The following is a 144179-nucleotide window of genomic DNA, read 5'->3' as shown; positions in this document are numbered from 1 at the left end:
ACTGTTTCCACTGTTTCCCTACCTATTTCCTATGAAGTGATGGGACCAGATGCCATGATCTTAGTTTTCTAAATGTTGAGCTTTAAGCCAACTTTTTCACTCTCCTCTTTCACTTTCATCAAGAGGCTCTTTAGTTCTTCTTCACTTTCTGCCATAAGGATGGTGTCATCTGCATATGTGAGGTTATTGATATTTCTCCCGGCAATCTTGATTCCAGCTTGTGCTTCATCCAGCTCAGCGTTTCTCATGATGTGGTCCCATAGGACTGTATATATTTGCATACTTTAAAAAGCTGATAGCTAAGGGTTTCACTTCCAGTCGCCCTGAGTCTATGTGCTGAGATCATCTCCATGGGGACACTGACAGGTCTCGGGATATCCTCAACTATTGGGAGTTATTAAAAGTGTAACAGGCTGCTTAGACAGCAAAGAAGTTTGAAAGACAACCAGGAGCTAAGGCAGAGTTGAATAACAAGGTAGGCTGATATAAGTCTTCATTCAAAAGATGGAGGACATTGGTTGGGAATTCAGCTGGCTTTTTTGGCCCACTCCCCCTTTAAATACCAACCCATGGGGCCCGAGTGGTGAAGAACCCACTTGCCAATGCAGGAAACTAAGAGACAAGGCTTCAATTCTTGGTTTGGGGAAATCTCCTGGAGGAGGGCATGGCAACCCACTCAAGTATTCTTGCCTGGAGAATCCCATGGACAGGAGAGCCTGGCAGGTTACAGCCCATAGGGTCACAAAGAGTCAGACAAGGCTGAAGCGATTTAGCACACACACCCCTTAAATACTGATGCTGCTGAGTTTGATCCAAACATGGTTACCCATCCTCTAGCTAGTCAAGGCTCAGTACAAACTTCTTTGGATATAATAGAGACCCTCATCTGACATCTCCTTGATCTAGGAAAATGAAAATGATGTGGCAGAAATCTACTGTGGAAAGTTACCAACCAGAAGGAAAGATAAGACATTCTCTATATATCTAAGGCAAGAGAACAGAGCTGAGAAAGAAGACCTTAAGTAGAGTCTATGAGACATCACCAATGATTATAAAGCTCTTTCCTTTTGAAAATAATAAACTTGAGTACAAGGAAACTGAAAGACATTCCAAACAAGTTACAGGACAGCAACACTGGGGTGACATAAAAAGACAATTACAATAAATTTACCAGTGAATCTACAATTATTTCAAAAGTTTGAAGAACTCTCTCACCTGAAGCCAACATAGTTTCCCATGACGACACACATTAGCTCCTTCTGCGGCCACACTCAGGACACTTTGCTTCTTGATGTGGAGCATCTGGTGAGAAAAGGAAGAAAATAAAAACCTCCAGGAAATAAATGGTGCAATTATGATATCATGAATGGCACAAGTAAAATTGCTAGAAATAAACAAATTGGATCATACTTTTTAAACTTACAAAATCCCAAACACATTTGCTTCATGCACACACAAACACACACACACACACATCACAGTGAATACCTCTGATCTTCTTTTCAGTGTTCACAAAGTTATTCCACAACTGGAAAATAAATCATTCATATCGCAAATGCTAATAAGAGTTGAAAACTCAGAGATCTTTTGTCACCATTGATGTTACAGTGAACAACTTCTAGTCCTTATGGCAAGATTCTTCATGCAAAAAACAGCAAACTAACACAGGGCAACTTACTGTACCAAAAGGGAACTCACACGGTAGCTGAGTCTCACAGTATCTACTGCTCAGAATGAGAAAAACAGACTCAACAAATCCTTTAAAGTCTTGGATTCATTAAATTACTCAAAACTGAAATAAGAGTATCCCCAAAACACACGTTGGTCCTCAATTTAAATCTACAATTTTATCATATTTCAAAACATTATACAATTCTAAAATCCCTACTCCATAATCCATGAAAATATCTATATGGCACAAGATTCTCCCCATTTTACAGGTAAATAAATTACTCAAGAATAGAAGGGCAAAGCAATGTACACTAGCACACAATATCTTTCTTTTTAGAGCATAAAGTTTTCTATACTCTGAGTATCTTACATCAATGATTAAAAAAGGGGACTGAATTTCAGATTCATTCTCAATCAACAAGAAGGCTGCAAAACCAGGAACAAAGGCTGTATTTCCCTATTGATAAGAATTTCCAACCAGCTATTTAAATTTCCAGAGCAAAGGTTCTCATCTTATTTTTTGCTGCTGTCATGGATCCTTTAAAGCATCTGTTGATATATTTTAAAATTCTTATAACAATTAAAATGACAATGGAATATATATTTCTCTAAAGAAAATATACAATGGGAAAAGAATCTTAAAAAAAAGTAGGTATATGTAGAACCGATTTACTTTATTGTACACCTGAAATTGACACAACATTGTAAGTCAACTATACTTCAGTAAAAATTTGTTAAAAATAGCCAATAAGCACATGAAAATATGTTTAATGCTATTAGCCTTTAGGGAAATGCAAATCAAAACCACAAAGATGTATTATTACTTCATACCACTAGGATGGCTATAATTAAAATGACAGGTAATAAGTGTAGATGAGCATGTGGAGAAACTGGAACCCTCATATCCTGCTGGTAGGAAAGTAAAATGGTGCAGCAGCTTTGCAAAACAGTACCATCTAATCCTCAGAGTTAAACACAGAATCATTATATGAACCAGCAACTCCACTTGTAATTACCTATCCAGGAGAAATGGAAACATATGCCCACACAAAGACTTGTACAATGTGTGTTCACAGCAGCATTATTCATAACAGCCAAAAAAGTAAAAACAACCCAAGTGTCCCTCAAATGGTGAAAGGATAAATGAAATATGGTATATCTATACAAAGGAATATTATTTGGCAACAAAAATAAATGAAATACCGATATGTGCTATAACGCAAAATTTGAAAGTATTATTCTAGGTGAAAGAAGCCAAACCAATCACAAATAACCATACATTGTATGATCTCATTTATATGAAATATCCTAAACAAGCAAATTCATAGAGGCAGAAAATAGATTAGTGGTTGCCAGGGGCTGGGGGACTGAGGAGGGATTGGAGGTATTGACTAGGAATATGGTGTTTCCTTTTGGGGTATTAAAAATGTTCTAAAATTCATTTTGGTAATGGATGTACAGTTCTGTGAATATGCTAAAAGCTGGTGAAGCATACATTTTAAATTGTCAAATTTTATGGCATGTGAATTATATCTCAATAAAGCTGTTTAAAAAAAAGAATATAGTTGAAAGTTAACACTCTATTAAAAAATATACCTGGGCATACGTGAGCATAAGCTTGTATCTAAACAGAAAAACCTAATGACTTCCCTGACGTCTATATGTGAATCATAACCTAGGCTGAATAGTTAGTTACTGCCACATGTCAAATTAATGAATCATAAAGAAATTGCCTAAACAGAGATCCAGTCTTTTTAAAATATAAGTAAAAAAATTTCTGACTCTCCTCTAAAACTGCCAATGACTCTCCATCTTACTCAAGTCAAACTTGAAATCTTTATGTCTAAAAATCCCTACCTGATCTGCTTCCTGCCCACTTCCATTTCTTAACACTCTTTCACTGTGGTCCTGCCACAAGGACCTCCCTGCTGCCTCTGCATACAATTCAAGTGTTTCAGCTACAGGGCCTTAGCTCTTGCTAATCATGCTTTCTTTAACTTTTTTACCTAATTATCCACATGATTAGCTCCCTTACTTCTTTTAAGGTTTCCACTTCACTGTCACCTCTTCACAGAGGTTTTCTGTCTGCCCTAAATAAAATAGAAACTCTTTAACATTCTATTCACCCTACTATACTTTTGTTTTCTTTATAGCATTTATCATCAATTGACATATAATTATTTACTTTCTTGTATTAAAATAAGCTCCTTCAGGGCTGGAACTTTATCTTTTTTTTCTGTTTTTCATATAGAATTTTTTAAATTAATTTTTGGTCATGCTGAGTCTTCATTGCTGCCTTTGGGCTTTCTCTAGTTGTAGTGCTTGGTCTTCTCACTGCATGGGGTTCTCTTGCACAGGCTCTAGGTGAGCAGGATTCAGTAGTTGCAGCACATACGCTCAGTAGTTATGGCTCTTGGGCCCTACAGGGTATGCTCAGTATTGTGGCGAATGGGCTTAGTTACTCTGATCCACTTAGAATCTTCCTGGACCAGGGATCAAACCCATGTCCCCACCATTGGCAGGCAGATTTTCATCTGCTGCACCACTAGGAAAGTCCTGGAATTTTATCATTATTTTATACCAGACCTCAGAACAATGCCTGGCACAAAGTAGGCACTCAGGTATTGTTAAATTATTAGGGAAAACAGTGATCTTACAATAAGAGAAAAATTTATGAGACATAGACATGATACCCATTTGCAGACAATACTGAGGATGACTAAGGGCAATACTTACTGCAGCACCAAACTTCTGCTGGAACTGATCAATGACTGTGTATGTCACCTCCTCTTCCTCTACAGGAAAACAATATTATATATATTTGTCTTCCTTGGCAACAGAATAGCCCTCCCACTAATTTTAGCCATACTCCTAAACTCCAACTCAACTGAACTCAAATGTCTAGAAGTACTGAGACTATGTCTAGAATACTGAGAACTATTTCATTATCACCTGTATTAGTCCATCCCACTATTAGCATCTGACTTGTCAACTGAGAATAAACAAAAGCCCCAGTGATCATAATCTCATAAAGTGAAACATTTACTCATTTCCTGTGATAATCCATGTTTCCCTCATCATAGGTTTATGTTTTAAATATTTCAAGACAAGTACTTCCTTTTTTAAAAAAATTTTATACAATTGTTAAAGGTTACACTCCATTTAAAGTTATTACAAAATAGTGACTGTATTCCCCGGTGTTGTACAATACATCCTTGCAGCCTATCTTACACACAATAATTAGTACCTCCCATTCCCCCACCCATATATCACTCCCTAAATTGGTAACCATTAGTTTGTGTTCTGTATCCATGAATCCACTTCTTTTTTGTTATATTCACTAGTTTGCTGTAATTTTTAGATTCCACATATGTGATATCATACAGTATTTAAGGTGTTCCTATATTAGGCACATATATATTTATATTATATCTTCTTCCTGGATTGATCCCTTGACCATTATGTAGTGCCTTTTTTTGTCTCTTAAAACAGTCTTTGTTTTAAAGTCTATTTTGTCTGATAATGAGTATTGCTACTCCAGCTTTCTTTTGATTTCCATTGTTCTGTAATACTGTCTTCCATCCCCCCATATAGTATTTAAGACATATGCTTTCTAAAAGCACATTCATAATAAAAAGTAGCATTTTAAATTAGTTCTGGTGATGGGCCAATGTCCACATATTTGGAATTCTCTGAATCCTGAAAATTATTTTTCTAATTATGTAATTTAAAATATTAGAGGTATAGCATAACATATACTAATGTGTCTAGAAGGAAACACAGGAGGAAATCTTTGTGACTTTGAGTTAGGAAAGATTTCTTAGATATGACATCAATAGCACAATCCATAAAAGAAAGAAAATGGATAAACTGTACATCAAAGTTTAAAATGTCTTCTCTTCAAGAGATTCTTTAAGACAATGAAAAAACAAAGCATAGACTTGCAGAAAATATTTGCAAAGCATGTATTTGAGAAAAGACTTGTATCCAGAATATATATAAAAAAAAAAAACTTCCAGCACTGAATAATAAGAGAACAATCAAATAAGAAAATAAACAAGATATGAATAAACATTCACCAAAGATGTTCAGATGTCAAATAAGCACATTAAAAAATCCTCAACATCCTTAGTCATTAGGGAAATGAAAAAAACAACCAACCAACTTCCAATGGTTTCTCTTCTCACTGCAGAGTAAAAACCAAGTCCTTTTAATGATCAACAAAATCTTCCATGATCCACTCACCCCACCTCATTCCAAATTGCTCTCCTTACTCCGGCTATACTCATTTCCTTACTGTCCCTTCAAATTGTGGCATATTCCTCTTTTGGGCCTTTGCATTTATTCATTATTTATGCCTAAAAACCAGTTCCTCCGATATTCATACATTTTGATCCCTCACTTCCTTCAAGATTTTACTTTAAATGTCACCATTTCATTGAGACCTTTTCTGGACACCCCGAAATTGTAAAACCGCCCTCTTCACACATTTCTTCTCATTCATTTTTTCTACTTAACATGTGGCACAAGCAAACTACATAGTATACTAATTTATCTTATTTAGTGTGTTTCATGAACCATAACTCAAGGAGTGTAGAGATACCAAACTTTAGTATCCCCAGTGTCTGGCAGACAGTGTGCATGCAAATATTAAAAAAACAAATGAATCACGATCTTTTATTTGGACCCTAGAAACAATGTCCTAGCTGAGAGTTCCACATAGAACTCTGACTTTGGTTTATACCAACTCTGAAGAACTCTGAATCACAAAAAAGCCTAGAAAATTCAGAGCCCTAGTACTCACCAGATGGGCTGTACTGGAGGTCATTCAGAAGAGAGGTTATTGGCACCTCAGGGGCAGGAGAAGCAGGCTTATGTACATTTCGGTCTTCATCTTTTATTGTATCCATCTTGGTTCTTTCTGTATTTAGACTATACTTACAAAAAACAACACTTAGGTGAACTTGTTCTTTGTTGTTAATGCCATACACACATCAGTGGTAAGGACTCCGGACCTTTCATAGAGAACCCATTCATCCACTGCTTACACTGATTTGCAGATACCATCTACCTGTTTCTTCATTTTAGGAACTACACAACTAGTGAATTAGAGTTAAGGTTTCCTACCCTAATGTGTATATTTGGGTAACATCATAATTAAGAAAATCATTCCATCATACCTAACAGATGAAGCCTTTTCTCTTACTGCACCTTGTTCCACTTCATCCAGTAGTTCCACTGTAAAATAACCAGATGGATTTCAACAGGGCTTCCAACCTGAAAGCAGTTTACCACTCCTCTCTCACCCACACCCACAGTTTGATTATGTAACACAGACAGTAATTGGGAATGAAATGTTAGTCCATAGAGGACTTCACTGATCAGTAACAAATAGAGCAGAAAAGACTAACCAAAGTACTGAAGAGCCCTAATCTTATATCTCTACATAGCTTTCTTGGTCATTTAGCAGCATTAGGAACCTCTCTAGATGTCCACTTTACCCTTTCTGTTCCAGGGCATGGTTGTGGTCAAGCAGATTGGTTCTAGAGACATCTTTTCTTTCCTTTTTATTTCCATCCTAATGCATCTTCCCTCACACTATGTACTGTTTGGGGTTTTACTCTTAAATCATTCACACTGACTCAGAGGCTGGTACACTAAAGGTCAGAAACATAAAAGGTAACAAAAGGTAAACTGGAAATCACAAAAGAAATATGAGAGAGACATTCCACAGAGACTCTGAAACCACTTTTTTTTAACCTAATGGTTCATGGAATACAGGGAAATGTATTGATATATCATTGATTCTAAGATGCACATTTTAAACAGCTCTGAAATTGGATATGACTTACAGTAAATACATATGATAATTAAACTGGCAGCTTTTTTCTTTCTTAGAGTGGAAAAAGAAATAATGCACCTTATCATTGATGGCATCTAAGATTCAATTAAGTATACTTGGGTACTACTCAGTGTGGGGAGAAGCTTCTCAGGGGTCACTATGTTTCAAAATGTCTCTTTTTCCTACATTCTAAAAGTAATGAGTTTTGGTCAGAGAAAGCAAAATTCACTGAAAACAGGTATTAGTCGATTATTATCCTTCATCTTGACAGTTCTTATTTGAGGTGCTTTCAGCACCTTGGAGACCCCTCCATGGCTGACTAAGCTACAGAGCAACAAAAGAAGGAGATGACCATTCTCTGACCTTAAAATTATGAATGAAGTCCAAATCGTGAGAATGAATTTAGGAAGAAATGAATCCATCTGTACAGATCCCAAAGCTGGTCAGTGGTCAGTCTTCTCCTGAGTTAGGAGATGGTGGGAGTGATTCCTTCATTTATTTTTACAAACTCATCTACAGCCTAGCTTTGTTCCAGTCCAGAACTCTGCTCTATTGCAAAGTCTAACAGTCAAAACACAATTAAGAATCACTCTACTACTACCACCATCACTGGCATTTTGAAAACGTGTTCAAGGGACAAAGTGTTTTCAGCAGCGTTCAGTTCGGTTCAGTTGCTCAGTTGTGTCCAACTCTTTGTGACCCCATGGACTGCAGCATGCCAGGCCTCCCTGTCCATCACCAACTCCCAGAGTTTACTCAAACTCATGTCCATTGAGTCGGTGATGCCATCCAACCATCTCATCCTCTGTTGTGCCCTTCTCCTCCTGCCTTCAATCTTTCCCAGCATCAGGGTCTTTTCAAATGAGTCAGTTCTTTGCATCAGGTGGCCAAAGTATTGGAGTTTCAGCTTCAGCATCAGTCCTTCCAATGAATATTCAGGACTGATTTCCTTTAGGATGGACTGGTTGGATCTCCTTGCAGTCCAAGGGACTCTTAAGAGTCTTTTCTAACACCACAGTTCAAAAGCATCAATTCTTCGGTGGTCAACTCTCACATCCATATATTACTACTGGGAAAACCATAGCTTTGACTAGACGGACCTTTGTTGGCAAAGTAATGTCCCTGCTTTTTAATATGCTATCTATGTTTGTCATAGTTTTTCTTCCAAGGAGCAAGTGTCTTAATTTCATGGCTGCAGTCACCATCTGCAGTGATTTTGGAGCCCAAAATAATAAAGTCTCTCACTGTTTCTACTGTTTCCCCATCTATTTGCCATAAAGTGATGGGACTAGATGCCATGATCTTAGTTTTTCTGAATGTTGATCTTTAAGTCAACTTTTTCACTCTCCTCTTTCACTTTCATCAAGAGGCTCTTTAGTTCTTATTCACTTTCTGCCATAAGGGTGGTGTCATCTGCATATCTGAGGTTATTGATATTTCTCCCGGCAATCTTGATTCCAGCTTGTGCTTCTTCCGGCCCAGTGTTTCTCATGATGTACTCCGCATATAAATTAAATAAACAGGGTGACAATACACAGCCTTGACATACTGCTTTCCCAATTTGGAACCAGTCTGTTATTCTATGTCCACTTCTAACTGTTGCTTCCTGACCTGCATTCAGATTTCTCAGGAGGCAGATCAGGTGGTCTGGTATGCCCATCTCTTTCAGAATTTTCCAGTTTGTGGTGATCCACACAGTAAAAGGCTTTGGCATAGTCAATAAAGCAGAAATAGGTGTTTTTCTGGAACTCTTGCTTTTTTGATGAGCCAGCAGATGTTGGCAATTTGATCTCTGGTTCCTCTGCCTTTTCTAAATCCAGCTTGAACATCTGGAAGTTCACGATTCACATACTGTTGAAGCCTGGCTTGGAGAATTTTGAGCATTACTTTACTAGCATGTGAGATGAGTGCAATTGTGCGGTAGTTTGAGCATTCTTTGGCATTGCCTTTCTTTGGGATTGGAACGAAAACTGACCTTTTCCAGTCCTGTGGCCACTGCTGAGTTTTCCAAATTTGTTGGCATATTGAGTGCAGCACTTTCACAGCATCATCTTTCAGAATTTGAAATAGCCCAACTGGAATTATATCACCTCCACTAGCTTTGTTCGTGGTGATGCTTCCTAAGGCCCACTTGACTTCACATTCCAGGATGTCTGGCTCTAGGTGAGTGATTACACCATCGTGATTATCTGGATCATGAAGATCTTTTTTGTATAGTTCTTCTGTGTATTCTTGTCACCTCTTCTTAATATCTTCTGCTTCTGTTAGGTCCATACCATTCCTGTCCTCTATTGTGCCCATCTTTGCATGAAATGTTTCCTTGGTATCTCTAATTTTCTTGAAGAGATCTCTAGTCTTTCCCATTCTATTGTTTTCCTCTTTCTTTGCACTGATTACTGAGGAAGGCTTTCTTATCTCTCCTTGCTATTCTTTAGAACTCTGCATTTAAACGGGTATATCTTTCCTTTTCTCCTTTGCTTTTCACTTCTCTTCTTTTCAAAGCTATTTGTAAGGCCTCCTCAACCAGCCATTTTGCTTTTTTTCATTTTTTTTTTCCTGCGGATGGTCTTGATCCCTGTCTCCTGTACAATGTCACGAACCTCCACCCACAGTTCTTCAGGTACTCTGTCTATCAGATATAGTCCCTTAAATCTATTTGTCACTTCCACTGTATAATCGTAAGGGATTTGATTTAGGTCTTACCTGAATGATCTAGTGGTTTTCCCTACTTTCTTCAATGTAAGTCTGAATTTGGCAATAAGGAGTTCATGATCTGAGCCACAGTCAGGTCCCGGTCTTGTTTTTGCTGACTGTATAGAGCTTCCCCATCTTTGGCTACAAAGAATATAATCAATCTGATTTTGGTGTTGACTATCTGGTGATATCAATGTGTACAGTCTTGTGTTGAAGACAGTGTTTGCTATGACCAGTGTGTTCTCTTGGCAAAACTCTATTAGTCTTTGCTCTGCTTCATTTTGTACTCCAAGGCCAAATTTGTCTGTTACTCCAGGTGTTTCTTGACTTCCTACTTTTGTTTTCCAATCCCCCATAATGCAAAGGACATCTTTTTTGGGTGTTAGTCCTAGGATATCATGTAGGTATTCATAGAATTGTTCAATGTCAGCTTCTTCAGCATTACTGGTTGGGGCATAGAGTTGGATTACTATGATATTGAATGGTTTGCCTTGGAAATGAACAGAAATAATTCTGTCGTTTTTGAGTCTGCACCCAAATACTGCATTTCGGACTCTTCTGTTAACTATGATGGCTATTCCATTTCTTCTAAGGGATTCTTGCCCACAGTAGTAGATATAACAGTCATCTGAGTTAAATTCACCCATTCCAGTCCATTTTAGTTCGCTGATTCCTAAAATGTTGACGTTCACTCTTGCCATCTGTTTGACCACTTCCAATTTGCCTTGATTCATGGACCTAACATTCCAGTTCCTATGCAATATTGCTCTTTACAGCATCGGACTTTGCGTCTATCACCAGTCACATCCACAACTGGGTGTTCTTTTTGCTTTGGCTCCATCTCTTCATTCTTTCTGGAGTTCAGTTCAGTTCAGTCTCTCAGTCATGTCTGACTCTCTGCGACCCCATGAATCGCAGCACGCCAGGCCTCCCTGTCCATCACCAACTCCTGGAGTTCACTCAGACTCGCATCCATCGAGTCAGTGATCCCATCCAGCCACCTCATCCTCTGTCGTCCCCTTCTCTTCTAGCCCCAATCCCTCCCAGCATCAGAGTCTTTTCCAATGAGTCAACTCTTCACATCAAGTGGCCAAAGTACTTGAGTTTCAGCTTCAGCATCAGTCCTTCCAAAGAAATCCCAGAGCTGATCTCCTTCAGAATGGATTGGTTCGATCCCCTTGCAGTCCAAGGGACTCTCAAGAGTCTTCTCCAGCACCACAGTTCAAAAGCATCAATTCTTCAGCACTCAGCTTTCTTCACAGTCCAACTCTCACATCCATACATGACCACAGGAAAAACCATAGCCTTGACTAGACAGACCTTTGTTGGCAAGGTAATGTCTCTGCTTTTCTATGTACTATCTAGGTTGGTCATAACTTTCCTTCCAAGGAGTAAGCGTCTTTTAATTTCATGGCTGCACTCACCATCTGCAGTGATTTTGGAGCCAAAAAAATATAAGGTCTGGCATTAGTTCTCTACTAATCTCCAGTAGCATATTGAGCACCTACTGATCTGAGGAGTTCATCTTTCAGTGTCCTATCTTTTTGCCTTTCATACTGTTCATGGGGTTCTCAAGTAGCATACTGAGTGAGAAAGTGCAATTAGATAAGCTGGCTGGACTTGTCTGCTTTAAAGTAGGTCTCGACTGGCAGTCATTAATTTAGTGAGATTTTCATCTCTCACTAAAGTCTATTTAGCTCACAAAACAATCTTTCAAGAAGTAGTAATCTCTCATTTACAGGAGTCCTTTTCCTTCCTCGTATTTGCCTCAGTGATCAGAAATGCACAGTTCTATGAGGTCCTAGGTCTTCCATTCCCCCAATCCCTTCCACCCAATACTGGTATTTACTCTTCCTTGGAGGGCTTTTTGCTTTTGTGTTCTTGAAAGCAAGAACAGTTCTTGTTTGCAACCTTTTCCCTCTTATTTCATTTGGCTTGTCTGAAGCCCACTGACCAGATGAGTATCTATATTTCTTTAGGCAAATAATTGGATCTATTCTTGCTAAATGGTTTTTGCTGGCAGAAATAAAGAGTGGGGCCGCTTCCTGTAATTGCAAAACCCCAGAAGGTCTGAAAACCAAAAATTTTGTGTAACTCTTTTGGGAGCAAAACCTGAACTGTCATACTACTTATAGTCCTATTTTATCCCACTTAGTATGATTATCCACCCATTTTTCTGCAGAAATGTGTTATTAGAGTGCTGACCAGACCCACTTGAAGTGTTATGTAATTGACCAGTATATACCCTTTGTTATTGTTTAGTTGCTAAGTAGTGTCTGACTCTTTTGCAACCCCATGGGCTCCATAGGAGCCCACAAGGTTCCCATGTCCATGGAATTCTTCAGGCAAGAATTCTGGAGTGGGTTGCCATTTCCTTCCCCAAGAGATCTTCCCTACGTTGGGATCGTACCCGGGTCTCTCTCATTCCAGGCGGAGTCTTTACTGTCTGAGCCACCAGGGAAGCCCCCTTACCCTTTGTTAGGTTTTCAAAAATCCAGAACTAGACTTGGGTTCTGAAACATTTCGCTCCAAGGTTTCAAATAATGTACTGTGGATGTACTGTGAACGTGTGGTGTTAAAATCACTTGTTGAACAAGATTAACTCCTCTCTGTTCAGACTGATAACTCTGCTTGCAAACTGACCTCTAATATTGAGAACCAGCTGTCCTCACATTGTAAAACCAAGATGATTAAAATTCTTTAAGACAGTTCTGTTCACAGTACCTACTACAACAGTAAGATAAGGGACACTTCTCAAATACCAACTTTAAGAGTTCATAAATGCAAGACAACATCTTGAGCCACCCCCTCACCACCAAATATTGGAATGAGGCAGAGCAGTGAGCTTCCTGCTACTGCAAATCCTGATATCAGCAAGTAGGAAACATGAAGCTCTCACCATTCACAATCTCATGTCCAAAAAACATCTTCACTCCTGGGACACTTAGACCAGTCTCTACATTCTTCACTGTTATAGAAAACAATTCATTTAATTAATTAAAAAGTAATATTCCCTAAAATTGTAAGAAAATATGATGCCTCTCAAAATTGCCCAAATCTGAATTTTATAAAAATCACCAAATTATCTTCCCTAAGGAATAAAGAGTCAAAGCTAAAATATAGCTAAATTACAAAGCTATAACATTGAAACAAGTAGTATAAAGAACACAGGGAACCCCAGAATGATCAAAGATCATTCACTGAAAGAGCTGTAGTAATACACCAAATTTAAACTTCTGCCAAGAATATTCTAAGGCTTCTGGGGCTAAAGACTATCTATTTATTATATTTTTACTGATTTTTTTATTCCACCTAACTCCAGAAAAAAATTTAAGGCATCTGACTACTTCTAGAGTCCACACCCTTTTCATGCTACATGCCTGATCTATGAATTTTCAGAGACAACAGCCCAACTCCTGGCCCAATTACAGGCTCTTCCATGAGGAAGTAAAGGATTTAGAAGTTTAGATGTCATGTTTACAACACTGTCATTTTTTTCTAGATGGAAATGCTCACAGCATCTGTATATCTCCACATCTCTCAGCAACTGAAAACAATGGAGTTTCACTCTCACTAGTCCATTGAATATATTCTTTGCTGTTGTTGCTGTTCAGTCACTAAGCCATGTCTCTTTGCAACCCCGCTGATTGTAGCACACCACGCTTTCCTGTTCTTCACTATCTCCCAGAGTTTGCTCAAATTCATGTCCATTGAGTTGGTGATACTATTTAACCTTCTCATCCTCTGCTGCCCTCTTCTCCTTTTGTCTTCAACCTTCCTCAGCAGCAGGGTATTTTCCAGTGACTCAGCTCTTCAAATCAGGTGGCCAAAGTACAGGAGTTTCAGCTTCAGTATCAGTCCTTCCAATGGATATTCAGGGTTGATTTCCTTTAGGATTGACTGATTTGATCTCTGTGCAGTACAAACTCTGCAGACTCCCAAAAGGCTTCTCCAGCACAATTCAAAAGCATCAATTCTTTGATGTTCAGCCTTCCTTATGGTCCAATTCTCACATCTGTACATGACTACAGGAAAAACCATAACTTGGACTATACGGACTGTCTAGGTTTGTCATAGCTTTCCTTCCAAGGAGAAAGTATTTTTTAATTTCATTGCTGCAGTCACCATCTGCAATGATTCTGGAGTCTAAGAAAACAAAATCTGTCACTGCTTCCACTTTTTCCCTATCTATTTGCCATGAAATGATGGGACAGATGCCATGATTTTAAGTTTTTTGAAGGCTGAGTTTTAAGCCAGCTTTTTCACTCTCCTCTTTCACCCTCATCAGGAGGTTCTTCAGTTACTATTCACTTTCTGCCATTAGAGTGGTATTATCTGTATATCTGAGGTTGTTGGTATTTCTCCTGGCAATCTTGATTCCAGCTTATAATTCATCCAGTCTGGGATTTAACATGATGTACTCTGCATATAAATTAAATAGACAGTTTCAATATACAGCCTTGTCATACTCCTTTCCCAACTTTTAACCAGTCTGTTGTTCCATGTAAAGTTCTGACTGTTGTTTCTTGATCTGCATGCAGGTTTCTCAAAAGACAGGTAACTGGTCTGATATTGGTTGTCTGATATCTCCATCTGTAAGTGTCTTCCACAGTTTGTTGTGACCCACACAGTCAAAGGCTTTATTATAGTCAATGAAGCAGATGTTTTTTTTGGAATTCCTTTGCTTCCTCTATGATCCAGCAGATGTTGGCAATTTGATCTCTGGTTCCTCTGCCTTTTCTAAACCCAGCCTGTACATGTGGAAGTTCTCAGTTTATGTACTGCTGAAGCCTAGCTTGAAGGATTTTGAGCATAACCTTACTAGCGTGCAAAATGAGCACATCTGTACAATAGTTTGAACATCCTTTGGCACTGCCCTTCTTTGGGATTGGAATGAAAACTGACTTTTTCTTGTCCTGTGGCCACTGCTAAGTTTTCCAAACTTGCTGACATATTGAGTGCAGCACTTCAGCAGCAGCATCTTTTAGGATTTTAAATAGCTCAGCTGGAATATATTCTGAGGTCAAAGATTACCAACTGCCTATTTGTAAAATCCCCCGGAAGTTTACTATCTTATACTTGGCTCTCATGCATCCTTTGACAATACTGTTCTCTACTTTCCTGACTTACAAGACATTCTTAGTGTTTATTTCCTTTCCTACTAATTATCCAGAGTCATCATACCAAGCACCTAAGCGAGACACCATGCTAATTAATTGCCTATGTTTAATTATCCAGTAACATGAGACAGGCATTTCATTATCTTCATTATGGAGGAATCTGAGGCTCAGAAAGGTTGAATAACTTGCTCAAGGTCACACTACTAGTAAAAGAGTCAGGATTCAAACCCAGGCCTCAGTGATTTTAATATGCATCTTGTAACCAGCATTCCAGCGTCTCCCTGATTTGCTCCTTCTGGTTTCAGCTGCCTCTACCACCACTGCTTGCCACTTACACACTGACAGTCCCTAAGGTTATGTTCTTCATCCTTCTACCTTCTCCTTGAGTGATCATATCCACTTCCTAGTCATCCTAATCCCTCATTTCTCCAATATGGATTATTTCTCTGAGGCCCACTTGAATTTTCAACTAATGGCAGACTTACTGCAAGATTTTTCAAACTGATCATTATCTTCTTGCAGTAACCAACAAACCTGTTCCTCTTCCCATTTCTATCAATAACAGTGTTATATGTCAAATCTCAGTCATAAATGTAGGAGTCATTTTCCATTGCTCTTTGACTATCTAATTGATTACTAAATTACTAATCCCCTCTCTTAAGCATTTCTAGAATCTGTCTTCTCCATTCCTTGACACGATTAAGCTCTGACTCCCATTACTTCCTCTTTACTGGGTCCCTTGATTGCCTGAATAGTTCCCTGTCTATTCTCCTTGTCTCTTGTTTCTCTCTACTTCAAAGTTTCCTTCACACTGCTATCATAGTGATGTCACTCCCTGCTTTACCCAAATAGTACATAAAATTAGTAAATCCATTCAATTCATTCATTTAGTCATGTCCAACTCTTTGCAGCCCCATAGATTGCAGCACACCAGGCTTCCCTGTCCATCACCAACTCCTGGAGCTTGCTCAAACTCATGTTCATCGAGTCACTGATGCCATCCAACCATCTCATCCTCTGTCGTGCCCTTCTCCTCCTGCCTTCAATCTTTCCCAGCATCAGGGTCTTTTCCAAGGAGTCAGTTCTTCACATCAGGTGGCCAAAGGACTGGAGTTTCAGCTTCAACATCAGTCCTTCCAATGAATATTCAGGACTGATTTCCTTTAGGATGGACTGGTTGGATCTCCTTGCAGTCCAAGGGACTCTCAAGAGTTCTCTCCAACACCACACTACAAAAGCATCAATTCTTCAGCATTCAGCTTTCTTTATGGTCCAACTCACACATCCATACATGACTACTGGAAAAACCATAGCTTTAAGTAAATAGGTATAAAGAAATACATTCAACTTCCTTAGGAATATTTTTTAAAACATGCCAAAATAAAATATCACTCTTTGCCTATAATACTAACAAATGCTGAGAAAAGATACACATTTGCATTTCTTAAAAACTCAAGGCTAGGTTATTTACTGAAATTCACTCACACATTACTAGTAGCAAAGTAAAAACATAACCTTTTGAAAAACTATTTAGAAACATGCATCAGAAACATTTAAAATACCTGTAACTTTCACCCAGTATTTTCACTTCTAGGAACTATTCCTAAGACAATAATTATAAAATATAACAAATATCAAAATGTATTTTATAATTATAATTCATTATAACTCATAATTATAAAATATACAATTGTATTGTAATTTACTATAATTTATAATTATATTACAAATTTTTTAAAGTTTTTAAGCTTTTCATTTTAAAATGTTTAGCCATTAAACTGAAGTTTCAAATAATATAAGAAAACGTTACACTGTTAACTAAAAAAATGCATATATGACATACCCAATTTCTTAAGTCAACTACATTAAAACTATGTAATTAAACACTAGAAAGAAATATACCAAAAATTTCATCAGAATTGAACATTCTGTTGAATGAGCATGTGGCATTTACTGACTATTATCTACTTGGTGCCATTTATTCAGGCTACCAATGTGCTCATTCTCCCCAGACAGCGGTGTCTATTAAATTTCCAAGACATCTCTTTAAGATGAGAAACAACCCCCTACCCTATCTTTCCTCTTCCTCCTGTGTTTAACTCTACCAGCTACTACCATATGCCCTTGAGGTTTGAAGCCACATGGTGAAGATGGTACTACAGAAAGATAAAGAACAACTTTGGGGAGAGTCACAGTAACTCTGGGATACCTGCCTTCTTTTACCTGATTTGTTTAGGCCACTAGAAGTAAATCTGTTTCTAGCAGCTGAGCACAGTTCCTAACTGACACAGCATTAAAAATTTCAGGCAAGTAATTTGAAAATCTATAGACTCCCATTTAAAAGATATTTCAGATTGTTCCTCTTTGCTTTCAGAAGTTCCAAATATTATGACATGTGAGGTCCTTCTGATCTGCCCCATGCTTATTTCTCTTCTCCAGCCTTATCTCTCACCATATTCTCACACTGAAATTTACTTAGATTGTCTTTTGAGGTTTTTTGGCTGCACTATAAGGCATGAAGATTCTCAGTTCTTTGACCAGAGATAGAACCCCTGTCTTGGGCAGTGGAAGTGAGGAGTCTTCACCACTGGACCTCAGGCAAGTACTTAACGTTTTCTGAATGCACGAAGTTTTCAGTTCTCTACTTTTGCATATGCTGCTACTTCTTCCTAAAACAATGGTTCTCTCAAAGTGTGTTCCCCAGCACAGAATCAGCATCACCTGGAAACTTCTTGGAAACACAAATTCTTGAACCCCACTTAAGACCATAAGAATCAGAAACTCTTTGAGGGGGTGGGAGGCATCAATCTGTGTTTGAACAACTCTTTCAAGTGATTCTGAAATATAGATGAAGTCTGAGAATCATTGGCTTAAAACAACCTTCCCCGCTTTTCCCAACCATTTAACTCTTGTGAAGTTACATCTAATTCCAAATACATTTCCGACATCAATTCCTCCTTTGGGAAGCCTTCCTCACTGTCTCAGATCTAAATTAGAAACTTTGTGTTTCCATAGTATCCTGTGTCCTTCTATCAGAGGATATCACACTGCATTATATCTTTCTACTTATTTATCTGTCTCCTTCAGTTCAGTTCAGTTCAGTCGCTCAGTTGTGTCTGACTCTTTGTGACCCCATGAATCACAGCACACCAGGCCTCCCTGTCCATCACCAACTCTCAGAGTTCACCCAAACTCATGTCCATCGAGTCGGTGATGTCATCCAGCCATCTCATCCTCTGTCATCCCCTTCTCCTCCTGCCCCCAATCCCTCCCAGCATCAGGGTCTTTTCCAATGAGTCAACTCTTCGCATGAGCTGGCCAAAGTATTGGAGTTTCAGCTTCAGCATCAGTCCTTCCAATGAACACCCAGGACTGATCTCCTTTAGGATAGATTGGTTGGATCTCCTTGCAGTCCAAGGGACTCTCAAGAGTCTTCTCCAACACCACAGTTCAAAAGCACCAATTCTTTGGCCCTCAGCTTTCTTCACAGTCCAACTCGCACATCCATACATGACTACTGGAGAAACCATAGCCTTGACTAGATGGACCTTTGTTGGCAAAGTAACGTCTCTGCTTTTTAATATGCTGTCTAGGTTGGTCATAACTTTCCTTCCAAGGAGTAAGCGTCTTTTAATTTCATGGCTGCAATCACCATCAGCAGTGATTTTGGAGCCCCCAAAAATAAAGTCTGACACTGTTTCCACTGTTTCCCCATCTATTTCCCATGAAGTGATGGGACCAGATGCCATGATCTTAGTTTTCTGAATGTTGAACTTTAAGCCAACTTTTTCACTCTCCACTTTCACTTTTATCAAGAGGCTTTTTAGTTCCTCTTCACTTTCTGCCATAAGGGTGGTGTCATCTGCATATCTGAGGTTATTGATATTTCTCTTTACTAGTCTAATTTTTTCAAGGACAGAGACCATATTATTCTTATCCATATCCCTGGTACCCAGCACTGTACCTGGGATATAAAACTCAATAAATGATTACCAAATGAATTAATATTGCAAAAGCCTGATATAGTCCCATCCTAGCCTACAAAAGTTTAACTAATAATATGGCTTAACAATAATACTAATCTCTCAAATGTCACTTACACATTTCAATTGTGAACTTGAAACTTACTGTGCCAGGAAAACAACTACCCTAATAAGTCAATATTCTAGCTGAATAAGAACCCTACATTGAGGCTTCAAGGTGAACACATGGAAGAGGCTAAAAGGGTGGTATGCTTAGAGACAGTAGAAACTCTGAGCCTGTCCCCACAAACCTTGCCCTATATATCTCCTCCATCTGGCTGTTCCTGAATTATATCCTTCATAAAGGAACTGGAATTGAAAGTGGGAGGTGTAAGGGCTACACTGTGACCGTGAGGATAATAGGCGATCACTGAAGTGGCAGAGTAGGAGCACAAGATGCCTTATCTCTCTCGGAATCTTTCAGCCACTGCACTATTTCTCAGCAGTCTACCTCTGGGCTTCTTTGTGCATGACAAAAATTAAACCCTTACCATCTTTGGAATTTGTCTGTTGAAGCTAAAAGCAATTCTATCCAATACGGTGTTCATTTTTAATTTCAAGGTGCATATGGAGAGAAATTAAAAGATGTACACAATTTTAAAAAAACCTATATACTGAAATTTCCCACTATCATGTCAATAGAAGTGCAGAGGTGGACAAGCCAGCATGCACAGTCATATGCCTCCGTTAGGGAAAATAACATTCTAATCTTCCTCCCACCTTTCCCCTAAAATAGGAATAATGCCACTCTTCCAGTTGCTAAGAGAGCCCAGACTCATCACCCAAACACACTTATTAGTCTCCTAGAAGGCAGGAGATTATGAGAAATAAAATGAGACCTTTCTTCAGAACAACAATCTTGTCAGGGTCCACATGCTGCAGCACTCCTTCAAAAATGCCACAAACTAATGTGAGTCTCACTCTTCTCCACAAAATCTGGTTGAGGAAATGGTAGTCACTGCTGAGATCCATGCTATTTGATTCCAAAAGGAGTCTTCAAATAATCTTCTTTAATATCTAAACCCTTGAAAATAAAAGAGATCTATGATTTTTTAAATATTTTGGGAGAAATTAGGTTATTTTTCCTTTCCTCATACTTGGGACAAGAAAAAGAAAAATATTCGAGTAATTCTGCTTATCATTTATAATTGTAATGAGAAAAAGATCATTGCAAGTATCAACTCTTAACTTATACACGGGAAAATGAAAACTCTAAGACTTCAGGCAAAGAGGGTTTGATTTCTTTGTCTATAAAATGGCCTAATATCACCTATCCTTCCTTAGCTAAATGGAGCAAGAAGAACATTTAGAGGCCTTTCAAAAGCATATACATACACCATTTTAACATCAGCCAAAAAACTAAAAGATCAAATGAAAAAACAAATGATATTGGCAAACACTCAACAACACATGTTGCAACAAATTGTTTACCCAGAAATGTCCAGGATCTAATCTCTTCTGGATATAACCTCTTCTAGATTAATAACATTTCCACAGTTTCACACTGTTAACAACGAAAGAATAAGTGAGTTAGAATTATCACAATTTCTGCATTACCAATCCAGTTGCCATGTCACTCTGAGGGTCATTCCACCCCACCCTAGCCACAGCTCAGGGACTGGGCTGCTGTGATGTCACCAACCAGTCATGTGCAGCCTGACAGATTAAACTGCCACATGCCACACAATGGTTTTCTAAAATTCAACTGTTTTTGTAAAAATTATGTATGCTCATTATAAAAAGGATAACAATGCAGAAATGCACAAAAACTTTATCTTGCAGAAATAACTATCATTCACAGTAGATACTCTTATATTCCTTAGTGTAATACTGTAATTTAAAAGATGAATTCTTTTTTTAAAAAAAGATCTTTCAGAACAATCCTGTTATTTGGATGTCTTTGTATTTTGAACCTCAGCTAAGTGTTCCTCCACAGTGGTTTAAATTTAAAAGCGGCTTGCCTTCACCACACTTGGAATAGTCAACTAGTGAATTTTGCAACTTAGTTTAACTACAAAACATTGACCAAATAACTAAGGCCCAATTCATCTAGGAAGAAGGTGAGAAATTACATTGTGTTTTTAACCAGATAAATAACTTACACTTTAATATTTTAAGGCCTAGCAAGTGTTTTCACAACTGTTATTTGTTGTCCACAACTGCCTGATTTACATATGTAGAAACTGAGGCTTAAATTAAGATTTAAGACACCTGCCCAAGGTTAGACAGCTAGAAAGTAGTGGAACCTGAACTAAAACCAGGCCACTAGTGGAGACGAGTCCAGCACTGAGTGTTATGCTTCCAGAGGAAACACAGAACAAGTCACCAGAGTGCCTGGAAAAATCATTCTTCCTTGTTCCAGTCAATCCAACAAGCAAAAGGGGAATTTTTACAGAAATAAAAGAGAATATAAAAATGGAAAAAACAGCCCTTACTAGAGACAAAAATTAACTTACATTTTTAAAAGATCCATAAGAAATAAGCTTGTGAAATGCTTGGGAAAAGAGGAAATTTAAGAAATGTTAAAGTAAATCAGAAAAACATTAACACAAAGCAAAGATAGCTCTACTGCGGACGACTGCAAAAGGTAAGATTCAAGATTAGTAAGGAGCAAGGTCAGGATCCAGAGATGGGCTTCACGGCACACTCAGAAAACGGACACTCAAGTTGCTGACAACACAGATTTTTCTACCGTACTTATACTCTCAAGATAAAAAGAAGCTCCTGTGGCCGAGACGGGCATATCCAACATGTCACCCTTTGCTGATGAAGGCAGACAATCATGAAAACAACTCAGTAAAACTGGAACCTCCGTAACCTAAATTGACTACCAGCCCGCTAAGATAGTCTTCTGGGCTTAGGTACTAAGTGAGATCTGTCAGAATTTGGTTCTTCTGTAAGTGAAACCAGTTTTGTACAAAATAACAGGGGTGGCGAAGGGGTGTAAAGGCATTGAAGCCACAGCAAATGAACTGATTCTCCTGAGAAGGTGTACTAATTTGACAGGTGGCTTTAAACGTTTTCAAGAAAACAAAAAAAAATATGCCATAAGAACAAAATGCAAATTCCCTCATTTTTCGGGCAAAAGAAGAAACTTTAAGTTTAACGCCGTTTAACGGCGGCCATACGTTAAAAAGTCTGTCCTCCGCCGTTAGGTTTTTTTTTTCTCCAACGGAAATTTGTGCCTATTTCAGCCAAAGGGTAAATTCCTCGAGCTTCAGTCTTGAACTGAAAAGAGAAGGACTGCTTTTAAGGATGAAATCTCGGGAAGTTCCAAACCCTCAGGAGCAGTTACCAGAGGGCAATCCCGAAATCAACTGGAGAAAAGTACGCAGCTCGGGCGCTGACACTCTGGAGCCGACGCCTGCCGACTGTTTCCCGAGGAGCCAATCGGCGCGCGGTCCCGAGACCGGCTCGCGAGCTCCCCCTGCGGCTTGGAGGAGAGAGAGCCTCCAGGAAAAAAAGAGGTGCAATGCAACTCCCAGCATGCAGTTCCCAGGAGACACACCCTAGCGTTCAACCAAGCCACGTTTTGCCTCTCTGTTTTTGTTTCTCTCCGCAATCCATACTAACTGTAGGGTGGGATTTCTAATGTTAGAGTTCTGTGAGAAACAGGTTGGCTACACCAACTGCCACAGGTCAGTGTGTTGTAAAACAGTGGGTCAATAGCGTTGCCCTTTTAGTTGCGGGCGCTAGGGCCAGCGTGGCATTGCCCCTTTAAGACCGGTGGCATCATGGTTCCGGGGGCGTGGTCCGCTTTTAGTTAGACCCGGCCGGGCGCTGGGCTAATTCATTCGGGGCTGGAGCTAGAAACGTCGACGTCGGCTCCAGCGCTGAGCGCAGCCTCACTCCCAATTGGCTGGGCCTCCGGCCTGCCCATCGCCGCGCACCACCCCTGGGTTCCTTTCCCAGTCCGCAGTAGAAACACTGTCCTCTCCCTTCTTTGACCCCGGCCCTTCTTCCCTTTCGTCCCTCCCTCTTACCGCCTCTGTCGCTTCAGGCGCCCCTGCTCCCAGCGGAGCTCCCGGCTTGGTGATGGGGTCCCGGGCCTCCACGTTACTGCGGGACGAAGAGCTCGAGGAGATCAAGAAGGAAACTGGCTGTGAGTTCGGGTAGCGGGTGGGAACGCGGCCGGGCGCCTCCGGCTGGCCTCACGACCGAGGGCGACTGTCGCTGAGATCTGGAGCTGGGGTGCCGAGAGGTTGGGGGTTCCCAGGCATCCTCCAGGGCTGGAGCTTCGGGGATGATGGAGGACCTGTTCTTACAGCTAAGGCTACCCGCTGTGGGACTCTGGCTCTTGTGCGGCTCCCCTTCTCATCAAAGACAGGAGTCGCGATCACCCGTAAATCACTGACCCCTCTCTTTTCTCCTTCCCCTGCTCTTGAAAGTCTTCGAACTCTTTTCCTTTGTCTTTCCTCGCACCAAACTTAAATTCAGGAACTCTGGATAGGTCCTGTAGAAAACATTGTCTTTCCTGTGACGTTTCTAGACAAGGGCTTAAAACCCCTGACAACTGGGAAATCAGACAAATTCTTGCCGCAACTGGAAAAATAAATCCAGAAAGTGAGATCGTGTAGTAAGGTTTTGGAAGACGTGACCTGGTGATGGAACACCGTAAAGAACCAGGGGTCTGAGAGTATGAGATTTCTTTCATTCTGAGCTTGTGGAGAAAAAGTGCAATTGTTGTGACTACCAGTTTTTTATTTACACTGAGGATGCTGGCTGTGCTAATTTCAGATATATTGATTTTTACTATGCTGGTGTATTTCATGCAGTCGCCATGGAAATTGGATGTGCTCCAAAAATCTCAGTGAATTTGTAGAGGAACTGATTTTTATAGTCTAATCTCTTCCTCTGAATCTGAAAGGGGCAACAGGGTTTTGTGAATTCAGAAGGCCTGTAAAACACCATGGTACATTTGTGTAGCCCTTGATAATGGATACAATATTTCTCAGTAATCCATTATGACTCTTGTATTTTACGTGAGTTATGTAAGCATCTGGGCTCTGAGTCTTCATAATTTCTGTTTTTGATAATGAGATGGCCACAAAGTAACTCAGTGATTCATTTGCAGATAATATTGAGTGCTGGGGGAACCTCAGAATCACCCAGGCAAGGGTGGCCAGAGATCAATTGAATAAATAAATGTCCCATGTTTTCTGATAGCCCAGCTTTCTAGAATCTTCAAGTTGGAAGGGATGTTATTTAGCCTCATCCCTTGTCGTGTTGGTTTACTGTTTTCAGCATCTCCTAACTTAGTCATTAAGCCTCTCTATAAAGATTTTAAGGAGCTCACCACCTACCAATGAGTCCTTTTTATGATTTTGAATGAAGACAAGAAAGTAGGTAGATGTTTATAATGTGCAGTACTTGTTTAGCCACTTGACCTTGTGGTCATTTTATTACTCTGATTCCAAGAGTAGAAACATAGACGGTTTGGATTCAGCAAGCATTTTATTACATCTTGTGGCTATGACCTCTGGCCACACTTGTAAACATAAGAACTACTTTAGGTCTAAGGTGACACCAGAATTAAAGCATTCTTTCTTAAAATAAAGAGTCACATAATGAGGGAGTATAAACCAGAGTGCTGGTGGGAAAAAGCTGTTTTTCCCTCAAGAGGAAAGGAGCAGTAATCCCATTCTGGTTTTATTACATTTGACCAAATGAAAGTGGCCTTGGTTGCCTTAGGACTCTAGGTTTTTTCACTGTGTGACTGAGAATGAAGTACTCCTGTAGAGCTATTTTCCTAGTTGCCGAAAAGAGAATCAAGCCTGAGGGAGAGTCTCAGCCACACCAGGACAAATGTACATACTGAGCCAGAAAGCGTAATGAAACAAGTACTTATTGAATTTTTGCAGTGTCTATACTCAGTACGGGGAGAAGGAAATGGCAACCCACTCCAGTATTCTTGCCTTGAGAATCTTGTGGACAGAGGAGCTTGGAGGGCTGCTGTCCATAGGGTCGCATAGAGTTGGACACGACTGAAGCAATTTAGCATGCATACATGCATTGGAGAAGGAAATGGCAACCCACTCCTGTATTCTTGCCTGGAGAATCCCAGGGACAGAGGAGCCTGGTGGGGTGCCATCTATGGGGTCGCACAGAGTCAGACATGACTGAAGCAACTTAGCAGCAGCAGCAGCATACTCAGTATGATACTGGGTATTCAGAATAGGTAGTGACAAAAGATGCCCACAACCAGGTCATGGAGATAAGCCCACAAGAGTTAGGATTAGCATCAAACATAAGATACCTGAAATTGTGTAGCACCCCTTCCAGAACTCAGGGAACAGTCATTGTGAACTGGCCTTGAAGAGGATAGGAATTGGGCCATGATATATGCATCAATTGATTAGATTTGGATAAATTAAGCTAGAGCATTTTGAGTGGCTTCCAGGCATGTCCCCTGACCTGCTATGCTGTCATTCTTCTGCTTTGGGAGTTGAGCTGTCAGTTTATCCAGTTAGTGCCCATCAGTAGAATTGATTTTTAAAGCAATAGTCTTAGCATGATGCAAAAGGTTTAGAAGAATAAAAACAGCAAACACCTGAGGGTGGGGTAGAGTGATGAAATTAGCCCTGTTTTCCTCTGCTTCTTGTTCTATAAAGAGTTTGGGGAACTGTCATTCCGAAGCACTTCAAGTTAAGAACAAGACATTTCACTACTCCCTTTGCCAGAAGAAAATGTACCATAAATAAGTAAAATTGACTTTATATGCAGTATGAAAGCTTTGAATTTGTAAGTCTAAATTGGTTAGAATTCATATAAGACTAGTTTATCCGGTATTTGAAATGTAATCTCTTAAGTGTTTAGAAAAGTACTTCTAAGTAAGAATTCCTTGTACACCTTTAGTTTCATCATCTGTAAATGAGAATAAAAATAGTACAACTTTTTGAATTCTTGGTGAGGATTAAATGAGAAAAATTATGTAAACTACTTAGAATAGTGTCTGGATATGTAATAAGCACCAGATGCTAGCTATTTTCATTTTGAACTATAGGTAACAATCATCTTATTGCGAAAACACTATTACCATATGCTAGTTATAAAAACCATGTCTAGTATGTAATTGGAGAGGTGACAGTATTTTGCACTTTTCCTGTTTTCAGGGGACATTGGACTAGGAATCAGGTTTTTCCAATTTGAAGAAATAAAACTTTGGAAGGAGTAGAAATCTCGACATATCCAAGAGTTTAAAAAAAAATACTGTCCAAAAACACAAGTTGGCATAAAACATTTGCAATATTGTCTTAGTTCTGTTACCTTCTTTTACACTTCAGCATTTCCATAAATTAAAGTCATTTGAGTAAAAGCTGTCACTAGGGGAAAGGTCACAGTGTCTTGAGAGTTTATGAAATCTCCACCCTTAGTTCACTTAACTATATGGCAATAACCTGGATGTGAATTACTTAAAACCTTTACAACAAAAAATAGCCACATAATCCTTGAGGAACAATTCACACCAGCTGGGTAGTGATAAATTCCAATTGATTTATTTTTAGTCTCTGTTTTCTGGTATGTGTCATGTGATATGGCAAAGGTGCTGAACAGGTTTGGGAAGTAAGTTCTACAGGCCAGTGAAGTTCTGTTTGTTTGAAAGGGTGTAGTGATGATGGCACTAGTGTGGATTTCTCTGTAATTGGAACAAAGAGCACAAGCCTGGCAAAGGCAACTGCTTGAGAATAATTTCCTGAGCTAGAATGTAAGTGGAAGTTCAACTGAAGGCTGTTCCTGCCTCATAATACTGGACACGTTCATGGCCCTCAGCTGCCTTGCCATAGTGCCTGAGGGCTCTGTCACCGCAGAAGACCCTGCTGTCTCCCAGCTCCTACTGAAAGAGCATTGCACATATTACTAACATCTTCACCTGGTTTTGGATTAAGTGATTTGCAAAGCTCTGTACCTCCCCCACCCTACCCCCCACCTTTTTATGATGAAAAATTTCAAACATACAGAAAAGTTAAAAGGGTATAATGAACATCCATATAATTCAACATTTTAATTCAACAGTTGTTAACATTTTGCTATATTTGTCTATTTGTGTGTGTGTGTGTATATATATATATATATATATATTCTTTTTGATGAACCATTTTAAAGTTGCAGATAGCCAAACTTTTCACCCCTTAAGCATGTATTCCTGAGGACAGGGATTTGTTTCCTGCATAACCACAATAACATAACCACAATACTATTATCACACCTAAGAAAGTTTGACTCTGGCTAGGAAGACTGAGGAATTCGGATGTTGGGGAGACTTTTCATTATGTACACTTTTTGTACTATTTTTACCATGTGGATAGATTGTTTTCTCAAACTAAAAAAGAAACCTAGTATAAAAAGAAATACAATTTGAATGTGTTCATTGTTAAAAGTAACCTGAAGTATAATACTCTAAGTATTAAAAACTGACCCCGTGGGCTAAATATTATGAAGTTATTAAAAAGCACTCCAAAGCAATATAGAAAAATAATGAATTAATAAATGAAAAATAAGCTATTATAACTATGTAAAGTGCACCAGTGACATATTAGGTAATATACAAAGACATGAAAACAGTGGCATTGATATTGTAAACAAATTTTGTCTTTTCAAAAAATCTTTTGAGAAAGGTAGTCATTCTTGAACCAACTTATTTTGTGAAAACTAAAAAAAACTTTAGTTCTAGAGCAACATTTGAGGCCTGAGGCCAAAGCCTGTTCAGGTTCCTGAAGAAGACGGTTGTGGCTGGCAGAATCAAGAGAAAGGTGGAGATTAATTAGTACAGCAGGGAAATTGTACCTGCAGGCTCACAGTATTAGGATAATGATAATAGCTAACCTGGCATGCTTACCAGGTGCCAGACGTTGCCCAAGCACTTTTCTCTCCTGGACTTAGTTAGTTCACTGCACAACCCCATTCATTCAGCCCTCACTGGTGAGCCGTGTTGCCATGATTGGAATCAGAATCGGTCAGCCTGACTCTCAGAGGAGTGTTCACTGAGCTGCGCACACCTGCCTTGCAGGCAGAAAGGTGCCCACCGGCTTCCTCAGTGTCTGGGCTCTTGCTGGCTCTGCCCTGGCAAGGGTGGTTCTGCCTCCTCTGCTCCCTGCTCTGCTTGAGAGCTAGTACAGAACAGAGCCCAGGCTGGCTTGAAACCTGAGGCTGAAGAATTGACTGCTTGGCCCGGTATGTCTAGCTTTGGGCCACTCACTTCCTGTTTCTCCTGCGCGTGCCCGCGTTAATTTTGTCCCATTGTTCCCAAAACTGCGAGTGGATTTCTGTTGCATGAGCTGGGGAAGGAGGACAACTATCAGAACTCCCTCAGCCACCCCTTTACCCCTGAAGGTACAGCCTAGGACAGTGTCCACACTGGTCACACCCTTTTTGGCTGTTGTCTTTTCTCCTTTGATAACTAATTTTTTCCCTCCTATCTCCAGTCTACCACGAGATTAAACTATTTCCCAGAAATTCCTTTTTGCATTTTCAAAGTTTCATTGTCTACCTGTGGTTAGTGCCTCATTTTAATTGTCAGCTTGTACCTGAGTTAGTGCAAAATGAGGAACAAAGTAACTTCCTTGTATATGTCATCTGAAGATAGCACAACCATTTTACAGATTGCCTAATTTTCTTTCTTAGAGCCCATTCCTTTACTGGGAATTCAGTGAAGCTCATGCAGTTGCAGAGAAAGAGGCTGACCCAAGGCTGTAGTGGTCTTTTACCCAAAGATCAGCCCTGAGGGAAAAGATAAAAGTCACTGATGCTTGAGGAAAAGTAAACTAGATTCTAAAAATACTGTCTGTTTTACATGCCCCAGTCCTTAATTCAGCCCATGTTACCTACCCAGCTGTGCCAGTTTGAAACACCAAACTGATTAATAGGGATGTATTTTTGATCAAAGCTGGAATTTTCATAGCTTCTAAGTCAGGGCACTGAAAGGTGAAAGTTTCACACTTTCTTTTTAAACTAAATTTAGCTTTGTTTTGTTAAATCTTAACCAACTGACATTTAACACAGAGTCTTAATTAAGCCTAGCCTTCACTCTTGAGAGTCAATTTTGTTTACTCTTGATTTGTTTTCTAACTCCTTTCATTCTTTCTGCTTTGACACACTAGAGGTGAGTTAGTTGAGACATCGCACCACTTTACTGACTTTGAAGCACTTAATGGTGAGCTGGGACCAGGAGGGCAGCTGGTTTCCAAAGGGTCACTCACATTCAGGTTCAATTTGAGCAGAGGACAACTTCTCCAACTGCAACTAATTCTGTGTTCTTCAGTTTCCCACAGTCAGATCACCCGCCTCTACAGCCGGTTCACCAGCCTGGACAAAGGAGAGAATGGGACTCTCAGGTAGGCATTTCCTTTCTTTATTTCCTGCTAGTGGCTGAACAGCTGCTTTTATCCAGAGTGCTGACATGTGGCAGGCAGAGAGCAGGGACCATTTCTTCACGCATCTTGAAGTGTTATCGATCCACAAGGGAGTTAAACAGAACAGTGGATTTGCATTTATCGCTAGGTGCTTGCTGCTTTACACCCGCTCCCCTTAGTTTGATTGGCCATTACTCTGGTCCTGGAAATGTACCTTCGGGAATTTCAGCTCTCTCTGCTTGAATTTTCCCACAGCCCTTCCCCAAACATGTTAGCTTTCAGGAGGCTGATCCATAGCAATCAAAGGTGGTCTAAGTTGTTTTGTCCTCTTTTCTCTAATTTCTCAACTCAACCCAACCCCTAGGGTACATCAGTTTATATGTATTAATGTCAGATAAGGTGGTCAGTATATTTATCTAGAGCAGTGTTTCTCAACTAAAGGCTATTTTCTCAAGTGGCCAAATATCTGGAGACATTTTGGATTGTCACAACTGGGGAATGCTACTGATGTCTAGCAGGTTAAGGCCGGGAATGTTGCTGAACATCCTACAATGCACAGGACAATCCTTCCTAAATGTCAGTATTGCCAACGTTGAGAAACAGGTCTACAGTATGTATATGACTTCAGATTTACTGTAAAGCTCTTTCATTTTATATTTGTAAATGTCTTGTCATAGTCAAATGAAATATCTCCTGAGCACCACCTCCCAACCTAATTCTTAGGTAGCGCCTAACTCTTGTTACTATTGTTTCTCAGCTTTGATTGACTGATAGAACAAAGCTGTTTGCCTTTCTGGTGGATGGCAAGAAATAATGTAGGCTTCTAGCACAGGTGTGGGCTTAGCATAAAAGAGGAAAGAATATAGTTGCTAAGCCTTTGTGTATAATCCTCAGGCAGAAGAGCTTAGAAATCTATAGGACCATGTTTGTTTAGAGCCATGCCCGGTTTTGCTGGAAGCTGGAGTTGACCAAGATCATGCTGTCCAGTCATTAAAGTCAATGACTATGGAGTACCTATCATACGCAAAGACCATACTTGGTACTTTGTATTTTTAATTTAATTTTACTTTTGAGGCAAAAGACACATAACATAAAATTTACCATTAAAAAGTGTCCTTTTTAGTGGCATTAAATACATTCACAACACAGTTTAATACGTTCATGTATTACCGCAGTCTAGTTCTAGAACATTTTCATCAGCTCAGATGGAAACCTCATACCCATTGAGTAGTCACTTCCTATTCCTCTTACTATGGACATTTCATATAAGTAGAATCATACAGTATGTGGCCTTTTGTTCACTCACTCTTGATTTTACATGGTGTTTTCAGAGTTCTTCCATAGTGTGTATCAGTACTTCTTTCCTTTTTATGGCTGAGTAATATTCCATTTGGGGCTTCTCTGGTGACTCAATAGTAAAGAATCCACCTGCCAGTGCAGGAAATTTGGATTTGATCCCTGGGTGGAGAAGATCCCCTAGAGAAGGAAATGACAACCCCACTCTGCTATTCTTGCCTGGGAAATCCCATGGACAGAGGAGCCAGGTGGGTTACAGTTCATGAGATTGCAAAAGAGTTGGACAGGACTTAGCAACTAAACCACAGCAACAATATTCCACTGTATACATAGACTATATTTTGTTTGTTCATTCATCATTTGGTGGGGATTTGAGCTGTTAACATCTTTTGCCTATTATGAACATTTTTGTGTGGACTTATGTTTTAAGCATATAAACTTAAGCATACGTACTTGAGCATATACCGAAGAGTAGAATTATGGGTCCTATGATAATTTTATGCTTAATTTATTGAAGACCCACCAAACTATTTTCCACAGCTCTGTACTATTTTACATTCCCACCAGCAATGAAATGCAAGTTCAAATTTCTCCTCATCAGCACTTTTTTTTAAATTTATTTTTTAAATTGAAGGATATTTGCTTTATAGAATTTTGTGGTTTTCTGTCATACATCAGCAAGAATCAGCCATAGGTAGACCCATGTCCCCTCTCTCCCCAACCTCCTTCCCACCTCCCTCCCTACCCCACTCTTCTAGATTGTCACAGAGCTTATGTTTGAGTCCCCTTAGTCATACAGCAAGTTCCTATTGTCTATTTATTTTACATATGGTAATGTAAGTTTCCATGTTACTCTCTCCGTGCATCTCACCCTCTCCTCCCCTCTCCCCGTGTCTATAAGTCTATTCTCTATGTCTCTTTCTCCATTACTGCCCTGAAAATAAATCCCTCAGTACCACCTTTCTAGATTCCATATATATGTGTTAGTATAAGATATTTATATTTCTCTTCCTGACTTACTTCACTCTGTATAATAGGCTCTAGGTTTGCCCACCTCATTAGAACTGACTCAAATGTGTTCCTTTTTATTGCTGAGTAATATTCCATTGTATATATGTACCACAGCTTTTTTATCCATTCATCTGTTGATGGATATCTAAGTTGCTTACATGTTCTAGCTATTGTAAATAGTGGTGCAATGAACATTGGGGTACATGTGGTTTTTCAGTTTTGGTTTCCTCGGGGTCTATGCCTAGGAGTGGGATTGCTGGGTCGTATGGTGGTTTTATTCCTAGCTTTTTAAGGAATCTCCATACCATCTTTCATAGTGGCTGTATCAATTTACATTGCCACAGCAATGCAAGAGGGTTCCCTTTTCTCCACACCCTGTCCAGCATTTACTGTTTGTAGGCTTTTTGCTCATTAGCACTTATCGTCTGTCTTTTAATTTTAGTAGATGTGAATGGTAGATCATTTTGGTTTTGACTGCACTTCCCTAGTGGCTAATGATGTTGAGCATCTTTGTGCTGCTTGACCATTTGTATGTCTTCTTTGGGGAAATGCATATTCAAGTCCTTTGCCTGTTTTCCAACTGGAGTTTGTCTTTTTTGTTGTTAAGAGTTCTTTTATATCTGAGATACCAGACACGATTTGCAAATATTTTCTCTTATTCTCTGAATTGTCTTTTTCACTCTCTTTCTATTGTTTTTTGAAACACATAGCTTTAAGTTTTGAAGTCCAGCTTACCTAACTTTTCTTTTGATGTGCATGCTTTTTGAGTTGATTCTGTGAAACCATTGCCAAGTCCACGGTCATGAAGATTACCCCTATGTTTTCTTCTAAGACTTTTATGATTTTAGCTCTTATATTTAGGTCTTTGATTCATTCTTCATCACACCATGTGGACTGTGAAATCTGAGTTCCCCTACCAGGATTTGGACCTGGGCCCTAGCAGTGAAAGGGCCAAGTCTTAACCACTGGACCACCAAGGAATTCTCTCATTTTTGAGTTTCTTATTTGTATATACACACACAATTTTTTGGTATATTTACACAAAATGGAAAAAAAAAAAAAGCAGGCTTCCCTGGCAGTCTAGTGGTTAAGACTCCTTGCTTCCACTGCAGGGGATGCAGGTTCAGTCCCTGGTGGGAGAACTAAATCACACATGCTGTGCAGTGTGGCAAAAAAACCCCCAAGCAAAGCAGTGTTGTGTGTGTGGCAATAGATAGAAAGAAATATGAGTCAAACCTTAGTTTTTGACCTGTGGATATCTAGCTGTTCCAGCAACATTTGCTGAAGAGACTGTATATATTTATACTTGAAAAATAAATCAGACTAGAATATCTATATTTCCTTAAGGCCAAATACTTGAACAATTTGCTTGAGTTTGGGATTATATCTTTCTCATAAATTTAGATTTAACTATTAAGTGAAGATATAGAATTCACATTAGTTTTGTGTCCTTTTTTCTAGAAAGTAGGTGATTTGTAAATGTGTATATTTTAATTATTTCATGGTTTGCTGGAGAAAAAATGGAACATCTTTTGTAAAAGGAGCTGTTTTTCCTCAGAAAAGGTGAAACTTTTCATGTGTCAGCTAGTGTTACCTGCTCCTTAAAATGTAGGCAATATTTGCTCAGCCCCTAAAACGTAATTTCACACTCTATGAAAAACCAGTGAACTAACTCACTCATTTGATGCGTATCTATTAAATACCTGTATTGCACTAGACACTGTTTCTCTTCTGGTTTCTACAAATTCTTGGTAGAGAAAAAGGTGGTAGGAAGTGATGGGGTAATTTTTTATTTTGTGGTTACCTAGATCTAGCTGACTTTTTTGTATTCAGCTTTACAAAGTACTTGGTCTAAATTCTGTGCTTTGATCTCTGTCATGGATGTGGATGAAAATGTGGGGAAAACCCCAAGCCACCTTGAGTGCAAGAGAACATTACCCTGTTGTTCTACACAGTAAACAACTGGCATGTTTCAGTCAACCCTTGAACGAGGCGGAGTCAGAGACGGTGGTCCTCTGTACAGTCACATCTGAGAATAACTTATAGTCCGCCCTGAGTGTACGCAGTTCCACATCCGCAGAGGCATCCAATGACGGACCTGTAACACTATGATACTGGCTATTGAACAAATCCGCACATAGATGGAACCATGTTCAGGGGGCAACTAAGTATGTAAATCATTTTGTTGTACCCACCATTGTCAGGAATTTCACACTGGCTGTGCCTCCTGACAATGGCCATCTCAGCCTCTGGCTCTTGTTAGATTGTCTTCCCCTTTCTCTCCCTCCAGCCTTAGAGAATACCTGGTAAACTCAAAATTCTTTTTTTTTTTCTTCCAGATTCTTTTATGGTAATAGAGTGATTTAGCTGTCCCCTTTACTGCCTTTAGTGCCAGACTCAGCTCAAGTCCTGTCTTGACCTTTCAATAACCCATCAGGGTACTCAGCTGAATACAAGTTACCTCCAGTCTTTTGTTACCTGTAACAGACCCCACTTTCCTAAGAAAGTTATTGGAGAAATTTTTTTCTTCCATATTTTCTTCACTTTCTTCTCCCAAGATGCTTCTATGTCTGGGGCTTGAAGCCAAATTCTCCAGAGTGAGAGACTATAGTGTACCGTCCAAGACATTCTGTACTCCTTTTTTAAAAGTGTCAGTCTGTGGGAACATGAAGCAGAAACTATGGAAGGCTTTGGTTAGAAATGGAGCTTCAGCAAAGTGCTTTCAAAGGTTCAACCCCAAAGTATCTTTTATAAAACACTACGTCCATGGCCTACCCATAGGTATTAAGTTAAAATGATTGGTGATCTTCAGATTGATATTTCATATACTATAACTTCACAAATCTTACTTTCTTCAGGTGCCATTATTTTGAGTGAAATATTTCTATCTCTGCCATTGTAATTGGTCTTTGAAAAGGCAACTGGTCTTACAAGGTGCCCTGAAATGGTCCTTTTTAGGTCAGGTCAAGGTGAGAGCCTGGTCATTATCTGAATACAAAAAAGGCTTCTTTTGTTTAAATATCCTTGAAAAAATGAAAGTGACCTTTGAAAAGGCAACTGGATCTGTAAGATGCCCTGAAATGGTCCTTTGTAGGACGGGTCAAGGTGAGAGCCTGGCCATTATCTGAATACAAAGAAGATATCTTTTGTTTAAATATCCTTGGTACTGATCTAATCTATGGGGTTAGATGTCAGGATAATGACTATCCTTTGGGTTGGGGATCAGATAGACACAAAGGGAGCATGAAGGAAGGAAGGAAGGACAATATCTGGGTCCTGATAGTGACTGATTCCTTGATTTGGGTGCTGGTTATAATCTGAACTGGTGAAACGTCATCATACTGAATGCTTGTGATTTGTACTCTTCCCTGTATGTATGTTATACCTCATTAAAAGTTTACTTTAAAAATATCCTGTGCATTGAGCAAGTTTAACATTGGATCTTTGTCAGATACTTTCTCTGATATAATACCATGATGAAAAATATTCCTGGGTATTAAGTCATGCAGGTTAAATTGACTCTAGGGAGCAGTACAGACCAATTAAACCCTGCAAGGAAGTTATTACTGAAACTACTAGTTGGCTGTGTTGTTATATATCACTTTTAAAAAGATTACCTATAATTTTTAAGAGATTGTGTCCTAAGTGGTAGCCATTTATCTGCTTAAAAACTGAGTGCCTTTGAGATTCATTTTCTTGTTTGACTTTATCCAGAGGATTGATGATTTCAGTATCCTGGATAAGCTCTTGCTTTGTACAGAGTGCTCTCAGTCATTCCATAATGGAGTTTCACATATAAGAACCATGATGCCAATCCAATTCTCATTTTTTTATTATAGTAGGTAATCTTTTTTTTTTTACTGTCTTGAAAGCTTCAAATATATCTTCCTGATGTTCTGAAATTTCACAAAATTGTATCTTTTTGTGGGTTATTTTTCATTATTCATTCCTCGGTATCAGGTGAACTTTCTCAATCTAAAAATATGTCCTTTGGCTGGAAAGTTTTCTTCTGTTATTTGTTTATTTCCTCCCTCTCTTCTTTCTTACTGATTTTTATGCCTTTTCTATTGGTTGGCTATTGGACCATCATGACTCAGTTTTCCCATATTTTCTGACTGATTTTTTTCCTGTGCTTTCTGGAAGATATCCTCAAATTTATTTTATAGACCTTCTGATGAACTTGTCTATAATCACATTTTTAATTGCCAAGAAACTTTCTTGTTCTCTGACCTCTGCTCTATCATAGTAGCTTATATTTGTTTTATAGATACCAAAACTTATCAAATGTCTATTGGGTTACTTATTAGAATATTTCAAACTCTCTTTTGTTCCCTGAATTATCATTACATCTATTCATCTTGGGGCTTCCCAGGTACTCAGTGGTAAAGAATCTGCCTGCCAATGCAGGAAACACATGTTCAATCCTGGGATGGGGAGGATCCCCTGGAGGAGGAAATGGCACCCCACTCCAGTATTCTTGCCTAGGAAATCTCATAGACAGAGGAGCCTGGCAGGCTACAGTCCAGGGAGTTGCAAAGAGTCAAACACAACTGAGCATACATGCACGCTTTTCATCTTGATCTTACTTTTTTATGTTACTAATTTTTCCAAAATTCTGGTGAGCCTTAATTGTCCATTCCTATTTATGAAAAAGCCTGGATGGGGTAATGTAGAAAATGGGCATAGGTTTATTTGTGGTTGGTTTCTCACAGGGCTTTCCCTGGATGGAAGGACTGATGACAAGCCTTCTATACTCTGAGCAGGACCAGTAAGTTGGTAGACCTTACTTTAGGGCACGTGGTTAGGGAGCAAGGGGACAGATTTGCAGTTCTCTTCCCCCAATGAAAGGACTGTGTTCCAGGGAGCCAGCCTCCCATACTTGGCCAAAACCCTGCCCAGGTGGCTCTTCCAGTTTCTTTCCATAGCAGCTCCCCATTTTTATCCTGGGGACAAATAGTTTTATGTTCCTGGGATGGGTGCTGGCAGCAGTGGGCAGCTGGCCCATTCTTTAAAAGTTCTGGTAATTAATTTCCCTGAATGCTGTTAAGACTTCTCTCGCCTGGCAATTCTGAGTGTGGTGCCTTGCTGAGGCTTCAGGGCAGAATGGCTATCATCAACTCTTCTACTCTGACTTATCACTTCTTTTGTGTCTGTTTTCTAACTTCCAGAATTGGTCAGAGTTCCTTGTCTACTAACATACTCCTCCAACTCTGGTTGTTTATGTCATGGCTGTATTCCAATGTGTAAATTTTTACTGACATTTCAGAAGGGTTTAGAGAATGAGAGGAAGTAAACGTGTGTGTGATCACTTTCTCAACCAAAAGTCAGATGCAGCTTTGCAAATAAGTGACTGGCCCTAGAATACCCAAATAAGTAGCAAAGACTGGGTTTAGAACTTTGGCACTTTATATGAAAAATTCTACTATAAAACAGAAAACCAAGGTCATTTTATCAAGATCAGTCAACAATAAGAAACTGTATATTGTTTAATAGTTTATAAACTGTTTCTTAATACTCTTTCATTTTTGTATTGATATTTTCAACTGTATTCCCCTTGATCTTAGAGACCTCATTGTATATACAATCTAAATTCTAAGAGTAGAGTTAAAAAATGTCAAAAGACAGGGTTTAGAACCTTACTGATGTTGGAAATCCATGACTGGATTCCTCATGGAGACTGAGAGAGTTAGGCTAGATTGTGAACTCACCACTTGACACTAGACCTGGTATTTTAACCTATGTCTTTTTGCAGCTAAAATTACTTAAGCTTGTTAGACATTAAACTGAGGTATGTGGCCTTGCAATTCACATTAGCCTTAATCTTCTTTTAAAAGGAAGTAGTTATTGTTTCTTAACCACTGTCAAACAAGAGGAGCTTACATTGTGTTGACAATGTGGACTTTGTATTACAGAACATATTATGTAATAAGAGCTTAGTACATGTTTGTTGAATTATATAATCACAACCTCCATAATTTTCTTCAATAATTTTAAGCAACCCAGTTATCTTATGAATGTCTTCTTCTAGTTCATTTATTGATATAAAAATTATTACTCTAAATGATGGAAGATTAGAATCCAGAGTTATTATACCAGAGCTTTGCGCTTAGTCCCCTAGGTCATTTCTTCCTTTGTCGCCACCAGATGTAGTGTTGTTTAATTACTTAATTAAGCATCCTGTAAATGTTAAACCACAAGAGGATCAGAGAGAGAGAGTTGAAGGCACCTGGGTAAAATATGAACATTTTGTTAGCATCTTATACAGAGAAGGTAGAGGAATGTTTTATCTCTTCTGTTAGTAAATGTCTTGAAAGCAGGAATCATCTTTTTGAGTTTATATCCTTTTTACCCCCTTCTTATCTGGAAATAATTGCAAACCTACAGAAAAGTTAAAAAAATAATGCAAAGTACTTCATATACCCAGTACCCAGATTTACCACTTGTTAACACTTTGCCACATGCTTTAGTGTGTATTCCCTATAATTAGGAGATTCTCATAGCAAAATCAAGAAGTTTAGCATTTTCTATGCATTATATAAAATTCTGTATTCTATATGGCCCATATTCCACATTTATCTATTGACTCAGTAATGTCCTTCACACAGTTTTTTTTTTTTTTTCCTAGTCTAGGATCATGCATTGAGTTCTGTTGTATGTCTCTTTAGTCAGTTCTCTTTGATCTCAAACCAGCCTCTGCCTTTCTCTGTCCTTCATGACATTGATATTTTATAGATATATTGTCTCTGTTGTAGATAGCTTTATATTTCTGGCACAGGATATCAACCCAGGAATTGTTTTTTTTTTTTTTTTAAGAAAATAGTTACTAAACATTTTTGGGGAGAGCCCCTTTCTTTCAAAAAGTTTATTTAATATGGGAAAGAAGTGTAGGTTTTTTAGGAAAAAGAGCATATGTTTTGACTTACAGTTGTTATTTAGTCACAGACTTAGTTTTAAATTACAGTTCTTCCACTTTTTACCTTTGTAAGCTGGACAGGTTACTTTATGTCACTGACTCACAACTTCCTCAGCTCTGAAAGGGTACAGATAAAGTGTTGACATGAAAAAATGAGATAAAGTATATTAACAGAGTAGCACATGATGTGTATAGGGTGAATGGAAATTAACAATATTCACTTCAACAGACTTTAAGTTGTGAGAGGATGACTGCTCTTGCCGTGTTCAAGGGTTAAATACTTCTCTAGCTGTAGACTGTAGAAGGCACTGGAGAAAAGTCCAATCAGCGCAAGGAAGCATGGAATCAGTTATCGCATTTTGTTCTCTCCTGAGATGTAAATATCATCTAAGAATTCCTTGCATTTCTTAAGTGCTGTATATCTTCTTACCAAGGGTATGGAGGCCACTCTGAATTTTTCCTCCCATGTTCAAGCTCTTTGGTGTTTGCTACTTTGCAGTTGCTATTCCTTCTACAAACTTAATAACTAAGTGCAAAATGGTCATGTTCAAAGAATCATTTACAAGGACAGCTTAGTATTTGCTTGTTGGTTGATTTACTGACATAACCTGTGTGCTGGATTCATTGGAATGTGACAGTCAAATCTGGCTTCTTCCACTCCTGAGCTGGTGCAAGAAACACTTGGCAGCTATTAAAGTGCTATTCTTTGCAGTTATTTGGTATAATTTGCCACAGAAGTAAATTCCAGGAGGTAATATTCTTGCTCGGTTGTACTCTTGCATGACCGAAGGAGTTCATGCAAGGGCCAATGGTCTCTAACCCAAGGTGATTCTCTTGGCAGCCGGGAAGACTTTCAGCGGATTCCAGAACTTGCCATCAACCCACTGGGGGACCGGATCATCAACGCCTTCTTTCCAGAGGGGTGAGTCCTTGCAGGTGTTGGACTTCCTTTTGGAGGCTAATCTGGAGTATTGATATTAGTTGGGTCATCTCAGACCATGATCTTCCTCCTACTGGACATTCCTAACCCAATCATGTCTATAATATCTGTACCTTCTCCCTGTTTTAAACTTCAAATAGGTATGTTAGCTCATTTTCACAGTTCTGTCTTTAATCTCTGTTTATCTTTGATGTAAAACTAAACATTTTAAAAACTATGAGATAATTTCAAATTTATAGAAAAGTTGCAAAATTTGCAAATAGTATGATGAACACTTGCATGTCTCTTACCCAGATGCATCTGTTGTTGTATTGTTAATATTTTGCCTCATTTGTGAGTGCTCTCTGTCTCAGTCCTAGCTAATAAAAACATCATTCAAGCCACATACATAGTTACTACAAATTTTCTAGTAGTCACATTTTAAAAAGTAAAAATAAACAAGTTAAATTAATTTTGGATAAACAAGCTGAATTAACTTTGGCAATATATATTTTATTTAACCCTGATATATCTAAAATGTGTAAATCAGTATTTTAAAATTATTGTAGTATATATTCTTTTTCATAAGTCTGGCATCTATTGTATAATTTATACTTAACCATACCTATCAAGTGCTATAAGAATATTAATATAAAATATGTTTCTTCCAGCTTTATTGAAATGTGACTGACATGTAACATTGTATAAGTTTAAGGTGTACAACTTAGTGATTTTATATATGTATATATTGAAAAATAATCATAATAATATTAATAAACACATTCATCATCACATATAGTTACTTTTTTCTTGTGATAAGAACTTTTAAGATCTCTCAGCAGCTTTCAAAGATACAATTCAGTGTTGTTATCTGTAATCACCAGGGTATATATTTCACCCCCAGAATATATTTATCTTAGAATTTGATACCTTTTGACCACCTTCATCCACTTCCCCTATAGTCTACTTCATTCTAACATATTATTGATATTCCAGTTTTCTCAGTTTATCCAACAATCTCCTTCCTCCACTATAGGATCCAGTCTGGCTCAGTTGTTGTCATATATTCTTAGCCTCCTTTAATCCAGAACATTACTTTTCTTTTCTGACACTGGCTAAGAATAAGTTCCCCTACCACACACACACTTTCTCAAACAGAACTAGGCATTTGATATGCTTCACTAAAACGAATATACTGCCTTCAAAGTACTGAGTCAATATTTACTGAATCGATTAGGTACCTTTTGCTGAATAAAGCTTATCATATAATCTTGTTTTAAGTAACAATCTCTTTAACAGTCTCTTCCTGGTTCCTTGTGACTTGTTTATATGACCCAGAGGACTTTTAAAATGTTACATGGTTGCCAGTTCTTAATGAGATAAAGTGTCAGTGAAAACACTCAGGTAAAATAAGTGGAGATGGAATTGTAGAACTCTGAATTGAAAACAAAGGAATTTGCAAGTTGAGAAGTTGGTCCCTCAGTGAGCTTGAGTGACAGAAAGAGTAGCAGCCAGTTCCTGTGAAGACAGCACTCAATGAGACTGAGGTTCACGCTGACCATGAGTGATCATCTATTCTTCCTCATTTTCTGATTTTTTGTCTCCCTGAAATGCCCTGTTTGTTTCAGTTATGGTTTTAGTGCTAAATTCTTGTCTTTTTTAAACTTCTTTTCTTTAGCCCTTGCAGAGAATTGAACTGTGTCCAGGGATGACTTTTGCTGCTGTGTTTTGTTTCTAAACCTTTTGCAGTGCAAAGTAAACCCTGCAGAGTCATTTGCCAACCTTTTTTTTTTTTTTTTTCAGTGTTCCCTAGTCACATTGATCATTTGAAAAAGCAGCTGTGGAAAGCTGTTTTAGAAAGGCCAGACCACCTTCGTTGTGACTGTAGTGGTGCCTGTCATCTTATTAATTGATCTCTTGTTAAAGACACAATGAGTGCTGATGTACTCGAGATATGTATGAGGAGGCTGAGGATAACACTGAGCTACACTGCTAGGCAAGCCCCCGTCTGCTTCTTGCTCTGTCACAAATAGATATTTGACTTCTAGGTCATAATGCAGGTTCAATTTGGTTTTGTTGATTTTATTTATTTCTTTATTTTTCACTGCACTGAGTTTTTGTTGTTGTACTTGGTCTTTCTCTAGTTGTGGCAAATGGGGGCTAGTCTTTAGTTGTGGCGCATGGGCTTCTCATTGTGGTGATTTCTTTTGTTGTGGAGCATGGGCTCTAGGGCTTAAGAACCTCAGTAGTTGCAGCATGTGGGCTCAGTAATTTCAGAGCATGGGCTCTAAAGTGTGAGCCAAGTTGCCATGCGGCACGTGGCATCCTCCTGGGACTGAACCTGTGTCCCCTGCATTGGCAGGTGGTTTCTTAAGCACTGGATCAGCAGGGAAGTCTCTCAGTTTCTTTTTTTATAGAATGAGGTTTGAAAGTAGGATATTGGTATTTAGTTTCCTTTTACTCAGAGACACTATGTCAGTGATATATGTTTACCTATTTGTTCTGGCATATGACTCTGGTCTTATTACACATTCCATGATTCCTCAACTCTTACTCACATTTTTTAGAGGTAATAAAAGGTCATTCTTTTGAGTACAGAGGGTTCGTGACCTAGCATTTGAACTCTACCTTTAGAAGGTCTCTGATCTGTATGTCTGCTCCCGCTTGAGACCTGATATACCACATCTATTCAATGGGGACAAACAAAGACTAGGGTTTATTTTTAGGTAGCCGCAGGAACCAGACAACCTGTTCTCTCCATGACTGCCTTAGATAAATAACTATTCACATGGGACATTCTTTTTCAATATTAAAAAGCATCTTTATTCATTCAGGTTTTCTAATTATTTCTTATAAGGTTACTGATTAACTGTGGCACAATAAAAAGATTTTCTCTAATCTTCAGTACTGAAGAAGCTTTATACATAAAGAGGTCTTTCAAAGCATTATGAGGAAAATATCTATCCAACTATGAGGGAATAATAAAATCATAATACAGCCACACAATTATACAGATGGTTAAAATGTTTTGAAGTGTTTATATTGGTTAGAGACATGCCTAAAAGTTTTTAAAAAGCAAGCTACAAAATTACATATGCAGTATGTTCACAATTCTCCAAAAAGCATAGAAAAATTACTGGAAGATATATTAACAATGATTCTAACTAATTGGTAGAACTAGAAGTGGTATTTTTCTACTTTTTATCAAAATTTAAAAATGTATTTATTGATTCTGTGACTAAATAAACTTTATGTCAGAAGCAGTTGTTGCATAATATGCCTTAACTTTAAAATATCACTAGGTATATATGACTGCAGGGGAGATATGCAAGGTGGATAGGGAGACATTCAGATGAAATGGCTAACTTGCTGTTCACTTCAGAGCCTGAAGCAGTGAGTTCAAGTGTTGGCTTGTCTGATACCACAGCCCAGCTGCTACTTATAGTCCTCTTTGGGAAAAGAAATTTAAGTAAATTTAATAGGTAACTGACTCTGGTAAGTCCTGTTACCTTTCTAACTCTGGTAAATCATTTATAAAGTAAGAATAATAATACCTACCTCAAAGGATTGTAGCAAGACTTAGCTGAAAATATTTTATGAATATTTTATGAAAGTACCATGCTTATGGAAAGAGACTTCATTAAATGGACCTTCAGGCCACTCTAGCTATAACTGTTAATATATTAAATTAATAAGAAATAATCACCTTGATTGACATGTTCTTTTTGTTATCTTTCTTGTTCAGAGAGGACCAGGTGAACTTCCGAGGATTCATGAGAACCTTGGCTCATTTCCGACCCATTGAGGATAATGAAAAGAGCAAAGATGTGAATGGACCAGAACCACTCAACAGCCGAAGCAACAAACTGCACTGTAAGGAGATAGTCTTCTGGCTTAAAATATTTGCTTTTCATTTCTTACAAATCATTTATTTATTCGTTCATTTACTAAACAATCATTTATTTGAACACAGTGGTTAAGAGCTCAGACCCTGGAGCTAAACTGGCTGGATTTGAATCCTAGCACTGCCACTTTTTGGCCCTGTGACTTTGGGCAGGTTACTTCAGATCTTTGGGCTGCAGTTTCCTTTTCTGTAGAATGGGATATTAAGAGGTTTCAAGTGCTAGAGTAACAGCAGTAAAAAAGATCCAGCCCACCTTAAAATTTGACAGATGCTGGGATGTTACTTAAGAGGGGTGAACAGCCAGGTTAGTGAAAGATTTCATTTTTCTCCCCATGCCTCTCGCCTCCTTTCTTTGGGTACTTAGATTTCCCTCTGTCCTTTATTGGTTTGTGTTGGATATTGCCTAATCCCTTATAATACTTCTCCAAGAAATTGAAATTGATTTCTCTTTTCATTTAACACAGGTTGAAGTTGAAATTATATTGAATTGATTTTAACCAAGCTTCTGTTACTGGGGTGCCCACCAAATTTTTTACTAGATGACTTAAAGAAAAATTAAAAGGCTTTATAACATTGAAACAAATATGGATAAACTATAGGATATAATGCTAAATTTAAATACATTTGAAAGATGGTACATGAAACTTAAAGCTTTAATTTGTAGCCCTTGGCCCATATCCCCAGATCTGCCTTGCCATAGGAGTATGAGTTCACTCCTCCTCTATTTCAGGTAGAGTTTGAGAAGTACTGAAATAAATATTGTTGTATAAGACAAGAAAGATTTTTGAACCCAAATAATAAAACACTGCTCTTCTTCACTACAAAATCATATACCTTAGTGAACAGCAAAAGACTTGAATACAAACAAAATTGAATATAGAAGGAAACAGAATTCTGATGAATTGTTCTCAAGTTTATTGTATACACTGTGTTTATTAGTGAATTTCTCTTTCTTCTTTCAAGACTAGGTACTGTTTGAAACAAAGCCTTGTGTCTTAATGTTTTATGGGGTTTAGTGTATATTTAGTACAAGTTTGCCTGATGCTGGCATTAGTATAGGAGATTATTTTCTTATTCATTGTTGTCAGACCAGGAGTTGATCAATAATTGAAAAAGTTGGCTTTAGCATGGAATCAGAAAAGGATACATGGCTTAACATTTTAATTTACCTTAAAATATTTAAAAACAGATTCATTGGCCAACCTTTGAATGTAGGACCAAGAGTTGTTTTGGTTTGTTTTTTTAGAATTATTTCTTTCCTTTTATTTATTTAGTTTTTAATTGGAGGATAATTGGTTTACAATGTTTTATTGGTTTCTGCCATACAACAACGCAAATCAGTCTTAAGTACATATTGTTTTGTTTTAATAAAGTTCTGTTGATGGGAGTCGTGGGACATCTTTTGAACAGAACCTATCTATAATGTATGGTCTAAGGTTTCTGATTGCAGTTTCTTTTTAGTGGAAAGAGGACTTAAAGGTACTCGGAAAGCATTCTGAGAACAGAATTTTCCAGGTGTTTACATTTCTTCCTTCATCTTTTACACTTGTCCTGCCACACTTTCACAACAGTTTGGTTTTGGTTTTTTTTTCCTCTCTTCAGTGACTTGATTTTGAGTCTTTCAAAAGCTGTTAAACTAATTTTCATTTAAAAAATAACTCTCTTTTCACATATTTCATTTCCTATTAAGTTATACAGTGTTATGAAAAGTATAGATAGCACAATTCTAAGATAGTTGACACACCTGACTCTTGGTAAGAATCCAATTCAGCAGGTGGAGTAGACACTCCAGAGTCACCCATTGGCTGCAAGAATGCTGTGTGCTGTCAGCTGGAACGATTACAGAGGGGAGGGGAGTGTCTGTGGATCAGTGAGTTGGTTAAGGAGAAAACAGTTAAGAGACATTCTGTGCTTTACAAAACTATGCTTACTTTTCTAATCCAGGATTAGAGGAGCTCTAAAGGTTATCAGATGTAATACCGACCCACTACCTGAATTCCCATTACAGCGTGGGCTCTGCCTTTTTCAAGTCATGAATTCCCTTAGCAGTCTGGTGAATACTATCAATCTCATCTCAGAATGTTTGTGAAAGTATAAAGTGAAACACATATAATTATAAAGAAAACCAATTATATTGAAATACTATTAACAAAATGTTAAAACAACTTTGTGATGCAGTGATACTTCCTTATTCTATGCTAAATAACAGGATGTGATTTGGAGCCCTTTGGCTATAGAGCAGCTCTGTATCTTGATTGTGGTGATGGTTACATGAAACTACATAGGTGATAGAATTGCTTACTCCTTGGAAGAAAAGTTATGACCAACCTAGAGAGCATATTCAAAAGCAGAGACATTACTTTGCCAACAAAGGTCCGTCTAGTCAAGGCTATGGTTTTTCCAGTGGTCATGTATGGATGCGAGAGTTGGACTGTGAAGAAAGCTGAGCGCCGAAGAATTGATGCTTTTGAACTGTGGTGATGGAGAAGACTCTTGAGAGTCCCTTGGACTGCAAGGAGTTCCAACCAGTCCATTCTGAAGGAGATCAGCCCTGGGTGTTCTTTGGAAGGAATGATGCTAAAGCTGAAACTCCAGTACTTTGGCCACCTCATGCGAAGAGTTGAGTCGTTGGAAAAGACTGATGCTGGGAGGGATTGGGGGCAGGAGGAGAAGGGGACGACAGAGGATGAGATGGCTGGGTGGCATCACCGACTCGATGGACATGAGTCTGAGTGAACTCCAGGAGATGGTGATGGACAGGGAGGCCTGGTGTGCTGAGATTCATGGGGTCACAAAGAGTCGGACACGACTGAGCGACTGAACTGAACTGAACACACGCATGCACATGTACACATGTGAAGCCTGGATAAACTCTGTGGGTTGTACCACTGTTGGTTTCCTGGTTTTGATGGTATGTTATAGTTATGCAGGATGTTACCTGCAGAGAGCCTAGGGTGAAGGGTATATCTAGAGGCTCAGAGAGATATTTGTGCATCCACATTTGTGGTGGCGTTATTCATAAGACCTAAAATGAGAAAGCAACCCGTATTCATCAGTGAATGAATGGATAAGCAAATTCATTAATTCACATTGACCCTAAAGAATATATTCCAAGTAGCATAAGTGGATATGGTAGTTACTTAGTGTATCAGCTAGGATACCTTCAGCTGAGTCAGCTGACTTCAACAGTAAGGAGCTGTATTATCGCACTTTACAAGTGAAGTAGGGCATGTGTCAGGGTTGATTGTGTTGTCAAGGACCCAAGTTTTTCCTGCCGCTCTGCTCTGCCATCCTCAGGGTCTGCTCCCTCCAAAGCTGTTGCTCCTCATGGTCACATGATGGCTCCAGTGGCATTTGGCTGTGTGCATCCCTGTTCATATCTGACAGTGGGGAGACGGGGACAAACAGGATGCCCCCTAAGCCATGGATGAGCTTCTGTTAGGAAGGGAGAAGTCCAGGGTGCCACAGAAATGGCAGAGTTTAGGGTGAGATAGAATAACAAGTGCAAGTTATGCATAGTTCTTACCATTACTTTAGTCTTGGCTTTCAGATCAACTTTTACAGAAAGCTGAACATGAATTAGAATGCGGTTTAGGATCACATTCATGTGAGGAGACCAGTAAGACCAAAGCTGCAGGAGGAGTCCGTGATGTCTGCTTCTCTGTCTATAGATTGGTTTTTCTGAATTTGCCACAGAGCTGTGGAAGCAGCAAGAAGGTGCTTCTTCTTGTCGACCAAAGAGAACAGCTGAACGTCATATACCTAGCAACACATCTGCTGCTAAGGCAAATTTGTTTACTGTCCATCTTCCTCAGAGGATAGTCTCTTCAGGAACTCTGAGCACATGCTTTGTCCTATCTGTTTTTCATGCCACAGTGAAAGAATGTCAAGGGCAATTAACAAGGCTGAGCTGTACCTATGTAGGCACAGGCCCAAGCACACAGAGTACTGCTATTCTGTCTGTCTCCAGGAATGGTTCCTTATTGTTCTCTTCAGGTCAGTGAGGTTATAATGTCTTACATGGAAGGTACAACCCATCTTAGAATGTTCCAGAGCATGGTAGGCAAGGGAGGGGTCGATAAGCTTCCATTTTGGTATTCTGTTTGTCCTCTGAAGTAATTTGCTTTTTATAACACATAATGAGTAATGTGGGAAATGAGTCTGCATGAAGACATTTTATTTCGATGATGAAGAGTATTGGTGAAGTGGAGTTTGGGAGAGTAGCCAAGAAGAAACTGAGCAGCATTATTCACAGTGGCTAAAAGGTCAGAGCAGCCCAGGTGTCCATCAGCAAATGAATGGACACAAAATGTGGTATGTGCATTCAATGAAATATTATTTGGCCTTAAAAAAGGAAATTCCGTCACATGCTACAACATGGATAAATTTACTTAATACTAAATAACAATAAGGCCAACACAAAACGATGAATATTATTTGATTTCTCCTCTGTGAGGTTCCTAGAGCAGTCAAATTCATAGAAAGTTGCCAGGGCCTAGAGGCAGCGGGAAATGGGGAGTTATTGTTTAATGGGTCAGAATTTGAATTGGGGAAGATGAAAAAGTTCTGGAGGTAGATGGTGGTGATGTTTACACAACAGTGTGAAAAGTACTCAGTTGTATACTTTAAAAGGGTCAAGTTTATTTTACTACATTTTTTTAAAAAGAAGTAACAGTGATTAAAAGGTAAAAGTCTGACTGAGTGCTTTCATTTTCTTTCATTAAAACCAAATTGAATGCCAGACACTATTTTAGGCCCAGGATACAATGATGCATAAATCAGAAAAGGTCTTTACTTTCATAGAGCTTATGATCCAATAAGGGAGACAGACTATTTGGAAAAAGACAAATGAATAAAAAGAATTTGTGATCATGGCAACTTCTGTGAAGAAAATGAATATGGTGAGAAGAGAAATGGATGGGGGTGTCACTGCTTTAAAATGAGGGGTTGGGGAAACCTTTGTGAAGAGTTGAAGCTTTAGCTAAGAATGAGCCAGCCATGCCAAGAATAGGAAAAGTATGGTCTAGGCAGAGGGGACAACTGGTGTAAAGGTCCTTGGGTGGAAATGAGTGCTTGATGTTCATAGAACAAAGAAGCATGATCAAGAAAAGAGTGAGAGGACAGCAGAGGAGAGAAGAGGAAAGCTGAGAGGTGACGCGGGTATGTGACACTGATTAAGCTCTTCCTGTGTGCCAGACACTGTTTAAGATGCCTTTCATGTGCTAACGCATTCAGTCCTCAACCCTCTGAGGTGGATTCTGTTACTCTCACCTTGCACCTCTTGGACAGCTGGGGAACAGAAAGGTTAAGTGACTTGCTTGCTTAGACATAGTAAGTAGGCTGTCAGAGGGGGACTCAGCAGAGCCAGAGTTTTAACCATTGTGCTGTATTGCTCTGATGTCAACATCAGGAGCTCAGAGGAGGGAGCCAAGCTGGAGATGCCCATTTGGGAGCCATCAGCGTTAGATGGCATGTGAAGCCCTGAGGCTAGAGGTGAGAGACTACACTTCTGGAGACAGGAGAGTCCCAAGTCACAGACCAAGAATGGGGGAAAGGGACAGGAAGAGAGGAAAGAGAAAAGCTAACCAAATGTCTCAGTCATTTGGCGTTTGACCATTAGTTATCTCAGGGAAAATGCTGGTTCTGCTGGTTCTACTGGTTCAGGACCAGAGCTGATTGACGGGAATCCAAATCAGTTAAGAAATTACTGTTAACTGCAGTTTTTTCTAGAAGATTGTATCATGTGATCTCTCTAGTTACCCCTCTGCTGCTGCCAAGTCTGTTCAAGCTGCTTTCACAGAATACCATAGACTAGGTGACCTAAGCAGACATTTGTCCCAGTTCTGGAGACTGGACTCAGATTAGGTTGCCAACATGGTCTGGTTCATGGTGGGGGCCCCTCTTCTGGTTCCGTCTTCTTGCTGTCTTCTCACATGGGGAGGGAGGTGGAGACAGAAAGAGAGAGGGATAAAGAGATCTCCTGTCTCCTGTTTTTATAAGGGCATTAATCTCATCATGAGGGCCCCACCCTCATGAGCCAATCTAACCCTAAAACATTGGGGTTAATGGTCCAACACAAGAATTGGAAACATTCAGTCCATGGCAACTAGGTTTCAAATATTAGCTTTTCAGGTTTCTCTAAATACTTGGTCAGAAAGAAATGTGTTTATTCCAGTACCCAATTAAGAAATTCAGAAGCATATTTATGGGTTATATAGCAAACAGATTTCTATCCCTGCTGCTGCTGTTGCTAAGTCGCTTCAGTCATGTCCGACTCTGTGTGACCCCATAGACAGCCTCCTACCAGGCTTCTCTGTCCCTGGGATTTTCCAGGCAAGAACACTGGAGTGGGTTGCCGTTTCCTTCTCCAATGCATGAAAGTGAAAAGTGAAAGTGAAGTTGCTCAGTCATGTCCGACTCCCAGTGACCCCATGGACTGCAGCCCACCAGGCTCCTCCGTCCATGGGATTTTCCAGGCAAGAGTACTGGAGTGGGATACCATTGCCTTCTCCGTTTCTATCCCTAAATCACCCTAAACATTCCTTAGTAAATAACACATTTTGTGGTATTTTAGAATGATAACAGCATTTGCAGAAGAGGGTGTGTGTATGTGTTTAAAGAGGGTGTCTATATTGAACTATAGTTGATTTACAATGTTGTGTTAGTTTCAGGTGTATAGCAAAGTGATACAGTTATGCATGTACATTACATTTGTTCTTTTTCAAGTTGGCAATACTGTATTAAACACACATTCATTGTGGAACACTTGTGATCCTGTCCCTTCCCTGGGAGTCAAAAACTTCCTAATCATATAAATCTCAAATTTGGTAAACATAGTTACTCAACTAACCAAATTAAAGAAAACTGACAAACATCAGGAAAAGTCTCCTGTTTATTCCCCCTTTGAGAATTTTAATATGTACCTTACAAAAAGTAAATTGGATTTGTCTAAAATTTTTACTTGGACTTTTAGTGGACTCACCACCCTCCTCCCTCTTTTTTTTTTTTCCTTTTGGTGGAGGCAAGGGGTGATGTTTAAACTTGTAGATATTCATCCATGTTTTCGTGCCTTTGCTCTCAGTGTTAGCTCTTCCTGGAATCCATCCTTTATCAGATTTCTGTTTATCTTTCAATAACTTGTTCAAATGTTACTTGAACCGGAAAGACACATCTGCAGTGTGCTGTGTTCCCTGGCATTTCATATGTATGATAGCATTTAGAATGTAGTAAAGTGCATAGTGCGTGGTGTTCTCTACTGGGTTGTGAATTCCAAGGACCAGATCTAACTCTGTGGTTCTTGATAACTATAAAGCAACGGATATGGGCCTTTTAGTATTTTCAGTAACTTCAGTACCTTCAGTACCTTTTGGTTTTCAGTACTGAAAAGCAAAAATCTTAGCAGCATACTTGAAGTGATTCAAAGCCTCGAAAGTACAACATTCAGCTATGGTGTGGTAGTCACATTCTCAGTGTGACGTCTCACAGTGCCTATAAAATCATCCAGTGTTACCACACTGTTCACTTGGTGGCCCTTTAGGAACATGACGGTGTCTGAGTGATTTCTGCTCCTCTGAATCCTCTCTCTCAAATATCCTAGTTTCTAAAAGATCTATCTATTATGTTAAAGAGAAAGAAGCATGAAGAGGCCAGGACACCACCAAATGCTTGGTCTTTCTGTTGGAGACAAGTTCTTTACTTTCAGGACTCCCAAGTGGAAGAGGATTATGTCAAGTCTTACTTGAGGCAAAATGAAGACTATAGCCTGGGACACAGCATTTCAGATAGCTCTGAGAAACTGCTCCAAGGAGGCAGCGGGGAAAACCAGTATATACGTGATCTGGGTGAAGGGGCAGTACTTGCAGTCAGGCACGTATATTTTGCAGAAAGTTTCTGCTAGTCTTGTGAAGGTTAATGCTCATCATGAGGAGCAGACATAACCATGAAGGATTTCAGTGCTTTTCTAGATATGAGAAGATGCAAGAATTGGTCTCATAAAATTGGCTCCTGAAAATATATAACTATCTGAAGACCTGTCCTGCCAGTTTTTCCCAGAGCACAGAGTACCTCATTTCTGCTGTCCAGCCTGAACTCCTTTCACAGGGTGTTGAAAATCAGCGGCTGCAGAAACACATGATTTAATCTTGTAGAGGTGAATGGCAAGTGCCAATTTATAGTTGACAGTTATTTGAAATGTGGCACAGATTTGCCGAAGTGGTCCTTTTCCCACAGTAAGATGTCCTGTAGTCTGCTGTTTGGTGCCTGTGTGGCTCCTGCTGTGGACTCTCCCTGACGGTGATGCACGGAAGACTGACAGAATCTCTGATGGGATGTGGGTTTTTTGTATGTTGGGGGAGGGGGGGTTAACATTCTAAGTTAAGAAAAAGGACATTCGATTTATTAAGTTTTTTGATTTGTCCAATGAGAGGCTGTGTTTCATCCATGCTAAGATGCCATCATTTATGAGATGCATCCCAGTTCCTTAAAGTGTCTTAAAATCAGTTACAGTGTCTTTAAATCTCTACAAGTAAGGGCAGTTGCTCTTGGAAAAACTATTAATTTATTGTCAGTTTTCTGCCTGGTATCCTTTATATACTTGGTTCCTTGGGAAGGGACAAAACATTATTGCTGCTGCTGCTAAGTTGCTTCAGTCGTGTCCAACTCTGTGTGACCCCATAGACGGCAGGCAGCCCATCAGGCTTCTCCATCCCTGGGATTCTCCAGGCAAGAACACTGGAATGGGTTGCCATTTCCTTCTCTAATTCATGAAAGTGATAAGTGAGAAAGTGAAGTCGCTCAGTCGTGTCTGACTCTTAGTGACCCCATGGACTGCAGTCTACCAGGCTCCTCCGTCCGTGGGATTTTCCAGGCAAGAGAACTAGAGTGGGTTGCCATTGCCTTCTCTGCAAAACATTATTGAATTTCCACTAAATTCTTGTTTTTTCCTACCAGTTGCTTTTCGACTGTATGACTTGGATAAAGATGACAAGATCTCCCGTGATGAGCTGTTACAGGTATGTGGGAGAATTCCAATGTACACAGCTACCTTGTGTTTGGGCCCTGCTGACTTAGTGATATGGACAGGAATTGTTCTTTCCTTCAGTAAGTTTTTATTTAACACCTGCTATATGCAGCGTCCTGTCCTGCATATATAGGATAAAGCAGAACAGATGACCTGGGGAAACTTGAAATGGCTCATAGAGTTCTCACAGATGTCACCACTGTTTAAAAGGTAAGCGCCGAAGAATTGATGCTTTTGAACTGTGGTGTTGGAGAAGACTCTTGAGAGTCCCTTGGACTGCAAGGAGATTCAACCAGTACATCCTAAAAGAGATCAGTCCTGGGTGTTCATGGGAAGGACTGATGTTGAAGCTGAAACTCCAATACTTTGGCCACCTGATGTGAAGAGCTGACTCATTTGAAAAGACCCTGATGCTGGGAAAGATTGGGGGCGGGAGGAGAAGGGCATGACAGAGGATAAGAAAGACTTCGCCTTCTAGTGCAGGGGGTGCCGGCTTGATCTCTGGTCAGGGGGCTAAGATCCCACATGCTTCATGGCCAAAAAACCAAAACATAAAACAGAAGCTATATTGTAATAAATTCAATTAAAATTTTTAAAATGATCCACATCAAACAAAAAATCTTTTAGAAATTTTACAAATCTTTAGGATCCTAGGGGGCTAACACATTCAGGAATTTCCATGGGGAGATTTCTCTATTTCAAGATAAAACTAAAAAGTAAAGTGCTTTCTAGTCACCTTGAAGTGAGTCTGAACTCATTGCTTTGAGAAATCTTCTCAGTTGAAATTAAGGACCAACCCAGGGTATTCCTATTAATAATTTCTGTGTCATAGTAAAAACCAAAACAGTCTTCAGGTCAATGATTGTGTCCTTTGGTTTTGAATTGGGGACATCTTTTTTTGTAAGAAGATTTCACTTTATTTAAAATTGCTACATATGGGCTTCTGAGTTCTGGAGAGAAAAATAGAGGCAATCACTCTATAGTTGCAAGTTTTTATCCTCTGGTCCAGATCTAGCTGCCAGAAAGATACATTTTGGAATGGAAGGTTGATTGTTTCTTTTTTCCTGTTATTAAGATAAAAGAGCCTGTGGCAGGGTCTGAGGAGGAGATCATGAGGCCAGAGTACCAGTCAGTGACTCAAGTGTTCCTCAGGCCTGAAATGACTTTAGAACAAAGGTGCTTATGGATTATTGAGGTGTCAGAGGACTGATGTTACCCTAGCAAGAAGAGAATTTGAACATTTTACCAAAGTTTACAAAATTAACTTTTCTAAACTCTGCTATTTCTAAGACATTTGATAATATTAAGTTCTTAATTACTCAGTGGATATTAAAAAAAAATTGCTATTTGTCATAGGAAAGTCTGAGTATTCTTATTTTCCTAGTTTGATTTTTATAAAAAGTTCTGACAGAACTTTTAAGGGTGATGGCTATGTTTATTGTCTTGATTGGGGTGATGGCTTCACAAGTATGTGTACACATGTCAGAAGTTATCAGGTTGTACATTTTAAATGTGTACAGTTTACTGCATACCAGTTATACTTCAATGAAGATAGTTGCTATACTCATTTTATGAGAGTAGCATAACTTGGACATGAAAATATTGTAAAGACTATAATAAAAAAAGAAAATTACAGTGCAATCTCTTTTACTCACATGGATGTATAAATCCAAAACAAAATATTAACACATCAAATCCAGCAATATATAAAAGGAATACTATATTGTAGCCAAGGTGGCTTTATACCAGGAATTTGAGGTTGGTGTAAAAGTAGAAAACCTACCAGTAGTATTTCTCCATGTTAACAGATTAAAGAAGAAAAGTCAAATGTTCTTTTACATAGAATTTTTATAAAATTCATCATCCAGTCATGATTCTTTATGGTAGGAATATTGACTTTACATACTTTTTGTAATTTTTAAATTTTTATTGGAGTGTAGTTGATTTACAGTGTGATGCTAGTTTCTGCTGTACAGCAAAGTGAATCAGTTACATGCATATGTCCTCTCTTGTAGATTCTTTTCCCATATAGGTCATTACAGAGTTTTTAGTAGGGTTCCCTGAGCTATAGAGTAAGTTCTTATTAGTTATCTATTTTATATAGAGTAGTGTGTATATGTCAATCCCAATCTCCCAATTTTTTCCTCTCTTTCCCCCAACCCCAATTCATGATTTTTTTTAAAGTCTTAAAACAGAGAGAGATGGGAGCTTTCTTAAACTAATAAGAGATATATACAGAAAACCTCATCACTCATTTTAAAAACAGTAATAATAAAAGCTCCATTTGCTAATAAACTTCTGACTGGAGCTAAAAGTGACACTGCGGAGAGGTGGAAAGGGCACTGGCCAGGTGTGGAGGCCTGGGTAGACAGCTTGGGCCACTGGCTGCTGGGACCCGTGTCCAGGCACTTCTGGACCTGTCTCATTGACAGACTGGGCAAGTGATTTTTACTACACCCCCACTCCTATACCCACCCCACTGTACACATATAGCACATAATTCTAAAAATAAAACACTTCAGAGAATAATTGGACTGGGACCTGAAGAAACTGCTGTTTGAGGATGGATTTGTCTAGTTGGCCACACACAGTCACTGCGTGAATGCTTAGTTGCTAAGTCCTGTCCGACTCTTTGCCACCCCATGGACTGTAACCTTCCAGGCTTCTCTGTCCTTGGGATTTCTCAGGCATAAATACTGGAATGGGTTGCCATTTCCTCCTCCAGGGAATCTTCCTGACCTAGGGATTGAACTCACATCTCCTGCATTGGCAGGTGGCATGTTTACCACTGAGCCACCTGGGAATCCCAATCACAAGGAAGATAACAAATGGCTTGGCCAGTTAAAAGTTTTTGCTAACATTGCCTCTTTTTATTTATCCTTTAGTTTGTATATATTTCTCCCCAAATGTACAACTTCCAGTTTTCAAGAATTGATTTGGGGATCAGGGTGTATTGATACAAATCAGTATTTCAGTTCTTTTCTTTTTTTTTTTTTTTCAGAATATCCCATAACATACTTTTAAAAGTCAATTTCAAGAGATTGGGGAAGTGTATAAAGGAATAGGGCAAAGGGAGTCCCGTGAACAGCTGGCTGAGAAAGTCTTTCTTTCCTAGGGGAAAGCTCAGCTCTTACCTGTTGAAGACAGAGGTGGTAGACTAGGGCAATGCAAGGCATCATAAAAGCACCCTGTCCCCCATTTCATGTTGTTTTAAAAGTCATGTTATTAAGAGTTGTTTGTTTCATTTAAGGTAGCAATTTTCAATGTATATTCACACCCTAAAAATGTTAGCAGAATAAGTGGGGAGCTGGCGGGTTTTTTGGTACGTTTGGGAATAAATTTGGTGAAAGTGTTTTTTAATTCTCTTTATCACAGTTCTCACAGCCCTTTAACTATGCTTGTCATTTTTCTAAAAGAAGGGATTTAGTATTTAACCCTTCAAGGATCTTTATGTTCCTTGACCATACTTTAGGAATAGCTGAGCTAATGCACCGCCAAAGCGAACTGTATTCTGGTAAGATTCCAGAAAGTCTTACCAAACTGACTTAAACCTATAAGTGACTAGTTTGCCTCATGCAACAGGAAGCCTGGGAATATACTGTCCAGGTTCGTACAGTACCTAAATGATGTCCAGGAACCAGACTTCTTACTGTGGCATCCACAGTACATTTGACTTTCACCTAATGGTCCCAGGATGACTGTTGTTCGGCATCATGTCTGCATCCTGGGCAGGAAAAATGGAGAAGACCAAAATGCAAAGGACTCTCCCTGAAGTGAAGGTCTGCCTTCCTATTCAATAACTTTGCCAAAGAGTTCTGCTCATATTATTGTCTAAAATGGCCTAGATGAGAAGATATCCATTGAGGCTTTTTGGCTGTTATATTAGAGGACATCAAAGGAACAGAGGGTGCAGGTGGCTTTTTATTTTTCAAATTTTAGTAAGAGTCCTCGTGACCCCTAAGTCTCTCGTAATTCCTGGCTCTCGGTCCTGCAGGTGCTACGCATGATGGTTGGAGTGAATATCTCAGATGAGCAGCTGGGCAGCATTGCAGACAGGACCATCCAGGAGGCTGATCAGGATGGGGATAGCGCCATCTCTTTCACAGAATTTGTTAAGGTCAGTCACCTCTTCGCTTGAAGAACTTAAATCCTACTATGCAGGAGAGAGGGAGAAAAACATTAGAGAAGAGCTTGACACAGCATCTCCTGTTGTAACCTTCGTAACTGTAGCTGGGTTTTGTTTTTTTTTTTTTTAACAGGTTTTGGAGAAGGTGGACGTAGAACAGAAAATGAGCATCCGATTTCTTCACTAAAGGACTGAGACCAAACTATTCCTTGCTTTCTAGTATTTAAGAACTGGAACTTGAAACCCCTCCTATCCACCAGCCCCACCTCCACCCCATCATTCCCCTTCTCCCAAAGTACTACTGCTGTTGCATGACAACCCCAAATATGTTCTGTCAACGCAAACCTGCCTTTGGTGTATAAATAGGGCATTACAGAATGGTACACCCAGTCTAATTCTGTTCAGTGTTGTTCGCCAGATATCTCCATTTCTAAATGTCACCTTCCCTTGTTCTGCTGCTGAGTGCCATGCATCCATCCAGTCTGAGAAAGTGAGAGGGAATCAACCGAAGAACAGCCAGCAAAGTTCTTTGACTGGATGTGAACTGTAGCCAGGCTGCCTTTCCACCAGCTTGGCTTTGGCATGCTCCTTCATCCTTTTTTATATGTTCTTTGCTTCCACTTCTCTTGCTCAACCTACCACTCTCTTAGACTTTCAGTATCCCTGGTTTTTATTAAGCTTCCATCCTCCCTGTTCTACTTGGCATCCTCAGTTACGCCTGTTAAATATATTTCAGACTTGGCAGTATAGTTCAGTGGTCTGGCAGTTTTTAATCTACCTTTACTCTTAAATGGGTATCTGGGATGTTGCCTCCCCAGGAGCTCTTCAGTAACCAACACTTCTCTCAGAAGAATGTCTTGACCATCTCTTGGTCCCCTCTGCTCTGTCACCAAAGGGCTGTTGGTTAGAGATGCTCTTGAAAGATAAGAAAGATAAGAGGTGTAGAGCCAAGTCTTCTAGGTGGCTTGCCTAGGTCACTCTACCTCTGGCCTCTGACTCTCAACACACATACCTACATGGCTGCTCTTGTGAGTACAGTGTTGATTCTCTAGAAATTAGCCGTATGCCTGCAGCTTGCTTCGTCTGAGGATAATGTCACCACCAGAATGGCTGCTCTGACCGTTTGCTTGGTGTCTTTCTCATGGCTTTTCAAACAAGGAGGCTGGGCACCCTAAAATATTCCCATCTCTACAGCATGGTTTATGCCTTGGTGTGATGTGCCCTGGAATGCTTTTCACTTCACATTTCTAAGTAGAAAGATAAGTGCCTAACTTATCCCAGGCCATAAGATTTAAAAATTGTCCTCAGTGTCTTGAGGTTTTGCACAAAATTCTCTCTGAATTTTATACCTGGCACAAGTTAATGCCAGATGCCATAGTCAGGTCTTAATACAGGTCCAAAATATTGAATGTATCGTATCTTTAGCTGCCTGGTTACACTGACTTCCTAGCTCCTCTCGTACACTACTGCTAATCCCTTAGGAATGAGAGCTCTGGCATTGGTGACACAACCTGAAGTGGCATTACAAGCCTTTGCTTGAACCAGAGCAACTCCTCTGCCCCAAGGAAGCTTAGTATGGATGTCACTGAATCAGGCTGTGGTCATCCTAAGATCTGTCCTTATGCATCTCTTCATCCATATATCTGTCCTTGGCTGATTCTCTCTGACTCATTGCTTGCTTGCTTCTTTCCTTGCTTTGGAAGGCTATCCAAGATGTATACACACTACTTTATGAAGGGAATTGCTTAAAAAAAAAAAAACTGCAAAGGGTTTGGGAAGAGTGCTTAAGAAAGACTGGCCAGGCTGGATGACTCAAGTATAAATGAGAGAGGATTTCATAGAGAAGTATCAGTGTGACTTTGTGATCAAGTGATGTAATATAGGAATTGTATAAAAGGGAAGAACTGTCCAACACTGGTCTGTTCGTGAGGTACATATTTAAACTGACCTGCATATTTAAAGTTCCTAAGATGATGGCCTTTTCCTCCTCTTGGCTATGTAGCAAACTGTTTTAATCCACGGTTGTGCCTTATTGTTCCATTAAAATTGTACTCTTCAATCCATCAATAAATACTTGTGGTTAAAACAAAACAACATGGTTGATTTTTGTCCTCATGTTTTATAAGTATTTTTCATGACTCCGTCCCTTTCTTCAGGTTTGAAATCATGTGTCTTCTTTACTTGGCTTTATGTCTGTGCTATCAAATGCATTTATTTGAACATAATTGAGCATGATGTGAGATTCTGTCAGCATTTATATCTGCTGCTGCCTGGACATATAAGGCAGAGGTGTTTGTCTAGTGGCCAGCACTGAATGCATCTGAGCGTGACTGACAGCCTTGGCCACTTCCCACTCTTTCCAGGTTGGATTCCATTTCTGTTCTTGAACCCCTGACTTCTTAAATGTAGAAGAGGTCTAAAATGGGGTATCTGTCTATTGCTTGTTATTAATTTGTCCACAGTCTCAGTGACATAGTGTGCCCAGCTATTCAGTTGAGTTCAGTAGCTCAGTTGTGTCTGACTCTTTGTGACTCCATGAACCGCAGCACACCAGGCCTCCTTGTCCATCACCAACTCCCGGAGTCCACCCAAACGCATGTCCATCGAGTCAGTGATGCCATCCAACCATCTCATCCTCTGTTGTGCCCTTCTCCTCCTGCCCTCAATCTTTCCCAACAAAAGGGTCTTTTCAAATGAGTCAGCTCTTCGCATCAGGTGGCCAAAGTATTGGAGTTGCAGCTTCAACATCAGTCCTTCCAATGAACACCCAGGACGGATCTCCTTTAGGATGTACTGGTTGGATCTCCTTGCAGTCCAAGGGACTCTCAAGAGTCTTCTCCAACACCATAGTCCAAAAGCATCAGTTCTTCGGTGCTCAGCTTTCTTTATAGTCCAACTCTCACATCCATACATGACCACTGGAAAAACCATAGCCTTGTCAGACTTTATTTTTTGGGGCTCCAAAATCACTGCTGATGGTGACTGCAGCCATGAAATTAAAAGATGCTTACTCCTTGGAAGAAAAGTTATGACCAACCTAGATAGCGTATTCAAAAGCAGAGACATTACTTTGCCGACTAAGGTCCATCTAGTCAAGGCTATGGTTTTTCCTGTGGTCATGTATGGATGTGAGAGTTGGACTGTGAAGAAAGCTGAGCACTGGAGAATTGATGCTTTTGAACTGTGGTGTTGGAGAAGACTCTTGAGAGTCCCTTGGACTGCAGGGAGATCCAACCAGTCCATTCTGAAGGAGATCAGCCCTGGGTGTTCTTTGGAAGGAGTGATGCTGAAGCTGTAACTGCAGTACTTTGGCCACCTCATGAGAAGAGTTGACTCATTGGAAAAGACTCTGATGCTGGGAGGGATTGGGGGCAGGAGGAGAAGGGGATGACAGAGGATGAGATGGCTGGATGGCATCACTGACTCGATGGACATGAATCTGAGTGAGCTCCGGTAGTTGGTGATGGACAGGGAGGCCTGGTGTGCTGCGATTCATGGAGTCGCAAAGAGTCGGACACGACTGAGCAACTGAACTGAACTGAACTGACTAGACGGACTTCTGTTGGCAAAGTAATGTCTCTGCTTTTGAATATGCTGTCTGGGTTGGTCATAACTTTTCTTGCAAGGAGTAAGCATCTTTTAATTTCATGGCTGCAGTCAACATCTGCAGTGATTTTGGAGCCCAGAAAAATAAAGTCTGACACTGTTTCCACTGTTTCCCCATCTATTTGCCTTGAAGTGATGGGACCAGATGCCGTGATCTTAATTTTCTGAATGTTGAGCTTTAAGCCAACTTTTTCACTCTCCTCTTTCACTTTCATCAAGAGGCTCTTTAGTTCTTCACTTTCTGCCATAAGGTGGTGTCATCTGCATATCTGAGGTTATTGATATTTCTTCCAGCAATCTTGATTCCAGCTTGTGCTTCTTCCATCCCAGCGTTTCTCATGATGTACTCTGCATATGAGTTAAATAAGTAGGGTGACAGTATACAGCCTTGATGTACTCCTTTTCCTATTTGGAACCAGTCTGTTGTTCCATGTCCAGTTCTAACTGTTGCTTCCTGACCTGCATACAGATTTCTCAAGAGGCTGGTCAGGTGGCCTGGTATGCCCATCTCTTTCAGAATTTTCCACAGTACTGTGATCCACATAGTCAAAGGCTTTGGCATAGTCGATAAAGCAGAAATATATGTTTTTTTTGGAACTCTCTTGCTTTTTCGATGATCCAGCAGATGTTGGCAATTTGATCTCTGGCTCCTCTGCCTTTTCTAAAACCAGCTTGAACATCTGGAAGTTCACAGTTCATGTATTGCTGAAGCCTGGCTTGGAGAATTTTGAGCATTACTTTACTAGCATGTGAGATGAGTACAGTTGTGCAGTAGTTGGAGCATTCTTTGGCATTGCCTTTCTTTGGGATTGGAATGAAAACTGCCCAGCTATTATTACATGGCTTTTCACACTTTCAAGTTTCAGTCCACTATGTAGGATATGAGTAATTTCTTATTTTAAAGTTTAGTGTCATGCCACAGGACTCAAAGAAGTAATAACGAGTCAATCCTATAACTTCTAAAACAATACCATCTTCTTTTCCCATCCCTGTGCCTCAAAAGTCCATTCAAAATAACTTGCACTGTTTTAGCTTTGCTTCACTTTGAGTAATTTTACAATCTGGAGAAAGTGAAAAATAGTTGGAGTAACCCTAACATCAGTTTTGGAGGAACTTTAATATTACTGACCATGCCATACGTATACAGTCTATGACTAAAATAAAACAATTGATACTGTAAAAAAAATTTTAAGAACATTACAAAATTACTTGCAGTTTGAAGAGAATCCCCTTAATCAATTTTATCTCCCTTGCTCCCTTATGGTCTATACGTCCATTACATATTTTTAACATAAATGAAACAAACATATGAGATATCAGCTTTTAGAAATTAACATTGTGATATTTCCCTATATGAACCATTTTTCCCTGTTTATATTAATGGTTGCATAATATTTTACCAACTTGATGTATGTTTACTTAGCCATTACCTTGTTTGCTTGGTTTCCAATTTTATGTTTGAAAATAATAATACAATGAGTGCCTTTCTACCTATAATTCTTTTTTTCTTTGGAAACATTTTCTTGAAGTGGGATTGTTAGAGCTAACTTTGGGCTTATACTTCAAGCTTTGATAAAGAGAATGCCACAAGCAATCTAATTACCCTCCTTTACCATCAGTGTTCTTTTTAGAATGTGTTTCATGGTCATCTATTTTTTTCAAGTTAATTATAGAATCAAGTTGCCAAGTTTTGTGTTTAAAACACTATTCGTACTAACTGTCTCGATGGGGATTTTTTTTTTTAAGTTTTTTATGTGGATCATTGTTAGTTTTTATTGAGATTGCAGTATAGTTTCTATTTTGTTTTGATTTTTTGCCATGAGGCATGTGGGATCTTAGTTCCCCAATGGAGCATCCAGGTATTGAACCCATGTCCCCTCATTGCAAGGCAGATCCTTAACCATTGGGCCACCAAGGAAGTTCCTAGAAAATCTTGAATGATCATTTCTGTCAGGGATCTTACAGAATTCCTAAAACAATGGAAGATTACCTGGATGATTTATTGATAGAATTCCTGCCTGTTAATTCATAGACTTAACTAGGTTCTCCAACTAGCTATAACACTATTTTGCAAAAAAATTTTGGTATTTGTGTTTTTGTTTTTAGGAATACACAAAAGAATATCTGCAGAATTTTATACATGAAAGGGGATGACTGTCAGGAGAAACAAATAAAAGACAGTCTGCATCATCCCAGTTGACACTTTTATAGTTTTTTGTTCTTCCTTAGTTTCCTGTACCCCAGGAAGAAAAATACCTGTTATTAGGGATTGCATTGACTAATCAATTTGAGAATTGCTATCTGAACAATATTGAGTCTAACAATCCATTTTCATGGAAAGTCTATTTATTTAGATCTTCCTTCCTCTCAGCTTGTTTTGTAGTCTAAAGTGTAAAAAGCTTGGACTTGTTTTATTAAATTTTTCCTAAGCATTTTATCCTTTGGGATGCTATTTTGAATGCAGTTTTCTTAGTTTCATTTTTGTTATTAGTATAAAGTTGATTTTTGTATACTGATTTTGTATCCTACAACCTGCTCAACATATTCTAGTAGTTTTGTTTTTAGTGTGTGTGTGTGTGTTCCTTATGACTTTCTACAAAGGATCATGTCATCTAAGGACAAAGTTATCATTTGTCTTTTTGCACGGTCTGCACCCTCCAATACAGTGTAGAGTAGAGGTGGTGGGAGATGGTGTCCTTACCTTGTTTCTGATCTTAAAACCAAAGTATCGTCTCACCATTAAATGTAATGTTAACTGTAGGTTTTCCCATAAATGCTGTTTATCATGTGAAAGTGTTGTCTCCTAGTTGGGTCAAACTCTTTGCGACCCTAAAGACTGTGGCCCACCAGGCTCCTCTGTCCACGGAATTCTCCATGCAAAAATACTGGAGTGGGTTGCCATTCCCTTCTCTAGGAAATCTTCCCCACCCAGGGATCGAACCCTGGTCTCCTGCATTGCAGGCAGGTTCTTTACTGCCTCAGTCACCACTTCTGTAAAAGTAAGATTTCTTGGCCTCATCTGAAGACTTAGGAAACTGGATCTCAGCTGCAGCGGTATGGAATCTGTACTTCTAGGAATTAGCTCAGATGACAGCCTTAATGGTGTTTGAGGACCTATACTGCCCACCTATGGTTTTTCCAGTAGTCATGTATGGATGTGAGAGCTGGACAACAAAAAAGGCTAAGGACCGAAAAATTGATGCCTTCGAACTGTGGTGCTGGAGAAGACTCTTGAGAGTCCCTTGGAAGCAGAGAGATCGAGCCAGTCAATCCTAAAAGAAATCAACCCTGAATGTGCACTGGAAGGACTGATGCTAAAGCTGAAGCTCTAATGCTTTGGCCACCCGATGAAAAGAGCCGACTCCTTGGTAAAGACTCTGATGCTGAGAAAGATTGAGGGCAGGATAAGGAGGGGGCGGCAGAGGAATGAGATGGCTGAATGGCATCACTGACTCAATGTACATGAGTTTGAGTAAGCTCCAGAGACGGTGAAGGACAAGGAAGCCAGGTGTGCTGTAGTCCATGGGGTCGGAAAGAGGCGGATAGTACCGAGCGACTGAACAACAGTGTTAAAAGTTCCTGGGCCCTGAAAATGAAACTAGTCGTAGCATATTTTAACCTAACGATGGCTTAAAATAGTCACGCGGCCTAGCCATAGACTACCTAACGAAGAAGTTCCGCTGCTTAAACGCGGAAATAATTTTACACTCTTAAGAAATTAAGAAAGTATTTTTCCCTATTACCTCAAACCTGAGACCCTATCACAGGCAAAAACAGGCCGAAAGAGTGAGGCTAGAGCTATTGATTGACACACATTCCAACCAACCTACAACGGAAGAAGAGCGCGCCTGCGCAAGTCACTATCCAATCTGTACTCAGCATTAGCGGAAGAGGCGGGGCGCCTGGAAACGGCTGCCGTAGAGTTGGCGGACTTGAGAAGGAGCGAAGATGGCGGAGTGAAGCACATTGAGCTATCTGGCCTTTGGGCCAGGGGGCGGGCCGGCCCCCGGGCGCTGGAGTGCTTCTGCCGGCCCGTGCGAGGTAAGCCGGGAAGGCTAGGGACGGGAACTAGCAGGAGGTGGCGCGGCCCAAACCATCCGAGGAACAGAGTGCAGAGCCTGCCCGCAGCTGGTGCGGGCCTTGGCTGGGCGCTGGTTTCCTTCTGAGCTGCCTAGGGCGGCCGCCCCTGCCTTTGAAGTGTGCTGCACCACTTCTCAAACCCGTTTCGCCACTGACCTCCGTGCCTTGGGTTTGGCTGCGTTTGTGCTTTCGGCTCGTTCCCCAGTGGTTGCACCCACGCTGCTGTGTATCTGGCTTTCTCTGTGTCGTTTATCTTTGAAGAATATCTTAGTTTTATTGGTTTGTTTCTGTTCTTCGTCTCACAACTTCTTGCCCACTGTTTTGCCTTGAGTCTCGGGTCTCAATCGAGGCCTGTCCGAGTTCTGAGTATTTTGTGTGCCCGTCCCGTTGACCTTGAGATTTGCTGTAACAGGTCAGGTTCCTCAGCCTCCCACACCACCCCGCCCGGGGATTTCAGTTTGAGTCTGTGTATCGTGAATGTACTCTTGCTTAACTCTGTTACATCCATTTATTCCCACTACCGCCTCTCAAACTTTTTTAAGGTCTGAGAAAGCAGCTTTGTCCTTGTATGACCTGATAGTTGCCTAATGGCGCATTAGTCTCGGCTCACTAGATAAAATTCACCGTAGTTTTCCAGAGCTGAAAAAGTCAGTGTACAATTTAATTTATATATATATATAAATATTATTTTTAGAGAGAATGAGTAAGAGTTTGGGGAATTATTATTAGAAAGTAATTCGTTTAATGGGGGGAGGTTACAAAGTATAATACTCAGGCATTTCTGTTCTGTTTTTGTTTGACTTTATGGGATGTGTCTTTTTGTAATTTGAGTTGTTATGACCCCTCACATTCGGTCTTTCAGTTAAATTGTGGGAAGGGTTCCTGTTAGTAGGTTTCTGAGTTGGTGAAGCCTGTTTGAAACTGGCACTTTAGTTAGGCCCGGTTCAAATGGTGTGTCATAATACAAATGAATGTGACTGGTAAACACTCTTTGCTGGCCCTGGATTTAGCTGACCTGAAAATACTGGGTGAAGAAATAAAACCTTTCTGTTGCTTTTGTCTGGAGTAGTTTTTTCCTTTCATTTAGGAAAGTAAAGAAAATATGGGGCAGAACATTCTTCCTACCTTACAAACAGGCGAGTGGTCATCTTTACTAAAGCAGAGGTCTTCTGTGGGAGGAGAGGGCCCAGAGCATCATCAGATTCCCAAGGGGAAACTCGTTTAAAAACCTGAGGAGTTTTGACATCTTTATAAAATTAATGCCAGTGCAGATAAAGAGTAACTTCTTTTCTGATTGTTCCTTCCAAGTAGTTTTTTATAATGTTTAAGACTCATTTGTTTCATTTGGATAATTATGCACATTGATGCATGTAGCACACATGAGGGCTATGTCCTTACTGTAATTTTTCTTTCTTCCCCTTACTGCAGGAAGAACAATTTCCTTGCCATTTAGGTGCTTTTATATTCATCTCAAAAAGAAAACAAAAGGCTGAACTCGGGATTTGGCAAGTGAGTAAAAGTAGCTAATGCTTTTAAATACTGTTAAAGTAGCTCAGAAATAGCTAGATGGAAGTGGAACAAGAAATCATTAGCTTCAACTGAGAATGAATATCACAAGTGACTATAAATTATTTATATTTAAGCTAAATCATTTATTTTCAACAAAAGCAATGTATTAGATATAAAAGAAAATAAAAATTTGATCATTTTCCCAAACCAATAATTTTTATTGGATAAGGAGGAAAGATTTAAGTAGACTGTAGGAGATCAGTTGATAAAATATAAATGTTACTGGGCAAATTTTGGAGTATATTCACTTAAATTTGAATTATAAAGCTCTTCAGTACACCTTTATTATCTCTTGGTATGAATCTATTCTGAATTTACCACAGAAGTAAAGTACATTCTGCTGCTCAAAGAGCATTAAGTGATAGTGCTTTCATAGTAGACAGTAACCTTATGTGCAAATTAGGGTTCACAGCTACTGTATTAGTTTCCTGGGCTATAACAAAGAACTACTAAGTGGGTGACTTGGAGATCAGACATCTAAAATCAAGGTGTTGGGACCATACTCTCCCTGAATGCACTTGGGAAGGATTTGTTCAAGGCCCTTTCTTCTAGTTTTTGGTAGTTCTTCGGCTTGTGGCAGCATAACTCCATTCTTCACAGGGCATTCTCCCTGTGTATGTCAGAGTCCTAAATTCTTTTATAAGGACACTAATCAGATTAGGGGCCCATTTGGCTTCAGTATGACTTCATCTTAATTAATTACTTATGCAGTGACCCTGTTTCCAAATAAGGTCACATTTTGAGGTACTTGTAAGACAACATACGAACTTGCGGATGACGTATGACATAGTTCAACCCATAATGTCTACTTAGTCTTACACCTTGATTATAATATATGAAAACATTGAACATTCACCTGCTTTACGGATTAAAATCTTGTATCCCAATTGTATAAGGTGCTTAAATGTAGTCGAACTCATAGAGCCTGACAGTAGAAGGATGGTTGCCAGGGGCTTCAGGGAGTGGAAATTAAGATTTATTTAATCAGTACAGCGTTTCAGTTTTGTGATACGAAGAGTTATAGAGATGGGTGGTGGTGATGGTTGCACAATAATGTGAATGTACTTAATGCCATTGAACTGTACACTTTAAAGGGTTAAGATGATAAATTGTATGTAATGCATATTTTACAATTAAAAAATGAAAAAGGTTAGTGAAAAGCTCCAACTATGTATATTTTAATATTAAGAAAAAGGAATAAAAACGGAGGAAAGAGAGTAAGTGCCCTTTAGTTGTAAGCGTCTTTATCTTATGCTTTTAGAGTAAAGGCTTTGTTGCTTGGATTTATAACCTTAGTTAATTAAGTCCATGCAGATTGTTGAATAAAAATTCAGCTGAGTTAATCAATTTTAATTGAAGTATAGTTGATTTACAATGTTGTCTTAATGTCTCCTATACAGTAAAGTGAGTCAATTATACATATATATACACACACACACGCATTCTTTTTTATATACTTTTCCATTATGGTTTATCCCAGGACTTTGAATATAGTTCCTTATGTCAATACAGTAGGACCTTGTTGTCCGTCCATTCTGTATATGAGAGATGGCATCTACTAACCCCAAACTCCCACTCCATCTCTCTCCTCCCTCAACGCCCCCAGGGCAACCACACATCTGTTCTCTATGTTTGTGAGTCTATTTCTGCTTCATAATAGGTTCATTTGTGTCATACTTTAGATTTCACACATCAGTGATATCATACAGTATTTCTCTTTCTGACGTCACTTAGGATGGTAATCTCTAGTTGCATCTATGTTGCTGCAAGTGGCATTATTTTGTTCTTATAGTTGAGTGGTATTCCATTGTATATATGTGCCACATCTTTATTCATTCATCTGTTGCTGGACATTTGGGTTGTTTCCGCATGTTGGCTATTGTGAATAATGCTGGTGTTTAACATAGGGGTGTGTGTGTCTTTTTTAATTATGTCAGCAGAGTAAAGATCAGATTGGCATCATTAAATGATTCATGAGTCAGGCAGCCTCTCATCTAGCAGATAGAAAGGACCTCCACTGAGCTGTAGAAGAGGAAAGGTGGGAACGGGGCAGAAACAGGAAATTATTAGCAAAAAATACATTATTTCAGGGAAGGTCATCCTCCTAAGAGGAACAGAAGGGTTCTGCTGACTGGGCAGTTCCAGACTGACTGGTTAAAGGTTACATTTCTGCAGGAGGGTGAAACTGCAGTTAGGTTACGTATTAAAGTCTTGGTTTGGTGATGTGGGGTTAGCACAAGGGACTCCATATTGGGCCTGAGTAATAGAAATTTTACATTTGTATAGCAACCTATAAATCTAGGGAACTGATAAGCACTTATCAGTGCTTTTGTACTTACAAAGTAAGTGCTTTTGTATTTACAAAGTACCTTTAAATTCTGGTACAGAATGATCTCTAGTATACTTTAAAGGAAAAAGCAGGGTGCAGAACAAGGTGTATAGTGTACTTTCATTTATAGGGAGGAAATAAATCTACTTAAGCAGATCTATATTAGTATAGTCTATCCATATTTGGGGGCAGAAACTGTCTAACAAACCCTGGATTTGGACACTTTAAAACTTAATTTGAATGACAGTGATACCCACTTTTGTTTTATGAAATGTGTTCTGAGTTTACATAGCAAAGTAAGAAAGTACTTAACTCCTATGGTATATCATTCTTCATGTCCTTAGAGGAAGCAAAGTGTATGAGCTATTTATTGTGCATAACTAATTACCCAAAATTTGGTGGATTAAAACAACAGTAAACATTCATTATCTTTCACAGTTTATGTGGGTCAGCAGTTAGGGAGCAGCTTGGATGGTTTCTGGCTTGACATCTCATAAGGTTATATAGTCAAGATACTAGCTGGGATGGTAGTCATCTGGTCTGATTCTATGGTGGCTCATTCACATGGATAACAAGTTCATGCTGGTGGTGGAAAGCCTCAGTTCCTTCCACTGTTAGCCTCTTCCAGGGCTGCTCTGAGTGTCCTTATGATACAGCAGCTGGCTTATCCCAGAACAAGGCAGGAGCCTCAATCCCACCTCTGACCTTGCCTCAGAGGTTACTCACTCACTTCCTCATTCTTTTGCTCATTGTTTGAACACTAGTATACTGCAACACAGTTTTGACACTAACCATCTGGAATTAATGCAGACCACCACCACCACCACCACCACCCGCCCCCGCACCCAAGTCAAAGGACATGACCCCCAGGAAGGCTGTCCTTACTTTAGATGTCAGCTGTATTTTGAAGGATCCTCAGGACACTTCTACTTCTGACCAACTGGCTGCAGATTGAGGAATTCTGATGACCCTGTAAGAACCAATTTTGGGTTTTGTTGGTTTTGTATGTTGCTTTTCTGTTCTCCATTTATCTGAGCTCTAATATTTTATTTTTCCCTTCTTGCTGCTTTGGGTTTAGTTTTATTCTTTTTCTGGTTCCTTAATGTATAAAGTCAGGTTAACCATATACAACTATAAATTTCTCTCTCAGCACTGCTTTTGCTGCATCCTGTAAGTTTTGGTATGTTGTGTTTGTTTTGTCTCAAGATTTTTCTTTTTTGACTGCACTGTGTCTTCATTGCAACATACAGGCTTAGTTGCCATGTGGCATCTTAGTTCCATGACCAGGGATCGAACCCATGTACCCTGCATTGGAAGGTGGATTCTTAATCACTGGACCACCAGGGAAGTTCTTGCCTCAAGATATTGTCAAAGTTCCCTCGTGATTTCTTCGTTGACCTGTTGGTTGTGTCAGAGTATGTTGTTTAATTTCCACTGGTTCATTTACTGTAAATTCCAGAGATTTGTAGTCTCCCTCTAGGAACAAGGGGCAGTCAAAATTTTTTATTATACAGTGGTTACATAGATCAACCTTGATTGATTTTTAGAACAGATTATTAAAGGGGTTGAATACCAGGGGCAGTAATAAGGGGGGACCACCTTAGAAGCTGACTACTACATAAAGTCATTTGACTCAGATCTAGCTGGCACAAGAGCTACATTGAAAATTCCTGTTTTATCTTTTCATCCTCTTAAGTCAAACTTTTTAATATAAAAAATTTACTTTTATAAATGAAAAGTAAATTACTTTTTTTCCTGTATCATCAGCAGCAGTAAACAAGTGAGTTTAGGGACCCAGAAATGCCTAGTAAAGCACCAACTTTACAGAATGTATGTGTAAGTTTTATAGATCACAGTGTATAGTTGTAGTTATAATAGTAACCTAGTTAGTAGTTATAGTAGTAGTTATATATATATTATATATATATATATAATAGTAGTTACAGTAGTAACCTCTATTCCACTTTCTTTCTCTATGAATTTGCCTCATCTAGGTACCTCATGTAAGTGGACTTTATACAGTATTTGTCCTTTTTTGTCTGATTTACTTTTGCAAATATTTACAATTTAAGTGTTATGTTCAATAGCAATGAACTGCTGATGTTTTACATGCTCGCATTGGGTGATCATCGTACAGTACATACTGTTTTACCTGTGGTTAGTTTACAAACTTTTTATTGTTCACTCTTAGTCTTAGGTAGTTGAAGATAATTTCGAGTACAATGATACACATGGTTTTGCCTATTAAGTATTTAAACATCACCTTTGAAGTACAGTACTGCTTTTAAACACAGATGTTTTACATAGAATCATTTTGTGGCTATAAAAACTTAGAATATTAGAATATATTACTGATTTGTGTAACATGAAATTGACATGTATCTCTCATTTTATGTAATACTAGTTTTTATATAAATCTTTTTGTGTATACTTAGATTTTTTTCTGGCTATTGCTTCTGCTTTTCTGATAATACTGAATTTGGTGGTATGGTTGGATATTTTCTTTTAAACAATATGCAATCCAAGCAGGTTTTTTTTTTTTTTTTTTCTGTGTTTTTAAATATTACTTTTAAAAAGTAAGCTCCTGTAGAAATACCTATCTTAATCATTCTGTTTTTTAATTTATTTTGTATTTCCAGGTACTTCTACATTGTCTCCTGGAGTGGGGTAGTCCTGCTTCTCTTATCCAGTCACCTTCCCTGTTGAAATGTGGATGTTTCTTCTCTACACGTTGCCTCCGTGACTTGCACTGGAAAGGCTGCTCTTTTTGCTCCCACTCAGATTCAGCACAGAGAAGCCCTGGGCACAGTTGTTCCTCCAGGTTCTCCTGGAAAAGAGGAGCAGCTGAATCACAAAGAAATTATTTCAAAAGCTGAAGGCTGATGTCTGGTTTGAAGCAGATGCTTTGATGGTGATATTTGTGAATTCTTTACCTTTTGTTCCAAACAAGAAGACTGAATATAAATAGCAGGTATCGGTATCACATCAGGGTTTTGGGGTTTTTTTGTCTTCCAGTTTTAATCACTATCATGATAAGCACAGTTAAGACTTGAAACAGTAAATTCCAGATATATGTTCTAATTTGAAATGAAAGAAATGCTTAAAGAGATGGCTTAACATATGTATCTAAATCCTGGCTTATCCTTTGACATGGATTTACTAGATAAGAACAAAGGTCCTGATTTGCAATAAAACCCTTGATGTGATAAAGAAGTAAAAAGACAAGATATCACAAGGTTACTTCCATATGTGAATAAACCATCACAAACCTATAAATAGCTATTTTTACATATGTAAGTCCACAGTTTGGGATGATAAGAGGAATTTTTCTCCTGGAGAAGGAAGCTGTGGTTGACTTCATTCTCAGAAATCTTCGGATATTTGGTATTTTTAAATGTTTTTTTTCATTCATCTAAGGAATGACCACATTGTGCAGATGCTAACCTTATGAATGCAGGCTTGGGTTTAGTGAAAGATTGGTAAAAGGAAACAAGTTTTGACTCCAGTGATGGAACCCTCTTCACCTCTGTAGCATGAGAGACCTACTGTATTACAAAGTGTTTCATTCTTTTTTGTGGACTCTTATATAGCGCTTGAGACTTGGTTTTACATGCTGCTAAGGCTGGAAGAAAAGTGGCATAAGTGGATTTTCTCTTCAGGGGATGTGATGGACCCTACAGTATGACCTGCCTCAGCTGTGGACATAGAGGAGTGGAGGAAAAAAGGAGGAAACGTTCCGTATTACTCCTTTCCCTTGGAAAAATAAGTGAAAATGCTTTATGCAGCTCTGAGTTTATGGCATTTCACATTCTTATAGCTCTGTCTTTTGTAAAAGCATAAATAACTTTTTTCCTTTGACCCAAGATGGGTTCTTGGCTATTTGTTTTTCTAGGCAATAGGTGTAATGTTTGACTAAAAAGGCTTGGACTCAGGTAACTTTCTCCAGTTGGAACTGAACTTTCTCATCAGAGAATGGACCTCAGAAGAAATGTACCCAAACGTGATTGGTTCCGTGTAGATTTAGAAAAACTCAGAGTGTGAAAAAAAGGGGGGGGAACCCCACTAACAGGAAAAATAATTCCAATAAGAAAAGTAATGCACTTCCTGTGAAAACATATATTATCTGATGAACAGTCTATAGGGTAAAGCTGTCCTTGCTTCCAAATCAACAGAGGACCATTGTATGAATTTCCAGGTCTTTACATAAGAAGGAAACCTTTTATAATAAGTCTGTGAGTAGAGAAAGAATTTAAAGCTGCTTCGATGAAATTAAGATCAAATCATCTTAGATCATCTCTGATATATGGAATGTTTGCCCAGGGCCATACGTGCTGTGCTGCTGAAATCTTGGGAAAGATTTATCAGAATTTGAGAGTGATAGAAATAGCCAAAATTGGAAAATAATTGAGTTTTCTTAATCATTAGTTAAATTGGTCAGCTAGTTTGCATTGACATAAAACATTTTGGCAAAATAATTACATGATATAGATAAAATAATTTCCTTTAATTGTGAGCAATTACTCAGTGGTAAAGCATAGTGAAAGTAGCTTGGATAAAAGTAACTTAAATTTTTCTCTTAGTAACTTCTCAGCCATTTCCTGATGTTTTCTCTCAGTATTTTGGAATTGTTAAAAACAGTGTAGGAATGGAACCTGCCTATATGAGTCCCATTGGTAAGTTGAAAATATCAACATTTGTTTGTTAAACCCATCTTCCCCCCTCCTTTTTTTTTTTGACAAGAATCTTTTGGCAGGGTATAGGAGAGACGTGTACCAGCAGCACCAGTGAAACTGTCTCTTTTCCACTTGTTTAAATATGTGTGTGTATCAGACTCATTTTCTCAAGTTGCTTTACATATTTTCATTTCACAGCTAAGAGACCACTGCTTAATGCTTTCTTTCAAATTGTTTCTGCATCTTCCATGATTTTCATCAGATGGCATTTAACAAAATGGGTATATTCCAGTTGTACTTGCCCAGTGTTTACTTACTGCATCCACATTGTTTTCCCTGATGTATTTTGTTCCACTTAATGATGGCAAAAGCTATAATTTTAGGCAGGACTATGCCTCTTTCTGTAGCTGTGCCTACTTCCTTTACTTTGCTTATCCATGTTAGCTGGCATTTTTTCTTTTAAAAAGTTGAACAAAAACGGGATATGTGCAATAGAAATATATATATGTATATTTTTTTTTCTAAATACTTGTGGACAAATGTTACAAGTTGTTTAAGAACAACAAAATCACCAATGTCTTCCATTTTGAGATGTGTATAGTTTTGTAAGCATTAGTGCTTGGTAGCATATTGTAGTGCCATGTTAGGGGTTAGTGCATGAGCTTAGTAATACTTTAAACTTCAGGATGAATTACAGAAAATAGTAGTGTAAAAAGATTGGGAAATCTAGACCTTTTGTTTTTTTTTTTTCATAAATATCTGAATCTGTGATATTCTCCCTGGGGAAAAAGATTAAAGCCAAAAGTACTCACTTAGGAATAGAAATGTGGGGTCACAACATGAGATACTGTCTTTGAGGATATTTAAGCTTTCCATGAGGTACCTGGAAAGCAGTTGCCTTTGTGTCTTTATGAAACCTTACATCAAAACAAGGCCCTATTTCATGATTCGGCTTTGCTCTAAGTTTGAAGTGAGATTGTTCTTACACTGTTTTCACATTGTATGTCTGGTAGGTTTATTGTTTTCCCACTCCTTTTGCATCAGATTATTTTATATTTTGCATGTTACCAAGATTCTGTGTTTATTGCGCAAGTGACTTTTTCTGATCTGCAGGCCATTTATGCTTCCATCTACAGTACGCTACGTGTTAACAGAACAACAGTGATCAGTAGTTCAGAGTGTCCTAGATGAATTTCTCATGGGTTTTTCCTGTTTCTAAATCTGCTGAATTGTGTATTGATGGGATTCCAGACCTTTTCATGAGAATTGAAATGAAGCTAAATGGAGCCTACCTAGGCTGCCATGTGTTAACTCTCTGCTTGGTTCTAGTGATTGCCTCAGACAGCTTTCACTTTTTTCTGCTTTCCTCATAGAAATAAAAGTTTGTTTTGTTCTGAAAGCATAGCTTTCTGTAGAAAAGAAATTCCTACCTCTAAAAGCTTTCTTGAGAACTTGGAAATGGCAGTTTTCTGGAGTGGTTTTTAGATCTCAGGAGAGTTCAGGATAGACTCAGATTCTACAGTTAGTATGATAGGAAATGCAAAACATTTTTAATGTGGTGTGACACGTGCAGAAGCAGGCTTAAACAAATCGACTCTTGGGCAGCAGATCTCCAGGGACCCAGGTTTAGATTCTTAGGTTGTACTTAAAGTGGTTGTACTCTTGGTTCAAGTAGTTTAGTGCCTGGGAGAATCCACTTCTGCAAGGCATTTAAAGGTTTTTAAAAATACCTCTGAAAGGGTAATGAATGCAAAAACAGAGTATATAGGAAAGGATATTTCCTATTGCAAAAAAAAAAAAGAGCCATAAAACAAGCTCATAATTTTCAAGAGGTAGAATTTCAGTAGCAATAACAGTTTTGCATGTATAATAAGTTGCATTAGCAAGACTGTACAATAGACTACTACTTGAATCTGAGACTGCGATCAACAGAATTCCATGAAAGGAAAAATGTTTAAGATAAAGAGTGTATAAAGGTACTTAAAAAAACTATGAATGTGCATGAATATATCAGTATGTGAGAAATAGCAACTTTTGTGTAAGTCAAAGTTTAAATACTTGGTTGCTAGAGCAGAGGTTCTTCAGAGCCTCATTAAATTAACCTTATTTGATGCTTAACCTGGAAACATACTCCTGCTGATGTATCCCCACTGAAGCGCATCATGTGGGGATTTTTTTGTTCATGACGTTTCTTTTAGCAACAGGCCATTTATAAAATGGCATACGTTTTGCTTTTTCACCTCATCTTTCTCCATTAGTTTCCTGGGTACATTTTTTAAACAGAGAGAAGTTTGTTGTGTGTATATATTTATGGTTTAAAAAACAAACCAAGAGCTTGGATAACTGGCTTTTCCTCATGCCTATTAGTATAGGGGAGTTAGGATTTCAAGGTGTTAAGCAAAGGGATTGAAAGGAATGGCCAAAGACAGTACATCATCTAATGTAGATGTGCCAAGGCCTGTGGTCTGTGACAGCTTATTTTAACAGGAACCCAGCAAACTACTTTCTTGATCTGAAGAATAACACAGCTCTCACATCTGGATGTAATTGTGGAACAAGGGCGACTACTTTTACCTCATGTGCATCTTGGCCATTTAGTACCTTGAAGATTCCCAAAAAGAGTGTGTTCCCTTGTTTCCCAGGGGGGAAAGCTGAAAGATAAATAGAGTGGATCTAAGAAAATAGTGCCTCTTGAATACTAAATTCTTAAATGGCAACTCCAAAGGATAGAGAAAAGGCTATATTATTAAATGATTATAGCTCCTCTTTATATGTCCTATGCCTTCAGTTGGTGTTAAGAGGCATTGGAATAACCAAGCAATATTCAGACATCTGCATGATCATGAGGACACCACTGCATATTACAGTGATGTCAACAGTTGAGTTACTTAGAACAATTAAAGATTACCCTCAACAGCCACATAATAGTTCTAAATGCTCAAATGTGCTCTTGAGTTTTTGTGGTCTCAAAGTATGGTTGATTATTTTTCAATATTGTGATCCCATGTTTACTCTTTATGTACCTGTGATATGCAAAATATGAAAAGACCCTTGGCCTCCAGGAGTTTACATTCTCATGGTGCTGCTGGTACAAGCAAATTGCTTCTAGTTTATTCAGAACATTGCTTGGCTGTTAATTATACCATGTTTGGAAGGATTCCTTGGCCAACAGTTTTCAAAAGCAGAGGGCTATGCTAAACTTCAGGGCATTGATTTTTGAGTTTACATTGTATTTAGCTCTGCTGTTCATAAACTCCTTTTCCCCAGGGAGCTGCGCAGGTGTGCTCATTAATGTGAATCAGAAACCATTCTGCCTAAGAGCATTTTCACCATCTATACCACCTATGTATGCTCTTCTGTGCCATCACTGTCAGTAAATGGCCAAGAAAACTTAACTGCTCCAGAGGACATCTGTCAGTACTCTTTTCCCAAATTTTTACATTATTCTCTACCTGAAAGGACCAGAATTTGCAATTAAGCCTTTTATAACTGAATAGGGTCCAAATTTTAACCTTTTTGTGTGTGACTTTTGTACCTCTGTTCTGAAGCAGTGTTGTGATAGATGTGGAGCCAGCTGCCTGCATTTCTAACCAATCACTTTATTAACCTATATTTTCAGTGGAAACTGCATGTATCCTTGTAATTTCCCCTAATTCCTCTTAGTCAAAGAGTTTACTCTGCATGTTTATTAAAACTGGGTCTGGATGAAAGTACGAGCAATAGTGGCAGGCCCATAACTCTTAAGAGTATAATATTCCTAATGCATGGTTGAAAATGTACAGTGTTAATGTGGTTACTAGTAATTATATATATCCACTTATTAGTAATGAAGCAATAGAGACTTAAACCACTATCTTGAATTTATTGTTTGGATCATTAGTTTTCATTTTCTAAGTAAAGACTCTTTCTTCCGTTGAATATGGGAGCTAGAACAGGGGCAACCACAAGACATTCAAGACTGTCAAGAATAGAGCATAACAGTGCTCACCCTCTAACCTCTTGCCTGGTTCCATTAGTCCCCAAGCATGTTTAAAAACAAAGCACAAACTAAGCATGTTGAATAAAAAACTGTTGTGGCTCTAATAATCAAGTGCAGAGTTTCAGAAAGGGTATGGAGTGCCAGTGTGGAAGATGTAACCAGGAATGGGATTTGTCTGATACAGTTTATTGTGGCTTACCTTTGGGTCTCTTTAAGACTAGAATCTTGAAAGTGAAGAGAGACAATAATGCACGTATTTCAGATGTTCCAGGATTTTCAGGTAACCGGGCAGCTCTTTGGATGGTACTGCTATTAACCAGCTGTAAGAGTTCCTTCCAGCAAAGGAGCCCTTTACATTTTATGGAAATAGTCCTTAAAATACTCACACATCTGTAGTTTGGTTTCTCTGTTGTTCCTGTATTCAGATTTTCAAAGAAAAGTTTTATAGCCAGAGTTTTACCTTTAATGTTTTGGTTAGACTTCATAATTTGTTGCTTAAAGTTTTTTATGCCAGGTAAAAAGGAGCAGCTTTTCCCATTTTGAAGAAAAACCTTGTCATTTATTTTCTTGATGTAGAAAATAGACCAGTTTATTGTGATAGCTTACAATGTTTTGAGATGATTTCTGATTTTGAAATAATTCATGTAAGAACATGTGATCATGACAAATGTACAGATGGGATTCATTGTATCTGAAAGAGGCCTAAGTAGAAGAGAATTCAGGATTAGACTGGTTTTCACTAGGCACCATCCAGTTTCACATTCAGGGATTGAAAAATATTTTTTCCAAAATTATTTCAACCTGACTTTAATCTTTGCTGTGGGATTTGATTCCAAATACCTTTGGATAACTTTCCAGTAGTTAAAAATTGAATTACTAATAGTCATTTCACTCGGTTCAGGAAGTGAAATGTCGTATCCCATATATAAAGTTTCTCTTTGGTACTTAATGATAACATGTCTGCCAAACAAACCAGTAAAGATTGAAGGACAGAGTTTCTCTAATCTCTGTTTCCATTATTCCATTAGGGCATATTAAAATGTTAATATTAGAAATTCACACATCACAGATTTCTTCAGGAACTCATACTTCTATACCTTTAAGTCAGAATAGATATGTTAAGGTTAGAATTTTCAAAAGATTTTGTCTCCTTTGGTGATGGTATGCCACACTATAGATTAAAATGTTTTTCTCCCAGGGATAAGTATTCTGGCAATAAATTATCATCAGTCCTTGAGCAACAGTAATGTTTTCACCCTTACCTTAAAACCACCTATCACTGGTAATTTTAAGATTCATATTAGAATAACCTTCACATAGACTTACTTCAATAGCTTGTTTTTACTGTTCAGCATCTCCTTCCCATGGTATATAAGATAATGTTAAAAGACTTTCATTGACTGTTCGGAGTTTTACAAAAGGCCACTTACTTCCTAATCTATGCATCTTTGGGAATGTAGATTAAATTTTATTCTTTGCTGTAAAAAGGAACTGCTGTAAGAGTTAGAAACTCTGCACCTGTGTACATATATATTTTGGCAATAAAGCAGCATGGGCTGAGAATGCACTGAAATTTTACTGTGTTATTATTTGGAATGGGTAATTGTAATAATGCAATAAATTATGGAGATTGAAGAAGGAGCCTATTCACACATCTGTGCTGAGGTAGGCTCCAGATGTCAAAGAAAACAAAGGACCTGGGTTTCTTGATATCAAGTTGTAGCAGTTTCTGGTGTAGTTCAAGGAAAAAACAGGTAACGTAACTATATGAATAAAGAGGCACCACATTTAATGTATGCCCTTATGCCATCCCCTTTTTTAACCTAAAGTTAGGGCCAACTTTATGCTAGGTCTAGGAGCAAATGTGTAGTTTCTGGTAAGGAAATAAGTGAGCTAAGTTCAATAATGATAAAATTATTGCAGATAATCCATCCTATCTGAAATATATAAAACATTTAAGATGCTTTTATATTTAACTTTAAAAAGTTAAATAACTAAAGAGGTTTTAACACTAAGATACCTTGTAGGTTTAGGGGAAAGGAGTTATTTCAAATTTTAGAAAGTAGATGTTACAAGCTTCCTTGAGATTTGGCTGTTAACAAAGAACAAGCTATGTGGGTTTTGTGATGTGACAACTAATGTAGTTCCTTCCTTTGATTTCTGAGACTTCATTTAACACCGTGATACATTCTATTCCCAGGTCCTGTGCTAGATGGTGGAGTTAACAAAAATTGAGGTGGTTTCTGCCATTAATTGAGGAGCTTGAAAGTGTACAACTTGGAAACCTCCAATATGCAAATTTTTTTTTAAGTACATGGGGTTTTTTTTGTTTTGTTTTGTTTTTTTACTTTTTGGGTGTACCACATGCCATGCTGGGTCTTAGTTCCCCAACCAGGGGTTGAACCCATGTCTCCCACAGTGGAAGCACAGAGTCATAACCACTGGACCACCAGGGAAGTCTTAAGTACATGGAATTTTGAGAATACTTTTATTCAACACATATACAATGCTAAATGATATCTTTACAGTCTGTTAATATCAGCCAGTCATTGATATTAGACTTCCCAGAGGAGCTCTTATACCACTAAGGCTTGTTTAACAGTCAGTCATTTGTGAGTGTCAGTTAATACAACATTTATAAAAGGCATATACCAAAATTGTAAATGAACATGCCCTTTGACTCTGTTCCACTTTAGGAATCTCTCCTACAGAAATACCTGGACAGATATGCAAAGACATGTACGAGGGTCCAGTATAGGAATGGTTAAATTCTGATGCACTGAATCATATGTAAGTGTTAAGTAATTGCTGAGGCCTGGTATAGAAAGCTGTGACATGTGCTATACAAGAAGCAGGTTGCAGAATAATGTGAAAAATATTACTGCCTATTATGTCTGTCCACATGAATTAAAGTTATAATAATTAGCATTTATTGAGCATTTACTATTAAGCACTATTAATTAACATTAGATGTATTCACTAATTCATTTAATCCTCACTGTAGCCCTAGTTAGCTTTTAACCTCTATTTTAAAAGAAGAGTTTAATTCTTCAAGTTCATGGCTAATAAGTACCCAAGCCACAATTTGAATCCAAATCATTTGGCTCCCAGGTTGCTCTATTGTGCCTCTCAAAAATATAAGGAAGAGTGTACTTTACCCTTTACTTTGACACACATCTACTGTATCTGACTTTGATTCTAGAGTAAACATATGATTTGTATTTGGGAAAAAAATTTAAAGTCGGCCATCTTGATTAGATGTCAAGTCTAAGCATTTAATTTTCCATTGAAAGTTTACCAAAACAAATCCAAAGTTAAAATAGCTACATAAGACGAGCTTAATTTAGATAAAATATGTTCAGGTAGACATACCATACACAGTACAAACCCCAGGATGACTCAGTAGAGACTATTATTGGGTCTCATTCTTCAGGAATAGAGCTTTTCTAGTACTGTTTGTTGCCAGAGGCTTCCTCCTTACTTAACCAAATTTTGCAAACTGTAAAGCATAAAGCAAGTTGGAATTTTCTTTCTCAAATATTTTTAAAGGAAAATATCCTTTATGCAGTCAAACAGAGAAAGAACTTGTTATTAAACCTTCTGGGCACGTCAACCATGTTACCCTGTCTGCGCACCACCCTTGGCTGTATCATCTGACTACTAGTGCCAGCCCCTCTGGGTCTGCTTGCCCCCCTCTCACCCATTGCTCACAGGACAACACAATGAGACTCTGAAAAAGAAAATTTGATCCTGTCATAGGGCGTCCTTTAAAATTCTTCCAAGAGCTTTTCATTGTTCTTGGGAGAAAAACAAATATCCTTCAGGAGGCCAATACGGCTTTGCAGCCTCTGGTTTCTGGACACTTACTGCAACTCCTACATGCCTTTTTAGGGGCCTCACTAGGCCCTCATATAAGCCGTTCCCTCTATCAGCTTATTAACTCGTAATCTTTCAGAAAAGTTATGGCCAACTTAGATAGCATATTCAAAAGCAGAGACATTCCTTTGCCAACAAAGGTCCTTCTAGTCAAGGCTATGGTTTTTCCAGTGGTCATGTATGGATGTGACAGTTGGACTGTGAAGAAAGCTGAGCGCCGAAGAATTGATGCTTTTGAACTGTGGTATGGAGAACACTCTTGAGAGTCCCTTGGACTGCAAGGAGATCCAACCAGTCCATTCTGAAGGAGATCAACCCAGGGTGTTCTTTGGAGGGAATGATGCTGAGGCTGAAACTCCAGTACTTTGGCCACCTCATGCGAAGAGTTGACTCATTGGAAAAGACCCTGATGCTGGGAGGGATTGGGGGCAGGAGGAGAAGGGGACAACAGAGGATGAGATGGCTGGATGGCATCACTGACTCGAGGACGTGAGTCTGAGAGAACTCTGGTAGTTGGTGATGGACAGGGAGGCCTGGCATGGTGCAATTCATGGGGTCACAGAGTTGGACACAATTGAGCAACTGACCTGAACTGAATCTTTCAGACCACTGCTGAAACACTTCAACAAAAAGACCTTCCCTGACCCCGGAACCAGGTCAGGTACCTGCTATATGTTTATTTTTCTATGTCCCTTTTCTTCAAAACCCTTACTACAGTTGTAATTTTAAATGCCTTCATGTGGTTATTTGAATGTCCATCTCTAACTAGATTATAAGCTCCGAAGATAACAGAATAGCGGTTTTCGCTTATTTCTAGCAGCTAGCGTAATATTTTATAGCTATTTATTAAATGAGTAATATGATAAGCTATTGAACCACAGTGCTACATAAAGCGAAATAATGAGAAAACAGCATTTGGTGAGTATTTGGTGTTTTTATCATTCCTTTCCTTACTATCCTATTACTATTCCTTTTCAGTTTACAACTGAAAAGGTAAAGATAAATACATATTATGGAGTTAACTTGTTGAACATTACCTACAGAATATGTATGTACCTCTAGCTCATGTAAGAAAAAAATAATTTCTCAGTATTCATATGACAATTGCTCCATGTAGGAATAATAGTTAATTAGCAGAAGTACAACTCTATTTTCAGGCCACTCGTACATCTTTAGATCAGAGCATTCATGGGACATTGGCTCTTAATTCTTAAATTTGCCATCAGAATGTTTTCAAAAATAAATATTATGAAATTGATAAGCCAAAATAAATTAAGACAAATAGCTATGAAACCTGGACAGAAGTCTCCTGTTTCTCATCTTCTAGAAACATCTTCACAAATCACTTGGAAAATCAGTCTAGAGGTAAACATAACAAACCACATTTCCTATCCATTCTTGAAGTTGATGTTTATTGAGAAGTGATCAAACAGCACCTATTGTTGAAGACAGCAATAAGGCCTGCTTCTGATACTCAACCTCTGATTCTGAATTACTTTGTTTGCTTGGACTGGTCAGGAGGCACTTTCTTCAGAATTTTCATGAGTGAATTTAAGCGAGTATGTGTTAAGATTATCTTCTCTTTCAGCTGGGAAGAGAAATATAGATATCAGGGCATCTTAAATTTAACTTTCAATCTGATTCTAGAAGCTACTTCAGATTAAAACTAGTGATTGGGAGCTAGTAATATTACAACACATTTCATAAGTACATTTCTTCTATTATGAAAGAACTTTATACAACAAACCTAGAGCACAGTAAGGTGACAGATACAAAGTTTCCTGTGAAAAAAGACCAGTCACTGATGCTGAGCACTGCTACTTCTGGTCTCCTAGCCCTTATCACCAGGTTAGTGTTAACTCCGAAACTTGGGAAGACAAGAATAAAGTGCAATCAAAAAGCTTGTGGAGAGGGAAGCATTAATGAGTCTTTCCCTCTTTTTTCCAGCAGCAAGAATTTTTAAAATTTGTTTATAGTAACATATGTCTGTCTGTAATTGCTAATGGTCTTCAAAGGTAGCTCTGGTTGTCAGGTTTAGCACAGATGCTTCTGGTAGATGATTTTCAGTAGTTTTTTTTTCCAGCTTAGAATAGCCATATCTAAAACCAAACTTAGTGGTGTTACTCAGTTGCATGAAGTTATCATGGATAAGTCTTAGTTAAAAAAAAAAAACACCCAACTTATTTCTGACATAGCACAAATCTACTTTTTATGATTCAAGATACAAGAATATTCAAAATACATCGGGAAATTTTGCTTAAACAGGTCACTGTAGAGTCCATCAATCTTATTTGGTTGCCCTTGGACATAATGAATCATTTTTGTTACTTTCAAGATTTTTTTTTTTTTCAGTCTTTAGTGTTCAACATTTTTGCTGTGTGTTGGGTATAGTTCTCTCTGCATTTATCTTACCTGATAAATGAGGTTTATCAAGGTCTTAGACATGTAAATTGTTTTTCATCAAATTCAGTAAGTTTTTAACCATTATTTCCTTGAACACTTTTTCTTTTTCCTCTCCCTTTTGTACTCCCATTACCGAAGCATATTTAGGCATGCTTTATGGTATGTGGATCACAATAAACTGTGGAAAATTCTAAAAGAGATGGGAATGCCAGACCACCTGACCTGCCTCTTGAGAAATCTGTATGCAGGTCAGGAAGCAGTAGTTAGAACTGGACATGGAACAACAGACTGGTTCCAAATAGGAAAAGGGGTACGTCAAGGCTGTGTATTGTCACCCTGCTTATTTAACTTATATGCATAGTACATTATGAGAAACGCTGGACTGGAAGAAACACAAGCTGGAATCAAGATTGCCTGGAGAAATCTCAATAACCTCAGATATGCAGATGACACCACCCTTATGGCAGAAAGTGAAGAGGAACTCAAAAGCCTCTTGATGAAAGTGAAAGTGGAGAGAGAAAAAGTTGGCCTAAAGCTCAACATTCAGAAAACGAAGATCATGGCATCTGGTCCCATCACTTCATGGCAAATAGATGGGGAAACAGTGTCAGACTTTACTTTTTGGGGCTCCAAAATCACTGCAGATGGTGATTGCAGCCATGAAATTAAAAGACGCTTACTCCTTGGAAGAAAAGTTATGACCAACCTAGATAGCATATTCAAAAGCAGAGACATTACTTTGCTGACTAAGGTCCGTCTAGTCAAGGCTATGGTTTTTCCTGTGGTCATGTATGGATGTGAGAGCTGGACTGTGAAGAAAGCTGAGTGCCGAAGAATTGATGCTTTTGAACTGTGGTGTTGGAGAAGACTCTTGAGAGTCCCTTGGACTGCAAGGAGATCCAACTAGTCCATTCTGAAGGAGATCAGCCCTGGGATTTCTTTGGAAGGAATGATGCTGAAGCTGAAACTCCAGTACTTTGGCCACCTCATGCGAAGGGTTGACTCATTGGGAAAGACTCTGATGCTGGGAGGGATTGGGGGAAGAAGGAGAAGGGGAACATAGAGGATGAGATGGCTGGATGGCATCAGTGACTCGATGGACGTGAGTCTGAGTGAACTCTGGGAGTTGGTGATGGACAGGGAGGCCTGGCGTGCTGCGATTCAGGGGGTCGCAAAGAGTTGGACACGACTGAGCGACTGAACTGAACTGAACTATGGTATCCAACAAATCTCTTAAGCTAGTTTATTTTCCTTCATTCTTTTTTCTCTCTTCTTCAGATTGCAAATCTCATCAGTCTGTCTCCACGTTTGCTGATTCTCTAGTCAACTCAAATGTGTTGTTGAGCCACTCTACTGAAATTTTCATTTATTTATTGCACTTTACAATTCCAGGATTTCCATTTAGGTTTTCTTTTTTTCTCTCTTTAGGAACATCCTCTATTTAATGAGACACTCATCAGACCTTCCTTTACTTCTTTTTTAAAAATTTTTATTTATTTTTGGCTGTGCTGGGTCTTCTTGCTGCACGGTCCTTCCTCTAGTTCCAGAGAGCAGGGTCTACTCTCAGTTGCAGTACACAGGTTTCTCATCGTGGTGGCTTCTTTTATTGCAGAACATGGGCTCCAGGGTGCACAGGCTTCAGTAGTTGTGGCGCACAGCCTAAGTTGCTCCACAGCATGTGAAATCTTCCCAGACCAGGGACTGAACCCACGTCTCCTGCATTGGCAGGCAGATTCTTCACCACTAAGCCACCAGGGAAGCCCCATACCTTCCTTTACTTCTTTAAGCATGGTTTCCTTTAGCCTTTTGCACATATTTTTAGGGCTTCCCTGGCTCAGTGGCAAAGAATCCACCTGCCAATACGATCCCCTGGAGAAAGAAACGGTGACCCACTCCAGTATTCTTGCCAGGGAAATCTCATGGACAGAGGAACCTGGTGGGCTAAAATCCATGGGGTCACAAAAGAGTGGACACAACTTAGCAACTAAAAACAACAACATATTTTTAATTGCTGCTTTGAAGGCTTCATTTGTGAAGTCTCAACATCTGGGCCTTTTCAAACAGTTTTTGATGCCTGTATTTGATCCTGAGTATGGGTCATACTTTTTTTTTGCACATCTCTTAATATTTTATTGAAAACTAGACATTTTTATTTTTGGCTGTCTGGGTCTTTGTTGCCACAGGGAGGCTTTCTCTAGTTGCAGTGAGCCAGTTGTGGTGTGTGGGCTTCTCACTGCTGTGGCTTCTCTTGTTGCAGAGCTCCAGCTCTAGAGCATGCAGACTTCAGTAGTTGTGCAAAGGCTCTAGAGTGCTCGGGCTTCGGGAGTTGTGGCGCACGGGGCCTAGCTGCCTTGCAGCATGTGGGATCTTCCCAAACCAGTGATCTAACCCATGTCCCCTGCATTGGCAGGCAGATTCTTAAGCATTACACCAGGGAAGTCCTGAAAAATGAACATTTCAGATAATATGTTGTAGCAACTTGGGATATTAAACACCTGCCTACCTCCATCCAGATGGCTCGGTGGGTAAAGAATCCACCTGCGATGCAGATGTGGGTTTGATCCCTTGGTTGGGAAGATCCCCTGGAGAAGGGAATGGCAATCCACTCCAGTATTCTTGCCTGGAGAATCTCATGGGCGGTGGAGCCTGGCGGCTCCATGGACAAGACTGATCTATTTTGATAGTGCCCTGGGACATAAATTGCTCCCTAGCTAATCCAATTAAAATCAAGCCCATTTGTATGGGTAGTCTTTAAGTCTTCTTTTGTTCTAACCCCAGAGGGCTCTTCTTAGCTGTCTATTTCCCTAAGCCTCTTATAAATTTCTAACTTGTCTAAGGTTTAGCTTTTTGTTCACATAAACTACCAGTCTTAATTGCTCACCAACAAAATCTCCATTGTTTTGGGCAGCATTCTTAGATTTGAATATGTCCATACTCTTCCAAATCAAGTTAAATCTCTGGAAGAGATTCACAGCGCCTCCCCCCCTCCCCCACCCCGCTTTTTTAAAAAAATAATCTGCCTTTTAATATGGGCTCTCAAGCTGGGGTGGAGATAGTGTCTCTCAGAACAACACCTCTGCTTTACCAACAGGGTCCTGGATAGAGGTAGCTTCTGGTCTTTTCTGCTTGCCTCTGTCAGCATGAAGTGTCTGCCTTACAAGCAAGCTGGAGCAAGGGACTCAGTAGGCTGGCACTTTTAGCCTACTGTGGCTTTGGCAGAACTTGCACACTACAGATGCCTGTTCTTGCCTAGAATAGAGCTTCTAATGAAAAATGCTGATAGCTAGCCTGCCCCTCCTGGGAAGATACCACAGCCTGAAGCTGAGAGCTAGGGGAAAAGGATCCCTGTGTTCTTGCCTGTTATCTGCCCAGATGAAGTCTCCTTCCTTCTGAGCTGGAGGTGTAGGGGAGAGGGAGGGAGCAGGTTGTGGCTCTAAGGCCACAGGGTTTCACTGCTCTTACCAAGGTTTTGTTGACTTTGTTGAATATCTCTTCATTTGCTTTATTCCTTGAAGAAAATTTCCACAGACTTAAGGTAGCTATTTTCTTTGTCATTTGCTTCAATTATGGCAGTTTTGTTGGGGATGGGGGTCCATGGAGTTACTTAGGCCATTTCAGAAGTTCTCTCCCATACAGATTATTTCTAATTATAGTATTTACTGATCCTGCTCACCAACTTAGTTGCTCAGAACAAGGTTTGGCAAACTGTGGACTGTGGGGTAACCTGCTGCCCATCTGTTTTAATAAAGTTTTATTCCAAGAAAACTATATCCATATTTTATATATTGTCTATGGCTGCTTTTGCACTACAGTAGTAGAATTGAAAAGTAGAGACTTCACGGTTGAGCTTAAGATATTTGTCATCTGCTCTTTTACAGAAAAGTTTGCCAATTCTTGGATTAGAACATGGTTTCATAAGCTTAATTAACCGTGCAAAAAAGAAAAATCAAAACACTGTTCTCCTATCCTAGAAAGTATTTAAACTCTGAAAAATAAATGCCCTGGTTACTAAATGTATAATTACCAAGGAATAAACTATTAAGAGTGCTAAAAACAAAACCAACAGTAAATTCTAAGGTTGTTCTTCTGAGGGTAGTAAAATAATAGCCAAATTTCTATTTAGAATGAGTCAGCAAGCTACCAAAACAAACCTGCTTTCTTCAACTCAAAACCATCAAACACTAGTAAAACCCATTTAAATAAGAATCCTTAATAACGGTTTTCAACACTCTTTCCTCTGAGATATACAAGCATAAGGTACTTGCAAAGAGGTCAGATTTATGAAGGATGACAGTCCATACCCAGCACAGAAAGGAAGAATAGGAATGTGGAGCTCAGCAGCTCTCCACCTCCTCCTGAACCAAACCTGACAATATGGCTTCACTATTTTGCTTCGTATCACAGATTCAATAAGGAATGCCAAACCAAGTACAAAGAATTATTAGCGTATCCACCATTTCACTATCCCTAAGTTCATGAGTACAGATTATCAGGAACTGTCTATATTAAAGAAAACACACAACCATGATGAAAATTTACCTCTGCAACCTTTTCTGGTAGAGGGACGATGTGGAGATCCATCTCAGATGTGTTTACTATGGCTTTCGTTTTTAAGAGGTAGCTAGATAGAAAGTGTAAAGAGAAAACATTAGTACCATACCACAGTTATGATGATTTAGGAAACAAACTTGCAATACCTGCCAAGCAAAGATTGCCTTCTTGATACCCAGTTCTAGATTCATAATGTATTTCACAGGAAAAACATTCTCAATTACCAAGTCACCAGAGAGACACTATGCCTCATCTCACCCTTTTCCAGCCCGGAATCCACTAGTCAAAATGATCCAAGGACAAACTAAAGCCAGAAAACCAGGGTCACATGAATAACTGTAATGAGTGTAGGCCTCACACACCACCAGTAGACTACAGCATAGTTAGAAGGAAAGTAATCACATTGTGACAAATACTGCTGGTTGCCTACCCAACAGCCATTCCTCAAGGCTTTCTTGCTAACAGAACCCAGATTTTGTTTAGGGCAGCAGTGTGCCCAGTCCTAAGAGATGAATCATAATTGTTCTAGGCTAACTGTGAAAATCTTATTCCCTACTGTCACACAGTTGCTTTCCCAGCTTAAGGGACCTATTCCGTGCATTCCCACACTTTCCATATCCTTTTCCTTCCAGTTTTGGATGCTGCTGTTTAGGGATGTGATGCTTAATATCTGCAGCATCCAAGAGAAAAAGGCCATGAGAACCAGCGATACTAACCCACAGCTCTGTCATGGCTGAGCTACTAGGACAATCCTGGAGTAGCCAACTGTCCCACCCTGTTCTTAAAGCCACTCTTACGTTTTCTGTTACTAGCAACCAAATTCATTCCAATACCCACAGACATAGACGTATCACAGTCCCAGACTCAGGCTACTGTACTTTCCTAATTTCTTTTTTTAAAATTTTCATTATTTTTATGTTATACTGGACTATAGGTGATTACCAATGTTGTGTTGGTGTACAGCAAAGTAATTTCGTTATACATGCATCTAGTCTTCCTGATTTCTACTTAATCAAAAAGAATGTATTGACCTTTGAGTCCAGTTCCTCATTTTAAAGACGTAAGACATTACTTAAAATCAATAATGTTTTTTCAAATTTATATTAAAATTTTTTATTACTAAAAGGTTACTTCCCTAAGCAAAAACTCAATTATAACTGTGCTAAAGTAATTCCTTATAACTGTTTCTAAAAAAGATTTGAGGTTATCAATAGCATACATTTAGAGATACTTTTCCTCATATCTTTAAACCTAATTCTAAATAAATAAAAATTATTTAAGAATGAAAAAAAATGAAATCCCAATCCATCTCAAGAACATATTTCCTGTTAAAAATCTGCACTGAACAACCTTATGATAAAGGGGTTTACCAAAGCACATTAAAAAAAGAGAAGGACACTTCTGTTTTATGAATGGAAAAACAGGCTTTGGAGTTAAGACATAGACTCAAATCTCAGCTCATCTGCAAGCCTGTTTTCTTAAAAACACATTGAGGGAAGCATAGCACCTGGTCACCAATGGCTGTTTTTGTTTCTAATGATAATGAAAAGACTTTGACAGATGTTTCAATTTGTTGAAATAACAGAAAAGCTTAACAAAAAGTAGAATTTATCATTAGAAATATAAGAAATATCTAAAGTAATTCATAAGAAGGAACAACGAATAGGGAACTTTTTCTGACTTTATAAGGCCACATCATAATTATTTTTTACTTTTCTTTGTTTATCTGCTTCATTCTTTTTCTGCAGACAAAACTTCTCTGCATTTATACACACAACATATAAAATATCTACCCCAAACCAAGAGCTTTCACTTCCCCACTGCAGCACCTATACCATCTACAGATGACCAATGTCTTTATGCTTTTATTTCAAATTATTAGGGTAAAAAAGCCTGATTGACCTAGCTTAGGTCAGGTCTGTTTCTGATCCCATCACCTGGGAGTAGTATCCCAGGATACAGATGTGGCCACAAGGTCCTGCACTACAGGAGGCAAACAGAGGCTGGGCACGAACTTGAAAAGTGTCTATCACAGCATTAGTTTGCAAAAACTTCCCTTCCAAAAGTTCCTGGAATGAAAGAATATCCTCACAGTATGATTATTAATATGTAGTATTATTATGACACATTTACAATAGTCATGTATTATGAGACTTATTTTGGTCCCATTGCCATCTTTTTTGTAAGAGCAGTATAGCACCTGGCTTTTAGCATCTTCTCTAATACAAACATTCTGCCTTTTCTGGAAAATGTTTTAAAGTTTATTTGCTGAAGAAAATCTAAGTCTACTTACCACACCATTTTGTCACTGGAAAGGCAGAAGTGGCCTCTCAAGGCAGCCAAGGCAGTATGGGTAGAATATAGGTGGAAACCAATGGGAATCTCACAGGAACTACATAATAAAAGGTTGTAAGTGCTGGAGGAAAAAAAAAAACAGGATATGAGTAAGAAAGAAAATCAAGGAACAAATACAAAATAACATCTCTGGACTCATTCCTAAAAGCTAGACTGTAACAGGAATGATGAGACTGAAGAAATGTCACATTCAAGAAAGGTTAATTACACTCTGCTGCTGCTAAGTCACTTGAGTCGTGTCCGACTCTGTGTGAGCCCATAGACGGCAACCCACCAGGCTCTCCTGTCCTTGGGATTCTCCAGGCAAGAACACTGGATTACAGATAACTTTGTGAATTCTGGCTACAAAAGCAATCATGGATACACAACTGTCACTTTGCTAAAGTAATTTATATCTGAAAAGCAGAAAAAGAGCTAACTAATCAGATTAACATTTAAACATATAAAACTACACATAACCATATAAATTAGCCACCATTAAGCCAATTTGCAGTTGAAGTAAAACAATCAAGTTGACTAGGGCTTATTAAGCAATTTATTAATAGAACGCAAATCAGGATTTTTTTGCAGATGTAACCAAAAAAATTTCCCAGACAAAATGAAAAAGAAAGAAATTGTATGATCCTAGCAAGTCATCTACTTTATTTTCCTTTATCCTCTAAAAGAAATGTGGTTTTAGTTCTATTTAAACCATCTGAGTAACACTGCGCACGCAATACTGTATTTTTGGAACTCGCACCTTTGGCTCATGGGTCTCAGACCTGTGAACTTGGACTAGAACTGAACCTTTGGCCTTCCTGTGTCTCCAGCTTGTCAACCACGGCTCTTGGAACTTCTCACCCTCCATAATCGAGTGAACCAATTCCTGACAATAAATCTCTTCTTGCTGAGTCCCATGGCTCTCCTTATTTCAAAAACATAAACACATCGAACTTTCTCTCCAGTGTTTTACAAACCATCTAGATCTGTACTGTCTATAAGAATGCAAGCCACGTTAAGTAGTTTTGTATCTTCTATTAGTCTTGTTTAAAAAAAAAAAAGGGTAAAAGTAACAAGTGAAATTAGTTTTAATATATTTTATGTGACCCAATATTCAAAGACATCATTTCAACACGTAATCAAGGGAATTCCCTGGGGGTCCAGTGGTTAAGATTGGGTACTTTCACTGCCCTGGCCAGATGTGCTCCCTGGTCTGAGAATTCAGACCCCACAAGCTGTACAGTGTGGCCAAAAACAAACAAAAAAACCGACATCAACAACAGCAAAACCCATGTAATCAATACTTCTAAATTATTCAATGTTTTGGACTGTTTTCAAAGTCTTATGTGTATTTTGCACTCAGCATATTTCAGTTCAGAATGGCCACCGTTTTTAGTGCTCAGTAGCCACCATGTGACAAGTGACAGTACTGGACAGCACAGATCTAGCTAGATGTATTTCTCTCTAAGAAGATATTCAAAGAGCTTCTGCCTTAGGCCCCAAATGAACCAATTCCAAGCAGGCCACCACTCCTTCCCAGTTTCCTTTGGGTGGGAAGACACTCCCGGAAGGATAAGGACTCTCTTTCAGCTGGGAGAGAGGAGCTACAGAAGTCTTCCTGGTTACTGAGTACAGCAACTAAGAATTCCTAAACGTACTCTATTTAACACTAAAACTGGACCAGCCAACGGTCAAAATGAATTGTCTTGCTGTTAAAATCAACACTGAAAATTGAGGAGCTCTGTACTGAATTCACTGAGTACTTTGTTGTCACTTCTAAACCACAGTACAGACAGGATGCAAAGTTCACCAGGCAGTATTCAAGGACCTAACTTTCAACCTGTGTTTTTCTCCAGGTTCCTAGGTTACAGCAGAATTAGTCCTGCTGCAATTTATTACAAATTCCAGGTTTAATGCAAGTGTATATGTCCTAGTTATGTCAAACGATTGCAGTTTATAAAAAGTGATTCACTTAAAGATAATTTTCTCCTTTTTTCCCCTCCTAGACATAATTTTCTTAAATTCACTTCACTTGCACAACCCACGAGGGAAATGTGGCCCTCAGAATATCTTAAAACCTTTACATAAGTATCTTTGCCATTTCATTAAAACATCAAGTTCGTACAAGACAGTCAGGTAAACGGAGCATTCTTCAAGTACACTGTATGAACGAAACAGACATTTCTCCTAGTGGAAGATAGGAAAAAACTTCTGGTCCAAGTCGGGCCCATGCTCTTCAACCACAATAAGTCAGGGAATAACTAGAGACAGTTCTGGAATTTTCAGTACATACCTCCCTTTGAGCGAACCTTCAACGCCAACTTGGAACTGAGGCTCCAAAACTACATTATTTGTGACTCCTAAAAGGCAAACACAGGTCAGAATGACTACCTGTGAGGCACTGAAAGGGAAAACCTCTCTCAGAAAGGCTCATCATGGTCACGAATATCGTAAAAAGTTATTCGCCCCCCCGACTCCTGGCAAAGGAGTTAAGTTCCTTCCAAATTTTCATCCTGCTTTCCTCCCAGCTGCTCTCAGTCACCCAGTGAGAAGGCGCCGCGCTCACTCACTGGAGAAGACCACGGCCCCGAGGGACCGCGAGAGGTCCCAGGCGAGATGCACAGAGTCAGCGAGCACGGCGTGGCACTGCGCGCACTGGAACACGGCGCACCTCTCGGGCTGCAGCCATCGGGGCAGCCGCGGGCGGAACGGCAGCTCCTCCAACCGCAGCCCTGCGGGGCCGACCGACGAAGACCCTTTCACCACCTGCGTGTCCCACTCCATGGAAGTCGCAAAAGAAGGTTCATTAATCGCTTTCTTAGTCCCATCACAGAAGTCACCCCGTGGCTGCTTTGCAATCCCAGAAATATGCCTCCGCGGCCGAGCAGCCATCTTCCCGCAGCCGGCGCCACCGTTTCAAAAACTATTCACGCCCCACCCCAAGTTGGTTCCTGCGTCCTCATTGGACAACGTGACCTGGGGCTCCGCCGCGCACTTTGTTGCCTGGACACGCCGTTTGGCGCCTAGATGTTAGGGCGGTGTGGAGAAGATCGTGGGTCAGGTGGAAGGGAAGTCAACCATCCTATTGGTCAGTACCAGAAGACCCCGCCTTTAACGGATTTGTAACCAATGGAAGTGCAGCTTACGTAATTTAAACTCTCTATAAATATCGGGTTGCTCAACGCTTAGAGTGGCGCCAGAGCGTTGAGCGGCGCTTTAGCAAGTTGAGTATCAGAGCTCTGCGTCGTTACCTGGATTGCAGTTCGCCATGATCGTTCCCTCTCTGGAGGAGCTGAACTCTTTCAAGTACAGTGACCTGCAGAACTTGGCCAAGAATCTGGGCCTCCGGGCTAACCTGAGGGTACGGGGTCGGTGACTGGGGGATAGGATATGCGGCTTCTTGGAGACGCTGAGGGAGGGGACCGAGCGGGAATTTGGAGGGCTGAGGCGACTGTCCCGGCCTTGGGGCGGTAGATTTTGGTTTACCCAAGGGTCCAAGTAACTGTGCAAAACCGAGAGGGTCTCAAAGTTTTCACCTTTGTTGAGGCTGACTCTTACAGGGACTCAGAAGGATGCCCGCCTCCAAAATTGTTTGCTTTGGTTTTATTGGGAGTACTGTATTTATCAGTCCATCTGTTAGGAAACGCAGGCCCTTTAGAGAACTAAAGGAATGCTGCATCTAAACGCCAATTAATAGGCAGTCGCGAAAATCTCCAAACAGCTAACACTTTTGTAAATTGCCTTTGCTTCCGGAAAACTCCAAACAGCTAACAGTTCTGTTAATTGTAAGAGGTCCCAAAATTTCCTGCTACTTGAATGGAGGACCTGGAAGAAAGGATGATTTTTAGGGAACCTCCCCCGTGGATAAGTTTTTATAAGTTAGCTCTGATTCAGTAGGATCGTTCGTCTATTGGTCATTGTTGTGGTAGTGTTCTATTCAAAACCGATGAGGTCTTTGACTCTGATACTGCGAAACGTTTGGGGGAAAATGTTCAGTTCTGGATTGGATGTATCTATTGTTCTGTATATTTAGTGGAGTTTTCCCACATAATATTAAAGTATATTCTGGAGATTTATTCTGCAAGCTGTTGTGTTTAAACTGAGTGAATGTTTAAATCAGTCCTCACAGATATTTTAAGTGGTTAAATTAATTAAAATAATCAGTACCCAGGTACCAGTTGGGGCTGAAGTACAAAGAACTATCTCTGGAGATATTTTTGAGCTATATATTAATATTTAATGGCTTCCCAATACTTCATGAACAAAGTCTTTTAAGTCCCTCTCATTATTTTTTTGCAGTCTGGCTGGAGTCTTTTATCCAAGGCAGCAGCATCCAGACTGCTGCGTGAACACTTGGCGTCTTTGTCCATCTTTCTGTCTTTGCTAATTCTGATCCTTTGGCCTCAGATCCCTTTCTCTATCCTTTATCTGCATGAATAATTCCCAATTACTCTTCACAGTCTAACTGAAATGTCATCACTGACCTGGCATCTTTTCTTTTCCCCTCCTTTTCATTCCCTTGGCCACAGGTCCACCGCCCCAGTAATCCCAGGGACCCTCCACACCTTTAAGGCAGTGTAATTTCAAGTACTTTTTCCGAACTCTTGCCGGCTTCCACCATGCACTCTAGTTATTTGTATAGCTGTGTTCTCTTCTCTACTGAATGTTAAGTGCCTTGAACAGAGATCTCATCTGTCCTCCTTGGAAGTCTTTATAGCACTAAGTGCAATACGTTTTATTTGGGATGTGTTGGATTGTTATTCAGAACTACGATTTACAGTCACTTCTTGACAGTGCTAGAGTAATGCACCAGAGGGTAGTTCTTTTGACAAGAGTTACTATGGAGGTTTCCTACTTGAGTTTGGAGCTCTGGCTAACATTAAAGCCCCATAACTTTTTGGATCTCTGAGGAGCTATTTTAAGTTCGAAAGTGGGGACTCGGGTTCAATTTTTCACTTTTTCTGAAAGTCTCACCTATGTTTTTCTCATAACCAACTGCAGCCATTTTCTCCTTTTAAAATCTAACTTCCACACCGTCAACAGTGTTCTTTTTATAAATTTATTTTATTCAAGTATAGTTGATTTACAATGTTGTGTTAATTTCTGCTGTACAGCAAAGTGACTCAGTTGTACGTGTATATATATATTCTTTTCCATTATAGTTTACCACAGGATATTGAATATACTTCCCTGTGCTATACAGTACCACCTTGTTGTATATACATTCCATATATAATAGTGAGATACTACTCTTAATAGTAAGGGAAAAGGAAGGGACAGTTAGTAAGATTTATTGTACAGCCAGTGGGCCTTTTCTCACTATTACAAGCTTAGATTATAAAGACTTCTGCTCTTTCCACGGTATTGCAGCTCCCGTCCCTCACCTGGCAAACTCCATAACTGGTTAAACCCAGCTATACACTTAATCCTTGCTTGTGCTAACCAGCTGACCCTGAAGATCATCTAACTTTGTTCACTGTGCTTAATTTAAATGTGACCATGAATTTAACTTATGATTTATTTGATTCTCCTACATGTCTTTGGTAGTCATTAATTTTCCCATTATTAAGGATAATTATTTCCAATCTTCCTACCTCAAATTGGCTCCCTTCCAACACTTGATGACTTCTCTTAGGTCATAGAAAAACAGATGCAGTCAAGCTGAGAATTTCCTCATCTTTCCATCCCCAGACCCACCTGTTCTGTGTTATAGTAAAAGGCTGTGCCTAAGGGCAGCCTGGCCATTTGTGTTAGAGACCCCATCGCCCTCTCTGGGGCTACAACTCCTGCGATTATTCCTCTCTGCTGCATCAGTTCCTCTTACTCTGCGGGCTCATTTCCATGATGTGCACAATCACATTTTATGTCAGTTTTTATTTATATTTACTTTTGTCTGCTCTGGGGTCTTCGTTGCTGCTCGCCGACTCCCTCTAGTTGTGGGGTCAGGGGCTGCTCTCCAGTGGCGATGCGTGGGCTGCCCGCTGCAATGGCTCCTCCCTGTGGAGCTCTAGGGCACACAAGGCCTCCGTACTTGTAGCACAGAGACTCAGTGGCTGTGCTTGCAGCTGCTAGAGCACCTGCCTCTGCCACAGGCTCCGCATTTCATCAGTTTCATGTTTGAGGTTTTCACAGCATTTTTTTTTAAATTTCTTTCATTATTTACCTCTATCAGAATCTTCATTGTGTCATGTGGAATCTTTTATTATTGCACATGGACTCTCTAGTTGTGGCCTGAGGGCTCAGTAGTTGCCCTGTGGCATGTGGGACCTCAGTTCCTGGACCAGGGATCGAACCTGAGTCCCCTGCATTGTAAGGCAGATTCTTAACCACTGGACCACCAGGGAAGTCCTTTCACAGCATTTTAAGATGTCCTAGAAATCTGTGCAGCATACAGATTTAACAATACTTTAAAATTTGCTAAGAGGATAGTTTTTTTTTTTTTTTTCTGCAGAACCACACGACATGCAGGATCTTACTTCCCTGACCAGGAATTGAACCTGTGCCCCTTGCAGTGTAGTGTGGAATCTTAACCACTGGACTGCCAGGGAAGTCCCAAGAGAATAGATCTTACGTTAAATGCTCTTACCTCCAAAAAAACCAAAGCCCACAGAATCCAAACAGGACAGTAGGCAACCTGGAGATGATAAATGGTTTGGTAGTGAAGACGGGTTCACAAGTGAAGAGCCCACCTGCCCATGCCAGAGATGCAAGAGATGCATTGAATGGGCTGGGAAGATCTGGAGGAGGTCATGGCAGCCCGCTCCAGTATTCTTGCCTGGAGAATCCCACGGACAGAGGAACCTGCCTGGCTATAGGCCGGAGGTCACAAGGAGTTGGACATGACTGAGCGACTTAGCACACAAACATGTCAATTTGTATACATTAAATATCAACAATGTCGGTCATACCTCAGTAAAGTGGTTGAGGGGGAAATAAGTCAGAAGAACCAAGAGTGCCTAATTCTGTCCTACCAATTCACCCACTTCCCAAGAGAGTTTCAAAAAACAAGTAGAAAAGAGTGTATTCCTTTATTACTACTAGTTGACATGGTGCTTGATAACCTTGATGCAGAGCCTTCAGGTAAAACTCACAGCCTAAGCACAGCCTATCCTGTGCCCAGAAGCTCAAACTAAATTGAGATCTCTGCCTCTCTTGCCTGGTTGTTGTTATTGTTCAGTTGTTAAGTCATGTCCGACTCTTTGTGACCCCCTGGACTGTAGCCTGCCAGATCCTCTGTCCATGGGATTTCCCAGGCAAGAATACTGGAGTGGACTGCCATTTCCTTCTCCAGGGATCTTCTCAGCCCCAGGATCAAATGTCTCCTGCATGTCATCCACTGAGCCACCAGGGAAACCCATGGACACATGGCCAGTTATAAACGGTACAAGCAGAGAACAGAGACTGGTAGCTGGGCCCCCCTTGAGAAGGAAGTCTGCATGGCTGGTAGAAAGAGGGAGCCCCGCCATGTGCTTGACCTTCTAAAGCATAGGAAAACATAACCCATCAGATTAGTATTCCTCTTTCAGGAAAGAACTGGAAGGAAAGGTTCCCTGGGTGGAAGGAGGAACTCCCGAGAGACCTGTAACCATCTTCCTAAGACTCTGTATTTGGAGTTCTCCATCTTTGGGACTGAGCTTCCCAGGTGGTTCTGGTGGCTCAGACTGTAAAGAAGCTGCCTGCAATGGAGAAGATCTGGGTTGGATCCCTGAGTCAGGAATGTCCCCTGGAGAAGGAAATGGCTACCCACTCCAGTATTCTTGCCTGGAGAATTCCATGAACAGAAGAACCTGGTGGGCTACAGTCCATGGTGTCACAAAGAGACACGACTGAGCGACTAACACACACACACACGTTTTGGGGACTGCCCCCATACCTCCCCCAACCACCACCACACACACATATGCTTCACCAGGTACCCAAGCCAGAAACCTGGGTGTAATAAAATTTCCCTTTCCCTCAGCCCCCACATTTACATTGATTTTACTTACCAGGAAAGTTTTTAATTCGTCCATGTGGCCTCAGCCCTGTTCTAGCTCAGGCCACAGTTGTCTCTGGTTTCCTACAACAGCCTCCTTGCAGGTTCCCTGTCTTCCATCCTACCCTCATCAAATGTACCGTGCACATTGTACAGATAGTCATCATCCCCAAAAATGCAGAACCCACTGCCCTGCAACAGACTCTGTAGACTGCCTTTAAAGGTCACCCTCTTAAGAGTCTCACAAGGCCTGATAGGATCAGGCCCGCTTTCCCATATTCTCTCCCACCAGCTTGTCTAAACAGCTACCTGCTCAGCCCACACTGAACTTTAGTTCTTGAAACTGCACTCATTCTTGCCTTCCCATGCAGTTTCTTTACCCTTTCCCCTACCTCCCAGACTCCTATTTGTTCTTCTGCCTCAGCATCTAGTGACCTCATGCCTTTATCTTAGAACTGGCATGTACGTTTACTTACTGAAGTCAACCCTAGTGCAGCACCTACCTATGTTCTCACACGACATGTAAGCTTCCTTATGCTGGCATTTACCCCACCGCACTGTAATTGCCACTTTCCTCTCTGACTTCCCCATTGTGCTATGAAATCTGTGGGGACAGGAACCAAGTCTATCTTGGTCATCCTACTTCAGCCTGTCTAGAGGACGTTTGGTGAATACAAGAACAGAAGAAGATGTTCAATGAATCTTTCTTGCTTATTTGATTTTTGACTCTACTGATAAGGTCTTTCACTTTTCTGCAGGCAGACAAGCTGTTAAGGGCCTTAAAAGCTCACCTTAAAAATGAAGCAAGAAAAGAAAATGAAAATCAGGTAAGTAACATTTTCATCACCTATAAAATAGCAAAACAATCAGTTAATGAATGAGAAACACAGTTGGTGATGACTTAAGACATGGTATTCATTACCAAAGAGATTGTTATTAGTAGTTGTAAATCCTTTCATTATTCTTATAAATGGCAAAACTGCCTCTATAGTCTGCTAAGTAAGATGTTTCAAATAAATGCAAAAGTTAATTACTAGTTGCTCATTGGAAAAGACCCTGATGCTGGGAGGGATTGGAGGCAGGAGGAGAAGGGGACAACAGAGGATGAGATGGCTAAATGGCATCACCGACTCGATGGACACGAGTTTGGGTAAACTCCGGGAGTTGGTGATGGACAGGGAGGCCTGGCATGCTGCGATTTCATGGGGTCACAAAGAGTTGAACACGACTGAGCGACTGAACTGAAGTGGATGCCAAATTGTATGAATAGGGAGGGAACTGGATTTGCAGTCAGAAAAACCAAGTAGGAGCTCTGTCTTTTGTGTGTATGTAACCTTGGAAAACTCAAAGTATTGATTATTAGTTTCCTGTTCTTTGAAATGGAAATAACATCTGCTTTGCTGAATTGAGTGTTATGACAGTCAAATGTAATGGAGACTATGAGAGTGACCTGTGGTAAACTATAAACTACTGCTGCTGGGAGTGATTGTCATGGCTGCTACAAACCCACACCAGAGAGTTTAGACAAGGCTTGACACCTAACTGGGTCAATGATATTAGCTGTCATTGTTATTAGTTATAGCATAAATTAATTCATGCACTTTTAATAATTTGGGCATTCCCTGGTGGTCCAGTGTTTGGGACTTGGCACTTTCACTGCCATGGGCCTGGGTTCGATCCCTGGGTGGGGAACTAAGATCCTGCAAGCCGAGCAGTGCGGCCAAAAACCTAGTAATAATAATTTCCTTGTTTATATACACTAATATACCTTTGAGTGCTTTGCTAGCCTAGTTTTTTAGCTTGGGTTAAGTGTGATTATTTCTTTTTGAATACTTTGTAATTCTCGACTGTGTCTATAATTTCATGCTGGAGAGTTTTAAAATTATCTCTTGCATATGTAATATGTTTTTTATTCAGTTTAAATTCTGTTTCTTCCTGAGCATTGTAACTGTATACATGGGATATGGCAGACTAATGTCTTTTTTCCAGGATGAAATTCAAACTTCTGCATCCTCTTGTGATGAGACTGAGCTGCAGACCAGCAGCCAGGAACAAGCTGAGAGGGAGCCGGATGACCATGTCACCAAAACCAGAGGAAGGCGTAAGACTGTCCACAGGAGCCCTGACTCGCAGGCAAATGGAAATGTGCAAACTGAAAAGAAGCCACCACCTGTGCCCAATCTGGTATATTATCAGGGAGCTTTCTTTTATTCCCTTATGATATCAGGTGATGGTAAACACTGCTGTAAGCTCAGACCCAAGTCTGGCTTTATCATCACACCTCAGGGACTGGCACTCAGGAAGTACTTATTAAGTACTAAGCACAGGGACTTCTCTGATGGTCCAGTGGCTAGGAGGCCATGCTTTCACTGCCAAGGGCCCAGGTTCAGTCCCTGGTTGGGGAACTAAGATCCCACTAGCTGTGGGGTGCAGCTGAAATAGAAGTATTAAGTTCAAATTAAATGTATGTTAAATAAATAGGAACATTCATTAAGTGTTTACTTAAGTGAGGTGTATAGTAAATAAGAAGGAAAGAGATATCAGTATCGAATACAATATTTTTTTTTCCTCCTTCCTAACTTGTGCTGGGCCTGGTGATCAGCTTAGTCTTTGAGCAGTGTGGTCATGTGATTCCAGGCACTTCCCCCACTGGCTTTGAGAGGATTCTGGTTTTATTATCCTTTCATTCATATGTAACTTTTACAAGTTGGTCCTAATTTTTATGTTCTAGCTTTGTGTAGGACCTTACTCGTCAGCCTGTCGAGGTCTTTCGGTGTTGGTTTCTCCTCCCTCGGAGAGCCTCCTCTGCCATGTATGCCTTCCAGTTGTCCCTAGTCTCTCCTGTGCCCAAATGCACATTCTCACAACACGTGGTGAGGCAAAGAACCCGATCTGCCATTCAAAAAGAGCTTAGTCTCTTCCTTTTCTTCCTGTAACTCTTTTTCCCCCTCAGTTTGGTACCTATCTTTGGAAGACAGTGATTACTTTTTTCTTTCCTTTTTTTATGTCTGACTATAGCAGTGTTTTAAATGATATATATTTTTTTCTTTTGGCTGTGCTGGGTCTTTGTTGTGACTTGTAGGCTCTTCATTTGCAGTTCACTGGCTTAGTTTCCCTGCAGGATGTGGGATCTTAGTTCCCCAACCAGGGATTGAACCCACGTCCCCTGCACTGGAAGGCGGATTCTTAACCACTGGACTATCAGAGAGGTCCCTAATGATATTTTTTTCAATTGAGGTATAATTGGCACATAACACACTATCAGTTTTGGGTGTACAATGTAATGATTCCATATTTGGGGTGATCATTTCACAGTATATACAGTGTCCAGTTAACATCCATCTCTTCTCACAGTTACATTTTTCTTGTGATGAGACCTTTTCAGATTTACTCATGGCAGTTTTCAAATGTGATTACTTGTCATTTAAATCATTTATTTTGTTTTAAAATTTCCAGCAGAATCATTCAGAGATAAAAATATGTGGCCCTACTGAATCCCAGAATCAAGAAAAGCATGAAAACCAGGTTCTCAGAACTGCTGTAGAAGTTCCTTCTCTACCAAATGAGAGTCAAGGAGATGAGAATGCGGTGTCCTCAGGAAAACATGGAACAGATGGTACGCGAGTAATTTTTTTAAAATCTAAAATTGCTAGGGTGACTGCTTTAGTTCCCTAGGACTGCCATAACAAAGTGCCACAAACTGGGCAACTTGGACATTTATTCTCTCACAGTTATGGAGGCTAGAGTCTAAAATTAAGCTGTCAGTAGAGCCATTCTCTTCCACATTGGGGAGAATCCTTCCTGGCCACTTTGAACCTCTGGTGGTGGTTATAGACCTTGGCTTGCAGCTAAATCTCTGCCTCTTGGTCATGTGGCATTCTCTCTGTGTGTTGTTTTCTTTATATTGTTGGCTTAAAAGGACACCAGTTATATTGGATTGTGTGTGTCATGTCTGGCTCTTTGCAACCCCATGGACTGTAGCCCACCAGGCTCCTCTGTTCATGGGATTCTCCAGGCCAGAATATTGGAGCAGGGTGCCATTTCCTACTCCAGGGGATCTTCCTGACCCAGGGATCCAACCCTGCGTCTCTTGCATCTCCTGCATTGGCAGGCAGATTCTTTACCACTGCACCATGTGGGAAGCCCAGGTCTATCCCAGTGACCTCAGCTTAAGTTGATTACATCTACAAAGAACCTTTCCAAATAAGGTCATTGCACAGTTACCAGAGATTAAGACTTGAGCATATCTCTTTCGGGAAAACCGTTCCTCCCATTATAGCACTATATAGAATTTCCAAGGGTTCTGCAGTGAGAACAAAAGTTAGAACCAAGTATAGCAGGCCATCAGGTCACCTTTAACAACTGGTAGAAACCAGGTAAGAGTGATAACTGGCAAGTTTCAGGCAGTTAATCTCTAGGCAGGATGAGGGGAACCCACATTCTACCGATTAGCTCCTTCTGGCCTGCTCCAGAGACAGGTACAAAGGCCTGTTAGCCCCCTCGAGTAGGACAATTAAAAGGGATCTTCATGGTCTACCTTCCCAGCAGTGTGACTGTTTTATTATGATGAATGTATATTTTACTTAGTCTGTAACCTAAAAGCTTCTTCTCTAAACTTTCTCAACTAAATGTTTGTTTCAGTAAAGCCAGAAGACATCCCTGGCAGTTCAGTGGTTAGGACTCCTTGATTCCACTGAGTGGGGCGTGGGTTCTATCCCTGGTTGGGGAATTAAGATCCCGCATGGTTCATGGTGTGGCCACAAAACAAGGCCAGAAAACTTCAGTTCCCCTTTACCTAATCGGACTTGGTGCTTTCTGATTCCATTCCTCAGGAAGCCTGCCAGTGGCAGCAGTGTCTCAGTGTTTGCTTCATCCCAGTAGTCTGTCTGGGACCTGATACCTGCCTAAGGGGACTGAGAGAGAAATGATCCACTCAGGTCCACCAAGCAGTTTAATGCAGAATTTCTAGCGTTGAGCCTTCCCATCTTCCCCAGCATTTTGAATGTGTTACTGAATTCCGAAAGTTCAAGGAGTACGGGTTCTGATTCAGTAGGTCTGAGGCGAGCCTGAAACTCTGCAGATTTAATAAGCATCCCCAGGTAATTCTCAGGCATACGCCTCATAGACGCACTTCGAAATCTTGAGACGAGGAGAATGTAAAGAAATAGGACAGAGTCAGAGGTGGGTGTAGAATTACCAATGTCTGGTATTCCACCAGTCATTTTGTCGAGAAGACTTACCTCTAGGACCCAGTTTTGAAGGCATGGGAAAAATGAGGGTAGATCCTGTAAGTCAGGTTTGCTCACTGAAGTGCGGGCTGTTTGAAGCAGAAAAATCGGATCATGTAGTTTCTGGTGAGCGGAATTTTTTAAATTTTATTTTGACATAATTTTAGACAGTAACAAGAGTTCCTATATATCTCTCACATAGATTTCACAAATATTAGTATTTTGCCATATTTGCTTTATTCTTCTACTTGTATACAACACATATTAGTATATACATATATATTTTTTCATAAACTGCTTGAGAGTAAGTTTCAGATATGTGCCTTTTTACCCCTAAATATTTCTGTGTGTTTCTTAAAACATAAGGACTTTTTCTCACAAATGTACAGAGTGCAGTTCATATTCCACATGATAGTTAACCTCTAACAAACAACCACTTGTCAAGGTTTGGTATAGTAGCAAAGAAGAATATCCACAATTATCTTAAAAGGCCATTAAATAGTCTTCACTTTTAACCACATAGCTGTATATGGCAAAATTTGTTTTCATACATTACTTCAGTTCAGTTCAGTCGCTCAGTTGTGTCCAACTCTTTGCGACCCCCTGAATCGCAGCACACCAGGCCTCCCTGTCCATCACTATCTCCCGGAGTTCACTCAGACTCATGTCCATCGAGTCAGTGATGCCATCCAGCCATTTCATCCTCTGTTGTCCCCTTCTCCTCCTGCCCCCAATCCCTCCCAGCATCAGAGTCTTTTCCAATGAGTCAGCTCTTCACATGAGGTAGCCAAAGTATTGGAGTTTCAGCTTTAGCATCATTCCTTCCAAAGAACACCCAGGGCTGATCTCCTTGCAGTCCAAGGGACTCTCAAGAGTCTTCTCCAACACCACAGTTCAAAAGCATCAATTCTTTGGCGCTCAGCCTTCTTCACAGTCCAACTCTCGCATCCATACATGACCACTGGAAAAACCATAGCCTTGACTAGACAGACCTTTGTTGGCAAAGTAATGTCTCTGCTTTTCAATATGCTGTCTAGGTTGGTCATAACTTTTCTTCCAAGGAGTAAGCGTCTTTTAATTTCATGGCTGTAGTCACCACCAACCAGAACAGAATATCACACAATATAGTGTATGCAGAAGCAGATGAGAGAATTCAGCTGCCTTTTATTATCAGACATTAAAGAAATTGTAAAAGAAAAGAAAAAACCACTCTACTCTTTTTTTATTTAGAAACTTGTCATTTTTAATTATGTTAAGGAAGGAAAGCTATGATCAACCTAGATAGCATATTCAAAAGCAGAGACATTACTTTGCCGACTAAGGTGCGTCTAGTCAAGGCTATGGTTTTTCCAGTGGTCATGTATGGATGTGAGAGTTGGACTGTGAAGAAGGCTGAGTGCCGAAGAATTGATGCTTTTGAACTGTGGTGTTGGAGAAGACTCTTGAGAGTCCCTTGGACTGCAAGGAGATCCAACCAGTCCATTCTGAAGGAGATCAGCCCTGGGATTTCTTTGGAAGGAATGATGCTAAAGCTGAAACTCCAGTACTTTGTCCACCTCATGAGAAGAGTTGACTCATTGGAAAAGACTGATGCTGGGAGGGATTGGGGGCAGGAGGAGAAGGGGACGACAGAGGATGAGATGGCTGGATGGCATCACGGACTCGATGGATGTGAGCCTGAGTGAACTCCAGGAGCTGGTGATGGACAGGGAGGCCTGGTGTGCTGCGATTCATGGGGTCGCAAAGAGTTGGACACTACTGAGCGACTGAACTGACTGAACTGATAGCGGGTATATTTTTAGTTAATCAAATATCTTTAAATGTCTTAATTTTAAGTCTAATATGGTATATATTGATACATGAACAAAAATTCTTTGGGATCCTCAATTTTTGAGAGTATGGAGGCATCCTGAGGCTAGAAAGTATGAGACTTGATAATGAACCTTATTTAGACAGACCTTATTTAGGTTTCATCCCAGCAATGTCCCTTAAAACAAAGGCAGACTCACTCTTGACATTTCGTTGCCATGCCTCTTTAAACTACTTTAATATGGAACAGTTCTTCAGCCTTCCTTTGTCTCCCAGTGTGTTGACGTTTTTAAAATACAGACCAGTTTCTTGGGTCCTCTGACTTAGTTTGTCTAATGTTGTTGATGGTTAGAATCAGATCATGCCCTATTGGCAGGAATCCCACAAACTAAGACACATGTCCTTCATCGTCAGCACCCCAGAGGGCTCAGGTATTGGTTTGTCCTATGACCAGTCTTGTTAACATGCATCACTTGGTTATGGAGGTGTCTGCTAGGTGGTTCCTTTGTTGTAGTTATTATATTTTCATTTATAATAAGCATGCTGTGAAGAGTGGCTCTGACTCTTTACATATCCTATTTCATGGCCAAGGTCCAAGCAAAAGCCACTGCAGCCCCTCCAGCTCTATCGACTCATTCTTTTGTCTTGTTTTTTAGATGCATTGGGAAACGTTACGGATGTATGACTTCATAAGTAGCATTTCTAGAAAAGTCACTTACACAGTATTTAGTAGATTGCCTCAAGCTAAAAATGATATTAGAATGTGGAAGATAAGTAGAGGGAAATAGCAACCATTGTACACATCATGATCTTAACTAGATTTAAAGAACAAGAGCAAAACAAGCATAAAAGCAAAGGACCTGAGAAAATATACCAGAATGATAATAGTGTTTCTTAGGCTGGTGGAATTGTGTGATTTTTATCATTCTCGTTAAAACATCTAGATGTGTTCATAGCAAAAGTTCTTTTAAGCAAAAGTGTTTTTAAATTTCTGATAGGCTTATATAGCTATACAGGAAGCACAAAATTTCTGTCTGCTTGGAATATGAGCTAAAAATGTGGTGATGCTATAATTAATTCTTTGTGCTTCTTACATACTATTTCTCCCACAACCTTGGCAGAGACTAGCACGTGAAAATGCTTCATATTAACTTACATTTTTTAAAATTGAAGTATAATTGCTTTACAGTGTTAGTTTCTGTTACATTTCTTCGTGGGAATAAGTTTTAGAAATCTTTCATTAGTTCTGTATCTTTGGATTCAGGTAATGAAGATCCACAGGTTCCTTCAAAAAGAAAGAAGTCTCTCTACACAGATAGGTTTTCCAAACCTGGAAAAAATAAAACCGCAAGCACTACTCCAAGTAAGTTACTCTGTTGCCTGGCACATAGAAGGTTGGTTGTGGGTATATTTAGAGTACTTAAAATGCTGCTCAGCATGTATTAGAAATTCTATTACTTATTCTTAGAGAATGTAATCAATTAGAATCACACAGAGCAGAGGTAAATTGTTCCCCGTCTTGGCCTGCCTTACAGCCCTGATTAAGAATGTCTCTTACAGTTGTAAAGCATTGTATAAAAGAAGGAACATAACTCAGAGACCACATTGTGTGTGGCTGTCAAGCATAAAATATTTATCGTCTGCCCCTTTACAGATGAAATTTGCCAATCCTTGGCATAGAGCTTTCTTAGCATTATGCTTAGTCACTCAGTCGTGTCCGACTCTTTTCAACCCCATGGACTGTAACCCACCAGGCTCCTCTGTCCATGGGGTTCTCCAGACAAGAATGCTGGAGTGGGTTGCCATCCCCTTCTCTTCTTAGCATTCCCTTCTCTTCTTAGCATTATAAAATGTCCAATTTAACTAAAGGCCATTAATTAATTGGTGAGGTGGAGGACAAATGTGTTAATCTTTTCTTATCCTCTGGACTAAACCAAGATGTCAGTAGGCAGTGAAATGGAGAGATTGTCAGTGTTTGATAGTTTATAAGATGGATATGCTTTTCTCCTGAGTTTCCAAAAACTAAATGTTTTGAAATTAAAATTTTAGCAAAAATGATGTTTGAAGTTGAATATTAGGAATGCTGAGATGAGAATAAATGTTAACAGAAAAACATAAGGAAGGTGAATAAATGGATTTTGTCTTGTTATTAATTTTCATATTTGGGGAAATATTCTAGACTTTAAGAAGCTTCATGAGGCTCGTTTTAAGGAAATGGAGTCCATTGATCAGTATGTTGAGAGAAAAAAGAAACATTTTGAAGAACACAATTCATTTAATGAAATAAAGGTATGCTGATAAAATTATGTTCTTAGTGGTACTGTTTGATTTTAATGTTGATACTGTGTATTACATAGCATGGTTAATACAACTAGCCTTCTATTATTCTATTACAGGAATAGATTTGCGTTTAATGTATCTTTATTATTTTAAATTTGTTTTTGAGAATTTTCGAAACCCTCCAGATAAAGCAGTGAATCTTTACTATAAAAAATAGTTAAAAAGAAAGAAAAAACATTAAGAAAATATAACTTTTAAAAATTTGTTAAATAGAAAAATATTTAAAGTAAACAGTAAAATAAAAAAGAACAAAAGAAAGGAAGAATTCCAAAATAGCAATAAGTTACTCTGTTTTCCACAATCAGACATTGTGCCTATCACTTTTATTGGGGAGAAACTGATTTATGGCTGAAGCCACCTTCTTTTCCTGTCTCTGACCCAAAGGGAAAAGGGGTGACTAACAGTGGCTAGCTTGAAGGCTTACTGTCATAACTGAGCTCCCTGGACTGGGGCCCTTCAGACCAGATAGTGCTGAACTCGAACTCCTTTGAGTAAGAGAAGGTGAAGTCAACCCCGAGGTTGAGTTAGCAGAAGAGTAGGGAGTTAATAACATCCCAGGAAGTTGATGTTACTGTCTTACATGGTATCTGGTGTTAAAGGGGGCCTCACATTTGGATGGGAAACATTTTTTAATTTAATAATACATAATAACCTGCCTATTTCTCAAAGAATTTGAGCCAGTTTGTGGTATTACAGCACAATACAGTATAAAGCTGTTCTAAAAAGGGCAGAAAATGAGCACTGTTAGCAGGTACAATGTCTGCTACATCAGTTACTGACTTGAGTTTTGAGTTCTCTGATACCCATGGCAATGGGGAAATGCACTGGATAATAAGCTTAAAAAAAAATACATGTGGTTCTTAGAGACTTAATCTTGGATAATAAATGTTCACTTGAACAGTGTTTATAAAACCAGTGTTACCACAGTTGAAGACAGTGTTATCAACCTTCTAGCAAGCAGGAGCATCCCCAAGTCAAGGCATTAAACATCTCCATCCCTTCATACTGATCTAACAACATGGGTGGACAATCCAGAGAAGAAATACTCAGTATGTCCATAAGGAGACTTTTAAATTTTAACAAGGGCTAAGTTTCACAGCATTCATCACTAAGTATCACAGCATTCATTACTGAATACTGGGACAAGAGGTCCATCCGGGGAGTGAGGGAGAAGGGGAGTGGCCTGCTGATGCTTTACAGAAAGTAGATAGCTTCTTTCTCTGCACAGGCATGAGCTAGCTGCAAATATGCCAGGAAAGAGAGCCACTCATTTTCCTTACCATGAAGCTGAGTCTGCTTAAAAACTTTATTAAAAGTCAAGCTTTCTGTACACATGATACAGATGAATTAATTTTCTAGGTAATAGTTAAGGGCAGAATAACTGCTTTAACCATAAACTTGAGTGTAGCCTTGAAGATGTGTTGAATAAATGAGTAGCTTATCTTGTTTCTTAGTTGCCAGTCCCATCTGAATGAGTTTAGTTCTACAAATCCCACCCCGGTGTCACTGTTTAATCAGGAATTAGCTGATGAGATGGGCTATTTGGCATGATCTATTTGCAGACAAAATAAAAAAACAATGATAGTGACTTCACCATAGCTAATATGGTTTTCTTAACAGTTGACATGTTTGGGGGTTGGTCTTTTGGAGAGTGATGGACAGTAGGAAGTGAGCAGAGATCTAGAGAGAATCATCTTGGCTGTGACTAAGGACTGTCATGATTAGTTGCCTGATGGCTCTCTACAACGGGATCCCAAACTTTGTGCGCCAAGATGCCTGTTTACTTTGCTAACAGTGGGAATGGTCAAAATTTTAAATCTTTGATAATATATGAAAAAAAAACTCAATTGAATTTGCATTTCTCTGATCATCAGATGTTACTTGTTCATGTTACACATCTTTGTATGATATAATTGGCAGGTTTTCTGTGAATTTGCTTTTTCTTAATTTTTGCCAATTTATGAGCCACTTATCTATAGGAATGATGAATATTATGTATTATGTGTTCTAAATACTTTCCCATAGTTTGTCTTTTTAACTGTACTAATAGTATCTTACCTTATGGAAGGTTTTATTGTTTTATTAAACTTTACAACTTTTCCTTTTAAAACTGAGGAAAAGTTTTGTGTTGCCCTTCCTGTCCCAAGATCATAAAAATATGCTTTTATTATTTTCCCTATGTTAATCTTTAACTCACATTTTTATTTTTATGTATGTTATGATTGAGCTCCCCGTTTTGTTAAAACAGGATTTTTTTGCTAAAAGAAAGGGAGAAATTTATTAGATATGTTGCAAACAAAATAGTGCTACTAGAGTCAGCATAATATTCTACCTGAAAAGCCAGAAAGATTGGTACTCACTGTGAGTAGAATCACTTAAACATTTTAAGTTGCTCAAGCAAAGATGCAGAGTTGATGGTTTTGGCACCAAGTGAACTGTGAGGACACAGTGTAGAAAGTGGGAATTTTAGGAGAAAGAAGAAAACAAATGGTGTGATTACATATAACAGTATACTTAATACATCTAACCTGAGTTCTTAGCTTACGGTAAAGATACATATTTACTAAATATTTTATTTTAAAATTTCTCTTACAACGTGAATCTCTTCTGCTTGTATGTTGAAATGAGAACTCAATGTAAGTCTCTGCTTCCTTGTATTATTTCATAGGCTATAACCAGAATGTTTCTTTTGGCTCTACGTTGTCAATTCCAGTAGTCCCATTTCTGTTGTCAGTTAGTGAAGTTAGATTTCTTCTGCCTGCAGCAGAGCTTAGACTAATGATAGTAAAACATTCCATCATTCTTGGTGCTTTGACTGTATCTAAAAAAGATAACATAAGGGAAACCCTTCCTGGTGTTTTACAGAGAGCATTCCCCTTCCTCTCTTCTTTTTCTTTAGGTTTTTAAAAAAGAACTTTAAAAAGCTATTGGAGAGCTAGGGTTGGGTTGGAGAGTAATTATTTGTAGATTTTCATAAGCTTTTTACACAGTAGTTTCTTCTTTGAGTTTATATTTAATAAACTGCATATCATGCTGTCAAAGGAACCATCTTTCCAAGAGAACCATTTATCCCCCGTCTCTGGCCTTGGGAGACTGTTTAGCCACCTGCTCTCTCTAGTGAGAAAATACCTGGGGACATGGGAGCTGCAAAGGGCTTTCTGTAACACAGCACAACTAGAAGTTTCTGTTAAATCAGACCCATCTTAGCAGCACAGGTGTAGAAAACCACCCAGCCTGCCAGGCAGATAGGATGGGGTGAGGTAGTAGACAAGGAAGGATGACAGGGTTAAAAGTGAGGATGAAACGGGATGAATGGGGCACTCTCCTGCACTTTGCCCAGGAGACAATACTGTCTAAGAGGCCAGGCTTTAATGTGCTGCGTTTCGGGTTCTCCAGAGACAGCCCGTCACTAAGGGAGTGCCGGCAACTCCAGTTCCTGCCCGAGGAAGACTCTCCGTGGCTTGTACCCCTGGCAGCCAGCAGCGCTCGCAAGGCCGGCCCCATGCAGGCCGGAGCACCTTGTGTGTGAAGGGGTCAGCCAAGCACTCTGCTCTGTCGGCAGCTAAGATGAATGTCAGGTAAAGAAGAGCTCCAAACTGGAATCCAGGGTGAGGTCTCATAGGCTTTATTGCTTTTCATACATTTCAGGAGGACTACATCAAATGTTTTAGAGTGGATGAAAAAGGAGAAAGGATTGGAATAGAAAGATCAGCAAACATTTAAGTTAATCTTTTTTCCTTTAAATTTGTGTTTTCTTGTTTTATCCAACTTTCCTAACATTTGATTCATAAGTAAAGATAGAAATGATAACTTGGATATTTTACTTTATTAATTTAATGTATGTCTGCAAAGATGTCTATAGAAATTTTTCCATTGACTTAAATATCAAGTTGAAGCTGAAAATGTCTCAGTATGGTGAACTGAAGAGCTGACTCATCCTGAGACGTGAACATTGTATCACACCAGGTAATGCAGCAGCATAGCCATCTCATGCCCTGTTAATCCCTGTTTTCTTTGCTTATGCCTTTCCTGGCATCAGGGTAGCCCTCAACTATGACCGTCCCCACAGAGGAAGGTCTTCAGGCTCCTTTTTTCTTTATTAAGGGCATTGCTGCCTTTAATAGAAGTGGTGCATGGTAATACTTCCCCAACATGTGCAATATCAGACATAGTTTTTAAAAGCTGAAAAACACCCTTGAGTTTGGAATTCTATTTATTGAGTTAGCTTGGAATATGAGGTACCTATGCTTGGCAGTTCTGATTGTATTTATTAATATTTAAGAACACCATGGTCAAGGGCTAGTCCTTGCTTCCCGCAGGGTACAGAACAGCCTGGACACAGTAGCAGAACCATTCCTACACATCTATTTTCTTAATTCTGTTGTAGAGTCATAGTGGTCTCCCAGTCCCTCTGACTTGCCCTCATCAGGAGGAGAAAGGGAGCTTCTCCAAGTACACCTGAAACTTGAGGCCCTTAGGTGTCTGCTTTGAATTCTGCTTTATAATGTCATAGGCCAAGGCAGGGAGAGTAGAGAGTACAAAACCATATTTTACAAATAACAGAAGTTGATAAATGACTTGCTGTAGCATCATTGTTTAAAAACATTCACATTCTGTGAAAGAGGTTCATTTGTGTAACAGGTTATACTGAGGCCCTTTCAGTGCTTGGTGATGGGTAGGTGGTGGTGTTTATAAGCGCAGCCCAAGTTACTCTTGACACAAGTACTCATGTCTTATTCTCTTCTGTCCTATTTAGGTTTTCAGCTGCTACTAAAGATAATGAGCATAAGCGTTCACTGACCAAGACTCCAGCCAGAAAGTCTCCATATGTGACCGTGTCTGGGAATACCCCAAAAGGCCAGGCTGTGCTCGGGACACACAAGTTAAAGACCACAAGGGGTGAATCTGTTGCTGGTAAAGAGACAACCCCCCACACACACACACACACACACTTCTGCTTCATTTTTAAGCCATGTGACATCCTAATAGGATTGTTTCCTTAAAGCCTCTCCATATCTATAGAATCAAAAGCAAAAATTTCTCCATAGCATTTATACTTGTGAGGGAAATGCCAGAGACACAGACGAAAACCTGATACCCCTGCCCAAGGTCTCCATCCTGTCTAAGACAAGCCTCAAGATGGTGACCCTCCCTGGAGAACACTTGGCCCACTCCGGTACCCTTGCCTTGAAAATCCCACGGATAGAGGAGCCTGGTGGGCCGCAGTCCATGAGGTCACTAAGAGTCAGACACGACTGAGCGACTTCACTTTTACTTTTCACTTTAATGCATTGGAGAAGGAAATGGCAACCCACTCCAGTGTTCTTGCCTGGAGAATCCCAGAGACGGGGGAGCCTGGTGGGCTGCTGTCTATGGGGTCTCACAGAGTCGGACACGACTGAAGTGATTTAGCAGCAGCAGCAGAGATTAGGGGGAGGATCATAGCACTCATTTTAGCCTCTGAATGGTTCTGCCAGACCCTGAAACTAACAGGACCCAGAGTTCGTGGAATAAATGCCATGCTATTGACTGGTAGTAGGGTGTATAAGCCAGAATGAGCCATATAAACAATCTTCTACAGCCTGTCTACTTAATCATCGCCTACAAAGACCAGGTGGTTTTCAAAAGAACAGTGCAATAGCAGTGTGAGGGTTTAAAACATTATCACCAACAGGTTAAGGCCTGTATTAGAACTGAGTGTATCAAAATTCTCTTGAGAGTTCTGCTGAATGTCAGGCAAGAGGGGCCTTGGTTCCCTGAGACCAGAGTAATCCAGCAGGAGTTCAGACTAGAGGAGAATATTGTTGTTGGTAATAATCAGTGTGGAGAGTGTGGAATTTTTCATGCCTTTCACACCTAAATTAAAGATCAAATAGTGAGACTGACAACTACATTTCAAGAGAGAGTGCAGAGGTAGGAACAGAAAATTTATGATTCTTCCTGTATATGACCTCTCTCATTCCCATTTACCCTTAATCTTTTCTATACCAGCAAGCAAACATCCCATATAACATTCTAAATCATCCTGTAAAAGGGGAAGAAAGTTTGGGCAGAAAGCAGGGCTAAAAAAATGAAGACTAAACTTCCTTAAGATGGGACTCTTGTCATTTTACATGGGACATGAGCCACTGAGCAGCAGCCACCTGTCTAATACTGAGCAAGGCCCCACAAATGCCCACAGATAAGGACATGAGGAAGAATCTACCTCTATGCCATATCCTGAATTTTCTCCTCTAGGTTACTCAGGAGTGTGCCCAGCCGGGATGGGATAGTTTTCTTTCCCCATTTATCAAATATGAATTTCATGTAGATGAAATCAAACTGATTTGTTTCTAATGATTTGCTTTATTCACTTTGTATGTTTCAAGAACCATACTGATAAATGAGCTAAAGTTCATTCATTTTCACTGTGTTTTTCAATGGTATGGATATATTTCAACTTACCCATTTTACTGCTCATGGACCCACTGGTATTTCTGACTTTTATTTTTTTAATATTTATTTACTTATTTATTTTTGGCTGTGTTGGGTCTTAATTGCAGCACGTGGGCTCTCTAGTTGTGGCACATGGGCTCCAGAGTGTGTGGTCCATAGCTGTGGTGGACAGTAGATGCGGCGAGCTGGCTTAGGTGCCCTGCAGCCTGTGGCATCTCAGTTCCCTGACCAGGGATCAAGCCTGAGCCCCCATGAACAATTTTTATTGTTTTATATAGTATAACTATGACCATTGTAGAACACATTTCCTATCCCTGTATAAGAGTTTCTCAAAACTAGGAGGTCTGCTGGATAGTAAGGTATGCAGACACTTACATTGCTGGTTGAATTGTACCAGTACATCCTCTCATCAGCAGTGTGACAGCCCCATTGTTCCCCTCCTTACCAAAACTTGATAGCAACACAGTGGAACGCTTCAGCACCGGGGCTTTCTGCTTTTCTGTGTTGTTTCACTAGGTGTTCCTAGATCCTGGTTACTTGTTCACATATTCAGGCAAGTACCAACATTTGACAGTGGCCTGAATGCAACCTGTAAGGGGAAAGGATTATAAAATGTGTCAGATATATGCTGCCCAACTGTAGCAAAAATGTGGCTTACCAAATTATACCATTCTGATATGTTTTTAACTTTGTTACAAAAGTTCACATTCTTCGCATTCACTTTCTATAACAGCATTCATTAGTGAAAATCAGAGCCATGGATCTTTTAATCTCTATGTGATTATGTTTCCTGGAGGCTTTATATCTGTTTGTGTTAATGAAAATGTCACTATTAATAATATATAACTTTTTAAAAGGGTAGGGAATTCCCTGGTGGTCCACTGGTTGGGATGGCAAACTTCCACTGCAGAGAGTGCAGGTTCTATCCCTTGGTTAGGGAACTAAGATCCAGCATGCTACGCAGTGCTGCCCAAAAAAAGGGTAAATAATATCAGGCAAACAGCCTGAAAATTTACCCAGTTAATTTTTTTTAGTTGAAATATAGTTGATTCAGTGTTATGTTACTTTCAGGTATACAGCAAAGTGATTCAATTATACATATAAAAACATATATATATAGCCTTTTTCAGATTCCTTTCCCTTTTAGGTTATTACAAAATATTGAATATAGTTCCCTGTGCTATGTAGTAGGTCCTTTTTTAGGTTATCTATTTTATATGTAGTAGCATGTTTGTTAATCCCAAAGTCCTAATTTATCCTTCCCACCCAATTAAATCTTAAAACAGAATTCTAAAGTCCTGTTGATCTTAGGAAATGTCACAATTTGGGGAGCTGCTGACAGGGAAACAAATCTCACGTTAGTTCTCCTCAGTAACTCTTTTCTCCCCATTTCTCCTTTTTAACCCTACTTCTGTTTCAGGCTGTTCATATTAAATTCTATTTAAGATTGAGCAGTGATACTTTAATAAAATAAAAATTTTAGCAGGTCTTTTATTCTAATTAAACCCTTGGATTTTGTTATTTTAGTTATTACCCCGTTCAAGTTGACAACTGAGGCAGCGCAGACTCCAACCTCCCATAAAAAACCAGTGTTTGATCTCAAAGCAAGTTTGTCTCGTCCTCTCAACTATGAGCCGCACAAAGGTATGTGGAATGTTTTGAGGTTCAAGAGTTAAGATTAAACAGTTATGCATCTGACGATATGAAAAATCCTAGTGACTCAGTGGAAGCCATACTTGGCCTAGAATTCCTGCCTCTGCCCTGTGTCCACGTGACCCATAATTTAAAAACTGTCCATTGAACAAATACTAAATAATTCACTTATATTTTTGTTAACCAAAAACAGTTTCCAATCAGTGTTGCTAAAAAGCATTAATAAAACTTCAGCCAAAATCAAGAAACTTGAGTATTTCTATGGGTAAATGAATGTTTTCTTTATAGTTTTTAAAGGATCCTAGGCTGAGGACCACTGGTCAAACCACCTGGGACATTTATTGACCAAATGTCTCTCTTGGGCATATATTAAAGTATCTTCACATGCACTTAAAACATCAGCAATTAATATGATCTATATGTCAGTGCTTCTGGAATTATTTTAAAACAAACTTCCTATAAAAGTCATGTTTATGTAAGTGTTTAAATTACTAATCTTAATGCAACAAATATAGTAAAAACTAAGTCTTATTTAGAGGTAAGAGTCAAGCTGAACCATGGTTTAAAAAAACTTCTCCCACTGCATTTTTCCACCCCAAGTTTTCCCATCTGTGGCAATGGCACTTCTCTAACCAAGTGTCAGGGCAGACGTCTGGGAATGATCTTTGGCTGTCTACCCTCCTTGACACCATATGCAGGCCTCTCAACTCCATCTTTGAAACTGATCTGTAATTTGACTGCTTTTTACCCCTTTATGGCCTTTGGTCCTAGTCACATCATCTTATTGAACTTCTAGAATAGCCTCTTGGCCCCACTACAACCTTAAAAACAAATCAGAGTACATCAGTGTCTTGCTCTGAACCTCCTAAGGTTTCCCATCTCTTCCACCCTCATTTCGTTGTCTCCTCCCTTCTCTGACTCTGTGCCAATCACACTGGTGTTTCAGCTCCTCAGACACATTCATCTCATTCCCTCCTTTAGGTCTTTGAATTTGTTATCCTTCTACTCCACCAAGAATACTATTCCCATTGATCTTTGCACAGCTTGCTCCCTTTTTTTAACGGGGCATCCACTTGACTGTCACCAATCTAGGAAGGTCTTCTCTGTCCAACCCCCGCCCCCCACCTCACACACACACACTCTTTACTCCTTCCGTGCAGTTCAGTCACTCAGTTGTGTCTCTTTGTGACGCCATGGACTGTAGCACACCAGGCTTCCCTGTCCATCACCAACTTGCGGAGCTTGCTCAAACTCATGTCCACTGAATTGGTGATGCCATCCAACCATCTCACCCTCTTTTGTCCCCTTTTCCTCCTGACTTCAATCTTTCCCAGCATCAGGGTCTTTTCCAGTGAGTCAGTTCTTCGCATCAGGTGGCCAAAGTATTGGAGCTTCAGCATCAGTACTCCCAATGAATATTCAGGACTGATTTCCTTTAGGATGGACTGGTTTGATCTCCTTGCAGTCCAAGGGACTCTCAAGAGTTTTTTCCAACACAATAGTTCAAAAGCATCAATTCTTTAGCAGTCAGCTTTCTTTATAGTCCAACTCTAACACCCATACATGACTACTGGAAAAATCATAGCTTTGACTAGATGGACCTTTGTCGGCAAAGTAATGTCTCTGCTTTTTAATATGCTAAGTAGGTCATAGCTTTTCTTCCAAGGAGCAAGTGTCTTTTAATTTCATGGCGACAGTCATCATCTGCAGTTAATTTGGAGCCCAAGAAAATAAAGTCTGTCACTGTTTCCATTGTTTCCTCATCTATTTACCATGAAATAAATGATGGGACCGGATGCTATGATCTTAGTTTTTTGTTAAATGTTGAGTTTTAAGCCAGCTTCTTCACCTTCCTCTTTCACTTTCATCAAGAGGCTCTTTAGTTCCTCTTGGCTTTCTGCCATAAGAGTGGTGTCATCTGCATGTCTAAGGTTATTGATATTTCTCCTGGTAATCTTAATTCCAGCTTGTGGTTCATCCAACCCGGCATTTCACATGATGTACTCTGCATATAAGTTAAATAATCAGAGTGACAATATACAGCTCTGACATCCCAATTTGGAACCACTCTGTTGTTCCATGTTCAGTTCTAACTATTGCTTCTTGACCTGCATACAGATTTCTCGGGAGGCAGGTAAGGTTGTCTAATATTCTCATCTTTTGAAGAATTTTCCAGTTTATTGTGATCTACACGGTCAAAGGCATAATCAATAAGGGAAAAGTAGATGGTTTTTGGGAATTCTCCAGTGGGTGTTGGCAATTTGATCTCTGGTTCCTCTGCCTTTTCTAAAACCAGCTTGAACATCAGGAAGTTCACAGTTCACGTATTGCTGAAGCCTGGCTTGGAGAATTTTGAGCATTTTACTAGCATGTGAGATGAGTGCAATTGTGCGGTAGTTTGAGCATTCTTTGGCATTGCCTTTCTTTGGGATTGGAATGAAAACTGACCTTTTCCAGTCCTGTGGCCACTGCTGAGTTATCCAAATTAGCTGGCATATTGAGTGCAGCACTTTCACAGCATCATCTTTCAGGATTTGAAATAGCCCAACTGGAATTCCATCACCTCCACTAGCTTTGTTTGTGGTGATGCTTCCTAAGGCCCACTTGACTTCACATTCCAGGATGTCTGGCTCTAGGTGAGTGATCACACCATCATGGTTATCTGGGTCATGAAGCTCTTTTTTGTACAGTTCTTCTGTGTATTCTTGCCACCTCTTCTTAATATCTTCTGCTTCTGTTAGGTCCATACCATTCCTGTCCTTTATTGTGCCCATCTTTGCATGAAATGTTCCCTTGGGATCTCTAATTTTCTTGAAGAGATCTCTAGTCTTTCCCATTCTATTGTTTTCCTCTTATTTCTTTGTATTGATCAGTGAGGAAGGCTTTTTTATCTCTCCTTGCTATTCTTTGGAACTCTGCATTCCAATGGGTATATCTTTCCTTTTCTCCTTTGCCTTTCACTTCTCTTCTTTTCTCAGCTATTTGTAAGGCCTCCTCAGACAGCCATTTTGCCTTTTTGCATTTCTACTTCTTAGAGATGGTCCTGATCACTGCTTCCTGTACAATGTCATGAACCTCCGTCCATAGTTCTTCAGGCACTCTAGCAGATCTAATCTCTTGAATCTATTTGTCACGTCCATTGTATAATCATAAGGGATTTAATTTAGGTCATACCTGAATGGTCTAGTGGTTTTCCCTACTTTCTTCAATTTCAGTCTAAATTTGGCAATAAGGAGTTCATGATCAGAGCAACAGTCAGCTCCCAGTCTTGTTTTTTTTGCTGACTTGTATAGAGCTTCTCCATCTTCTGCAAAGAATATCAATCTGATTTCAGTACTGACCATCTGGTGATGTCAAAGTGTAGAGTCTTCTCTTGTGTTGTTGGAAGAGGGTGTTTGCTATGACCAGTGTGTTCTCTTGGCAAAACTCTGTTAACCTTTGCCCTGCCTTATTTTGTGCTCCAAGGCCAAATTTGCCTGTTACTCCAGGTATCTCTTGACTTCCTACTTTTGCATTTTAGTCCCCTATGATGAAAAGGACATCTTTTTGGGGTGTTAGTTCTAGGTCTTGTAGGTCTTCATAGAACCGTTCAATTTCAGCTTCTTCAGCATAACTGGTTGGGGCATAGACTTGGATTACTGTGATATTGAATGGTTTGCCTTGGAAACGAACAGAGATCATTCTGTCATTTTTGAGATTGCACCCAAGTACTGCATTTCAGACTTGTTGACTATGAGGGCTAGTCCATTTCTTCTAAGGCATTCTTGCCCACAGTAGTAGATATAATGGTCATCTGAATTAAATTCACCCATTTCCATCCATTTTAGTTCACTGATTCCTAAAATGTTGATGTTCACTCTTGCCATCTCCTGTTTGACCACTTCTAATTTGCCTTGATTTGTGGACCTAACATTCCAGGTTCCTATGCAATATTGTTCTTTACAGCATCGGACTTTATTTCCATCACCAGTCACATCCACAACTGGGTGGTGTTTTTTGCTTTGGCTCCATCTCTTCATTCTTTCTGGAGTTATTTCTCCACTGACCTCCAGTAGCATATTGGGCACCTACCTACCTGGGGGTTTCATCTTTCAGTGTCATATCTTTTTGCCTTTTCATACTGTTCATGGGGTTCTCAAGGCAAGAAGACTGAAGTGGTTTGCCATTCCCTTCTCCAGTGGACCAGGTTTTGTCAGAACTCTCCACCATGACCCGTCCGTCTTGGGTGGCCCTACACGGCACAGCTCATAGTTCCATTCCTTACTTAGTCTTATATTTCTTCATAGCACTGCCTGATGTTACCTACTTGACAATTATCTGCCTCTACCGTTGGAAAACAGCAAGAATTGTTGACTTCTTGGTTCACTGCTCTGTCTGTAGCACCTAGAAGAGTCCCTTGCACACCAGGTTCTCCAGAAGTATTTGTCATGGGAATGACTGATCCCCCTAGGTTCTACTGATGGTAGGAAACCTGGTTTAGAGCTTCACCTGTGCTTGTTATTTTAGATCCTAGACAAGTCATTTAATTCCTTATGAAAGGGAAAATAAACAAGTACTACTTCGGTGGTTACTGAGAGGGTCAAATGATGCAGCAAGTGTGAAAGTCCCTTTTATAAAATGGGAAACACTGCAAATGACAATCACTAGTACTCAGAAACAGGTCAAACTATGCCAGTAAAGTAATACATAAACATCTGGAAATTTGGTCACAATTCTAAAGCCAACAAAATAGTCCTCCTTGTTCTGTTCCAAATACACGGCAATAGGTAACATTAATAAACTGCAAAGATGAAATACTATACTATTAAACATACCTATGCAATCTTGGGATTAAACTACCTAGTTGTTATGGCTGCTTTGATGTGCTGTGTAATTGGATTCAGTATTAAGAGGCTTTGGGGGGTTTTTTTGGTATTAAGATTTTTTTGTGACTTTCTAAGGATTAAAAAGTCAAAGAGGGAATTCCTGGCGGTCCAGTGGTTAGGACCCTGTGCTTCCACTGCATGGGACTGAGTTCATTCCTAGTTGAGGAACCTAGGATCCCACAAGCCATGCAGTGTGGCCAAAAAAAAAAAACTTTTTAAAGTAGAAGACACTTGTTTTTAGAGGAAAAGAAAGTAATGTCTATCTGTGGAATATTAAACTGAAATTAATAGAATTATACTAGCAAATGTCTAAAAACGAAGTATAAATGTTGATAGCAAGCAGGTAGCCACAAATAAGGGAGAATTAAAATTATAAATATAAGAATCTTCTTAAATCTGTTTATCTCTGTCCTAAACTAGGAAAACTGAAACCATGGGGACAGTCTAAAGAAAACAATTCTCTACATGAGCATGTCAACAGAGTTAGCTTCCACAAGAAAACTTATAAACAACCTCGTCTCCAGACCAGGTAAGAACATAACTATTCAGTTCTATAATTCTTTTAATTTGGAAAACTCTGTATAAAAGCAGAGTCTTTGGGACAGAGTCACAGAAATAGTGGAGTTTAAAAAGAAGGTAGAAGTGGAATCGTATAGAGCACTTAAAGTACATGTGCCTAGGCAGTATCACAGTGGGCTCTAACTCGGCAGGTGTGAGATGGCACCCACACATCGGCATTGTTTCTGAAGCTCTGCAGGTGATTCAGAAGACCCGGATTCAGAGCACTGCTCTTACACGACTATCTACCCAGACAATGCACCTGGATGTCCCTCCAGATATCACTCATGTGCCCAGGGCACCTAAGTATGCAGACAGATGTAAATTCTCACACCCAGGGAAACCAGGCTCACTAGGCTTCAAGGCCCTGCACAAGGGGAAACCCCAGTGTGATCCTTAAAGGCTTCTTTCTGCATGAAAACCAAGTTAATGCCAGTCTGTCCTGGGCTGCAGCTGGTCCTGGTTTGGTCGATTCCCTATGAGATACCCTCCTGACACAGATTTACCTATCATTTGACTGGACAGCTACCACCAAGACCTGTATTATTTTGCTATTAAAATCATTAACGTGATTCTGGGCCTTTTTTTCCCCTCTTAATTCCTTCCCTCAAAAATCACAGTTGGCTTAAGTCAGTAGATCCTGGTTCCAATGCTAGCACTTTCGTTAGACAATGTGATTTTGAGCTTGAATTCTGACTTCCACAGATAGAGCTTTCTCACTTAAAACAAACTAAAAAAATCTACAGGGGTTGGATTCACTCTCCAAGCTGTTTTCTGGTTCTAATTTCATGCTTGGTTTTAGAATGCTGCTTTAACATAAGGAAAAGAAATTTTCTAGCCTTTTAACGTAAGTGACTTACAGGTATGGTTTCCATTGCACAGACCACTGGTCACGAGCGCAGTGTCCTGTAAAAGTGAATTTTACACTGGATGTCATTTTAAGTTTGGACATTATGCTAACCACAGGTGCTTTAAAGTGGTCTGTTTGGAGCTTCACCAGAGCCTAACATATAACCTGTCCTTTTGTAGGGAGGAGCAACGAAAGAAACATGAGCAGGAGCGAAAAGAGAAGAAAGAAAAGGTCCTGGGAGTTCGAAGGGGCCTCATAGCTGAACGTTCATAATTTAACATCCTGTAAATATTTTTTTCCTCCGAACCTTTTGTAAATATTTTTATACTGTCCTCTTAGTCAAAAGACCTTTTTCTGCTAACTTTGTTCATATACATATATGTAGTGCCTGTGGCTTCTTCACATGCTATTTCCCTGAAAAGACATTACCTTTAAAACTCACAAACTCTTCTGAGCCCCTACACAACTAGCTCAGTTTTCTACAAAAGACCCATCATAGATTCTTGACCTAGATTTTTAAAGTCAAGTGCCCTCTGCTGGCTCTAGTAACAGAACTTCAGTCCTCTTCTAGGCAAAAGCATTTTCCTGATGGTAGCCAATTATAACACATACTTTAGTAGAAATTGAACAAGTTATGGATAGGGTAAGCAGTGAAAGGCCACCTCTTCATCCCCTAGAGAATCTAGTAATCTTACTGAAACTGTAGGCCATTTGGGTTGGTAAGACATCAGTATTTTACCTATGTGAAATGTTTCATTTAAGCTTTTGTGTACTTCATGTAATTGTCAATTACATATCTCTGTATTCTTAAAAACAAAACTATAGCTCATTCTAGCCTGGCTTATTTAGAAATACATGGGACCACATTGAAAGTTGGGGATTGCGGCTTTCAGGATTATTGTGCTCTGTCAAACTGATATCTTACTCGATTTATGGAAAAAGACTAGAGTTGCTTAGTATCATACTCATGTTTGTTGCACCTGAGTGGAGTGTCTGCGTTTTGTACAGCTTGAGATTTTCATGAATAAAATTTTTTCTCACGGTGGTAAGAGTCATTCTTTGTAAATGTAATCGGTTTCCAAAATTTACTTGACCAGCCAAGACTAATAAGAGTTGACTTGTACTCTTTGTGCATCCTTTCTTGACCTCCTGCTCCTAGAAGAAATGATTTTGTCTTTCTTCTGTATTTTCACAGCACCTGTCAGATTCTATTAAACTTATTTTTATACACATATGAGCTCAGAGAACATGGCACAGAATATGGCATACTCCTGGGTGCTCAATAAACTCAGATTTTGCTATCAAGAGGCAGAGACCAGATCAATCAAGAAATGTCTGTCAACTACCCTGCTACCGTGAAGGGAAAATGATAACAACTATTTTGGAAAACAGCTTTGTAGTTTCTTTAAAAATTTAAATATACATCTATCAGATGACCCAGAAATTCTCCTAAGAAATGAAAACATATGTCAACACCAAAACGTGCAAATATTTATAGCACTTTTATTCACAGTAGCCAAAAAGTAGAGAGAAATCCAACTGTCTTATCAATGGATGGATTAAAGCACTAAAAAATGAAATAATGCAACGTGGATGAACATCAAAGACATTATGCGAAGTGAAGCCAGACACAAACACACAGAAAGTAGATCAGTGATTATGGGGCTGAGATGGGAATGAAGAGTTTAGGTGTTTTAGTCACTAAGTCGTGTCTGACTCTTGAGACCCCATGGAGTATAGCCTGCCATGCTCTTCTGTCCATGGGATTTCCCAGGCAGATACTGGAGCGGGTTGCCATTTCCATCTCCAAGGGATCTTCCTGACCCAGGGATCGAACCCACGTCTCCTATGTTGCAGGCAGATTCTTTACCATCTGAGCCACCAGGGAAGCCGACAGAAATTTCCTAAAATTAGCTGCATAAAGACTGCACAATCCTGGAGGTCCAATGGTGAAGACATCGTGCTTTCACTGCTGTGGCCCCAGCTTCAACCCCTGATTGGGGAACTATGATCCTGCAAGCTGCATAGTATGCCCCCCCCAAAAAATCATTGAATTTATACACTTAAAACAGATGAACTTTGTTATGTAAATTATACCTCAATAAAGCTGATAAAGACAAATAATCACATGAAAATATTTTAGGCCAACATGATGGAAAAGCTGTCAGCCTTGTGTATTCTTATCTTAAACTTGGCTCTCGTAGGATACTCTGGCTATATCATATAGTTTCCCATCTCCTCTAACAGGACAAGAATTGATCAGTTTAAACTTAATCAGGGTCTTGTTTCTGGCACATGCAATCTCTAATACTTACAATGACTGGGGAAGCAGCCAAGGATCATGCATTTTTGGAGCACGAGCAATGCAGATGTTAGGGACTGCATGTTTGTGGCCACCACTCCCTCCCAATTCATATGTCGAAAATTCTAATCCCCAGTGTGACTTGGTACTTGGAGGTGCACTTGGAGGCCTTTGGGAGGTAATCAGGTCATATGGGTGGAGCCGTCATGATAGGATTAATGCTATTATATGAACCTGTTCTCTCCATGTAGGGATACAGTAAGAAGGCAGCTGTCTACAGCCAGGAAGCACTCACCAGACACCAGGCAGGCAGGCACCTTGATACTGGACTTCCCCGCCTCCAGAACTGGGAGAAATACACATGTGTTTTGTTTAAACCACTTAGTCTATGATGATTTGTTACAGAAGCCCAGGCAAAATAAAACGTATTTTTTTCCCAGTGACTTCTATAGCATCTTTATCTTAATGTTTTCTACAGCAGTCTCCTCTCCTGATAGCTAGGTGAGAAAACAGAAGAAACGTATAGGGAACAGAATGGTAGAAGGCCGTTAACAGTCATTTCAGAGCCTCCCTGTTTTGGGAACCACCTATTAGTATAGGAACTATTCCTAACAGGAATCACTCTAACCCAAAACAGTTGTTTACATAGTAACTCGCATCATTACTTGCATTCTTTAAGTTAAGGTATCGCTTAACTGGTTGGTTCCTCTCAACAGCAGCATTTACCTATGTCTTAGTGAAGACATACAAGCCACTGTTCGGACACCATTTTAAAAAATACTTTATTTTTCTGTCACTGTGGATTCTACTACCCTCAGCAATACAGAAATACCACATGATCACTATTTAAAAAGTCTTGGATTAAGCTCTGGAGAATTTTCATAGGCAAATTCTTCTGTGTGGGCCGGATCTGTAAATACTCCAATAAAATCTATTTCCAAGAAAAATGGACCATCCACTTTATCAGCCAGGGTGAATCCAATAGATGAGATCTAAATTTAAAACAGAGAAATTGATCATAATCTTGTATGCTGATGTTTTCCCTGGAGTTTTAAACTTCTATAATTACTATAGCTTCATGGACATACTATCAGCCCTTAACATGTATACCATAGTACTCAAGTGCTGTAGCAAATTATAAGAAGTACATGACTCCTTTTCTTTCCACATTCTACTTCTCTCTAAAACAGTGCCACTTAAGACTAATAAGTAAAAGTGGATGTCTAATGGACATTCCTTGAAGCTCCCCTGAACTCTATTTTAAAGCTAAAGTAAAATGTAGGCATGACCACAGTGAAATTCCTCCAAGCAAGGGGTATGGTTCACAGGACAGTTCTGAGTCAGCATCTGTCTAGGTATAACAGGAGTATACTTAAGTAGGAATTTTCATCTTTCATTTCAGTTCAGTCACTCAGTCGTGTCCAGCTCTTTGTGACCCCACGAATCGCAGCACACCAGGCCTCCCTGTCCATCACCAACTCCTGGAGTTCACTCAGACTCACGTCCACCGAGTCAGTGATGCCATCCAGCCATCTCATCCTCTGTCGTCCCCTTCTCCTCCTGCCCCCAATCCCTCCCAGCATCAGAGTCTTTTCCAATGAGTCAACTCTTCCCATGAGCTGGCCAAAGTACTGGAGTTTCAGCTTTAGCATCATTCCTTCCAAAGAAATCCCAGGGCTGATCTCCTTCAGAATGGACTGGTTGGATCTCCTTGCAGTCCAAGAGACTCTCAAGAGTCTTCTCCAACACCACAGTTGAAAAGCATCAATTCTTCGGCACTCAGCCTTCTTCACAGTCCAACTCTCACATCCATACATGACCACTGGAAAAACCATAGCCTTGACTAGACGGACCTTAGTCGGCAAAGTAATGTCTCTGCTTTTGAATATGCTATCTAGGTTGGTCATAACTTTTCTTCCAAGGAGTAAGCGTCTTTTAATTTCATGGCTGCAATCACCATCTGCAGTGATTTTGGAGCCCAAAAAAATAAAGTCTGACACTGTTTCCACTGTTTTCCCCTCTATTTCCCATGAAGTGATGGGACCAGATGCCAAGATCTTTGTTTTCTGAATGTTGATCTTTAAGCCAACTTTTTCACTCTCCTCTTTCACTTTCATCAAGAGGCTTTTTAGTTCCTCTTTGCTGCTGCTAAGTCGCTTCAGTCGTGTCCGACTCTGTGCGACCCCATAGACGGCAGCCCACCAGGCTCCCCCGTCCCTGGGGTTCTCCAAGCAAGAACACTGGAGTGGGTTGCCATTTCCTTCTCCAATGCATTAAAGTGAAAAGTGAAAGTAAAGTCGCTCAGTCCTGCCCGACTCTTAGTGACCGCATGGACTGCAGCCTTTCTGCCATAAGGGTGGTGTCATCTGCATATCTGAGGTTACCAGCTTGTGCTTCTTCCAGCCCAGCATTTCTCATGATGTACCCTGCATAGAAGTTAAATAAGCAGGGTGACAATATACAGCCTTGATGTACTCCTTTTCCTATTTGGAACTAGTCTGTTGTTCCATGTCCAGTTCTAACTGTTGCTTCCTGACCTGCACACAGGTTTCTCAAGAGGCAGGTCAGGCGGTCTGGTATTCCCATCTCTTTAAGAATTTTCCACAGTTGATTGTGATCCACACAGTCAAAGGCTTTGGCATAGTCAATAAAGCAGAAATAGATGTTTTGCTGGAACTCTCTTGCTTTTTCCATGATCCAGCAGATGTTGGCAATTTGATCTGCCTTTTCTAAAACCAGCTTGAACATCTGGAAGTTCACGGTTCACGTATTGCTGGCTTGGAGAATTTTGAGCATTACTTTACTAGTGTGTGAGATTAGTGCAATTGTGCAGTAGTTTGAGCATTCTTTGGCATTGCCTTTCTTTGGAATTAGAATGAAAACTGACCTTTTCCAGTCCTGTAGCCACTGCTGAGTCTTCCAAATTTGCTGGCATATTGAGTGCAGCACTTTCACAGCATCATCTTTCAGGATTTGAAATAGCTCAACTGGAATTCCATCACCTCCACTAGCTTTGTTCCTAGTGATGTTTTCTAAGGCCCACTCGACTTCACATTCCAAGATGTCTGGCTCTAGGTGAGTGATCACACCATTGTGATTATCTTGGTCATGAAGCTCTTTTTTGTACAGTTCTTCTGTGTATTCTTGCCATCTCTTCTTAATATCTTCTGCTTCTGTTAGGTCCATACCATTTCTGTCCTTTATCGAGCCCATCTTTGCATGAAATGTTCCCTTGGGATCTCTAATTTTCTTGAAGAGATCTCTAGTCTTTCCCATTCTATTGTTTTCCTCTATTTCTTTGCATTGATCGCTGAGGAAGGCTTTCTTATCTCATCTTTCGTTTGCCAGGCTTCAGAAATGAACTGAAATAATCCTCACAGTTCTATTTCACTAAAGGTAATAAAACGGTCTTTCCCTGATGCTGAGAAAGATTTTTCTGAGGAGAAGGGGACGACAGAGGATGAGATGGTTGGATGGCATCACCGACTCAATGGACATGAGTTCGAGCAAGCTCCAGGAATTGGTGATGGACAGGAAAGCCTGGAGTGCTGCAGTTCATGGGGTCGCAAAGAGTCAGACACGATTGAGCGACTGAGCTGAACTGAATATATATGGTCTTCCCAGGTGGCGCTAGTGGTAAGGAATTCACCTGCCAATGTAGGCGACACAAGAGACTCAGGTGTCAACCCTGCGTTGGGAAGACCCCTTGGAGAAGGTAATGGCAACTCTCTCCAGCATTCTTGCCTGGGAAATTCCATGGACAGAGGAGACTGGTAGGCTACAGACCACGGGATCTCAACGCACACATGCAATACAGTTCTGAGTGAAAATACAGGAAAATGTTACCTTGTCGAGCAGAAGCTGGTACTGGGCATCCCGGATTCGTCCTTGATTAGAGAAGAAAAATTTGGAGAAAGGAATCTGAAAGAAAAAACCATTGACTTCAAAGCTGAAATGTAGGACGCACGCAGGATTCTAAGATGACCCCCAAGATTTCCAGCTTTCAGTGCACACACACCTTCTGCCAGGTATTGAGACACCAATCTCAGTGCTGCTGTGAAGGGACTCCACAGAAGTTGGGTCCCAAATCAGCTGACCTTAACATGGGGAAGCTGAGCCTCTGTAGGTGTGCAATCACTCGAGCTCATAAAAATGCCTGGTGAAGGAGGTTAGAAGCGTCAGAGGGATTCCAAGGGGGAGGTGAGGGAGATTCTCAACTGCTGGCTTTGAAGACGGAAGAGCTCAATGGCAAGGAGTGTGGGCTTACAGGACCTGAGAGTGGCTTCCAGCTGACAACAAGTAAAGAAACAGGGGTATCATTACAACCACAGGAACTCAATTAGGCCAATAATCAGAAAGAGCTTGGAAGTGGATTCTTCCCCAGAGCCTCCAAGAAGAATACAGCTCAGCTGACACCTTATGATATCAGCCTTAGAAGGCCCTGAACACTGAACCTGGCCATAGGCTGTCTAATCTGTGGCTTACAGAATGTGAGCTAACAAATTTGTCTGAAGCTGCAGTCTGTGGTATTTTTAATACAGCAATAGGAAACTAACAGCAATACCTAAGAAAATTTGAAAAGCTATAATCTGACCTGCCAATTTCAATTTTAGAAATTTATATTACAGATAAACTCCGACAAACACATAAAGATGCAGCTTTTCCTAATAACAATGACAAAAAAAAAGGAAAAACAGAGGAATAGTTGGGTAAATTATGGTGCAATCATATAACTAAACACTATACGCTAATTTCAAAAATGCATTATTAACAGATCTATACCTGATGCTGTAGGAAGACGTCCACAATATATTATTAGTAAAAAGGAAGATATAGACAAAATCTAAAGGGTAAACGTCATTTGTGTTGTAAAAAACAAAATTTTTTTGCCCATGCCATGCAGCTTGTGGGATCTTAGCTCTCTGACCAGGGGCTGAACCTGAGCCCTGGTAGTGAAAGCCAAGTCCTAGCCACTGCACTGCCAGAGAGTTTCCCTAAAAAGAAATTTTTGAAATGCCTCCAAAAAAACTAATAAATTTACTGTAGCAACTGGGAACAACCCAAGTGTCTGTCAATAAAGGACTACTTCAATCAACTATTGGATACCCACATACAGAAAATACCAAACAAAATAACAAAAAACAAAGAATAATTACATGTAGTGTTATGGAATCTTTCCAGGATCTAAATTGTAAAAATATAAACCTGTACAGAAGGTGCATAAAGCATACTACTATTTTTAGTAAAAAAAAAAAAATGAAGTACATGTGCATATATGTTTGCTTATTAAAAAAAACTGCAAACCTATGCAAGAAACTAATAAACATAGTTAGCTATAGAGGATGGGGGGGAGGGTAGAAGGGAACTGAATGGGAGTGAGAATTATTTTTACATATATATATATATATAATTTTGATTTTTTAAACCAAAAAAATGAATTAAAAAACAAAATGTCAGATTATTTATTACCCAAAACACTTGTTGACATAAAGTGAAAGTGAAGGTCGCTTAGTCGTGTCCAACTTTTTGTGACCCCCTGGACTATACAGTCCATGGAATTCTCCAGGCCAGAATGCTGCAATGGATAGTTTTTCCCTTCTCCAGGGGATCTTCCCAACCCAGGGATTGAACCCAGGTCTCCCACCTTGCAGGTGGTTACTTGACCAGCTGAGCCATAAGGTAAGCCCAAGAATACTGGAGTGGGTAGTCTATACCTTCTCCAGCAGATCTTCCTGACCCAGGAATCAAACCAGGGTCTGCTGCTTTGCAGGCAGATTCTTTACCAACTGAGCTATGAGGGAAGCAGACAAACTCAATTCAAAGTTCATTTAATAAACCACCATTGCATAAGATCATGTTATTCAGAAAGCAAATTCAAGTGCAGTCACATCCTCATTTCACCTGCTCCCTTCATTTCTGTTAAGCAAACCTGGAAGGGACACCCCAGTTTCTCATTTTGCATCCTGGTTTGGCACTTCACCTGCCTCATTATTCCAAATGTATTCAAGGAGCATGTGTCACCCACCCCCCCAGCCTTTTGTCTTTTTGTCACATAATTTGATAAGATCAGTGTCCACACTAAGGGAATATTTTAGCCTGGAAAAAATGAAGAAGGAGCATTAAATCTGTACGATTTGCTTAAAAAAAAAAAGGATAAACAATTGTTTTCTCTCTACAAATGACACTAGCATGCATAATTATTCCATCACTTTGCTGTTTTCTTTCTATAATCAGTGTAAATACTTGCACATCTCACTTCTATTTACTAAGGGAGAATTATTTATGAAGAAGTAAACAGCAATTAATAACATTTAATTTTTAAAAATCTCTTCCCCAATACTTCCCTTAATAATTTAAAGAAAGGTGTTGCAAACAACTATTATTTCCAGCCAAAGATCAGAACATGTAACTTCAGGAAAGAAAGTAATAAGTAATTGCTAATGATTAAATGGTAATGATACTAGAGAATAATTTGGCGATGTGCATCAAAGCTCTTAAAAATGTATATATCATTTTTTTCTAGGTATTTTATTTCCAGGAAAACATCAAAGAAAATAACTCAGGATGTTACCTCAGAGTTTGATGTAACAGTGAAAAACTCTGAACACAATCTAAATGTACAACAACAGAGGATGGATTAAATAGTGTCTATTTATATTTGTGCAGATACTAAAACTAGAAATATATTTCAACAGAAAATTGTTCATAAAATTCAGTTCAGTGAAAAATATATGTTATAGAATAGCACTGGCACAATATTATTTTTGTAAAAAAAGTGTAAATAGAAAAGTCTGAAGGTACATACTAAAATAAAAATAGTATTTTATTTCTGGGTAATGGGAACACAAAATTATTTTCCTTTTCTGCATTTTCTAGAATTTCTATAATGAAATACTTGTTTTATTGAATAATTTGTTATATGCATTACTTACATACAAGTGTTACATATGTAGTAATTTTTGGTTGTATGTCTATATTAGTGTATAGATACCTATCTGTGTGTGTGCGTATTCAGTTGCTCAGTCAGCCTCTGACTCTTTGTGATCCTATGGACTGTAGCCCACCAGGCTCCTCTGTCCATGGGTTTTCCCAGGCAGGAATACTGGAGTGGATTGCCATTTCCTCCTCGAGGGGATCCTTGCAACCCAAGGATCAAACCCGTCACCTGTGTCTCCTTCATTGGCAGGTGGATTCTTTACCACTGAGCCACGTGGGAAGCTCAGATATGTATGTAATGCCTATTATATGCTAGGCACTGCACCGCTCTAGGTACAAGGGAAACAGCTATGAACAATACAAAGTCTCTGCTCTCAAAATGTACAGAATTTATGTTCCAGAGGAGCAGAGTAGACAGTGACAATAAACAGACAACTGAAGGAACAAGTAACTGTACTTAATGGTCAGCTCTAAGAAAAAAAAACAGGGTACTATTATTGTGTGAAAGGATGCAACTCTAGCTAGAGAGATCAGGAAAGGCCTCTCTGAGGTGACTTTTGAGCTGAGAAGTGAATGATAAGAAAGAGAAAGCCCATAGGATATAGCATGAAACACAAAGGCTCTGACAGAAGTAAATTTGAGTTTGACACACACAAAAGGCGCCGTATGGCAGAGGGCAGAAGGAGGAGGAGAGACTAAAGATGAAGACCGGGTCTGCTACTACAGGCCCCAGGGTCATGGCGAAGAGTCTGGACTGTATTCTAATAAGGAGAGATCGCTGGAGGGTTTTAAGCATGTGAGTGATGTAATCTGAACTATGCTTTAGAAAGCTCACTCTGGCTGTCGTGTGCACAGTGGACTTTAGGAGCAAAGAGGACAAAAGCAGCTCTTGCAGTAATCCCAAGGCCTGAACTAGGGTGAGAGTGGAAGAGATAGCTAGAAATAGACATGTATTTTGGAAGGAGACACGAAAGAAGTTGTTAACAGACTGGATGTGGGTTGGGGTGAAAGGAATCCAGGATGATTCTTAGGTTTAAGTATGAGCAAAATGGAGACTTTCTTTTGAATTTATAGATTAAAAACCTTCAATAGACAGAAGAAAGGAATGCACACTTGGTTTTGCCCTCATTCCCTGAATCTCCATTTATTTTCCTTCGGGTTAACATTTTTTTACCTTCTAAAAGTTTCTTCTCCCTACAAAATATGACTGCCTTATAGTACCAAGAAATAAATAGAATAAAAATGTTGATAACATAAAGTATGAAGTATTTATTCCTCTTAAGGGAGCCTTTCTACTCAACTAGGGACACTAGCTAGGTACAGTTGCCTGGAAGAGATATGCAGGAACTTAAAAAGAATCACCTACAGTACTTGTGCACAGAGCAGAGATATGCTTATGACTGCATGGACCTGGCCATACCCTTATCAAAAGTATTTACTGGAGGACTTCCCTGGTGGCATGGTGCATAGGAATCATCTACCAATGCAGGAGACACGGGTTTGATCCCTGGTCTGGGAAGATCCCACATGCTGTGGAACAACTAAGCCCATGCGTTGCAACTACTAAGCCCGAGAGCTACAAGCACTGAACCCGCACATTCTAAGGCATATGTTCCACAACAAGAGAAGCCACTGCAGTGAGAAGCCCACACACTACAATGAAAAGCAGTCCTTGCTCATTGCAGCTAGGGAAAGCCCACACAGCAACGAAGACTCAGCGCAACCAAAAATAAATAATATATTTTTTAAAGTATTTACTGATTAGTAAGCTGTTTCAAATCCTGAAAGATGATGCTGTGAAAGTGCTGCACTCAATATGCCAGCTAATTTGGAAAACTCAGCAGTGGCTACAGGACTGGAAAAGGTCAGTTTTCATTCCAATCCCAAAGAAAGGCAATGCCAAAGAATGCTCAAACTACTGCACAATTGCACTCATCTCATAAGCTAGTAAAGTAATGCTCAAAATTCTCCCAGCCAGACTTCAGCAATACATGAACCGCGAACTTCCTGATGTTCAAGCTGGTTTTAGAAAAGGCAGAGGAACCAGAGATCAAATTGCCAACCTCCGCTGGATCATCAAAAAAGCAAGGGAGTTCCAGAAAAACATCTATTTCTGCTTTATTGACTATGCCAAAGCCTTTGACTGTGTGGATCACAATCAACTGTGGAAAATTCTGAAAGAGATGGGAATACCAGACCACCTGACCTGCCTCTTGAGAAATCTGTATGCAGGTCAGGAAGCAACAGTTAAAACTGGATATGGAACAACAGACTAGTTCCAAATAGGAAAAGGAGTACATCAAGGCTGTATATTGTCACCCTGCTTATTTAACTTCTATGCAGAGTACATCATGAGAAACGCTGGGCTGGAAGAAACACAAGCTTGAATCAAGATTGCCGGGAGAAATATCAATAACCTCAGATATGCAGATGACACCACTCTTATGGCAGAAAGTAAAGAGGAACTAAAAAGCCTCTTGATGAAAGTGAAAGAGAGTGAAAAAGTTGGCTTAAAGATCAACATTCAGAAAATGGAGATCATGGCATCTGGTCCCATCACTTCATGGGAAATAGAGGGGGAAACAGTGGAAACAGTGTCAGACTTTATTTTGGGGGGCTCCAAAGTCACTCCAGATGGTGACTGCAGCCATGAAATTAAAAGACACTTACTCCTTGGAAGAAAAGTTATGACCAACCTAGATAGCATATTCAAAAGCAGAGACATTACTTTGCCGACTAAAGTCCGTCTAGTCAAGGCTATGGTTTTTCCAGTAGTCATGTATGGATGTGAGAGTTGGACTGTGAAGAAGGCTGAGTGCCGAAGAATTGATGCTTTTCAACTGTGGTGTTGGAGAAGACTCTTGAGAGTCTCTTGGACTGCAAGGAGATCCAACCAGTCCATTCTGAAGGAGATCAGCCCTGGGATTTCTTTGGAAGGAATGATGCTAAAGCTGAAACTCCAGTACTTTGGCCAGCTCATGGGAAGAGTTGACTCATTGGAAAAGACTCTGATGCTGGGAGGGATAGGGGGCAGGAGGAGAAGGGGACGACAGAGGATGAGATGGCTGGATGGCATCACTGACTTGATGGACGTGAGTCTGAGTAAACTCTGGGAGTTGGTGATGGACAGGGAGGCCTGGCGTGCTGCGATTCATGGGGTCACAAAGAGTTGGACACGACTGAGCGACTGAACTGAACTGAAGAGAACATTTATATTAATGAAAGAAAAAAATCAATTATGTAAATCTTGCCTTTAGGTCCTCTTCCTTCTTTCCCTTCCCATAGTCCAAGAGGAATTAATAAGAAAACTACAATGTAACCATGACCAAAAGACCTCTTTTTCATACAAGAAAAGACTTGTGCTGTTGTTACCTTGACCTCCTGCCAGTAGGGTCCCCCACGGGTGAACATGAAGTAACTGTACATCTGATCCTTCCTCTGGATTATATCTGTGTCCTCCCTGATATTCACCATCCAAGGTCGACCATCTCCACGGACACGGAGATACAGAGTGTTGAACTGGGACCAATCATAAGATCTCTTCATTTCAAAAGGGCCCTAAGGTACAGAAAAGAATGTTAATTTCACCTCATTTTCCACTATTAGCAAAATGTGAGTCACCATCACCTTTTACAGCATCAAAAGGATCAACAAGCCATTTTCCTGCCTTTTTCTGCTTTCTACCACTTTATGAAGGCAGATAAATCTGATGACTCTTATTTTAGCACAAAATACTGACCTAGTTAAATGTTTCTAAGTTAATGTTCAAGGCATGATTTGCACAGGACAATGTTTACATGGGATAGACACGTGTCACTGAACAGAAATGAATTACTGCATGTATTTTCTTTCCCTGGGTCTAGAGAGCAATGGCTTCTGAGTGGGCCATTTCACTGAAACTGCCTTCCCTTAAATCAGAAAACTATGAAACACCTCAGGTTGTGTTTTTGTTGTTGGCCACACAGCATGAGGGGCCTTAGTTCACTGACTAGGGATCAGAACGTGTGCCCCTGCAGTAGAAGCACAGAGTCCTAATCACTGGACTGTCAGCGAATTCTAGGCCTCAATTTTTAAAACCAATATTATTTTAACAGCTACCATCCATTGAAAATATACATTAACCACTTGGCATGCATAATTTAATCTTCACAATAGCCCTATGAAATAGGAGCTATCATTGTTTTCCATTTTATAGATGAATCAACTGAGCACTCAACTCGTAACTGGTAGGTCCAGTGCTGTTTAACTCCAAAATCTATGTTCTTAAAAACTACCAAAATGGTCTCTCTTTGAAAGCAGAATGTAGTATTAGTTTCCAGAGGTATTTGTTACTTCAGAGCTCATCTGATTTCAATAATACCAATGCTCAGATATGAACTCTTACTTACTAGCCAAACAATTTCGGACAAACTACAGAATCTCCCCAAGCCTGTTTCCTCACCTGTAAAAGTGAGATGGTTATACCTTACAAGATTGATATTGGGAATAAAAGGGATAATGTATATAATTAGCACAAGAATTGGCAGGGTACACTTATCAATGTTATCAACTATTTTCATTATTCCACAGGTTATCACAGAATTATTTTCTACTGTGGACTGACCAAATCCATTCTGTGGATTTTCAAGGCCTGAAATAAAATCTTCTATGCAACTTTGTTACTGCTGAAAGAACACTTTCCTTTCTTTTTCATGATTATCTTGAGAGAGGGTCTAATACTATTCCCACCATTTGCTTTTCTCCTTAAAGCACCATAACCAAGCAAACAACCAATGGTTGTGGCCACTACCAGGCATGGGAGCCTGTCCAGAGCAGCCCTGAAACAACAGCTGATCAGCAAATTTGCAAAAAGCGACAGGCTGGTGGCGAGACAAAGGAGCTGACCTAAGCAGCTTTGGAAAATGGTGTTCTGACTGGAAACCAGAAGGCTAAAGACAAAGAATACTATACATAAGCATTGTATGCTAGTTGGTAAAGATGATTCTCACAGGGTTATGGGTTATAAATTTTGAAATGGCTTTCCATGTAGGGTTGAATTAATAAGTAAATGTATGGTAAATGGTGGGAGACAGGTTTCACACCATTACAGACAGAAGGTATCAACACACAAGAGGGAGGAGGCTAGAGTAAACCATGTGGTACTGGGTTAGGGTCAAAACATCAGTATGAACTCATACTCAGCTTAGTATATATAAATAGTTACAGATGTGTTTCCACAAGCTGGTATGCAAATATATATTTCCCAGCTGTGTCCACTGAGAAGTCCTAAATATAGTGTCAAAACAGATCTTGGTTTCTAATACCATTTAAAAAAAAAATGAGGGCTTCTTTGAGAAATGGCTAATTCTAGGGTTGGAACTTTCACTTTCACTTTCAAGCACTGGAGAAGGAAATGGCAGCCCACTCCAGTGTTCTTGCCTGGAGAATCCCAGGGATGGCAGAGCCTGGTGGGCTGCCGTCTATGGGGTCACACAGAGTCGGACAGACTGAAGTGACTTAGCAGTAGCAGCAGGGTTGGAACAGAGAAAAATACAAAATGAGCTATGGCATCTTATAGTGCCAAAAAGTGCTCAAAAAAACAAAAGGATGGTGGCAAGTCAAAGGGACAGGTATGATCTGAAAGAGCTCCCAGTGGTCAAAGCTGGAACAATTTGAATAACAAAATAAATAACATGGTACTGGATCATAACCCAAAGTGTAAGTCCATTCTAAATGACTGAATAAATAAATAAATGTGGGAGAAGGAAAAAAAACCTTCCTTTGTGAAGAATTGAAATCTCAAATAATTTATGAAAATACTACCCCTTCCAGGATATAGAACTTAATCCCATACCCTACCCCACGCCTTGAATGTAGGGTACACTTAGTGACTTGTTTCCAAAGAACAGAATATGAAAAGAGGTAGGGGGTGGGGTAAGTACTTAACAATGGAGTAACCTGGGGGTGGGTAAGTACTTAACAATGGAGTAACCTAGCAAACACTACCCTGACCAGGTGACCAACATTAACACATCAGTGATGAGTCAGGTTGCTAGGATATACCCCTGATATGATGGGAAGTGTACTTCAACTCTATGCTCTCAGCTTCCCTGATGGCTCAGAGGTTAGCCTCTTCCTTCAATGCGGGAGACCTGGGTTCAATCCCTGGGTCAGGAAGATCCCCTGGAGAAGGAAATGGTAACCCACTCCAGTATTCCTGCCTGGAGAATTCCATGGACGAAGAAGCCTGGTAGGCTACAGTCCATGGGGTCGCAAAGAGTCGGACACGACTGAGCAACTTATTTTTCCTAAAACCTAGAACCTCAGTCTAACCAGGGGGTAAAAAATCAGAAAATCCCAAATTGAGGATCATTCTACAAAATAGCTGACCAGTATTTCTCAAATCCTCAAGAAAAATAAGGAAAGACTAAGTAACTGTCACAGAAATAGCTTACTTGAAAAAAAATCCACAGGCTGGTCCTACTTCCCACTCTAAGGAACACCAAGCCATCAGAGGGTCTGTGGGCTATGTCAGAGGAGAGGCAAACCTCCCTAGATTATTGTTTGAATGTCTACCCTCCTCAGAGCTCCTCAAACATAAGTAGGCCTCATCCTGGCCGATAATGATGTCCAGAAACATGTAGCCTCTCTTCAGGAACCACTTTCTCCTCGTGCTTATGAAACTTTACACTTGTGCCCAGTGGTTATTTAACCCCATACACAAGATGAGACGCCAGGTGTTATCATTTACAGAAATAAAAGCTGTCTGCTACAGCTCGTGCTACAAGGAAGTCCACCTCAGTTCACCAGAAAGCTGCAGCTCCTGAATTTCACGTACCCTTGGAATCTTGGATGCCATAGCACAGTACCCACTTCGGCCACTTTCCCCATCCTGGGGTGCCTCAGAGCTCAGAGTTCCATACAGCAGTGCACTTTGGTTATTCTTGCCCATTTTCAGGAACACTTCACTTCTGCCACCAATCACTTTATCAGAAGTTACTGTCCACTTATCCAAATCTTCTTTGCTACGGAATTGCCAGACAACCTTGGCTTGTTCCATCAAGACCTCATGCAGAGGGCGGCCTTCAGGCCCTATCCAATATTTCACAATATCATCCTTCAAACGCCTAAAATGCTCCTTCATTTCTTCTTTAATTGCTTTATCAAAACTAATTTCAGGCTTGTCCTCAGGAGAAGTTATTTCCAAAGCAACTTCTCTCTGGTGATGTTCTTCCAAATTCCCTTTAGTCTTCCTCTGAGAAGAGGCTTTGCCAGGAGCAGCCACTGGTTTCTGAAAACTACTGGAACAGTAGTCTGCAAAGCGAGTCCCCCCAAATGGACAAGAGGCAACTCTTGGCTTTGGGCATTTTCTGAGAATATAAGTGCCATTCAACAATTTATGAACCAAAGCCATGATAAAAAAAAATAAAAATGTAAATTTTTCCCAGGGCTACCAGGGAAAGAAGCTTCAGCAAATAGCCCAATTCCACCTATAATAAAAGAGACAGTGAAGAGTTACTAGTGTGCCAATGAATACATCACAATTTCATATTCAACACAGATCATGTACTGTAAAATTCATTAAGTTATTTTCTAATTCTATAAATATTTACTATGAGCAGAAAAAGGTTTACACTGTATATAATGTATCCCACTGCTTTGTGAAAACAGGCCAAGATGAACAGAAACACAACCTCCTTCATGGAGTTAATTATCAGCCCCCAAATAATTCAAAGAGTGTGCCTCAAAAGGTAGTGTCAACTTTAAAGAAAATTTTTATGCTACATTTTAAAAGAAATAATTGGTTCCTAAAATAAAATATTCAACTAATTCACTCCAATATTGAGGCTAACTGACATTTTAGCGCTAAGATTACAGTCTGCATGTGGAGTCAGAAGACTGCACAGCTAGAACTGTTTACCCTCAAAGCAAAAACTCTCAAAGAAGTTGATCTTCTTTTCCTTGAAGTTGGCCTTCATTTCCTTGGGGGAAAGGCTGTGATAACACCTCCCCTACCTACCTTAAGGGATTCTTCTGTTGATCAGATGGATTGATGGCTATAATAGGGTTCTCTGATCCAGTTAAGTCTGACAAGATTCCCAAGATTCTTCACGTCTAATAAGCTACTAGTCCAAGGCCCATATTTTGAGTAACAAGGTTTTGACTATCAGTCACTACTTGAGGTCCTCAAAGATAGGACCTAAACCATAGTAGCAATAATACCATTACATTTAAATGCCATTCTTAATATTTTCAAACCACCCTGACAAATATTATCTCATTTAATCCACATAAGCCTCCTATAAGACAGTCAGGTAGATATTTCCTTTCAGAAGGAAACAGACACCAACAGGTGAAGTAACCTGCCCAAGATTACAACGCTAATCAGTATGGAAGCAAGCACTAGAACCCTGGCCTTAAATGTTACCATTTGACACTGCTGGCTCTCTATATGTAAAACATTAGTAATATAACTTCTATGTCTATACTGAAGCAACAACTTTGCTCTTGGAAAAACATTTAATGATTGCTGGCAGGCAGTGCTCCAAGAACCAGGAAGGCTAAATAGGAAGGCTACCAATCCCCTCTCCTACTTATTCCAGCTACCCTGAAAATGAAATAAAATATGCAATGCTAATTTCATCATCTTTCTCTCACCAGAGAGGAGAGAGAAGAAACAAAAACAAAAAATCACCCACTAGTAAGAATACAGTACTGAGAAATAAGATGGAATGCTGAGAACTTTAAAAGCTTCAAAAATGCCCCAAATCCAACAACTCAGCTCACCTGCCTCAGTTGCTTAAGAGTCTACATCAAAATGGCACCCAGACCCCTCTATCTACAACACAGGACTGGTCACCTTTCTAGACTGCCCCTCCTCCCTCACTCCCTACATCAGGTGGCTCATGACCTCATCTCTCCTAAGTCACTGCATTCCAGACGTGCACCCCTACCTCCAATCTACCCCACTACTCTCAGCATCTACAGAGGGCCTAAAACACAAAATTGATTCTTTATCTTCTCGGACTAAAATTCTTCAGAGGCTCTCATGGTCTTCAGAATAAGACTCAACTTTCTCCACAGGGTCTGTGAGACTCCTCCAGATCTAGCCTCTGCTCATCTTTCCGATATTCCCTCTAATCACACCCTACTCTGCTCTAATCACAGAGAACACCTGTGTTCCAGAAACTGCCACCCAGCACTCCCTGTCTAGGCACCATGTCTTAGCAGATTGCTGCTCCTAGACCAGAAATGTCCTCTACTGATTTCTGCTGGCTAATTTATCCTTTGAGACTCAGCTCAGACATCCGTTACCTCCTCAAAGAACCCTTAATTACTCAACTCCACCAAGACCTTTTGATGTGGTCTCACTGCATACTAGGCTTAAGCTTTCTCCCGCTACCATTTATTGCCAGTTCCCTTGTCAGTCTCCCTGCCAGACTGAAAGTGTCTTAAAGGGGGAGACCATCTTCACCACGGTACTTTCAACTCCCAGGATGGTGGCAGACATGAGGCAGGCCTATAATATTTGTCAAATAGATAATATCTCCACATTTATCCACCAACACTGCCACTAGTGTCTTGGTTCAGGGTTTTAGTGATTCTTCCCAGAACTATTGAAATTCCCCTAACAAAGGGCTTCTTGGGCTTCCCTGGTGTTCCAGTGGTTAAGAACTCACCTTGCAATGCAAAGCATACCAGTTTGATTCCTGGTCCGGGAAGATCCCACATGCAGCAAGGCAGCTAAGCCCCTTCGCCACAACTACTGAAGCCCTCTTGCCTAGAGCTCATACTCTGCAACAAGAGAAGCCACCACATGAGAAGCCCACACACCACAACAAAGAGTAGCCCTGGCTCGCCACAACTAGAGAAAGCCCACACATGGCAATGAAGACCCACCACAGCCAAAAAATAGATTTAAAAAATTTTTTTTAAAAAGGGGGCAGAGGCTTCTCAAACTTTAAAGTGCCTTGAATTTTATGGGAATTTTGTTAAAGTGCAGATCCTGATTTAGTGGGCACAGGATAGGGCCTGATATTCTGTATTTCTAACAAGTCCCCAGGTGATTGCTGGTGCAGAGAACACCTTTTAGGATTTAGTAAAGTCGTAACTCATCTCTCTGACTCTGACCTCCTCCTTCTCTGCCAATCCAACCTTTGACTAGCAACAAAGGGGATTTTTCTAAATATGATGGCCCTCCCCTTATTCAGCAATTCTGTCCAGAAATTAAAACTCCAAAATGGTACACAAGACCCTTCAAAATGCACCCAATTCCTTGGTCTCACTTCTCACTTTCATGGGCGATACCCTCAGCTCTTAACTACAATCATGTCTGATACACAAAAAACACATCACTCAAAAATGACAAAAGTGAACCAAACATTCTACTATCCTGGCTAATACAAGTGACTGCCATACCTGACCAGTCATAGCATTAGCCTCATTCTAGATACATAAGCTTCTTTCCTAATCATAGAATTACTTCCATCTCTCGACTACTTTCCCCCAAATCATATAACAGAAACCTAAGTCCAACAATAAGTCCCTTCTAACACCCTTTAAATGAGATGCCCCATGGCTTTATGTATTCTCTTCCACTACAGTAAGCCCAACTTGTTCAGCTATAAAGATGTTCCTGGTGCTTCTGAATGGAGGGCACTGACATTGCTCTCCCTCCGTATTCTCATGAGAACCTGTGCATACATCTCACAGCCCTTAAATACTATTAGAATCTTGCTTTTATCTGTCTACTTCAGTGAAAGTCAAAGTGAAGTCACTCAGTCGTGTCCGACTCTTTGTGACCCCATGGACTGTAGCCTACCAAGCTCCTCTGCCCACGGGATTCTCCAGGCAAGAATACTGGAGTGGGTTGCCATTTCCTTCTCCAGGGGATCTTCCCAACTCAGGGATGGAACGCAGGTTTCCTGCTTTGGAGGCAAGACTCTTTAACCTCTGAGCCACCAGGGAAGCCCTATAGTAATGCTTATTAAAGTTAAAAACAAAAATTAAAAAGCGAATTCTCAATGATTTCAACCTTTTAAAAATACATTATAGTATCTGAATATTCTTCCCACCCTTGTTGGCCTTCTTTGGTCCTCTTAAAAAGTGGTGCCTCAAACAGGATATACTAGTACAGATTTTGACAAGGCAGCCCAGTAGCCTCAGTAGCCTGGCTTTAATCTTGGACTATGGCTTGAACATAACTGATGCTCAAATGTCTGATAAAATAAATGAATATCTTGTAAACGGTACGTTTTCACATGGACAAAAAGTAGAAGGGAACCAGGAGAAATAACCACAGTTGATCTCATGTACTGGAATCACAGGTAATATCTAAATTTCTCTGATTTCTTTAAATGATTTTTAACCTCTACATATACAGAAATTTGGGAAATAAATGATAAGCCTTTAAAATGGAATCTGTACAATCATAAACACGAATTCTCATGAATACCATGCTTAGGTTACACTAGTGAGTGGCAAATGAGGAGTATATACAAAAAATGCATATACACTAACATTACAAGTATAAAAATGTATGGACAAAAAAGATTTGGGGGCAAAAAAGAAGAAAAAGAATAGTGTGTAGGACAATGGGACTATAAGTAATATTATTCACTATTTTTCAACCTATCAATAGTGTTACTACTTCTCTAATAATATAACTTTAATTGAAGTGTTTTGTTTCATTCTATTACCGATAAACATAAAGTCAAAATCAACTGGATGATCTCCAGATGAAGTTGCTGAGTTTTCCTGACAGCGGCTAAAAGAGAGCAGTATTAGCGAAGTTTGTGTACCCAAAGCTTACGATATGCCAGAAACGGTTCTGAGTGCATTGATATTTTCACAACAACGATGAGAAAGGTACTATAATTACTCCAAATGCAGACACAAACAAATGGAGGTTCCAAAATTAAATCACCCGAGGTCATACAACTAGTAAGTGGCCAAACTAACCCCAGAGTCCCAGTGTTTAGTCGGGGAGCGATCGTGACCGTGCCACAGCCCCCTTACCCTTCACCTGCTAGGGCCGTGTCACTCTCACAAGCTCCCGACACGCCAACTCCAAGCAGGCGCTCACTTGCCTCCCCTGTCGGCGCCTCAGAGTGACTTCCGCTCGACTGCCCGCTTTTCCAGCCCGGGTACTCCACTTTTCCTGTGCGGGGCCATCTGTTTTTCCAGTCCGGAGTAAAACCAGGCCTGATGAGTCTAGAGTTCCGGTTGGGTGCAGGTGGGGAGAAAGAGTAATAATCTCAGAGCTCTATGAACTGAGGGGTTTTTTTGGTCGGCTAGATTCCCAAAGGCTTCCCCACCCCGATTGCCAACCGCCAGATTTTTTCTGCCCTGTGTGAGAAAGTGGGGAGAATTTAGAGAAGCTTTCGCCTCTCCTTCCGGCATCCCACCTTCAGGCTGCAAACTCCATCCCGTGTCTTTCAAATAGGACCCAGATATTGCCAACATCCTTCGCACCTAAGGATCCAGGGTTAACTCGCGCTCCATCCCCACAGCCGCCCAAGAGAGGTCCACGGCCTCAGAAGATTGGTTCTGTGAATTGCCCCCGCGGAATTTTTGGAGACCCACCGCAAACTTGGACAGCAAACCATCCTACCCGCTCTTCCCCAATCTGGCCCCGTGGGGTCGCCCACTCTGCAGAGTTTCGATTGTATCCTGTGCCCTTTCAACACCGAATCTTGATTATAATTATTCATTCACTTCTCACTTCCTCTGCCACGCTGTGAGCTCTCGGGTCCAGAAGATGTTCTTCCTGTTCTCAGCACCTAGCATAACGCTAGCAGGAATTAAGCACTCAGCCTACCTGACTTTGAATGAAAAGTAGGGCACTTAAACACGTACTCCAGGGTCCAAGACCTCGCCAAGTACAACTGCCTTTTCAAAGTTTCCTCCATCTCTCTTTTTTCACACCATCACCTCTTCCTTCTTTAAATTCTGCTTTGACTT

At 39.8% G+C, this 144179-nt stretch overlaps 5 protein-coding genes and 1 long non-coding RNA gene across 9 annotated transcripts in view; 3 read left to right on the top strand and 3 right to left on the bottom strand.

The window, feature by feature from the left end:
• EXD1 (exonuclease 3'-5' domain containing 1) overlaps nucleotides 1-20429 on the bottom strand; it is a 36972-nt gene extending 16543 nt beyond the window's left edge. Inside the window, exons 1-6 of the mRNA XM_040226892.1 lie at nucleotides 20189-20429; nucleotides 13107-13175; nucleotides 6852-6909; nucleotides 6476-6603; nucleotides 4408-4466; nucleotides 1216-1302 (exon numbers count right to left, since the gene is read on the bottom strand). Of these exons, the coding sequence (XP_040082826.1) occupies nucleotides 1216-1302; nucleotides 4408-4466; nucleotides 6476-6603; nucleotides 6852-6909; nucleotides 13107-13175; nucleotides 20189-20321 (534 nt within the window). The 5' untranslated portion in view covers nucleotides 20322-20429. The remainder of the gene's footprint in view (nucleotides 1-1215; nucleotides 1303-4407; nucleotides 4467-6475; nucleotides 6604-6851; nucleotides 6910-13106; nucleotides 13176-20188) is intronic.
• Nucleotides 20430-23133: 2704 nt separating this feature from the next.
• CHP1 (calcineurin like EF-hand protein 1) lies at nucleotides 23134-58977 on the top strand. The gene is made up of 7 exons (XM_040226889.1): nucleotides 23134-23451; nucleotides 29608-29680; nucleotides 39760-39840; nucleotides 43583-43710; nucleotides 52691-52752; nucleotides 56755-56877; nucleotides 57020-58977. The coding sequence occupies exons 1-7, from the start codon at nucleotides 23385-23387 to the stop codon at nucleotides 57071-57073; spliced, it is 588 nt and encodes a 195-aa protein (XP_040082823.1). The 5' UTR covers nucleotides 23134-23384; the 3' UTR covers nucleotides 57074-58977.
• A 5271-nt stretch (nucleotides 58978-64248) lies between these two features.
• LOC120853189 lies at nucleotides 64249-78689 on the top strand. The gene is made up of 3 exons (XR_005718732.1): nucleotides 64249-64533; nucleotides 66001-66081; nucleotides 71110-78689. It is a non-coding gene; the product is annotated as an uncharacterized LOC120853189 (long non-coding RNA).
• On the bottom strand, nucleotides 76787-93239 carry OIP5 (Opa interacting protein 5). Its single transcript, XM_040226888.1, has 5 exons — nucleotides 92857-93239; nucleotides 92580-92646; nucleotides 90246-90368; nucleotides 87941-88022; nucleotides 76787-82586 (listed from the first exon to the last, which is right to left on the bottom strand). Exons 1-5 carry the CDS (start codon nucleotides 93176-93178, stop codon nucleotides 82491-82493), a joined length of 690 nt encoding a protein of 229 aa, XP_040082822.1. The 5' UTR covers nucleotides 93179-93239; the 3' UTR covers nucleotides 76787-82490.
• A 235-nt stretch (nucleotides 93240-93474) lies between these two features.
• On the top strand, nucleotides 93475-123043 carry NUSAP1 (nucleolar and spindle associated protein 1). 3 transcript variants are annotated; one of them, XM_040226880.1, is made up of 11 exons: nucleotides 93475-93647; nucleotides 99020-99088; nucleotides 100251-100445; nucleotides 101721-101877; nucleotides 106563-106661; nucleotides 107478-107587; nucleotides 111035-111216; nucleotides 112395-112552; nucleotides 115601-115717; nucleotides 121012-121120; nucleotides 122179-123043. In XM_040226880.1, exons 1-11 carry the CDS (start codon nucleotides 93555-93557, stop codon nucleotides 122270-122272), a joined length of 1383 nt encoding a protein of 460 aa, XP_040082814.1. In that variant the 5' UTR covers nucleotides 93475-93554; the 3' UTR covers nucleotides 122273-123043. The 3 variants fall into 3 exon arrangements, with proteins under 3 accessions (XP_040082814.1, XP_040082815.1, XP_040082813.1); XM_040226881.1 differs by having other exon boundaries at nucleotides 101718-101877; nucleotides 112395-112537; XM_040226879.1 differs by having other exon boundaries at nucleotides 101718-101877.
• Nucleotides 123044-123482: 439 nt separating this feature from the next.
• NDUFAF1 (NADH:ubiquinone oxidoreductase complex assembly factor 1) lies at nucleotides 123483-143357 on the bottom strand. 2 transcript variants are annotated; one of them, XM_040226887.1, is made up of 5 exons: nucleotides 143242-143357; nucleotides 138055-138706; nucleotides 134610-134795; nucleotides 128148-128222; nucleotides 123483-125293 (listed from the first exon to the last, which is right to left on the bottom strand). In XM_040226887.1, the coding sequence occupies exons 2-5, from the start codon at nucleotides 138628-138630 to the stop codon at nucleotides 125144-125146; spliced, it is 987 nt and encodes a 328-aa protein (XP_040082821.1). In that variant the 5' UTR covers nucleotides 138631-138706; nucleotides 143242-143357; the 3' UTR covers nucleotides 123483-125143. The 2 variants fall into 2 exon arrangements, with proteins under 2 accessions (XP_040082821.1, XP_040082820.1); XM_040226886.1 differs by having other exon boundaries at nucleotides 143235-143339.
• Between the last annotated feature and the right edge of the window lie 822 nt (nucleotides 143358-144179).

This window comes from Oryx dammah, unplaced genomic scaffold (genome assembly GCF_014754425.2).
Source record: "Oryx dammah isolate SB20612 unplaced genomic scaffold, SCBI_Odam_1.1 HiC_scaffold_26, whole genome shotgun sequence".
Classification (NCBI taxonomy): Eukaryota; Metazoa; Chordata; class Mammalia; order Artiodactyla; family Bovidae; genus Oryx; species Oryx dammah.
The sequence above is the reverse complement of the archived record's forward strand: the minus strand, read 5'-3'. Positions and strand labels throughout refer to the sequence as shown.

Bases quoted from the DNA above. Each gene is read 5' to 3' on its own strand.
- CHP1 (XM_040226889.1), top strand. From the start codon at position 23,385: ATGGGGTCCCGGGCCTCCACGTTACTGCGGGACGAAGAGCTCGAGGAG. The intron at 23,452-29,607 runs GTGAGTTCGGGT...TGTGTTCTTCAG, and splicing joins GATCAAGAAGGAAACTGGCT to TTTCCCACAGTCAGATCACC. The intron at 43,711-52,690 runs GTAAGGAGATAG...TTTTCCTACCAG, and splicing joins CCGAAGCAACAAACTGCACT to TTGCTTTTCGACTGTATGAC.
- OIP5 (XM_040226888.1), bottom strand. From the start codon at position 93,178: ATGGCTGCTCGGCCGCGGAGGCATATTTCTGGGATTGCAAAGCAGCCA. The intron at 92,647-92,856 runs GTGAGTGAGCGC...TTTGCCTTTTAG, and splicing joins CGGGGCCGTGGTCTTCTCCA to GAGTCACAAATAATGTAGTT. The intron at 88,023-90,245 runs GTAAGTAGACTT...CTTTCTATCTAG, and splicing joins TCCAGTGACAAAATGGTGTG to CTACCTCTTAAAAACGAAAG.
- NUSAP1 (XM_040226879.1), top strand. From the start codon at position 93,555: ATGATCGTTCCCTCTCTGGAGGAGCTGAACTCTTTCAAGTACAGTGAC. The intron at 93,648-99,019 runs GTACGGGGTCGG...ACTTTTCTGCAG, and splicing joins GCCTCCGGGCTAACCTGAGG to GCAGACAAGCTGTTAAGGGC. The intron at 99,089-100,250 runs GTAAGTAACATT...TCTTTTTTCCAG, and splicing joins GAAAAGAAAATGAAAATCAG to GATGAAATTCAAACTTCTGC.
- NDUFAF1 (XM_040226887.1), bottom strand. From the start codon at position 138,630: ATGGCTTTGGTTCATAAATTGTTGAATGGCACTTATATTCTCAGAAAA. The intron at 134,796-138,054 runs GTACGTGAAATT...TCTGTACCTTAG, and splicing joins TGGCATCCAAGATTCCAAGG to GGCCCTTTTGAAATGAAGAG. The intron at 128,223-134,609 runs GTAACAACAGCA...TTTTTCTTTCAG, and splicing joins CCTACTGGCAGGAGGTCAAG to ATTCCTTTCTCCAAATTTTT.